This window comes from Nicotiana tabacum, chromosome 8, assembly GCF_000715075.1.
Source record: "Nicotiana tabacum cultivar K326 chromosome 8, ASM71507v2, whole genome shotgun sequence".
NCBI classification, from domain to species: Eukaryota; Viridiplantae; Streptophyta; class Magnoliopsida; order Solanales; family Solanaceae; genus Nicotiana; species Nicotiana tabacum.
Genome location: NC_134087.1, coordinates 62,031,260 through 62,175,438, shown reverse-complemented (window position 1 = coordinate 62,175,438; position 144,179 = coordinate 62,031,260). Strand labels below are relative to the sequence as shown.

Below are 144,179 nucleotides of genomic sequence, written 5' to 3'. Positions count from 1 at the left end.
AAACGAACCATTTCATGTTATGAAAAATTGCAGAAATCTGTTGTTGGGTGTTGTAGACAATTGGTCTTCGCGTTAGCGAGTAGGCCCTCACGTTCGCGAAGGGTTAGCATGTGAGGCTGAATATTTGGCCTTCACATTCGTGAGGGAGGTCCCGCATTTGCGAAGGGCAAGGCTATTAAGCTACGCATTTGCGAGAAGGGAGCCGCGTTCGCGAAGGATTGGAGAAATGAAGGAGTAATAATGAGTCTATTGATGTAATTTTTATCGAAATTCGAGATGTGGGCCCGGGGGTCGGGTTTGGCAAATTTCGAAATTTTTGTTGTAATTTGATTTGTTTTGAGTGGGCTTTGTTCCATAAGCATATTTTGATGGTTTTGCACTAATTTTGGTTTGATTTTGAGCATCCAGAGACCGATTAGAGAGGCAAAGGCATCGCGGGCTAGAGATTTGGACCGGTTAGAGGTGAGTAATGATTTTAAATGTTGTCCTGAGGGTATGAAACCCCGGATTTCACATCGTTGTGCTATATTTAGGTGAGCACACGCTAGATGACGAGCGTGGGGTCATGCACCGTTGGGGATTGTGACTTAGTCCATCCCGAATGACTTTTTACCACGTATTTTATTGAAAATTATTTGTTATCATCATGTTTTGGGCTGAATGCCATATTTGGGCCTCGTGCCAACTATTTGGACTCTTAGGGGATTTTTATTGTTATTTCCTCACTATTTTGATTTTATATATGTACTCAGTCATGCTATATTCTATTGTTTACATAACTCAGCCATGTTTACTCTATTTTAACTTTAAATAATATTTTGGGCTGAGCATCATGTTTTACTTTGCCTGAGTGGCTTTTAGAGTTTTCTAATTGGGTAGGGCTGAGGGCTTGTGTTGTAAGGAATATTATGTGATCGGGCTGCACGCCGCATCAGTGCTGTACTGATTATGGTTATGATGCTAAGGGCCTGAGTTGTACGCCACAAGGTGGCTTGATATGAGGCTGATAGCCTATTGATTATGCCACGAGATTGCTGGATATTGTGCTTGGGCCGTAAGGGGCCCCTCCTGAAGTCTGTACACCTCTAGTGAGTGCGGGTACCCATTGTGATATGAGATATAGACCGAGGGGCTGGTGTGTTTCCATATTATTGCCTGAGGGGCTGATTCTATTGACATTGTGCTGGAGGAGCAGATTTTATGTGTTTATCTTTTCTAGCTGCTTTTCATTTACTTGTTTAACTGTTAAAAAGGTGTTTTAAAGAAACTTATTTTGAACTAAGGTGTTTTGATAAGAATTCACTGTTTTATTACCTTTTATTTGTTTTTCACTACTTCTTTATCGCATGTTGTTGTGTTTTTACGTGATTTCTTATCGCTCAGTCTTCATTTATTATTATTACTCACTGAGTTGGAGTACTCAAGTTACTCCCTACACCCTGTGTGCAGATTCAAGTGCTTCAGGTCATGCTAGCGAGGGTCGATAGCTTCATGCAGATTTTAAGAGTTCACTAGGTAGTTGCTCGGCGTTCGCAGCCCAGTGTTTCTCCCTCTTATCATTATTTATTTCCCTTTGTACTGGATTATGTAATAGACTTTGTAATCTATTTTTCGTATTTCTAGACTTATGTTAGATGCTCATGATTGGTGGCACTCCGATGTCGGGCTGTGTTTGGTTTTCCGCAGTTGTTATATTTCACTATATTATGGAATTTATCATGTTTAATGACTTAATTATGAATTATTATCTATTAATTTAATTGGGTGTTGTGTTGGCTGACCTTGTCTTCACGAGAGGCGCCATCACGACCAGGTCTAGGTTTAGGGTCATGATAAGTTGGTATTAGAGCCTAGGTTACATAGGTCTCACAAGTCATAAGTAGGTTTAGTAGAGTCTCGCGGATCAGTATGAAGATGTCGGTATTTATCCTCGAGAGGCTGCATAACTTTTAGGAAAAACTTCATACTCTTAAAATTCTTATCTTGCGAATCTGTTGATCCGAGTATTAAACAGCTATTATTCTGTTCTCTGACAGATGGTGAGGACACGCGCTACCGGTTAGGATGGGCGACCACCAGTATCACCAACTGTGGCCACTAAAGGTCGAGGATGCGTACGTGGTCGCAGTAGGGGCAGGGGTGTGGCCCGTACAGCAACTAGGGCAGCACCTGCAGATCCACCAGCCGCCCCAGTTCAAGATCAGGTCCTAGTTGTGAATGCTCCAGCAGCACCCTCTCAGGCACCAGTTGTGCCCATTGTGATTCCCGGTCTTCAGGAGGCCTTGGCTCAAATTTATCAGTATGCACTAGCCTATCTCAGGCGGTCTCAGTTACTACAGCTGCAGCTACTTCTCAGGCCGGGGGAGGGACTCAGACTCCCATTGCTCGCACACCTGAGCAAGTCGTGGAGGAACTTCAGACACCGGGGGGCACATCTAGCCCAGCTAGTTGTAGCTCCTCAAGACAATGTAGCTCTTGCGATAACAGAGGACAGGCAGCGCAGGTTTGAGAGGTTTGGTAGACTCCAGCCTCCGAGTTTTAGTGGTGTAGAGGGCGAGGATGCGTAGGGTTTCTTGGATAAGTGTTAGAGGATTCTTCGCACAGTGGGTATTCTGGAGACCAGCGGGGTCGCTTTCACTACTTTTCAGTTTTCTGGAACTGCCTTCACTTGGTGGGAGGCTTATGGGAGGCGTAGGCTGTTGGTGCAGCACCCCTTACCTGGCAGCAGTTCTCCATTCTCTTTTTGGAGAAGTATGTGTCGCAGACTTGTAGAGAGGAGCTACGCATGTGTTGATATCCAATTTTTCCTTGTATATTTTTTATATGCAAAATACTTTCAAAATAGCACATGTATGCATATATAAGTATTTACAAATATTTTTATTATTTTTCCTTAATTTTAAAGGCTTTTGAAATCAATTTTATTGCTTTATTTTATCAAGAAAAATCCAATAAGTGTTCCCAAAATTGCCATTTTGGTAATTCATTTATTGAATTCTCATATTTATACTAAAATATATCTAAGGTAATTTTTGCACTTTTTTACAAATTTATTTAGTATATTAAAGCTAAATTGCATATAATTGCAATATTAACCTATTTTAGATTTAATTGCGTTTATAATTACAAAATTGATTCCAGTATTTTTAATTTAATATTTATTTATTAATTAATTTAGTACACTTAATTTGTTTCCAAAAATTAATTAGCTATTTTTTATAAAATAAATGGGGAAAAGTGGCTATTTAAATTCTAGCCAGATTTGATTTTCAATTTCAGCCTAATTTGCACCCCTAATCCAACCCAATTTCAATTTCCAAATCACCCAGTCCAATTCCTAAAACTACCCGGCCTAACTCGAATAAGATCTTAGCCGTTGATCAATTTTGATCAACGGTCTAGATCCGCCCTTACCTTTTTTAATCAAACGACCCCCCAATACCCCTCATTTCCCCTCACTCGTCTCTATCTCTCTAACCCCTGGTTCTCTCTAGAATCTTCCCCCATCCCCTCATCTCCGATGAATCCTTTTCACTTTCTCCGGCTACCCTCTAACCTAGATCCATGGTAGTTTCACCACCCATCATGCCACCTATGGCTCCTTACGTCTGGTTAACTGAAGCTCCATGACTCGACCATGAAGGGTTGTGTCTAGACCTCTGCCGACTCGAGTTCCACTGTCATCTCCGGCCTTGCTTCGGCGTACCATGGCTGTGTGAGCCTGATTCTGATCTCTCCGACTCAGATCGGTGACTTTTCAAAGCCTTTCTCATTTCTAGGGTTCTTCTGAAACCCTAACCCTTTGAGGTTTCTCCGATTCCTTTAGATCCGTTGTGTATCTATGCTTTCCTTGAGTTTTCAAACGATTTTCCTGAATCTTCTTTAAAAAACTACTTTTAAAATCTTTCTTTTCCGATCTAAGGTTTTTCTGAACGTGTTTAAGTGTTTTTCTGACTTTCTTTGTCTTTCATGTGTATTTGCCTCTACTGTGTTCTTGTATTTTTTTCTACCATGTTCTTGTATGCATCTCTTACTGTGTTTTCCTATTCTATGTTTTCGTATGCTTTTCTACTGTGTTCTGGCATTTTCTTCTACCATGTTCTGGTATGTTCTCCTACTATATTTTTTCTATTGTGTTCTTATTATTTTCCTTCTACTGAGCTCTATTTAAGTTCTTCTAAAAGATCTTTTAAGCATGCTTCTTCTACTGTTCTTATTAGTCTTTTCTCATTATGCTTCGCATTAGTTTCTTCACTCTATTTGCTTTGAACCCTTCTACTGTGTTTGCATGTCACTCATGAGTTCTGTTGCTGAAAGAAGCATGTTGGAAGTTTCAGTTCTTTTCTGAAACCTCTAAAAAAATTTTGATTCAATTGCTTGCCCTCTCATCTCTGCTTTGTAGTTTGCTTGACTAGGGTCTTATTTCAAAAAAACCCTAATTCTTTCAGACTAACTTCGAGTCTCTGAACTGAGTTGGGACATCTTTGTTTTCATTCAATTCTGGGTTTTTACTAAACTCTTCTACATTGGATTTTCCTACTGATTTCACAGTGACATGACAATCTCTTTCTAATTTTTTCTTTCATGCTAAACATGCTCACATGCTCCTTATATATGATGCACTTCCCTCTCAAGTGACTTTCAAATTTGCAATTAGTTCAAACTTCCTTCTGAATATGGCTTGATTGATTTCTTTCCATTGTTTGCTGATTTACTCTATGACTCGGCCTAAGTTAAAATCCTCATTCATCTTTTTTGACTTGGTTCATTCATGGATCAGTAATTACAAGATCCCTGACCATTTGATTTAGTGGCTACTGATTGATTGTCTTACCTTATTTGTACAATTGTGTACTTTAAAACCCTGTCCTTAAAATAGCCTTTTATGTATGTGCCCCTAATTGCATATTGTTCACAAAGTGCTTACTCAATTTCTTTCCTTAAATGGTTTTTACCCGTTTGAATCTGAATCCCTTAATTGACAATCAGTTCCTCAACTATTTTCTTACCTTATTTCTACCTGATTTTGCACTATAAGAGGCACAACCCTCTTCACAAACACAACACACTTTCAGAATCCTTCTGAATTGATACTCTCGCATAATAATATTCTCTTCTTGTCTGCACCGTGGCCTGTTTTATAAGACCTACTGCTTTTCTTTACTTGTTTCCCTAAAAATTGGTATGTCCGAGTTTAATTCTTAGCATCATCACAATGTGTTCATTTACAGCTTTTATATCCATGTCTACTGTACTGTTTCTGTAAAGTTCAATACTTAAGTTAGTATGCTCATATCTTTCTATTTGTTTCTGCTGTGAATCCTTGCTCCCTACCCCCATTACCCCTATGTGTTTGAGAGTTATGACATAAGGCATGTCAATGTGAGTTGTTGCCCTTGAATTAAGTTTGAACCAATGGGGTCTTAACCTCTAAGTAAACAGATTGGAGGGTGTGCCAACATATCCCATTGCTGGGTGTGCCCATCAGCCTGCTTTTTTTTTTGCTCTTGCAAATTCCCCCATTCCCCTACACCCTTATGTGTACTGATTTTAAGTTATTCCCCTTTTCCCTTTCCCCTTTCAGAATTCTACTTTTGCACTTGCACTCCCTCTTAGTTCCTATGTTCTGCCCCCCTCTTGTGAGCCTTGCCTTGGGACCTTGAGTTTCCTCTGAACTTGGACACCTGAGGGGTGGCCCTTCCACGCTGCACTATGTCCTAATCTAGTGATACATTTGGGTGTAAGCACTTCCCAGAGTTCTTATGAAATTTTTAGAGAACTCTAAGACATACAAATGGGATAAAGGCTTTAAAATATGATCTCTTGGAGTGTGTTTACTTCATATTTCAGACAGGAAGTCTGAATCAGGCTCTCCTTGGTTGTAACTTTTAATTTCTGATGTATTTTTCTTTTTCTAGGCTGTAATAATTTTGTAATAAACTCTTGGGGATGGCTATTGAAAAGGGAGGGATAACTATGTGAAGGGTAGATATCCTGCCTATAGGTGTATTTCTAAATTCTGCATTCTCATATAGATATCTTGCCTATAGGTTACTTCTTGAATTATGCATTCTCTTATATAGATATCATGTCTATAATTACCTGGAAAATTGAATCCTACATATGAATATAGAAAATAAGCCTATAGGTCCTTCTGAATCTTTCATATACATTCTTTATTAGGAAATCATGTTTATAGGTCTTAATCAATCAACCGCAATTAGACATCATGTTCATAGGCCTTAAATGAAATTCAGCACCGAGATATCATGTTTATAGGGTTTCCACATTTTACCATGTCTATTAAAAGGTGTTTAAAATCAACAACGCGTAGAAAGCATGCCTATAAGAGCTATTAATCAAGTCTGAATCATTTCACTCGCTTATAAGTCTAAAACCAGTAACAGTGACGCATGCTCTTTTGCTAAAACTCGTCTTTCTTTAATAACAAATTATTTTCTTAAATCAGTATGTATTCATGTTTACTTCATTGTTTCTAGAATCAGTAGATATCATGCCTATAGGTCTTCGTCCAACACTTACGCAAGCCATAGGGTAAACTTATAAACTGAATCAGACATTTTATCAGCTACAACCAGCATGCAGGCCTGATTCAGGCTTCTTACCTGAACTATGTAATAACTCAGTTTGCCTCAACCCTTTAAGTTTTAATCAGACCTTAAACAGTACATGCAAGTCATGCTACATTATGTGCTTTCTTTGGTTTGAAGAAGGTCTGTTTGTGCCCTTTTATTTGTTTATATGCTTCCCCCAAACTTGCTATATATGTTTTGTTTGTCACCTTAGTATTTTACCTTTTGAAACCACAAATAAGCCCAATACCTTCTCCCTCTAAGATTAGTAGTCCCAAGTACCTCCAGGGTTGATAGGATTGGGGCGGGTAATAGCATGCAATAACTAAACGAGACCATTCTGCGCTTTAATATCTTAACGGGGTGGGAAAAGGTAGATATGTATATGATGACCATGCAATAACATCACGTGTAGCTCTTCACTGAGGAGTGATTACCGGATGTTGTGTGGGGTGATCCATATTATTAATAAACCTAGGACCCCCCCCCCCCTTTCCTTTGTTTTCATTGTTTCTTTTAAATCTTTTTTAACCACTTCTTTCAAGAAAATCAACTTTTTTTAGTTCCTTTTTCTTACTTTTGTTTATTTGTAGCCATTACGTGAAAATCCCCTCTTATATGAAGCCTTTATTTGCCTATGTGTATTTAAGTCACAACAATAGTTTGGCCGGGAACCACACTAGTGGATCCTGAGGGGTGCCTAACACCTTCCCCTTGGAATAATTTTAAGCCCTTACCCAATCTCTGGTTACTCAAAAGAAACCCCTCCTAGTGTCCTAATGCACTTTAATCATTAGGTGACAACTTTTCAATTCAAACCCAATTCTCGAAAGGGAACGAGTTGTCGTCCTAAATGTCATAAACACGATTTCGTGAGAAAAAGAAGGCGCGGCAGCATGGCGACTCTGCTGGGAATTCTTAGGCTTTTACCATTTCAAGCTATTACTGTGACTTTACATTTCCTATGTGCCTTTATTTGTTTAATACCTTTAAGCATTTAATTCCCTCTTCTACTGCAAAACTGACTTGTCTCTTGTTTCTTTCCTTATTTCTTTACTGCTTTTCTTTACTACACTCCTTTATTACTGTTTTAAATTATTGTAATTATTACTTTATGAACATGCAAATACGTGACAACTTGTTTTAATTATTGCAACTGCATGTTTTCAACATCATATTCCACTCGTGCCAAACAAAATACCATAGCAACGCTTATAATGAGTGATTGCGCTCTTCCGATATTATCACCCCCTAAATCTGAAAAAGGCGTATTTGCGGTAAAACCAGTCGATCAATGGTGTAGTCGACGATTCCGTGCAATTCCCCCATGAGTTGTCCGCTCAAGGGTACTAGTCTAAAACCCCATAGAAACCTTACTCTGTTTAATTGTGCATGCATTATGGTCAAACCTAGCCGAGTCAGTTGTGTTGTCTGCATAATGACTCTTTAAGATAGCCTTGTCCAAAGTGCACCGAGTTTCCCTGAACCCAAAAGGACATCACCACGTTCTGTGTATTTATTTGGAGAACTAAATGCTTTGTGCTAATTGTTGGTATTTAATAGTTGAGTATGGTGAGGGTAAGGGCCTAACCCTTTTGTCTTGCAGAAATATGAGGCACGAGGTCCCTAGTTTCAGTATGATTAGCACACCCCCACTCTTTCTAGATTGGTGGATGAGTCTTCCATCAAATGGCTAAATCAACGAGTGGAAAGAGAGGGCCGCCAAAGCTAACAAAAAGTTGGAATATCTGGAGTAAAGTCTGCTGGAATTGGAAGGGAAAGTGAGGAAGAGAGTCACCGACTACCAGAACGCTGAAGGAAACGGAGGAGAACACATGGAAAAGGCATTTATACTGGTGAACCTATGCGAGTTGGAGGATTTGATCAACGAGCATTCAACCTGAGAAAGGTCCTTCTTGGACCAAATAGATAGGAGTTTATCTTTTTCGTTTTATGAATGTAATAAGGCCGATGGCCGCTAGTGATATTTTATTCCTGTTATTTAGTGTTGATTTAGGATTCGTCTACTTTTTATTAATAATATAAGGTATTTGGCATTCTAAGTTCTCCAAATCAACTTGTCGCTAGGCCTCCCTCGTGCACAACGAGGGTCCCAAATTAGGACACGATTTACATTCTTGCACTACATGTTTAAATATCGCAACTTTTTTTTCTTATAATTCGCACTGACTTGTTACCTTTTTTGTTTTTACTTTTGTTTTATTATCCCCCTCCCCAAAGGTTAGTTCGTTCACTCTCGCATCATCATTTTACTTCACAAGGCCCTTCCATACAGGCAGTAAGCAGAGGAGCATGCCTCAATAACTGGACCATCAGAACCACCAGAGCCCGGAAAGCTTTAGGGTAGCAAGGCTGAACAAAGCATCATGCATTATCTTTTATTTTCACTAGTCAACTTTCCTTTCACATTTTAAATTTTGCAATAGGATCTCCAATGTTCAAAACAGTTATGAAATTTATCAAAGCATTTTGGTTTCCTTACAAATCTTACTCTTATTATTTTCTCTCATTACTTTATTTATACAGTATTACTATTACCTATCTTGATGAACTAATGACTGTGACATGCAACGAGACAACGCAACAAATTGACATAGATTCAGAGGAAGATGACATACCGGAAGAAATTGTTAAAGAGGTTGAGAATTTTGAGAATAGACCGAAGTCCAACTTGGACGAGACTGAGATTGTTAACCTAGGAGATGCAGAAAATGTCAAGAAAACACAAATCAGCATTCACTTATCACCGTTAGAAAAAGAAGGGTACACAGAATTTCTAATAGAATACGAGGGAATATTCGCCTGGTCATATGATGACATGACTGGTCTGAGCACATCTATTGTGGCCCACAAACTGCAAACTGACCCGACATGTCCACCAGTAAAGCAGAAGCTCGGAAAGTTCAAGCCTGATATGAGTCTGAAGATCAAAGAAGAATTCACTAAGCAGGTCAAAGCTAAGATTCTCAGGGTAGTAGAATATCCGACATGGTTAGCCAATATTGTGCCGGTGCTGAAGAAGGATGGGAAGGTCAGAGTTTGTGTCGACTACCGGGATCTCAACCGGGCCAATCCAAAAGACGATTTCCCCTTGCCGAGCATACACATCCTGATTGACAATTGTGCCAAGCACGAGTTGCACTCATTTGTAGATTGTTTCGCTGGTTATCATCAGATCTAGATGGATGAAGAAGATGCTGAGAAAACGACTTTCATTACACCATGGGGGATGTACTGCTACAAGATGATGCCATTCGGGTTGAAGAATGCAGGGGCGACCTATATGAGGGCCATGACTACTATTTTTGATGACATGATACACAAGGAAATTGAGGTGTATATAGATGATGTCATCATAAAGTCCAAGAAAGCCACTAATCACATGGAAGATTTGAGGAAGTTCTTCAACAGACTGAGAAGGTACAACCTGAAACTGAATCCCGCGAAATGTGCATTTGGGGTTCCTGCCGAAAAACTACTTGGGTTCGTTGTGAGTTGCCGAGGGATAGAACTGGATCCATCAAAGGTCAAAACTATTCAAGAACTGCCACCGCCAAAGAACAAGAAGGACGTAATGAGTTTCTTGGGGAGACTCAACTACATCAGCCAGTTCATAGCACAATCTATAGTTATTTGTGAGCCCATCTTTAAGATGTTGAAGAAAGATGCCGCTACCAAATGGACCGATGACTGCGAAAAGGCCTTCGATAGAATCAAGGAGTACCTATCAACACCACCAATTTTGGTCCCGTCGAAGCCAGGTAGACCTTTATTACTCTACCTCGCAGTATTGGATGGAGCGTTCGGTTGTGTTCTGGGTCAGCATGATGAAACATGGAGGAAGGAGCAGGCCATCTATAACCTCAGTAAGAAGTTCACCCTGTACGAGGCTTGGTATTCTCTATTAGAGTGCACCTGTTGTGCTTTGACTTGGGTGGCGTAGAAGCTGAGGCACTATTTCTGTGCCTATACTACATATCTCATATCAAGGATAGATCCTTTGAAGTATATCTTTCAGAAGCCCATGGCCACTGGCAAGCTAGCCAAGTGGCAAATCTTGTTGAGTTAATTTGAGATTGTCTACGTGACTTAGAAGGAAATCAAGGGACATGCACTAGCAGATCACCTTGCTGAAAATCCCGTGGACGGAGAATACGAATCCCTGAAAATTTATTTTCCCGACGAAGAGGTATCGTTCATAGGAGAAGATATTGTAGAATCCTATGACGGTTGGAGAATGTTTTTTGATGGAGAAGCAAATTTCAAAGGAGTTGGCATAGGAGTGGTCTTGGTATCAGAAACTGGTCAGCATTCTCCGGTCTCTGCCATACTCAGATTCCCGTGTACCAACAACATGGTCGAATACGAAGCCTGCATCTTAGAGCTCAAGATGGCTATTGACATGAACATTCAAGAGTTGCTAGTGATTGGGGATTCAGATTTGCTTATACATCAGGTCCGAGAAGAATGGGCAACCAAGAACTCCAAAATACTCCCTTATCTGCATCACGTACAGGAATTGGGAAAGAGGTTCACAAAGACAGAGTTCCAGCATGTTCCCAGAGTCCAGAATGAATTCGCCGATGCACTAGCTACCCTATCATCCATGATACAACATCCAGACAAGAATTTCATTGATCCCATTCTGGTAAAGATCCATGATCAGCTAGCTTACTGTGCTCATGTCGAAGAAGAGGTAGATGGAAAGCCTTGGTTTCATGATATCAAGGAATACTTGGCAAAAGGAGAATACCCAGAACTCGCAAATGCTACTCAGAAGCGCACGCTTTAGAGGTTATCCAACAATTTCTTTCACAGGCGGAGGAATCCTGTACAGGAGGATTACTGATTTGTTATTACTAAGGTGTGTCGACGCAAAGGAAGCATCCAGGCTATTAGAGGAAATTCATGCAGGGACCTACGGTGTCACGCCCCAACATCGAGAGGCACGACTAGCGCTCAATCGAGTGAACCTAACTGAGAAAGCCTTACCATACACTTCCTACCCACGTCGATATGAATAAAGAAACCATACTTTTGTTTATCCATTTAGACGGGGAAAGACAGCACATTCTACATTGATAGTTCATTTTAAACACCACATTAAACTATAGATGAGTTAGTTTCCAAGATCCCCATAGAGTTACAAATTATAGGCAACATAAGTTTAGAATTACAACATGGTTCGTAGACCCATCCAACCCCCGTACATAACCCACACATATGTCTACGGAGCCTCTAGGATACAAAAGATGAGTTTGACAACACCGGCAACAAGGAACTGGCTATACCTCAAAAGTGAAAGTCCACAATAAAAAGATATACAATATAGCCCCTTGAAGGAGAAAGGGGCTCACCAAGATCTTGAGAAGATGGATGCTTCGCTACACACGACCGGCACAATCCGCTATGGAGCCACCTACATTCATTTTAAAAAAATGTAGCGCCCCCGGCAAAAGGGACGCTAGTACCCTGGAATAGTACTAGTATGTATAACTAAACACCATCAAATTAGAAAGAACTTTCATACACAACTAAGGAAATCACAATTAACACTCCAAAGCTTTAAAGGATCACAACATTATCAACATGAAAGAATTACACAACCTTCACATCATGTTTCCATTGCCTTTAGTTGGGCATTTCATACTGTTCCACATCATTCACATTACCACCACTATCTTGAGCGGAGTCCGATCTTGACCCGATCGGCTAGGCCGTCTCCCGGAGACATTACCAATATTCTGTTCACACTTTTCAGTTTCAATCATCAATGCATAATCGCCATATGTATATGTCATGGCGTCCGATCACAGCCCGATCGGCTAGGTCGCCTTACCGAGGCGTTACCATTTTCCATTATTCATCTCACTCCAATCTTTGGTTACACATGTATTAGTTTACCGGCACTTGGGGCCACAATTTTCACATTCCACAATTCACGTTTCACATTGTTCCTATTTTCAACATTAGGTTTGTAATTCAAGAGAGTATGGCACACAAAAGCAAATAAGGTTGTAGGCGTAGATGAGACTTCATGTAAATGGCAAAACAACGCACTTCAATTTCAATCTAAGGTCTAAGAATTTCCATACATGATTTATATTCCTTGCACCTTTTCAAATTATCAAGAATAGCACGTTGATCAATTTGAGACACAGTTTCCACGCATATAAGGTTGCAACACCAAGTCAAGTGAAATATCAATCAATACAACAATTCAATTTAATCTTACCGTACTCACACAACCAACGATGAAGCTCAATTTCTAAAAGACGAGGTTTTAGCCATACATACCTCAATAAAGCTTTCCTTATTCCTTACAAAATTCCGGAACTTTTAGCACTTTGATCTATTGTGTAAGAATTACAAATTAAACCGAGAATTAGAGACGAGATTGAGATTCTAGCTTGTTTTGAGCATACTATCAAACACTAAAGGTGCAATGTGATCTTAGGCCCTTTTGAGAGAAAATTCTATCATTTTATACCCCAGTTGCTTTCTTTTTAGTTCACTACCTCCAAATATTCTATGGTGTGATATGCATGAAAGAAATTCATTCCTATACCCATGAATTACTTCACTAGTGATCCCTTATTGCCAAGCATAGGAATAAGAGCTGAGGTAATGAAGTCTTACCTCTTGGGATGAAGATTTAGGTGCCCTCACTTGATTATCTTCAAAGATTTGGCAAGGTTTCATGGAGTAATTTGATGGGAATAACTTCCCTCTATAAGACCCTCTCTCTCTCTCTCTAAAAGTATCAGGAAATATGCTCAAAATGAGCTATAAGACCGAATATATCGATAAGGGGTCGGGTTTAAAATTTAAAAAATTGGAGCTCCGAGTCAGGTCTGCGATCGCAAAGTGGAAATGCGGCCCGCAGAATGGACCGCAAAAATGCTCCCAAAATCTGAACATTCTGTTTGGGTATGCGGTAGAAATGCGGCCCGCATACCTGTTCTGCGGTCGCATAATGCACCGCCGAATTGCTCCCTACAAAATCCCAAGGAAATTATACGACGACTATGCGGTCCGCATATCGGTTATGCGATCGCATAATGGACCGCATATTTAACCTCAAATTTAACAAACATACTGACTCACTTTGCAGTGACTATGCCTCCTATGCGGTACGCATACCTAATATGTGACCGCATTCTCGACCGCAAAATCACACTTTTCTGGAAAACTTTATTTCTTGACTTTTTAATGCACTATTCAATCCAAAGGGGTCCGAACCACAGCGAGCAAGCTCGCTACGAAGAATTTTTTTGAATCCTAACACATGTTCCTAACATGGCACCCGAAATTCGAGGTTTTGAGTAGGAAATTCACGGGGCCTTACATGCGGTCCACATATGAATGGTTTTTGTCTTAGAAAAGAAAATACTCTGAGCTAGTTACTTTTGGGTGACTATGGAAATAGACTGCATCCAGTATGTCAGAAAGTGTCACCGCTGCCAGATACATGCAGACATGATAAAGGTGCCTCCAAACGAGCTTAATGCGACAAGCTCGATGTGGCCATTCGCCGCATGGGGAATGAATGTTATTGGACCAATCGAACCCGCCACAACAAACGGGTAACGGTTCATCCTAGTAGAAATTGATTATTTCACCAAATGGGTTGAAGTGGCATCTTACAGAGCACTGACTAAGAAAGCCGTGACAGACTTTGTCTGCAACTGCATTGTTTGCTGATTCGAGATTCCGGAGTCAATCATCACTGATAATGGATCCAATCTCAACAGTGACTTGATGAAAGCTATGTGTGAAACCTTCAAGATCAAACACAAGAATTCTACAGCCTACAGGCCTCAAATGAATGGAGCCGTACATGCCACCAACAAAAATATCAAGAAGATACTAAGGAAAATGATAGAGAAGCATAAGCAGTGGCACGAGAAGCTATCATTTTCTTTATTGGGGTACCGCACCACAGTCCACACATCAACTGGGGCAACCCCCTACATGTTGGTTTATGGTACGGAAGCAGGCATTCCCACCGAAGTAGAAATCCCTTCATTGAGGATCATACAGGAAGCAGAACTCGACGATGCAGAGTGGGTGAGGAGTCGTTACGAGCAGCTGGCTCTTATAGATGGCAAGAGAATGAATTCAGTTTGCCATGGTCAGATTTATCAAAATAGAATGTTCAGAGCCTTCAACAAAAGAGTCAAGCCAAGACAATTCACACCAGTCCAGCTGGTATTAATGAAGATTTTCCCGTATAAAGATGAAGCTAAAGGGAAATTCTCTCCCAACTAGTAGGGTCCGTACATGGCTCACTAGGCTCTAGCAGAAATGGACAGGGAAGTTTGGCCAAAGCCGATAAATTCAGACGCAGTCAAGCGATACTATATGTAACCTTTATGCTTTCTTTCATGATGTAATCTGAACTACGCCTGACCTAATTCTCGTTTAAGAGGGGATACGTAGGTAGCCTTATGGGTTATGTCACAATTCAATAAAATTTTCATTTCCCCCCGTAATTGGAAATTGGGGCAGAATATTGAGGAGGACCTTCAAAATTCCGAAGTGTTTTCAGCCATTCGCCGTAAGCAGCCGTCAGAAGCAGCAGCCCAGTAAACTGGGGCAGAATTTTGAGGAGGACCCTCAAAATTCCAGAGTAGGAGAAGTTGAAATGTCTTGAACCACGTCGCAGTCATTGGTTCATCTAAAGAAAACTATTCTGAATTATGTATTTATGTTAAATTTTTCTTTACTAAAATCATGCATGTTTATTTCTGAAATTGCTCTGTTTAGCAATACTACTCCAATGATACGGGCAGTATCACCAGATCAAAATCGAGAAGGTCAAGCAAAGCCAACGGGGATACGAACTAACCTTCCCCTTTACAAAACTCACGATTTTCTTTGGATGGAGGTACTTGAGTTGCAAAATCATCAAATATACCATACGCTCGCTCACAAAGTTCAGGGATACTACTCTCCGAACCATTTCACTTACTCGCGACTGTTATCGGCACACAACAGTGTCCCCAGCAGGAACGATATTCCCAGCTATCACGATACCGCAATCCGCTATCCGCTAAGAAAACTCCATTGTCGTTTGCCCTTTTTACTTCCTGCATAAAGCTACCATTCTGCCTTCCGAGACTAAGCTCTGTCTCCATCTACATTTCCTGCATTGCATAAGGCTACCATTCTGCCTTCCGAGGTTAAGCTCTACCTCCATCTGCATGGCGGAAAGATCGCCACCTCTCCATCTACATGGCTAAAAGATCGCCACCTTTACATTTGCATTGGCTGAAAGATCACCACCTTATTTACATTTTGCATGGGCTGAAATATCGCCACTTTATTTACATCTTGCATGACTGAAATATCGCCACTTTATTTACATCTTGCACGACTGAAATATCGCTACTTTATTTACATCTTGCATCTGCTGAAATATCGCCACTTCATTTACATCTTGCATAGGCTGAAAGATCGCCATATTTACATCCTGTATGGCTGAAAAACCGTCACCTTCTGCATCTCATTGGCTGAAAGATCGCCACCTTATTTACATTTTGCATGGGCTAAAATATCGCCACTTTATTTACATCTTGCATGGCTGAAATATCGCCACTTTATTTACATCTTGCATGGCTGAAATATCGCCACTTTATTTACATCTTGCACGACTGAAATATCGCTACTTTATTTACATCTTGCATCTGCTGAAATATCGCCACTTCATTTACATCTTGCATAGGCTGAAAGATCGCCACCCTCTGCATCTCATGGGCTGAAAGATCTCCAATCTATCCAAAGGGGTCAGTGTTCGGAGGCACCATTTTCATAGCCCGAGAACGCCATGCCATGGCCTGAGGACTCCTTTTATCTTTTGCATATCATTATTCAAAGGCATAATAGTTCGGAGGCATCATTTCATGGCCTCTGAATCCCTTATCATACGCTTCATGGCCCAGGACATCATGGTCTGAGGACGTCATCCTAACTGTCCAAACGCAACATTCATGGTCCGACGAGAATTTGCATCATGTTTAAATTTCAGCACAATATACACTGGTGTTTCTTATTTGCAGGTAAACCGGCAAGCAACGACCGTCTCAGCTGGAGTGGTCTCTCTCCAATTCCCGCAATCCTTATTAGACCTTAACCGCTCATCCCATTGCGTCTGTTCTTGAAAAACCTCCATCGGCATACCTCACCGACGAATCCTGAACTACATATGGCTTGATTCCTGTAAGACCAGGGATATGTAGGCAGAATAGGAACCAGAGCACGGTCAACCTCTTCAAATCATTTCGTTCAGTCAAAATTGGCCATCATATCTTTACCCGACAACTCTTTCATCCTTCCCGGGTAAAGAGGGGCAACTATTGATACCCAATTTTTTCCTGTACATTTTTTATATACAAAATACTTTCCAAATAGCACATGTATGCATATATAAGTATTTAAAAATATTTTTATTATTTTCCTTAATTTTAAAGGCTTTTGAAATCAATGTTATTGCCTTATTTTATCAAGAAAACCCCAATAAGTGTTCCCAAAATTGGCATTTTGGTAATTCATTTATTGAATTCTCATATTTATACTAAAATATAGCTAAACTAATTTTCTCACTTTTTTTTACAAATTTATTTAGTATTTTAAAGCTAAATTGCATTTAATTGCAATATTAGCCTATTTTAGATTTAATTGCATTTATAATTACAAAATTGATTCCAGTATTTTTAATTTAATATTTATATGTTATTAATTAATTTAGTACATTTAATTTGTCTCCAAAAATTAAATTGCTATTTTTTATAAAATAAATGGGGAAAAGTGGCTATTTAAAACCTAGCCAGATTTCATTTTCAATTTCAGCCTAATTTGCACCCCTAATCCAACCCAATTTCAATTTCCAAATCACCCAACCCAATTCCTAAAACTACCCGGCCTAACCCGAATCGGATCTTGGCCGTTGATCAATTTTGATCAACGGTCTAGATCCGCCCTTACCTTTTTTAATCAAACGACCACCCCAATACCCCTCATTTCCCCTCACTCGTCTCTATCTCTCTAACTCCTGGTTCTCTCTAGAATCATCCCCCATCTCCTCCTCTCCGATGAATCCTTTCCACCTTCTCTGGCCATCCTTTAACCTAGATCTATGGTGGTTTCACCACCCACCAAGCCTCCTATGGCTCCTTACGCCTGGTTAACTGAAGCTCAATGACTCGACCATGAAGGGTTGTGTCCAGACCTCTGCCGATTTGAGTTCCATGGTCATCTCCGGCCTTTCTACAGCGTACCATGTTTGTGTGAGCCTGATTCTGACCTCTCCGACTCAGATCAGTGACTTTTCAAAGCCTTTCTCATTTCTAGGGTTCTTCTGAAACCCTAACCCTTTGAGGTTTCTCCGATTCCTTTAGATCCATTATGTATCTATGCTTCCTTGAGTTTTCAAACGATCTTCCTGATTCTTCTTTAAAAAAAACTACTTTTAAAATCTTTCTTTTTCGATCTAGGGTTTTTCTGAAAGTGTTTAAGTGTTTTTCTGACTTTCTTTGTCTTTCATGTGTATTTTCCTCTACTGTGTTCTTGTATTTTTCTACCATGTTCTTGTATGCATCTCTTACTGTACTATATTTTTGTATGCTTTTCTACTGTGTTCTGGAATTATCTTCTACCATGTTCTAGTATGTTCTCCTACTATATTTTTTCTTTTCTGTTCTTAAGTGTTCTTACTATTTTCTTTCTACTGAGCTCTGTTTATGTTTCTTCTAAAAGATCTTCTTAAGCATGCTTCTTCTATTGTTCTTATCAGTCTTTTCTCATTATGCTTCAAATTAGTTTCTTCACTCTGTTTGCTTTGAACCCTTCTATTGTGTTTGCATGTTACTCAGGAGTTCTGTTGCTGAAAGAGGCATGTTGGAAGTTTCAGTTCTTTTCTAAAACCTCTAAACATGTTTCGATTCAATTGCTTGCCCTCTCGTCTCTGCTTTGTGGTTTTCTTGAACTAGGGTTTATTTCAAAAAAACTAATTCTTTCAGACTAATTTCGAGTCTCTGAACTGAGTTTGGACATCTTTGTTTTCATACAATTCTGGCTTTTTACTAAACTCTTGTACGCTGGATTTTCCTACTGATTTTGCAATGGCAACATCTTCTTTCAACTTATCATGTTTGTATGCTCTTTATATGTGATGAACCCCCCTCTAAAGGGGTTTTCAAATTTATGATTAGTTCAGACTTCCTTTTGAATCGGACTAATTGATTTTCCTTCATTGTTTGTTGATTTCCCTCATGGCTTAACTTAATTTCAAAACCCTTCTCAGCTTTTATGACTTGGTTCATTCATGGATCAGTAATTACAAGATCCCTGGCCATTTAATTTACTGGCTACTAATTGATTTTCTTACTTATTTGTACAACCGTGTACTTCAAAATCCTGTCCTTAAAATAACCTTTTATGTTTTGCCCCTAATTGCATGCTTTGCACAAAGTGTTTATTCAATTTCTTTCCTTAATTGGTTTTTACCCATTTTGAATCTGAATCCCTTAATTAAAGGGAGTCTTGTGTAATTGATTGGCAATTCTACCTGATTTTACACTATAAGAGTCACGACCCTCTTCACAGACACAACACACTTTTAGAATCCTTCTGAACTCATACTCTCTCATAATAATATTCTCTTCTTGTCTGCATTGTGGCCTGTTTTACAAGACCTACTGCTTTTCTTTACTTGTTTCCCTAAAAATTGGTATGTCCAGGTTTAATTCTTAGCATCATCACAATGTGTTCATTTACAGCTTTTATATCCATGTCTATTGTACTGTTTCTGTAAAGTTCAATACTTAAGTTAGTATGCTCATATCTTTCTGCTTATTTCTACTGTGAATCCTTGCTCCCTACCCCCATTACCCCTATCTATTTGCGAGTTGTGACTTAAGGCATGTCAATTTGAGTTGTTTACCATGAATTATGTTTGAACCAACGGGGTCTTAACCTCTAGGTAAACAGGTTGGAGGGTGTGCCAGCATCTCCCATTTTTGGGTGTGCCCATCAGCCTTCTTTTCTTTTGCTTTTGCAAATTCCCCCATTCCCCTACACCCTTATGTGTACTGATTATAAGTTATTACCCTTTTACCTTTCCCCTTTCAGAATTCTACTTTTGTACTTGCACTCTCTCTTAGTTCATAAGTTTGGCTCCCCTTTTGTGAGCCTTACCTTGGGACCTTGAGTTCCCTCTGAACTTGGACACCTGAGGGCTGACCCTTCCACACTGTACTATGTCCTAATCTGGTGATACATTTTGGTGTAAGCATTGCTCGGAGTTCTTATGAAATTCTTCGGAAACTCTAACACATCCAAATGGGAGAAAGGCTTTATAATATGATCTTTTGGAGTTGGTTTACTTCATATTTCAGACAGGAAGTCTGAATTAGGCTCTCCTTGGTTGTACCATTTAATTTCTGATGTATTTTTCTTTTTTTTGGGCTGTAATAACTTTGTAATAAACTCTTGGGGGTGGCTAGTGAAAAGGGAGGAATAACTATGTGAAGGGTAGATATCCTGTCTATAGGTGTATTTCTGAATTTTTGCACTCTCATATAGATATCCTGCCTATAGGTTATTTTTGAATTTCTGCACTCTCATATAGATATCCTACTTATAGGTTATTTCTGAATCTCTACATTCTCATATAGATATCCTGCCTATAGGTCAATTCATGAATTCTGTATTCCTCATATAGATACCATGTCCGCACGGATTCTGCATTCTCTCATATCTTAAGACTGCTTTCAGGACCAACTATGGTCATTATGACTTCCTTGTGATGTCTTTCGGGCTAACCAATGCCCCATTAGCATTCATGTATTTGATGAATAACGTGTTCCGGTCTTATCTTGATTCATTTGTCATAGTCTTCATTGACAATATTCTGGTGTATTCGTGTAGTCAGGAGGAGCACGTGGAGCATTTGAGAGTTCTATTGCAGAGATTGAGGGAGGAGAAACTTTATGCAAAATTCCCCAAGTGTGAGTTTTGGCTCAGTTCAGTGGCTTTCTTGGGGCACGTGGTGTCCAGCGAGGGTATTCAGGTTGATCCAAAGAAGATATAGGCAGTTCAGAGTTGGCCTAGGCCATCATCAGCCACAGAGCTTTGTAGCTTTCTTGGTTTGGCAGGCTATTATCGCCAGTTTGTTCAGGGATTCTCATCTATCGCATCTCCCTTGACCAAGTTGGCTCAGAAGGGTGCTCCATTTGTATGGTTAGACAAGTGTGAGGAGAGCTTTCAGAAGCTCAAGACAGTTTTGACCACAGCTCCACTGTTGGTTTTGCCATCAACTTCAGGTTCCTATACAGTGTATTGTGATGCTTCGAGAGTTGGGATTAGTTATGTGTTGATGTAGGGGGTAGAGTTATTGCTTATGCTTCTCGTCAGCTGAAGCCCCATGAGAAAAACTACCCCGTTCATGATTTGGAGTTGGCTGCCATAGTTCACGCATTGAAGATTTGAGGGCATTAGTTGTATGGCATATCTTGTGAGGTGTTCACTGATTATCGCAGTCTTCAACATTTGTTCAAGCAAAAGGATCTTAATTTGAGGTAGCAGAGATGGTTGGAGTTGCTTAAGGATTATGATATCACTATATTGTACCATCCGGGAAAGGCCAATGTGATGGCCGATGCTTTGAGCCGAAAGGCAGTGAGTGTGGGGAGTTTGGCATATATCCCAGTTGAGGAGAGACCTCTTGTAGTTGATGTTCATTCCTTGGCCAATCGGTTTGTGATATTAGATATTTCGGAGCCCAGTCGGGTATTGGCTTGTGTGGTTTCTCGGTCTTCCTTATATGAGCGTATCAGAGAGCAACAGTATGATGATCCGCATCTGCTTGTCCTTAGGGACAGAGTTCAGCATGATGATGCCAAAGATGTGACCATTGGTGATGATGGGGTGTTGAGGATGTAGGGCCGGATTTGTGTGCCCAATGTGGATGGGCTTCGGGAGTTGATTCTGGAGGAGGCCCATAGCTCGCGGTATTCCATCCATCCGAGTTGCCGCGAAGATGTATCAGGATTTGAGGCACTACTATTGGTGGAGAAGAATGAAGAAAGATATTGTGGGATTTGTGGCTCGGTGTCACAATTGTCAGCAGGTGAAAATATGAGCATCGGAGACCGGGTGGCTTACTTCAGTAGATGGATATTCCTGAGTGGAAGTGGGAGAGGATCACTATGGACTTTGTTGTTGGACTTCTACGGACTTTGAAGAAGTTTGATGCTATTTGGGTGATTGGGGATTGGCTGAACAAGTACGCGCACTTCATTCCTGTGTGTACTACCTATTCTTCAGAGCAGTTGGCAGGGATCTATATCCGAGAGATTGTTCGTTTGTATGGTGTCCCAGTTTCCATCATTTCAGATAGAGGTACTCAATTTACTTTGCAGTTTTGGAGAGTCGTGTAGAGGGAGTTGGGTACTCAGGTGGAGTTGAGCACAACTTTTCATCCTCAGACGAATGGGCAGTCCGAGCGTACTATTCAGATATTGGAGGACATGTTGCGTTCTTGTATCATTGATTATGGAGGTTTATAAGATGAGTTTCTACCGCTTGCAGAGTTTGCTTATAACAACAACTACCAGTCGAGTATTTAGATGGCTCCGTATGAGGCTTTGTATGGGAGGCGGTGTAGATCTCCAGTGGGATGGTTCGAGCCCGGCGAGGCTAGGCTATTGGGGACTAATTTGGTTTAGGATGCTTTAGAGAAGGTGAAGGTGATTCAACAGAGTCTTCGTACAGCGCAGTCGAGGCAAAAGAGTTATACTGATAGGAAGGTTCGAGATATGTCTTACATGGTTGGCGAGAAGGTTCTATTGAAGGTTTCACCCATGAAGGGTGTCATGAGATTTGGGAAGAAAGGGAAATTGAATCCTCGGTTCATTAGGCCTTTTAAGGTGATTTGGATAATTAGGGAGGCGGCTTATGAGCTTGCTTTGCCACCCAGCTTGTCGAGTGTGCATCCGGTATTTCATGTTTCTATGCTCCGGAAATATTGGGGATCCGTCTCATGTTTTGGACATCAGCACGGTTCAGTTGGGTGTTGACTTGACCTTTGATATGGAGCCAGTAGCTATTTTAGGCCGTCAGGTTTGGAAGTTGAGGTCAAAGGATATAGCTTCCGTGAAAGTGCAGTGGAGAGGTCGGCCCGTGGAGGAGGCTACTTGGGAGACCGAGTGGGAAATAAGGAGCAGATATCCTCACCTATTTGAGGCTTCAGGTATGTTTCTTGACTCGTTCGAGGACGAACGTTTGTTTAAGTTGGGGAGGATGTGACGACCCGGCCAGTTGTCTCATGAGTTACCGCTGTGTTTCCTCAATTTCTGCTTCTTTATGCTTCGTTATCTGTGTTTTATGGTATCGGGTTGGTCGGATTGAGTCCGGATGGAGTTTGGTGAAATTTGAGACACTTAGTCTCTATTAAAAAGGTTTATGTTGGAAAAGTCAACCGAATGTTGACTTATGTGTTAGAGGGCTCGGATGTGCATTGTGATGGTTCAATTAGCTTCGGTAGGTGACTTATGACTTAGGAGTGTGATCGTAATGGGTTTCGGAGGTTCGGAGTAGAATTAGGCTTGAATTGGCAAAGTTGATATTTTGGCAATTTTCGGTTGATAGGTAAGATTTTGATATAAGGGTCGGAATAGAATTCCGAGAGTTGCAGTAGCTTCATTGTCTCATTTGGGATGTGTGTGCAAAATTTCAGGTCATTCGAACGTGGTTTGGTTGGGTTTTTGATCAAAAGTCTGGGACCGCTGATGCGGTAGAGGGCCCGCACCTGTGGAGCCGTAGATATGGCGAGTGCACCGCAGATGCGATTTTGGTCCCTTAAGTGAATTCCGCAGAAATAGAGGGTAGACCGCAAATGCGGTACCGCAGATGCGGTTAAAGTGTCGCAGATGCGAAAAGGACTAGGCAGAAGGTATATATTTCATCCTTCGTGCTTTTTGAAGGGTTTAACCATTTTTGAACTCGGAATTGGAAGCTTTGAGCGATTTGGAAGTGGGAAATCAAAGAGACTTCGTTGAGGTAAGGGTTTTGGGCCTTAAACACACTTCTATGGTAGAGTTTTATGAATTAAGGCTATAATTAATGGGATTAAAGGGCTAGAAATGGAGGATTAGGGCTCGAGTTTAAGAGGCCTTTAAAGCAGGATTTGAGGGGTCATTTGAACTCCGATTTTTGTATTCTTGGTATGTATGCACTCGTGGGGAGATGAGGAATCTATTGGTGTAAGATTTTTTGTGTTTCGAGAAGTGGGCTCGGGGCTCGAGTTTTGCTAATTTCGGGATTTTTGGTATTTTTCGGTTCCTTTTGCTCGGGCTTTGTTCCCTTGGCATATTGTGATTTATTCGTTCTGATTTTTGATAGATTCGATGCGAGCGGAGGTCGATTTGAGGGGCAAAGGCATCGTGGAGTAGTATTTTCACTAGTTCGAGGTAAGTAACCATTGTAATTCTAGAACTGAGGGTACAAAACCCCAGTATTTTTGACTTGTTTTGATAAACGCGGTGACGCACATGCTAAGTGACAAGCGTGGGGGCGTGCCCAGTAGGGATTGTGACTTGGTCCGTCCCGTAGCGACTATTAAGCAGCGTATTTGATTTGGAATCTTATATTATTCCATACTTTAATCATTTATACTGTATTATGGGTTGTATGCCATGTTTAGGGCCTTGTGCCGACCTGTTGAGACCCTCGGGGTTATTTTTACTGTTTTTCCTCACTTTACTTGTTGAAAGCATATCCTTAGTGATGTTTTACCTATTTAAAGCTGGTTTTATCACTCCACTTCTAAATGTGAGGACTGTTTGGGCTGAGTTCCCTAATTTCTATTGTTATGACCGAGAGGCTGTGATGTTAATGACTAAGAGAGGTTGAGAACCTAATAGTGAGGATATTATATGTATATATTATGGATCGGGCTGCACGCCGCAGCGATACTTATATGGATTGGGCTATACACCGCAGCGATATATATATTGGATCGGGTTGCACGCCGCAACGATATGACGCTTGGGCTGTAGGAGCCCCTCTAGAGTCTTTACACCCCCAATGAGCGTAGTCGACTATAAATACATGGATCGGGCTGCACACCGCAGCGGTTACTATGATTTCTGTTATAATGAGGTATATATGAGCCGAGTGCTGAGAGTGAACATTAAGTGACGAGAATTGAGTCCCGAGTGACTGAGAGGCTGCCCGAGGGGCCATATTCTGAGTGATTCCTTGCCTGAGAGGCCTTGTTATGCTGTTTTCATTGCTTCGCTTCTTTTTTTAAAACTAAGCCTCTGTTGGAAATGCTGCTAAGTATATGATTTCAAGTTTTAAACTGAAAGCGTGGATTTTATGACGAAACTGGTTTTAAACTATTAAGTTGAGCTATTATCCTATTGCTATTTTTAGTTATATGTTTTAATTGCTCATCATTATATTTAGTCTTTATTTACTTTAGTTACTTACTGAGTTGGTGTACTCACGTTACTCGCTGCACCATGTGTGCTGATCCAGGAGCCCGTGTGGCCGAGTGAGCATTCTTCAGCTCGTTCAGCTTCTATTGGGGGATTCCGAGGTAGCTACATGGCGTTCACAGCCCTGAATTCTCCCCTCTATCTTATTATTTTCCGCATTTCTAGACTATCTATGTAGTAGGTTATTCAGACTTGTAATTAGAGGCTCTACACTTGTGACACCAGATCATTTATGTTGTGTAGTTATTGTCATTTTAACTTCCGCATATTTTCTATTATTCTACACGTTTATTATGAAATCAGTATTTAAATCTCGTATTGAAAATGTTTTATTACTAAAGGAATAGGTTATGGTTAGTTGACTGGTAGGCTTGCCTAGTATTGTGATAGGCACCATTGCGACGGGTGTTTGGGGTCGTGACACTATTAGGTGCATTGCATCCCAATGTGTGATTTCCTATATGTTAAATATCTCAAAACTAATAGGGTTGTGGTGTGAGCAAATTAGCCAGGTTCTGTTCAGGTAGTTGGTTTTGTTGGTATGCGGTGATGAATACACAACCTTACACGCGGCCACAACATTATACACAAAACCAAGCTCCACCTCCCAAAAATGCCCATACTTACCAAACACCATATAATCCCCAATCAAATGTTCCCCGGTACAATCCTCACCCAAGAGAGCCTTTCAAAAGGAATCAGTTCACCCCTATTGGTGAATCATACTCGGGCTTGTTCCAAAAGCTAGTCACGTGAGTCTGCTGCAGCTAGTGGCCCAAAATCGGCCAAATCACGAGTCCTCCTCACACTGAGCTGATGCTACATGTGAATACCACTCTGGAGTAGTGGGACACAGTACATAGGACTGTTGGACCCTCAAAGGGCAGTTAAAGATTTGATTGAAGCTGAAAGAATCATTCTTCGGGACGAAGAGGCTTCCAATGTGATGAACAATCTGTTGCCTGCTTGCAATGAGGAATTTTATCAGGCATTAATGGTGATTGTAGCCATTGCCAAGATAGAAGAAAACCCAAAAAAGAAATGGTCGCCAAGCCTGAAAGTTCCCTATTAAACAAGATCTCGGTTGCCAGTCTTGCTATCTTTTTTGCATCTATATTATCTCAGGGTGTGATCTGGATGTTTTACTTTAGTGTCTTAATTTCTGATGTAAACCCTTCTATTTTTAAAATTCAAAAATCCAAAAAAAATCATCAAAATAAAAAAAATGAAATTAATATTTCATTGTCCAGGAATGTCTCTTTTCTTAAAATTGTCACTTTTCTTATTCTCTTTTTAGTTCTGTTAAATGCATATTTCAATAACATGACATGCTTGTGGACACCATGCCAAGATCCAAAATCAAACTTCGAAATAATGAATCAAGAATTAGATTGCAATGAAGATAAGTTTAAGGAAATAAAACAAAGAGTTGCAACAGTTAAAGGAAAATTGGCTTCAGATTGGAAAGACCCATTCGTGGTAACAAGGGTACTGCAAAAAAGAGCGTTGTACCGGGGAAACATCGAAGGAAATATCCCTGTAACCATTGTCAATGCAAATGCAACCAAAAAGTACTTTGTTTGATCCTCCATATAGTATTAATATTTTTCGGTTGGGATGACGAAGGCTTTCATTCTCGCTACCCAAGCACCATTAAACCTTTTTGAAACCATTTTAGCCAGTTACTATTCTTTGATTGCCTATTTGGAACCTAAAAGTGTTACAAAAAAGAAAAAAATTGAAACCAAAAAGAAATGAAAAATGAAAAAAAATGATGGAAAAAAAGAAGAGATGAAAAAGAAAGATACAAAAAAGGGGAAGAAAAGACAAAGAAAATGAAATAAATAAATAGAGAGAAAGAAAAAGGAAAGGAAAAGGAAAGAGAAAACAAAACAAAACAGAAAAACAAGAGAAAATAAAAAACAAAATTTATTGAACTACGTTCAACTTGATACTGAAAGGATACGTATGCAGCCTCTCTTTGGGGTTCAGTCACACCAAAATAAAAATCCAATTCCTCTAAAAGTTGAAACTGGCACAGAAGTTATAATGGTTCGGCGATGGTTCGCCTAAAAGGTTCCAATATTGTAATTCAATCCAAATTCTTCTTACCCCAAATCATGTTCAAGCCCTTCTGATAAATCAGTAAATATGTTCAAAATTGGGGGATACAGTTACTTGGATCTTATACAACTAAATGAGAGAAATAAAATGAGAGAGTCTTATCGGTGAAAACCTCCACGGGCACCGTAAGACGATGGTAAGTAAAGAAACTAAAATGAGAGAGTCTTGTTAGTGAAAAATTGCAAAGAGCACTACAAGGCGATGGTGAGAAGAGAAATGAAGTGGTCAGCTAGTGAAAACCCGCAAAAGGCGCCACTGATCGAAAAGAGGATCTTCAACATCAACAGAGTCTTGGCAAGGTTTCTCGAATTTTGAAGCAAAGGTTGTGATGAATTTTTGAGACTCGGGCGATTTACACAGATCAGGCATCCAATCCAAAAGGCATGTCATGTTCATTGAAGTCTGTATGCACTCCATATAATTCTTTCTTTCTTTTCCCCGAAAGGGATACCTCTCGTCTAAATTCATTGTCCATTCCATTATTTGTTTTCTTTGAATCCCTTTCGGTCTAACTCTGTTTCGAAACTAAGACAAAGAAAGTATGGTAAGACTGATTTATAGGGCTCACCATCGTCACGAGCTAATGTGCAAAAAGGCACCCAGCCTTGCTAGGGGCATCAAGTCGACCTCTACTACCCATGGCGGTCGATGCTTCGAAATCAAAACTTTTGGAAGGAGAAAATCAAATTGAAGTGCCTATTAAGGCAAATGAAGTTGAAAAGGTTGAGTCCCACGTGGCTAACCATCTCAGAAAAGGATTGAAAACCCAAGGTACCCCAAATGCTCTGAAATTAGAGTTGGAAAAAAGAAGCAAGAAATGAAAGGCCTATGAAGGCAAAATAAAGTTGGAATAAGTTAAGTCCCACGCAACTAGCCATTGCAGCAAAGTTTGATGAGCCAAAAGTTCCCCAATACTCCGAAGTTTTTAAAAATAAGAAAAAAAGAAGAAAGGGGAAAAAAGAGAGAAAAAAATAACAAGTCAGAAGGGAAAGGCCTACTGAGGACAAATAAAGTCAAAATAGGTTAGTCCCACCGACCAATCATCATGGCAAAGTATGGAAAAACCAGAGTTTCTCCAGGGTCCGAAATGCAATCGGTATTTAGGAAACAACAAGTTGCAGATGAAAGGGGCCGAGATCAAGTGGTTGAAATAATCAAGGCCACAAAACCAACCACCATTTCAAACTGAAAAATTGTTCTTTGTTAGAAAAACAGGAAACCTGTGCAATGCACAAGCAACCTTGCAAGAAGCAGGTGCTACAAAAACAAAACTGTGCAAGAGCTAAAAACAGATTTGCGGCAACAACTCCAAAAAGGAAAGTCTCCTCCAAAATTCTTTCCCGCATTTACTCATTCTATGAAATTAAAAAATAAAAGAAAAAATATGATGAAAATGAAAAAAAAATAAAATGAAGAAGAAAAATTCAAAATCATGGTAGTATAGGGTCCCACTCCGTAGTTGATGCCGGCAAAACCCGATGACTTTTCCAACATAGGTTCTCATTCCCTAGTTGATGCTGGCATAACCCGATGACTTTCCCAACTTAGGGTCCCACTCCCTTGTTGATTCCGGCATAACTCGATGACTTTTGCAACATAGGGTCTCATTCCCTAGTTGATGCCGACATAACCTGATGAATTTTCCAACATAGGATTCCACTCCCTAGTTGCCGGCATAACCCGATGATTTTCCAACATAGGGTCCCACTCCCTAGATGATGCCAGAATAACCTGATGATTTTCCGACATAGGGTCCCACTCCCTAGTTGATGCCAGCATAACCCGATGACTTTTCCAATATAGGATCTCACTCCCTAGTTGATGCCGGCATAACCTGATGACTTTTCCAACATAGGGTCCTACTCTCTAGTTGATGCTGGAATAACTCGATGAATTTTCAACCATAGGGTCCCACTCCCTAGTTGATGCCGGCATAACTCGATGACTTTTCCAACATAGGGTCCCACTCCCTAGTTGATGCCAGCATAACCCGATGACTTTTCCAACATAGGGTCCCACTCCCTAGTTGATGCCAGCATAACCCGATGACTTTTCCAACATAGGATCTCACTCCCTAGTTGATGCCGGCATAACCCGATGACTTTTCCAACATAGAGTCCCACTCCCTAGTTGATGCCAGCATAACCTGGTGATTTTTCCAACCTAGGTTCTCCCACCCCTAGTAAATTTCGTTTTAGACATAGGGTATTCACTCTCTAATCTTTTTTTTCCCAAGGATACACAATCCTAGCTTTCATTGCTTTCAATAATGAAGTAGTATAGAGTTTTGGTTACAAATCACTCACGAAAGTTTCCTAGCGAAAACTGGGGCAAAGTTTTTTTTCGTTTGTTTGTTTTGGTATCTTAGCAGGTTATACCTCGAGACACAGTATTCGAGATGACCAAAAGAAGAAGTCTCAATCCAGAATAAAAGAAAAGAAGAAAAGAATAAGAAGTGAACTCAGAGTGTAAAAACGGAGAAAAGATGTGAACTGTTCAAGATATGATTGAAGTCACAAGCTTTGCATGTCCCGCATTGATCCGAAAAGCTGAAGAAGAATGAACCAACACTTGTAGCTAACAAGCATCAAGATTCAGATCTGAGTCTGCATAAAGAACTAGCTAATACTCAAGATCAAGATTCAAAAGACTCATAGATAGGAATCTTGTAACTCGTACCTGATAGGCTTAGTTAGTCTTTTTCATATTTGATTTTGGCGTAATAAGGTGTAACGACCCGGCCAGTCGTTTCATGAGTTACACCTCTATTTCCCCCATTTCTACTTATTATTGCCTTGTTCAACTGTATTTTGTATTACCAGGTTAGTTGGCTCGGGTTTAGAGAGATTTTGGTAAGGTTTGAGACACTTAGTCTCTTTTGAGGAAGCTTAAGTTGGAAAAGTCAACCGGATGTTGACTTATGTGTTAAAGGGATCGGATGTGAGTTCTGATGGTTCGGATAACATCAGGAGGTAAATTGTATTTTAGGAGCGTGATCGGAATATGTTTTGGATGTCCGAAGTAGATTTAGGCTTTAATTGGCGAAATTAGAATTTTGGCGTTTTCCGGTTGATAGGTGAGATTTTGATATAGGGGCAAGAATAGAATTTCGGAAATTGCAGTAGGCCTATTGTGTCATTTTGGATATGTGTGAAAAATTTCAGGTCGTTCAGACGTGGTTTGATAGACATTTTTATCAAAAGCGGAAGTTACAAGATTTTGGAATTCTTAAGCTTGAATCCGATGCAATTTGGTGTTTTGATATTGTTTTGAGTGCTTCGAAGGTTGGAACAAGTTTGAATGATGTTATGATATATGTTGGCATGTTTGGTTGAAGTCCCAAGGGCCTCTTGTTAGTTTCGGGTGGTTAAACGGACCATTTCATGTTATGAAAAATTGCAGAAATCTGTTGTTGGGTGTTGTAGACAATTGACCTCCGCGTTCGCGAGTAGGCCCTCACGTTCACGAAGGGTTAACATGTGAGGCTGAAGATTTGGCCTTCGCATCCATGAGGGAGGTCCCACATTTGCGAAGGGCTAGGCTATTAAGCTACCAATTTGCGAGAAGGGAGCCGCGTTTGCGAAGGGTTGGAGTCAGGAACATCGTGTTCGCGGGAGGTCAGACACATTCGCGAAGGAGGAAAATGTGGTCAACGTCAAGTTGTGCTTTGCGAACGCGAGGCTTTGACCGCGTTCGCGAAGAAGGATTTTAATGACTGGGCAGAATGATTTAAAAGGGCTATTCCGCGATTTTGAGAATAAGTTCCTCCATTGTTGGGCGATTTTTAAAGCTTTTTGATGGGGATTGAAGAGGGAATCAAGAGGGAACACTTGGAGGTAAAATTCATGGACTTAATACTCGATTCTAATGTGAATTCTACCTAATTAATCATGGAATTTAAGCATAATATTAAAGAACTAGGGCTTGTAATTCGAGACCTAAAATTAGAAAGTTGAGGGATCATTTGTGGTTGGATTTTGGTGATCTTGATTTGAATGAACTCAAGGAGTAATAAGCAGTCTATTGATGTAATTTTTATCGAAATTGGAGATGTGGGCTCGGGGGTCGGGTTTGTCAAATTTCAGAATTTGTGTTGTAATTTGATTTGTTTTGAGTGGGCTTTGTTCCCTTAGCATATTTTGATGGTTTTGCATTAATTTTGGTTAGATTTGGAGCATCCGGAGGCCGATTCGAGAGGCAAAGGCATCGTGGGCTAGAGATTTGGACTGGATAGAGGTGAGTAATGATTTTAAATGTTGTCTTGAGGGTATGAAACCCCAGATTTCACATCGTTGTGTTATATTGAGGTGAAGACACGCTAGATGACGAGCGTGGGGTCATGCACCGTTGGGGATTGTGACTTAGTCCATCCCGAATGACTGTTTTACCACGTATTTGATTGAAAAATGTTTGCTATCATCATGTTTTGGGATGAATGCCATATTTGGGCCTCACGCCAACTATTTGGACTCTTAGGGGATTTTTATTGTTATTTCCTCACTATTTTGATTTTATATCTGTACTCAGTCATGCTATATTCTATTGTTTACATAACTCAGTCATGTTTACTCTATTTTAACACTTTAAATAATATTTTGGGCTGAGCATCATGTTTTACTTTTCTCGAGTGGCTTTTAGAGTTTTCTGATTGGGTAGGGCTGAGGGCCTGTGTTGTATGGATTATTATGCGATCGGGCTGCACGCCGCATCATTGATGTACTGATTATGGTTATGAGGCCAAGGGCCTGAGTTGTACCCCACGAGATGGCTTAATATAGTGCTTGGGCCGTAAGGGGCCCCTCCCGGAGTCTGTACACCTCTAGTGAGCGCGGGTACCCATTGTGATATGAGATATAGCCCGAGGGGCTAGTGTGTTTCCATGTTATTGCCTGAGGGGCTGATTCTGTTGACATTGTGCTGGAAGGGCAGATTTTATGCTTTTATCTTTTCTAGATGCTTTTCATTTACTTGTTTAACTGTTGAAAAGGTGTTTTAAAGAAACTTATTCTGAACTAAGGTGTTTTTATAAGATTTCACTGTTTTATTACCTTTTAATTGTTTTTCACTACTTCTTTATTGCATGTTGTTGTGTTTTTACGTGATTTCTTATCGTTCAGTCTTCATTTATTATTATTACTCACTAAGTTGGAGTACTCAATTTACTCCCTACACCCTGTGTGCAGATTCAAGCACTTCAGGTCATGCTAGCGAGGGTCGATAGCTTCATGCAGATTTTTGGAGTCCACTAGGTAGCTGCTCGGCGTTCGCAGCCCAGTGTTTCTCCCTCTTATCATTATTTATTTCCCTTTGTACTGGATTATGTAATAGACTTTGTAGTCCATTTTTCGCATTTCTAGACTTATGTTAGATGCTCAGGACTGGTGGCACCCCGATGTCGGGCTGTGTTTGGTTTTCCACAGTTGTTATATTTCACTATATTATGGAATTTATCATGTTTAATGACTTAATTATGAATTATTATCTATTAATTTAATTGGGTGTTGTGTTGGCTGACCTTGTCTTCACGAAAGGCGTCATCACGACCAGGTCTAGGTTTAGGGTCATGATAAGTTAGTATTAGAGCCTAGGTTACATAGGTCTTACGAGTCATAAGCAGGTTTAGTAGAGTCTCGCGGATCGGTACGAAGATGTCTGTATTTATCCTCGAGAGGCTGCATAACTTTAAGGAAAAACTTCATATTCTTATCTTGCGAATTTGTTGATCCGAGTACTAAACAACTATTATTCTGTTCTCTCACAGATGGTGAGGACACGCGCTACCGGTCAGGATGGGCGACCACCAGTATCACCAGCTGTGGCCACTAATGGTTGAGGATGCGGTCGTGGTCACGGTAGGGTCAGGGGTGTGGCCTGCACAGCAACTAGGGCAGCACCTACATATCCACCAGCCGCCCCAGTTCAAGATCATGTCCCACTTGTGAACGCTCCAGCAGCACCCGCTCAGGCACCAGCTGTGCCAATTGTGATTCCAGGTCTTCAGGAGGCCTTGGCTCAGATTCTATCAGTATGTACTAGCCTAACTCAGGCGATCTCAGTTACTACAGCCGCAGCTACTTCTCAGGCTGGGGGAGGGACTCAGACTCCCACCGCTCGCACACCTGAGCAAGTCGTGTAGGAACTTCAGACACCGGGGGGCACATCTAGTCCAGCTGGTTGTAGCTCCTCATGACAATGTAGCTCTTGTGATAATAGAGGACAAGCAGCGCAGGTTTGAGAGGTTTGGTAGACTTCACCCTCCGAACTTTAGTGGTGTAGAGGGCGAGGATGCCTAGGGTTTCTTGGATAAATGTTAGAGGATTCTTCGCACAGTGGGTATTCTGGAGACCAGCGGGGTCGCTTTCACTACTTTTTAGTTTTGTGGAATTGCCTTCACTTGGTGGGAGGCTTATGGGTGGCGTAGGCTATTGGTGCAGCACCCCTTACCTGGCAGCAGTTCTCAATTCTCTTTTTGGAGAAGTATGTGCCGCAGACTCGCAGAGATGAGCTGTGTATGTGTTGATACCCAATTTTTCCATGTATATTTTTAATATGAAAAATACTTTCAAAATAGCACATGTATGCATATATAAGTATTTACAAATACTTTTATTATTTTTCCTTAATTTTAAGCTTTTGTAATCAATTTTATTGCCTTATTTTATCAAGAAAAACACAATAAGTGTTCCCAAAATTGGCATTTTGGTAATTCATTTATTGAATTCCCATATTTATACTAAAATATAGCTAAGGTAATTTTCGCACTTTTTTTACAAATTTATTTAGTATATTAATTCTAAATTGCATATAATTGCAATATTAGCCTATTTTAGATTTAATTGCGTTTATAATTACAAAATTGATTTCAATATTTTTAATTTAATATTTATATTTTATTAATTAATTTAGTACCTTTAATTTGTTTTCAGAAATTAATTTGCTATTTTTTATAAAATAAATGGGGAAAAGTGGCTATTTAAAACCTAGCCAGATTTCATTTTAAATTTCAGCGTAATTTATACGCCTAATACAACCCAATTTCAATTTCCAAATCACTCAGCCCAATTCTTAAAACTACCTGGCCCAACCCGGATCAGATCTTAGTCGTTGATCAATTTTGATCAACGGTCTAGATCTGCCTGATTTTGCACTATAAGAGGCACGACCCTCTTCACAGACACAACACACTTTCAGAATCCTTTTGAACTCATACTCTCGTATAATAATATTCTCTTCTTGTCTGCACTGTGGCCTGTTTTACAAGACCTACTGCTTTTCTTTACTTGTTTCCCTGAAAACTGGTATGTCCGGGTTTAATTCTTAGCATCATCACAATGTGTTCATTTACAGCTTTTGTATCCATGTCTACTGTACTGTTTCTGTAAAGTTCAATAATTAAGTTAGTATGCTCTTATCTTTCTGCTTGTTTCTGTTGTGAATCCTTGCTCCCTACCACCATTACCCCTATGTGTTTGAGAGTTATGACTTAAGGAATGGCAATGTGAGTTGTTGACCATGAATTGAGTTTGAACCAATGGGGTCTTAACCTCTAAGTAAACAGGCTGGAGGGTGTGACAACATATCCCATTGCTGGGTGTGCCCATCAGCCTGATTTTCTTTTGCTCTTGCAAATTCCCCCATTCCCCTACACACTTATGTGTACTGATTTTAAGTTATTCCCCTTTTCCCTTTCCCCTTTCAGAATTCTACTTTTGCACTTGCACTCCCTCTTAGTTCCTAAGTTCTTCCCCTCTCTTGTGAGTCTTGCCTTGGGACCTTGAGTTCCCTCTAAACTTGGACACCTGAGGGCTGGCCCTTCCACACTGCACTATGTCCTAATCTGGTGATACATTTGGGTGTAAGCACTGCCCGGAGTTTTTATGAAATTCTTAGGGAACTCTGAGACATCCAAATGAGAGAAAGGCTTTAAAATATGATCTCTTGGAGTTGGTTTACTTCATATTTCAGACAAGAAGTCTGAATAAGGCTCTCCTTGGTTGTACCTTTTAATTTCTGATGTATTTTTCTTTTTCTAGGCTATAATAATTTTGTAATAAACTCTTTGGGATGGCTAGTGAAAAGGGAGGGATAACTATGTGAAGGGTAGATATCCTGCCTACAGGTGTATTTCTGAATTCTGCATTCTCATATAGATATCCTGCCTATAGGTTACTTCTTGAATTCTGCATTCTCTCATATATATACAATGTCTATATTTACCTGGAAAACTGAATCCTGCAGATGCATATAGAAAATATTCATATAGGTCTTTCTGAATCTTGCATATACATTCTTTATTAGGCAATCATGTTTATAGGTCTTAATCAATCAACCGCAATTAAACATCATGTTCATAGGACTTAAATGAAATTCAGCACCTAGATATCATGTTTATAAGGTTTCCGCATTTTACCATGTGTATTAAAAGGTGTTTAAAATCAAAAACGCATAGAAAGCATTCCTATAGGAGCTATTAATCAAGTCTGAATCATTTCACTCGCTTATAAGTCTAAAACTTGTAACAGTGACGCATGCTCTTTTGCTAAAACTCGCCTTTCTTTAATAACAAATGATTTTCTTAAATAAGTATGTATTCATGTTTACTTCATTGTTTCTAGAATCAGTAGATATCATGCCTATAGGTCTTCGTCCAGCACTTAGGCAAACCATAGGGTAAACTTATAAACTGAATCAGACTTTTTATCAGCTACAACCAGCAAGCATGCCTGATTCGGGCTTCTTACCTGAACTATGTAATAACTCAATTTGCCTCTACCCTTTAAGTTTTAATCAGACCTTAAACAGTACATGCAAGTCATGTTACATTATCTGCTTTATTTGGTTTAAAGGAGGTATGTTTGAGCCCTTTTATTTGTTTATATGCTTCCCCCAAACTTGCTATATGTGTTTTATTTGTCGCCTTAGTATTTTACCTTGTGAAACTACAAATAAGCCCAATACCTCCTCCCTCTAAGATTAGTAGTCCCAAGTACCTCTGGGGCTGATAGGATTGGGGCGGGTAATAGCATGCAATAAGTAAACGACCATTCCATGCTTTAATATCTTAACGGGGTGGGAAAGGGTAGATATGGATATGATGACCATGCAATAACATCACGTGTATCCCCTCACTGAGGAGTGATTATCAGATGTTGTCTGGGGTGATCCATATTATTAATAAACCTAGGACCCCCCCCCTTTCCTTTGTTTTCTTTGTTTCTTTTAAATCTTTTTAAACCACTTCTTTCAAGAACATCAACTCTATTTAGTTCCTTTTTCTTACTTTTGTTTATTTGTAGTCATTACGTGAAAATCCCCTTTTATCCGAAGCCTTTATTTGCCTATGTGCATTTAAGTCACAACAATAGTTTGGTCGGGAACCACACTAGTGGATCCTGAGGGGTGCCTAACATCTTTCCCTTGGGATAATTTCAAGCCCTTACACAATCTCTGGTTACTCAAAAGAAACCCCTCCTAGTGTCCTAATGCACTTTAATCATTAGGTGGCGACTCTTAAATTCAAATTCAATTCCCGAAAGGGAACGATTTGTCCTCCCATATGTCATAAACCCAATTTCGCGATAAAAAGGGGGGGCGCCAGCATGGCGACTCTGCTGGAGATTCTTAGGCTTTTACCATTTCAAGCTATTACTATGACTTTACATTTCTTATGTGCCTTTATTTGTTTAATACCTTTAAGCATTTAATTCCTTCTTCTACTGCAAAAACTTACTTGTCTCTTGTTTCTTTCCTTATTTCTTTACTGCTTTCCTTTACTGCACTCCTTTATTACTGTTTTAAATTATTGTAATTATTACTTTATGAACATGCAAATACGTGACAACTTGTTTTAATTATTGCAACTGCATGTTTTCAACATCATATTCCACTTGTGCAAAACAAAATACCATAGCAACACTTATAATGATTGGTTGCGCTCTTCCAATATTATCACCCCCTAAATCCAGAAAAGGCGTATTTGCGGTAAAACCAATCGATCAATGGTGTAGTCGACGGTTCCATGCCTTTCCCCCATGAGTTGTCCTCTCAAAGGTACCAGTCTAAATCAACGAGTGGAAAGAGAGGGCCGCCAAAGCTAACAAAAAGTTGGAATATCTGGAGTACAGTCTACTAGAATTGAAAGGGAAAGTGAGGAAGAGAGTCACCGACTGCCAGAACGCTGAAGGAAACAGAGGAGAATGCATGGCAAAGGCATTTCTACTGGTGAACCTACACGAGTTGGAGGATTTGATCAACGAGCGCATTCAACCTGAGGAAGGTCCTTCTGGGACCAAATAGATAGGAGTTTATCTTTTTTGTTTTATGAATGTAATAAGGCCGATGGCCACTAGTGATATTTTATTTCCTATTATTTAGAGTTGATTTGGGATTCGTCTACTTTTTATCAATAAAATGAGGTATTTGGCATTCTAAGTTCTCCAAATCAACTTGTCGCTAGGCCTACCTCGGGCGCAACGAGGGTCCCAAATTAGGACACGATTTACATTCTTGTACTACGTGTTTAAATATCGCAACATTTTTTCTTATAATTCGCACTGACTTGTTACCTTATTTTTTTACTTTTGTTTTATTATCCCCTTCCCCAAAGGTTAGTTCGTGCACTCTCGCATCATTATTTTACTTCACAAGTCCCTTCCATACAGGCAGTAAGAAGAGGAGCATGCCTCAATAACTGGACCATCAGAACCACCAGAGCTCGGAAAGTTTCGGGGTAGCAAGGCTGAACAAAGCATCATGCATTATCTTTTATTTTCACTAGTCAACTTTCCTTTCGCATTTTAAATTTCGCAATAAGATCTCCAATGTTCAAAACAGTTATGAATTTATCAAAGCATTTCGGTTTCCTTACAAATCTTACTCTTATTATTTTCTCTCATTACTTTATTTATACAATATTACTATTACCTATCTTGATGAACCAATGACTGTGACATGCAAGTAGACAACGCAACAAATGGAATTTAGAGGAAGATGACATACCGGAAGAAATTGTTAAAGAGGTTGAGAATTTTGAGAACAGGCCGAAGTCCAACTTGGACAAGACTGAGATTGTTAGCTTGGGAGATGCAGAAAAGTACTAGTATGTATAACTAAACACCATCAAATTAGAAAGAACTTTCATACACAACTAAGAAAATCACATGTATCACTCCAAAGTTTTAAACAATCACAACATCATCAACATGAAAGAATTACACAACCTTCACATCATGTTTCCATAGCCTTTAGTTGGGCATTTCATACTGTTCCACATAGTTCACATTACCACCACTATCTTGAGCGGAGTCTGATCTCGACCCGATGGCATAGGCCGTCTCCCGAAGATGTTACCAATATTCTATTCACACTTTCCAGTTTTAATCATCAATGCATAATCGCCATGTGTATATGTCATGGCGTCCGATCACGGCCCGATCGGCTAGGATGCCTTACCGAGGCATTACCATTTTCCATTATTCATCTCACTCCAATCTTTGGTTACACATGTATTTGTTTACCGGCACTTGGGGCCACAATTTTCACATTCCACAATTCACGTTTCACATTGTTCCCATTTTCAACATTAGGTTTGTAATTCAAGAGAGTATGGCACACAAGAGCAAATAAGGTTGTAGGCGTAGATGAGACTTCATGTAAATGGCACAACAACGCACTTCAATTTCAATCTAAGGTCTAAGCATTTCGATACATGATTAATAGTCCTTGCACCTTTTCAAATTATTAAGAATAGCACGTTGATCAATTTGAGACACAGTTTCCACGCATATAAGGTTGCAACACCAAGTCAACTGAAATAGCAATCAGTACAACAATTCAATTTAATCTTACCGTACTCACACAACCAACGATGAAGCTCAATTTCTAAAATACGGGGTTTTAACCATACATACCTCAATAAAGTTTCCTTATTCCTTACAAAATTCCGGAACTTTTAGCACTTCGATCTATGTGTACGAATTACAAATTAAACCGAGAATTAGAGACGAGATTAAGATTCTAGCTGTTTTGAGCATACTATCAAACACTAAAGGTGCATTGTGATCTTAGGCCCTTTTGAGAGAAAATTCTATCATTTTATACCCCAATTGCTTTCTTTTTAGTTCACTACCTCCCAATATTCTATGGTGTGATATGCATGCAAAAAATTCATTATTATACCCATGAATTACTTCACTAGTAATCCGTTATTGCTAAGCATAGGAATAAGATCTGAGGTAATGAAGTCTTACCTCTTGGGATGAAGATTTAGGTGCCCTCACTTAATTATCTTCAAAGATTTGTCAAGGTCTCATGGAGTAATTTGATGGGAAGCACTTCCCTCTCTAAGACCCTCTCTCTTTCTCTCTCTCTCTCTCTCTCTCTCTCTCTATCTCTCTCTAAAAGCATAAGGAAATATGCTCAAAATGAGCTATAACACCGAATATATCGATAAGGGGTCGGGTTTAAAATTTAGAAAATTGGAGCCCCGAGTCAGGTCTGCGATTGCATTTGCAATCGAAAAGTGGAAATGTGGACCGCAGAATGAACCACAAAAGTGCTCCCAAAATCTGAACATTTTGTTTGGGTATGCGACAGAAATGCGGTCCGTATACCCGTTCTATGGTCGCATAATGCACCGCAGAACTTCTCCTTACAAAATCCCATGGAAATTATACGACGACTATGCAGTCCGCATATCGGTTATGCGATTGCATAATGGACCGCATATTTAACCTCAAATTTAACTAACACACTGACTCACTTTGCGGTGACTATGCCCCCTATGCGGTCTGCATACCTGATATGCGACCGCATTCTCGACCGCAAAATTGCACTTCTCTCGAAAACATTATTTCTTGACTTTTTAATGCACTGTTCAATCCAAAGGGGTCCGAAACACGGTGAGCAAGCTCGTCGCGAAGAATTTTAATGAATCCTAACACAGGCTCCAAACATGGCACCACGGGATTCCGGGTTCTGAGTAGGAAATTCACGGGGACTTACATGCGGTCCACATATGAATGTTTTTGTCTTAGCAAAGAAAATACTCCGAGCTGGTTACTTTTGGATGACTATGGAAACAAACTGCATCCAGTATGTCTGAAAGTGTCACCGCTGCCAAATACATGCAGCCATGATAAAGGTGCCTTCAAACGAGCTTAATGCGACAAGCTCGCCATGACCATTCGCCGCATAGGAAATGGATGTTATTGGACCAATCGAACCCGCCGCATCAAACGGGCACAGGTTCATCCTTGTAGAAATTGATTATTTCACCAAATAGGTTGAAGCATCATCTTACAGAGCAGTGACTAAGAAATCCATGACAGACTTTTGTCTGCGACCACAGCCTACAGGCCTCAAATGAACGGAGTCGCAGAGGCCGCCAACAGAAATATCAAGAAGATACTAAGGAAAATGATAGAGAAGCATAAGCAGTGGCATGAGAAGCTATCATTTGCTTTATTTGGGTACCACACCATAGTCCGCACATCAACTGGGGCAACCCCCTACATGTTGGTTTATGGTACAGAAGCAGTCATTCCTGCCGAAGTAGAAATCCCTTCCTTGAGGTACATACAAGAAGCAGAACTCGACGATGCAGAGTGGGTGAGGAGTCGTTACAAGCAGCTGGCTCTTATAGATGGCAAGAGAATGAATGTAGTTTGCCATGGTCAGCTTTATCAGAACAAAATATCTAGAGCCTTCAACAAAAGAGTCAAGCCAAGACAATTCACACCAGGGCAGCTGCTATTAAAGAAATTTTTCCCGCATCAACATGAAGCCAAAGGGAAATTATCTCCCAACTAGCAGGGTCCGTACATGGCTCATCGGGTTCTAACAAGAGTAGCCATCATACTTGCAGAAATGGACGGGGAAGTTTGGCCAAAGCCGATCAATTAAGACGCAGTCAAGCAATACTATATGAAACCTTTATGCTTTCTTTCATGATGTATTCTGAACTACACCTGAACAGATTCTCGTTTAAGTGGTGATACGTAGGCAGCCCCATGTGTTATGTCACAATTCAATAAAATTTTCATTTCCCCCCGTAATTGGAAATTGGGGCAGAATTTTGAGGAGGACCCTTAAAATTCCGAAGTGATTTCAGCTATTCGCCATAAGCAGCCGTCAGAAGCATCAGCCCAGTAAACTGGGGCAGAATTTTGAGGAGGACCCTCAAAATTCTGGAGCAGGAGAAGTTGAAATGTCTTGAACCACGCCGCAGTCGTCGGTTCATCTAAAGAAAACTATTCTGAATTATGTATTTATGTTACATTTTTCTTTACTAAAAACATGCAAGTTTATTTCTGAAATCGCTCTATTTAGCAACACTACCCCAATGATATGGACAGTATCACCAGATCAAGATCGAGCAGGTCAAGCAAAGCCAGCGGGGATACGAACTAACCTTCCCCTTTACAAAACTCACGATTTTCTTTGGATGTGGGCACTTGAGTTGCAAAATCATAAAATATAACATATGCTCACTCACAAAGTTTAGGGATAGTACTCTCTGAACTGTTGCACTTTCTCGCGACTGTTATCCGCACACAACAGTGTACCCAGTAGGCACGATATTCCCAGCTATCACGATACTGCAATCCGCTATCAACTAAGAAAACTCCATTGCCGTTTGCCCTTTTTACTTCCTGCATAAGGCTACCATTCTGCCTTCCGAGACTAAGCTCTGTATCCATCTGCATTTCCTACATTATATAAGGCTACCATTCTGCCTTCCGAGGTTAAGCTCTACCTCTATCTGCATTATCTTGAATTGCATAAGGCTACCGTTCTGCCTTCCGAGACTAAGTTCTATCTCCCTCTGCATTCTCTACATTGCATAAGGCTACCGTTCTGCCTTCCGAGACTAAGCTCTATATCCATCTGCATTTTTGCATTGCATAAGGCTACCATTCTGCCTTCCCATACTAAGAACTATCTCCATCTGCATTTCTGCATTGCGTAAGGCTACCATTCTATCTTCCGAGAACATGCTCTATCTCCATCTGCATTTTCTGCATTGCATAAGGCTAACATTCTGCCTTCCAAAGTTAAGCTCTACCTCTATCTGCATGACTGAAAGATTACCACCTATACATCTGTATGGCTAAAAGATCGCCACCTCTACATCTGTATGGCTAAAAGATCGCCACCTTTACATTTGCATTGGCTGAAAGATCGCCATATTTACATCCTGTATGGCTGAAAAATCGTCACCTTCTGCATCTCATTGGCTGAAAGATCGCCACCTTATTTACATTTTGCATGGGCTAAAATATCGCCACTTTATTTACATCTTGCATGGCTGAAATATCGCCACTTTATTTACATCTTGCATGGCCGAAATATCGCCACTTTATTTACATCTTGCACAACTGAAATATCGCTACTTTATTTACATCTTGCATCGGCTGAAAGATCGCCACTTCATTTACATCTTGCAGCGGCTGAAAGATCACCACCCTCTGCATCTCATGGGCTAAAAGATCGCCAATCTATCCAAATGGGTCATTGTTCGGAGGCACCATTTTCATAGCCTGAGAATGCCATGCCGTGGCCTAAGGACCCCTTTTATCTTTTGCATATCATTATTCAAAGGCGTCATAGTTCGGAGGCATCATTCTCATAGCCCGAGGGCATTATTTCATGGCCTGCGAATCCCTTATCATACGCTTCAAGGACCAGGACGTCATCCTAATCATCCAAAGACAACATTCATGGTCCGACGAGAATTTGCATCATGTTTAAATTTCCGCACAATATACACTTGTGTTTCTTATTTGTAGGTAAACTGGTGAGCAACGACCGTCTCAGCTGGAGTAGTCCCGCTCCAATTTCCGCAAGCCCTATTAGACCTTAACCGCTCATCCCATTGCATCCGTTCTTGAGAAACCTCCATCGGCATACCTCACCGACGAATTCTGAACTACATATGGCTTGATTCCTGTAAGACCACGGATATGTAGGTAGCTCAGGAACCATAGCACATTCAACCTCTTCAAATCATTTCGTTCGCTCAAAATTGGTCATCATATCTTTACCCGACAACTCTTTCATCCTTCCCGGGTAAAGAGGGGCAACTATTGATACCCAATTTTTCCCGGTACATTTTTTATATGCAAAATACTTTCAAAATAGCACATGTATGCATATATAAGTATTTACAATTTTTTTTATTATTTTCCTTAATTTTAAAGGCTTTTGAAATCAATTTTATTGCCTTAATTTATCAAGAAAAACCTATTAAGTGTTCGCAAAATTGGCATTTTGGTAATTCATTTATTGAATTCTAATATTTATACAAAAATATAGATAAGGTAATTTTCGCAATATTTTTACAAATTTATTTAGTATTTTAAAGCTAAATTGCATATAATTGCAATATTAGCCTATCTATCTCTCTAACCCCTGGTTATCTCTAGAATCTTCCCCCATCCCCTCCTCTCCGATATATCCTTTTCACCTTCTCCGGCCACCCTCTAACCTAGATCCATAGTGGTTTTACCACCCACCAAGCCACCTATGGCTCCTTACGCCTGGTTAACTGAAGCTCAATGACTCGACCATGAAGGGTTGTGTCCAGACCTCTGCCGATTTGAGTTCCACGGTCATCTCCGGCCTTTCTACGGCGTACCATGTTTGTGTGAGCCTGATTCTGACCTCTCCGACTCAGATCAGTGACTTTTCAAAGCCTTTCTCATTTCTAGGGTTCTTCTGAAACCCTAACCCTTTGAGGTTTCTCCGATTCCTTTAGATCCATTATGTATCTATGCTTCCTTGAGTTTTCAAACGATCTTCCTGATTCTTCTTTAAAAAAAACTACTTTTAAAATCTTTCTTTTTCGATCTAGGGTTTTTCTGAAAGTGTTTAAGTGTTTTTCTGACTTTCTTTGTCTTTCATGTGTATTTTCCTCTACTGTGTTCTTGTATTTTTCTACCATGTTCTTGTATGCATCTCTTACTGTACTATATTTTTGTATGCTTTTCTACTGTGTTCTGGAATTATCTTCTACCATGTTCTGGTATGTTCTCCTACTATATTTTTTCTTTTGTGTTCTTAAGTGTTCTTACTATTTTCTTTCTACTGAGCTCTGTTTATGTTTCTTCTAAAAGATCTTCTTAAGCATGCTTCTTCTATTGTTCTTATCAGTCTTTTCTCATTATGCTTCAAATTAGTTTCTTCACTCTGTTTGCTTTGAACCCTTCTATTGTGTTTGCATGTTACTCAGGAGTTCTGTTGCTGAAAGAGGCATGTTGGAAGTTTCAGTTCTTTTCTAAAACCTCTAAACATGTTTCGATTCAATTGCTTGCCCTCTCGTCTCTGCTTTGTGGTTTTCTTGAACTAGGGTTTATTTCAAAAAAACTAATTCTTTCAGACTAATTTCGAGTCTCTGAACTGAGTTTGGACATCTTTGTTTTCATACAATTCTGGCTTTTTACTAAACTCTTTTACGCTGGATTTTCCTACTGATTTTGCAATGGAAACATCTTCTTTCAACTTATCATGTTTGTATGCTCTTTATATGTGATGAACCCCCCTCTAAAGGGGTTTTCAAATTTATGATTAGTTCAGACTTCCTTTTGAATCGGACTAATTGATTTTCCTTCATTGTTTGTTGATTTCCCTCATGGCTTAACTTAATTTCAAAACCCTTCTCAGCTTTTATGACTTGGTTCATTCATGGATCAGTAATTACAAGATCCCTGGCCATTTAATTTACTGGCTACTAATTGATTTTCTTACTTATTTGTACAACCGTGTACTTCAAAATCCTGTCCTTAAAATAACCTTTTATGTTTTGCCCCTAATTGCATGCTTTGCACAAAGTGTTTATTCAATTTCTTTCCTTAATTGGTTTTTACCCGTTTTGAATCTGAATCCCTTAATTAAAGGGAGTCTTGTGTAATTGATTGGCAATTCTGCCTGATTTTACACTATAAGAGTCACGACCCTCTTCACAGACACAACACACTTTCAAAATCCTTCTGAACTCATACAATTTAATAATAATATTCTCTTCTTGTCTGCACTGTGGCCTGTTTTACAAGACCTACTTCTTTTCTTTACTTGTTTCCCTAAAAATTGGTTTGTCCGGGTTTAATTCTTAGCATCATCACAATGTGTTCATTTACAACTTTTATATCCATGTCTACTGTACTATTTCTGTAAAGTTCAATACTTAAGTTAGTATGCTCAAATCTTTCGGCTTGTTTCTGATGTGAATCCTTGCTCCCTACCCCCATTACCCCTATGTGTTTGAGAGTTGTGACTTAAGGCATGTCAATTTGAGTTGTTGCCCATGAACTAAGTTTGAACCAATGGGGTCTTAACCTCTAAGTAAACAGGCTGGAGGGTGTGCCAGCATCTCCCATTGTTGGGTGTGCCCATCAGCCTGCTTTTCTTTTGCTTTTGCAAATTCCCTCATTCCCCTACACCCTTATGTGTACTGATTTTAAGTTATTCCTCTTTTCCCTTTCCCCTTTCAGAATTCTACTTTTGCACTTGCACTCTCTCTTTGTTTATAAGTTCTGGCCCCCTCTTGTGAGCCTTGCCTTGGGACCTTGAGTTTCCTCTGAACTTGGACACCTGAGGGCTGGCCCTTCCACACTGCACTATGTCCTAATCTGGTGATAAATTTTGGTGTAAGCACTGCTCGGAGTTCTTATGAAATTCTTAGGGAACTCTGACACATCCAAATGGGAGAAAAGTTTTATAATATGATCTCTTGGAGTTGGTTTACTTCATATTTCAGACAGGAAGTCTGAATCAGGCTCTCCTTGGTTGTAACTTTTAATTTCTGATGTATTTTTCTTTTTTATGGGCTGTAATAATTTTGTAATAAACTCTTGGGTGGCTAGTGAAAAGGGAGGGATAACTATGTGAAGGGTAGATATCCTGTATATAGGTGTATTTTAGAATTTCTGTACTCTCATATAGATATCCTGCCTATAGGTTATTTCTGAATTTCTACACTCTCATATAGATATCCTACTTATAGGTTATTTCTAAATCTCTGCATTCTCATATGGATATCATACCTATAGGCCACTTCATGAATTCTGCATTCCTCATATAGATACCATGTTTGTAGAGATTCTGCATTCCCTCATATAGATAACATGTCTATAATTACCTGGAAATGTGAATCATGCATATGCATATAGAAAATATGCCTATAGGTCTTTCTGAATCTTGCATATGCATTCTTCATTAGGCAATCATGTTTATAGGTCTTAATCAATCAACCACAATTAGATATCATGTTCATAGGCCTTAAATGAAATTCAGCACCTAGATATCATGTTTATAGGATTTCTGCATTTTACCATGTATGTTAAAAGGGGTTTTAAATCAACAACGTATAGAAAGCATGCCTATAGGAATTATTAATCAACTCTGAATTGCTTCACTCGCTTATAAGTCTAAAACCAGTAACAGTGACGCACGCTCTTTTGCTAAAACTCGCCTTTCTTTAATAACAGACGATTTTCTTAAATCAGTATGTATTCATGTTTGTTTCATTATTTCTAGAATCAGTAGATATCACGCCTATAGGTCTTCATCCAGCACGTAGGAAAGCCATAGGGTAAACTTATAAACTAAATCAGACTTTTTATCAGCTACAACCAGCAGGTAGGCCTGGTTCAAAACTTCTTAACAAAACTATGTAATAAATCAGTTTGCCTTGACTTTTCAAGTTTTAATCAGACCTTAAACAGTATATGCAAGTCATGCTACATTATGTGCTTTCTTTGGTTTAAAAGAGGTCTGTTTAAGCCCTTTTATTTGTTTAATGTTTCCCCCAAACTTGCTATATGTGTTTTGTTTGTCGTCTTAGTATTTTATCATTTGAAACCACAAATAAGCCCAATACCTCCTCCCTCTAAGATTAGTAGTCCCAAGTACCTCCTAGGCCGATAGGATTGGGGCGGGTAATAGCATGCAATAAGTAAACGAGACCATTCTGCACTTTAATACCTTAACATGGTGGGAAAGGGTAGATATGGATATGATGACCACGGAATAACATCACGTGTAGCCCCTCACTGAGGAGTGATTACCGGATGTTGTGTGGGGTGATCCATATTATTAATAAACCTAGGACCTCCCTTTCCTTTGTTTTCTTTGTTTCTTTTAAACCTTTTAAACCATTTCTTTTAAGAAAATCAACTCTTTTAGTTACTTTTTATTACTTTTGTTTATTTGTAACCATTACGTGAAAATCCCCTCTTATTTGAAGCCTTTATTTGCCTATGTGTTATTTGCACTAAAGTCACAATAATTGCCTGGTCGGGAACCACACTAGTGAATTTTGAGAGGTGCCTAACACCTTCCCCTTGGAATATTCAAATAAATCTCTCTTGGTGTCCTAATGCACTCTAATCATTAGTTGGCGACTCTTCAAACCCAGTTCCCAAAGGGAATGAGTTGTCCTCCCAAATGTCATAAACCCGATTTCGCGAGAAAAAGGGGGCGCGACAGCATGGCGAGTCTGCTGGGGATTCTTAGGCTTTTACCATTTCAAGTTATTACTATGACTTTACGTTTCTTATGTGCCTTTATTTGTTTAATACCTTTAAGCATTTAATTCCCTCTTCTACTGCAAGAACTGATTTGTCTATTGTTTCTTTCCTTATTTCTTTACTGCTTTCCTTTACTGCACTCCTTTATTACTGTTTTAAAATATTGTAATTATTACTTTATGAACGTGCAAATACGTGACAACTTGTTTTAATTGTTGCAACTGCATGTTTTCAACATCATATTCCACACGTGCCAAACAAAATACCATAGCAACGCTTATAATGAGTGGTTGCGCTCTTCCGATATTATCACCCCCTAAATCTGAAAAAGACGTATTTGCGGTAAAACCAGTCGATCAACGGTCTAATCAACGGTTTCGTACCTTTCCCTCTTGAGTTGTCCGCTCAAGGGTACCAGTCTAAAACCCCATAGAAACCTTACTCTGTTTAACTATGCATTATGGTCAAACCTAGCCGAGTCAGTTATGTTGTCCGCATAATGACTTTTTAAGATGGCCTTGTCCAAAGTCCACTGTGTTTCCCTAAAACCCAAACGGACAATATCACGTTCTATGCATTTATTTGGAGAACTAAATGCTTTTATGCCAATTATTGATATTTAAATAGTCAAGTCTGGTGGGGGTAGGGTCTTAACACTTTTGTTTTGCAGAAAATGAAGAACGAGGTCCCCAACTTCGGTATGGTTAGCATACCCTCACTCTTGCTAGACTGGTGGAGGAGTCTTCCATCAAATGAGCAAATCAATGAGTGGAAAGAGAGGGCTGCCAAAGCTAACAAAAAGTTGGAATATCTGGAGTACAGTCTGCTGGAATTGGAAGGGAAAGTGAGGAAGAGAGTCACCGACTGCTAGAACGCTGAAGGAAACGAAAGAGAACACATGGCAAATGCATTTCTACTGCTGAACCTACGTGAGCTAGAGGATTTGATTAACGAGAGCATTCAACCTGAGGAAGGTCCTGCTGGGACCAAATAGATAGGAATTTGTTTTTTTCGCTTTATGGATGTAATAAGGCCAATGGCCACCAGTGACATTTTATATCCAGTTATTTAGTGTCGTTTGGGATTCGTCTACTTTTATCAATAAAATGAGGCATTTAGCATTCTAAGTTCTCCAAATCAATTTGTCGCTAGGCCTACCTCAGGCACAACGAGGCTCCCCAATTAGGACATGATTTACATTCTTGCACTATGTGTTTAAATATCGTAACATCTTTTCTTTATAATCCTCACTAACTTGTTATCTTTTGTTTTATTTTTCATTTTTATTCCCCTCCCCAAAGGTTAGTTCGTGTACTCTAGTATCGTCATCATATTCTACAAGATCAAAGGGCCCTCCACCCACTCCTACTCCTAGTCCTATCAGAAGTAGGAACAAAGGAGAGATGGAAGATTTGAACAACACCAAAAAGGAAAACTCAACTGAATGGGTAGAGGTCACTCATGGTACTCAAGTCTCCAAAGAAAGTGCGTCCCAATTCGAGCAAAAGCTGTTTAAATTTCAAAAGGAACTTGATTAGGTTCAGAATCTGGCAAACTTGTCATTTTCCCTAACCACTCTAGATATCAATTTTCCAAACGCTCTGAACCCCACACCTCCACAAAATACCCCAAAACCAAAAAACCATCCCACTCCTTACCACCATTGCAATACTTGCCACACATCCAATAATACTCCACTACTCATCTCTGAACCTTTGAACTCTACAGATGACAATTTCCATGCCTACCATAACACCCCCATCTATGTAGAGACCATGCCACACTCTACCTAACCCATCTCAAGAGCACCCGAGTCTGATGATAAAGACTCACTCGTCAGGAACCTGGCTAAAAAACTCAAGAAATTGACTAGCCGAATTCAGGGCATCGAATGAAGTAAGGGGATTGAAGGGTTGAACTATGAAGATCTTTGCATATAACTAGATGTTGAACTGCCCGAGGGGTACAAACCTCTTAAGCTCGAGATGTTTGGTGGTACAGGGGATCCGAGAGTCCACTTGAGAACATACTGCGATAAGTTGGTCGGAGTAGGGGGGACGACCGTGGATTCATGCCTCTGGGGCTGTAGCGTCAACACTACATCAGGCAGTGAAGTTTGAGTGGAATCACCAAGAGGTGATCATTCACGGCGACTGTATCAATCCTATATACAGTCGGCAAACCATCCCAGCAATTGGAGGAAGAAGGAAGATAAGCGGGGAAACCTATCACCACATCGAGTGAGTCAACGCCATTGACAAAGACAAATGGTGGGACAACAAAATTGAAAGCATATTGAAATGGAGCGGATATGAACCTGGCAAGGAACTTGTCAAGAACCTCCAAGGAATCGCCAAGCATATCAAACTGAAGAAACATGGCACCACTTTTGGTTTGGTATACGAGTATACTTGGGAGGAATTCAACAACTGGTCGCCACCATGGCGCGGGCCATACTACTTGCTGGAACATCCAATACAATATTTGGAGTAGACTTTCCAGCCGACCCATGTTATCTATGGGTTGGAAGAAGAGGAAGCACTGGCAGCAATGAGGAATTTGTTCCTAGAAGATTATGACACGATTGTTGTGTCATCTTCAAGGAGGAGGGGGAGGAAGGCCCTTCCATACAGGCTGTAAGCCGAGGATCATGCCTCAATAATTGGACCATCAGAACCACCAAAGCCTGAAAATCTTCGGGGTAGCAAGCCTGAACAAAGCATCATGCACTATCTTTTATTTTTACTAGTTGATTTTCCTTTCGCATTTTGAATTTTTGCAATAAGATCTTCCAATGTTCAAAATAGTTATGAAATTTATCAAAGCATTTTGGTTTCCTTACAAATCTTACTCTTATTATTTTCTCTCAATACTTTATTTATACAGCATTACTATTACCTATCTTGATGAACCAATGATGGTGACATGCAACGAGACAATGCAACAAACAGACATAGATTCAGAGGAATATGACATACTGGAAAAAATTATTAAAGAGGTTGAGAATTTTGAGAACAGGTTGAAGACCAGCCTGGACGAGACTGAGATTGTTAACCTGGGAGATGCAGAAAATGTCAAAGAAACACGAATCAACGTTCACTTATCACCGTCAGAAAAGGAAGAGTACACAGAATTTCTAATAAAATATGAGGACATATTCGTCTGGTCATATAATGACATGACTCGTCTGAGCACATCTATTGTGGCCCACAAACTGCCACCTAATCCGACATGTCCACCAGTAAAGCAGAAGCTCAGAAAGTTTAAGCCTGATATGAGTCTGAAGATTAAAGAAGAAGTCACTAAGCAGGTCAAAGCTAAGGTTCTCAGGGTAGTAGAATATCCGACATGGTTAGCCATTATTGTGCCAGTGCCGAAGAAGGATGGGAAGGTCAGAGTTAGTGTCGACTACCGGGATATCAACCGGGCCAGTCCAAAAGACGACTTCCCCTTGCCGAACATATACATTCTAATTGACAATTGCGCCAAGCACGAGTTGCAATCATTTGTAGATTGTTTTGATGGTTATTATAAGATCTGGATGGATGAAGAAGATGCTGAGAAAACTGCTTTCATTACACTATGGGGGATGTACTGCTACAAGATGATGTCATTCGAGTTGAAGAATGCAGGGGCCACCTGTATGAGGGCCATGACTACTATTTTCCATGATATGATACACAAGGAGATTGAGGTGTATGTAGATTATATCATCATAAAGTCCAAGAAAGCCACTGATCACATGGAAGATTTGAGGAAGTTCTTCAACAGACTGAAAAGGTACAACCTGAAACTGAATCCCGCGAAATATGCATTTAGGGTTCCTGCCGGAAAACTACTTGGGTTCATTGTGAGTCGCCGAGGGATTGAATTGGATCCATCAAAGGTCAAAGCTATTCAAGAACTGCCGCCGCCAAAGAATAAGAAGGAAGTAATAAGTTTCTTGGGGAGACTCAACTACATCAGCCGGTTCATAGCACAATCTACAATTATCTGTGAGCCTATCTTTAAGATGTTGAAGAAGGATGACGCAACCAAATGGATCGATGACTGCCAAAAGGCCTTCGACAGAATTAAGTATTACCTATCAACACCACCAGTTTTGATCCCGCTCGAGCCAGGTAGACCTCTATTACTCTACCTTCTAGTATTGGATGAAGCATTTGGTTGTGTTCTGGGTCAGTATGATGAAATGGGGAGGAAGGAGCAGGCCATCTATTACTTCAGTAAGAAGTTCACCCCTTACGAGGCTCGGTATTCTCTGTTAGAGTGCACCTATTATGCTTTGACTTGGGTGGCGCAGAAGTTGAGGCACTATTTCTGTGCCTATACTACATATCTCATATCAAGGATGGATCCTTTGAAGTACATCTTTTAGAAGCCCGTGCCCACTGGCAAGCTAGCCAAGTGGCAAATCCTGTTGAGTGAATTTGACATTGTCGACGTGACTCAGAAGGCAATCAAGGGACAAGCACTAGCAGATCACTCTGCTGAAAATCCCGTGGACGGAGAATACGAAACCCTGAAAACATATTTTCCTGACGAAGAGGTATCGTTCATAGGAGAAGATATTGTAGAATCCTATGACGGTGGAGAATGTTTTTCTAAGGAGCAGCAAATTTCAAAGGAGTTGGCATAGGAGCGGTCTTGGTATCAGAAACCGGTCAGTATTATCCGGTCTCTGCCAAACTCAGATTCCCGTGTACCAACAACATGGCTAAATACGAAGCCTGCATCTTAGGGCTCAAGATGGCTATAGACATGAACATTCAAGAGTTGCTGGTGATTGGGGATTCAGATTTGCTTATACATCAGGTCCGAGAAGAATAGGCAACCAAGAACTCCAAAATACTCCCTTATCTGCATCACGTAACTTGAATTGAGAAAGAGGTTCACAAAGATAAAGTTCCAGCATTTTCCCAGATTCCAGAATGAGTTTGTCGATGCATTGGCTACCCTATCATCCATGATACAACATCCAGATAAGAACTTCATTGATCCCATTCAGTAAAGATCCATGATCAGCCAACTTACTGTGCTCATGTCGAAGAAGAAGCAGACAGAAAGCCTTGGTTTCATGATATCAAGGAATACTTGGCAAAAGGAGAATACCCAAAACTCGCAAATTCTACTCAGAAGCCCACACTTTGGAGGTTATCCAACAATTTCTTTCATAGCGGAGGAATCCAGTACAGGAGGACTCCTGATTTGGGATTACTAAGGTGTGTCAATGCAAAGGAAGTATCCAGGCTATTAGAGGAAATTCATGCAGGGACATGCAGTCCATATATGAATAGTTTTGTCTTAGCAAAGAAAATACTCCGAGCTGTTTACTTTTGGATGACTATGGAAACAGACTCCATCCAGTATGTCCGAAAGTGCCACCGCTGCTAGATACACGCAGACATGATAAAAGTGGCTCCAAATGAGCTTAATGCAACAAGCTCGTCGTGGCCGTTCGCCGCCTGTGGAATGGATATTATCGTACCAATTGAACCTGCCTCATTATACGGGCACAGGTTTATCCTAGTAGCAATTGATTATTTCACAAAATGGGTTAAAGCAGCATCTTACAGAGTAGTGACTAAGAAAGTCGTGGCAGATTTCGTCTACGACCGTATCGTTTGCCGGTTCTGGATCCCGGAGCCAATTGTCACTGATAATGTTTCCAACCTCAACAGTGACTTGATAATAGCCATGTGTGAAACCTTCAAGATCAAACAAAAGAATTCTACAGCCTACAGACCTTAGATGAACGGAGCCGTAGAAGCCGCCAATAAGAATATCAAGAAGATATTGAGGAAAATGATAGAGAAGCATAAACAGTGGCACGAGAAGTTATCATTTGCTTTATTGGGGTACTGCACCACAGTACGCACATCAACTGAGGCAATCCCCTATATGCTGGTATATGGTACAGAAGCGATCATTCCCGATGAAGTAGAAATCCCTTCCTTGAGGATCATACAGGAAGCAGAACTCGACTATGCAGAGTGGGTGAACAGTCATTATGAGCAACTGGCTCTTATAGATGGCAAGAGAATGAATGCAGTTTTCCATGGTCAGCTTTATCAAAACAGAATTTCCAGAGCCTTCAACAAAAGAGTCAAGCCAAGACAATTCACACCAGGGCAGTTGGTATTAAAGAAGATTTTCCCATATCAAGATGAAGCCAAAGGGAAATTCTCTCCCAACTGGCAGGGTCCGTAAATGGTTTACCGGGTTCTAACAAGAGGAGCCCTCATGGATGGGGAAGTTTGGCAAAAGCCGATCAATTCAGACGCAGTCAAGCGATACTATATGTAACCTTTATGCTTTCTTTCATGATGTAATTTGAACTACGCCTGAACTGATTCCCGTTTAAGAGGGGATACGTAGGAAGCCCTATGGGTTCGGTCACAATTCAATAAAATTTTAATTTCCCCCGCAATTGGAAACTGGGGCAGAATTTTGAGGAGGACCCTCAAAATTTCGAAGTGATTTCAGCCATTCGCCGAGAGCAGCCGTCAGAAGCAGCAGCCCAATAAACTGTGGTAGAATTTTGAGGAGGACCCTCAAAATTTTGGAGTAAGAAGTTGTAATGTCTTGAACCACGTCGCAGTCGTCGGTTCATCTAAAGAAAACTATTCTCAATCATGTATTTATGTTACATCTTTCTTTACTAAAATCATGCATTTTTGTCTTTGAAATTGCTCTGTTTAGCAACGCTACCCCAATGATACAGGTAGTATCACCAGATCAAAATCGAGCAGGTCAAGCAAAGCCAGCGAGAATACTAACTAACCTCCCCCTTTACAAAACTCACGATTTTCTTTGGATGCAGGCACTTGAGTTGCAAAATCATCAAATATATCATCCGCTCACTCATAAAGTTCAGGAATACAACTCTCTGAACCGTTGCACTTTCTCGCGACTGTTATCCGCACACAACAGTGTCCCCAGCAGGCATGATATCCCCAGCAATCACGATACCACAATCCGCTTTCAGCTAAGAAAACTCCATTATCATTTGCCCTTTTTACTTCCTACATAAGGCTACCATTCTGCCTTCCGAGACTAAGCTCTGTCTCCATCTGCATTCTCTACATCGCATAAGGCTACCATTCTGCCTTCCGAGACTAAGCTCTATCTCCATCTGCATCTTTGCATTGCATAAGGCTACCGTTCTACCTTCCGAGACTAAGCTCTGTCTCCATCTACATTTTCTACATTGCATATGGCTACCATTCTGCCTTCTGAGGTTAAGCTCTACCTCCATCTGCATGGCCGAAAGATCGCCACCTCCACAATTGCATTGGCTGAAAGTTTGCCACCTTTACATCTTGCATGGCTGAAAGACCGCCACCTTCTGCATCTCATTGGCTGAAAGATCACCACCTTATTTACATTTTTCATCAGTTGAAATATCACCACTTTATTTACCTCTTGCATCAGCTGGAAGATCGCCACTTTATTTACATCTTGCATTGGCTGAAAGATTACCACTTCATTTACATCTTGCATCGGCTGAAAGATCGCCACCCTCTGCATCTCATGGGTTCAAAGATCGCCAATCTATCCAAACGTGTCATTGTTCGAAGGCACCATTTTTATAGCCCGAGAACGCCATGCCATGGCATGAGGACTCCTTTTATCTTTTGCATATCATTATTCAAAGGAGTCATAGTTCGGAGGCATCATTCTCATAGCCCAAGGGCATCATTTCATGGCCTGCGAATCCTTTATCATACGCTTCATGGCCCAGGATGTCATGGTCTGAGGACGTCATCCTAACCGTCCAAAGACAACATTCATGGTCCGACGGGAATTTGCATCATGTTTAAATTTCCGCACAATATACACTTGTATTGCTTATTTGTAGGTAAACCGGTGAGCAATGGCCGTCTCAGCAGGAGTAGTCCCGCTCCAATTCCCGCAAGCCCTATTATACCTTAACCGCTCATCCCATTGCGTCTGTTCTTTAAAAACCTCCATCGGCATACCTCACCGACGAATCCTGAACTATATATGGCTTGATTCCTGTAAGACCACGGATATGTAGGTAGCTCAGGAACCAGAGCACGTTCAACCTCTTCAAACAATTTCGTTCGGTTATTGGTCATCATATCTTTACCCGACAACTCTTTCATCCTTTCCGGGTAAAGAGGGGCAGCTGTTGATTCCCAATTTTTCCCTGTATATTTTTTATATACAAAATACTTTCAAAATAGCACATGTATGCATATATAAGTATTTAAAAATATTTTTATTATTTTTCCTTAATTTTAGAGGCTTTTCAAATTAATTTTATTGCCTTATTTTATCAAGAAAAAACCCAATAAGTGTTCCCAAAATAGGCATTTTGGTAATTCATTTATTGAATTCTCATATTTATACTAAAATATAACTAAGGTAATTTTCGTACTTTTTTTACAAATTTATTTAGTATTTTAAAGTTAAATTACATATATTTGCAATATTAGCCTATTTTAGATTTAATTGTGTTTACAATTACAAAATTGATTCCTGTATTTTTAATTTAATATTTATATATTATAAATTAATTTAGTACCTTTTTAATCAAACGAACCCCCAATACCCCGCATTTGCCCTCACTTGTAGCTCTAACCCCTGGTTCTCTCTAGAATCTTCCCCCTTCCCCTCCTCTCCGATGAATCCTTTTCACCTTCTCCGGCCATCCTCTAACCTAGATCCATGGTGGTTTCACCACCCACCAAGCCACCTATGCTCCTTACGCCTGGTTAACTGTAGCTCCATGACTCGACCATGAAGGGTTGTGTCCAGACCTCTGCCGATTCGAGTTTCACGGTCATCTCCGGCCTTGCTCCGACGTACCATGGTTGTGTGAGCCTGATTCTGACCTCTCCGACTCAAATCGGTGACTTTTCAAAGCCTTTCTCATTTCTAGGGCTCTTCTGAAACCCTAACCCTTCGAGGTTTCTCCGATTCCTTTAGATCCGTTGTGTATCTATGCTTTCCTTGAGTTTTCAAACGATCTTCCTGATCTTCTTTCAAAAAAACTACTTTTAAAATCTTTCTTTTCTGATCTAGGGTTTTTCTTAAAGTGTTTAAGTGTTTTTCTGACTTTCTTTGTCTTTCAAGCGTATTTTCCTCTACTGTGTTCTTGTATTTATCTACCATATTCTTGTATGCATCTCTTACTGTACTATGTTTTCGTATGCTTTTCTACTGTGTTCTTGTATTTTCTTCTATCATGTTCTGGTATGTTCTCGTACTATATTTTTTCTATTGTGTTCTTAAGTGTTCTTACTATTTTCCTTCTACTGAGCTCTATTTAAGTTTCTTCTAAAAGATCTTCTTAAGCATGCTTCTTCTATTATTCTTATCAGTCTTTTCTCATTATGCTTCGAATTAGTTTCTTCACTCTGCTTGCTTTGAACCCTTCTACTGTGTTTGCATGTCACTCATGAGTTCTGTTGCTGAAAGAAGCATGTTGGAAGTTTCAGTTCTTTTCTGAAACCTCTAAACATGTTTCGATTCAATTGCTTCCCCTCTCATCTTTGCTTTGTGGTTTGCTTGACTAAGGTCTTATTTCAATAAACCCCTAATTCTTTCAAACTAACTTTGAGTCTCTGAACTGAGTTGGGACATCTTTGTTTTCATACAATTCCGGCTTTTTACTAAACTCTTCTACACTGAATTTTCCTACTGATTTCACAATGACACGACAATCTCTTTTTTTTGTTTCTTTCATGCTTAACATGCTCACATGCTCCTTATATATGATGCACTTTCCTCTCAAGTGACTTTCAAATTTGCAATTAGTTCAAACTTCCTTATGAATATGGCTTGATTGATTTCTTTCCATTGTTTGCTGATTTTCTCTGTGACCCGGACTAATTTAAAACCCTTCTTCATCTTTTCTGAGTTGGTACATTCATGGATCAGTAATTACAAGATCCCTGACCATTTGATTTACTGGCTACTGATTGATTTTCTTACCTTATTTGTACAACCGTGTACTTCAAAACCATGTCCTTAAAATAGCCTTTTATGTATTTGCCCCTAATTGCATGATGTGCACAAAGTGATTACTCAATTTCTTTCCTTAAATGGTTTTTACCCATTTGAATCTGAATCACTTAATTGAGGGAAGTCTTGTGTAGTTGATTCTTAATTCACAATCAATTCCTCAACTATTTTCTTACCTTATTTCTGTCTGATTTTGCACTATAAGAGTCACGACCCTCTTCACAAACACAACACACTTTCAAAATCCTTCTGAACTCATACTATCTCATAATAATATTCTCTTCTTGTCTGCATTGTGTCCTGTTTTACAAGACCTACTATTTTTCTTTACTTGTTTCCTTAAAAATTGGTATGTCCGGGTTTAATTCTTAGCATCATCACAATGTGTTCATTTACAGCTTTTATATCCATTTCTACTGTACTATTTCTGTAAAGTTCAATACTTAAGTTATTATGCTCAAATCTTTCGGCTTGTTTCTGCTGTGAATCCTTGCTCCCTACCCCCATTACCCCTATGTGTTTGAGAGTTGTGACTTAAGGCATGTCAATTTGAGTTGTTGACCATGAATTAAGTTTAAACCAATGGGGTCTTAACCTCTAAGTAAACACGCTGGAGGGTGTGCCAGCATCACCCATTGTTGGGTGTGCCCGTCAGCCTGTTTTCTTTTGCTTTTGCAAATTCCCCCATTCCCCTACACCCTTATGTGTACTGATTTTAGGTTATTCCCCTTTTCCCTTTCCCCTTTAAGAATTATACTTTTGCACTTGCACTCTCTCTTAGTTCATAAGTTCTGCCCCCCTCTTGTGAGCTTTGCCTTGGGACCTTGAGTTCCCTCTGAACATGGACACCTGAGGGCTGGCCCTTCCACACTGCACTATGTCCTAATCTGGTGATACATTTTGGTGTAAGCACTGCTGGAGAAAGGCTTTATAATATGATCTCTTGGAGTTGGTTTACTTTATATTTCAGACAGGAAGTCTAAATCAGGCTCTCCTTGGTTGTACCTTTTAATTTCTGATGTATTTTTCTTTTTCTAGGCTGTAATAATTTTGTAAAAAACTCTTGGGGATGTCTAGTGAGAAGGTAGTGATAACTATGTGAAGGGTACATATCCTACCTATAGGTGTATTTCTGAATTCTGCATACTTTTATATATATCCTGCCTATAGGTTACTTCTTGAATTCTGCATTCTCTCATATAGATACCATGTCTATAATTACTTGGAAAACTGGATCCTGCATATTCATATAGAAAATATGCCTATAGGTCTTTCTAAATCTTGCATATACATTCTTTATTAGGCAGTCATGTTTATAGGTCTTAATCAATCAACCACAATTAGGTATCATACTCATAGGCCTTAAATGAAATTCAGCACCTAGATATCATGTTTATAGGGTTTCTGCATTGTACCATGTCTATTAAAAGGGGTTTAAAATAAACAACGCATAGAAAGCATGCCTATAGGAGCTATCAATCAAGTCTAAATTGGTCCACTCGCTTATAAGTCTAAAACCAAAAATGGTGATGCGTGCTCTTTTGCTAAAACTCGTTTTTCTTTAATAACAGACTATTTTCTTAAATCAGTATGTATTCATGTTTACTTCATTTTTTCTGGAATCAGTAGATATCATGCCTATAGGTGTTCGTCCAGCACTTAGGCAAGCCATAGGGTAAACTTATAAACTGAATCAGACTTTTTATCAGCTACAACCAGTAGGCAGGCCTGATTCAGGCTTCTTACCTGAACTACGTAATAAATCAGTTTGCCTCGACCCTTTAAGTTTTAATCAGACCTTAAACAGTACATGGAAGTCATGCTACATTATGTGCTTTCTTTGGTTTAAAGGAGGTCTGTTTAAGCCCTTTTACTTGTTTATATGCTTCCCCCAAACTTGCTATATGTGTTTTGTTTGTCGCCTTAGTATTTTACCTTTTGAAACCACAAATAAGCCCAATACCTCCTCCCTTTAAGATTAGTAGTCCCAAGTACCTTCGAGGCTGATAGGATTGGGGCGGGTAATAGCATGCAATAAGTAAACGAGACCATTCTGTGCTTTAATACCTTAAAGGGGTGGGAAAGGGTAGATATGGATATGATGACCACGCAATAACATCACGTGTATCCCCTCACTGAGGAGTGATTACCGGATGTTGTGTGGGGTGATCCATATTATTAATAAACCTAGGACCCCCCCCCCCCTTTCCTTTGTTTTCTTTGTTTCTTTTAAATCTTTTTAAACCGCTTCTTTCAATAACATCAACTCTTTTTAATTTTTTTTCTTACTTTTGTTTATTTGTAGCCATTATGTGACAAGCCCCTCTTATCTGAAGCCTTTATTTGCCTGTGTGCATTTAAGTCACAACAATAGTTTGGCCGGGAACCACACTAGTGGATCCTGAGATGTGCCTAACTCCTTCCCCTTGGGGTAATTTCAAGCCCTTACCCAATCTCTGGTTACTCAAATGAAACCCCTCCTAGTGTCCTAATGTACTTTAATCATTAGGTGGCAATTCTTCAATTCAAACCCAATTCCCGAAAGGGAACGAGTTGTCCTCCCAAATGTCATAAACCCAATTTCGCAAGAAAAAAGGGTTACGACAACAGGCAGTTTGAGTGTTTGCGTCAGGGAGAGATGGCGGTGATGCAGTATGTGATGAGGTTCTCCAAGTTAGCTCGTCATGCTATTTAGTTGGTTTCGAAAGATAGAGAGAGGATCAGGAGGTTCATTGATGGCCTCACATTTTAGCTTCGTATTCTCATGAACAGGGAGAGGGTGTTTGGTGATACGTTTGATGAGGTTGTTGACATTGCTCATGAGATTTAGTCAGTTCGTCGATAGGAGCGAGATGAGAGAGAGTCCAAGAGGCCTCGAGGATCTGGTAGTTATTGTGGTGCTCCATTGAGAGGTCAGTTTCAGCACGGCAGAGGCTGTCCATTCAGGCATGCTCAGCCAGCTTGCCCAGGTTATCGTGGGGCATCATCGGGTCATGGTTCTCACGGTTCTCATTAGGGCCAGTCATCACTTAGTGCCCTTCCAGCTCAAAGTTCGTCTCATGCTCCATCAGTTCATGGCTCTTCTATGCTAGGTACATCTGCTAGTCATTCTGGTGCTAGGGGTTCCCTTTAGTCCCCGTCTCCAACACCCGGGAGTTGTTATGAGTGTAGAGAGATGGGTCATATGTGGAGGCAGTGTCCTCGTCGTCTTGCGGGTTCATCTTAGCAGAGGAGTCAGCCATCGGCTTCAGTATCAGTTACTTCACCGCTACCCACCCAGCCCGCTAGGGGTGGAGGTCAGTCAACTAGGAGTTGCCCTAGAGGGGGAGGTCGATTAGGTGGTGGTCAAGCCTGTTTCTATGCACTTTCAGCTAGACCCGATACTATTGCTTCCGATGCTATTATTACATGTATTCTCTTAGTCTGCCACATAGATGCTTCAGTATTATTTGATACCGGTTCCACTTATTCTTATGTGTCATCATACTTTGCTCGTTATTTGGATATGCCCCGCGAGTCTCTTGTTTCACCTGTTCATGTATATACTGTAGTGGACGATACTGTTGTTGTAGACCGTGTGTTCCAGTCATGTGTGGTGACTATTGGGGGTCTAGAGAACCAAATGGACCTTTTGTTATTATGTATGGTAGATTTTGATGTTATATTAGGCATGTATTGGCTATCTCTGTGTCGTGCTATTTTGGACTGTCATGCTAAGATAGTGACATTGGCTATGCCGGGTGTGCCATGGATTGAGTGGTGAGGTTCGACTGATTATGTTCCCAGTAGGGTAATTTCATTATTGAAGGCCCAGGGTATGGTTGGGAAGGGTTGTCTTTCGTATCTAGCCTCTGTGAGGGATATCGGTGTAGAGACTCCTAGCATTGATTCCATTCCAGTTGTGAGGGATTTTCCAGATGTGTTTCCTGCTGACCTACTAGGAATGCCGCTGGAAAGGGATATTTATTTTTGTATTGATCTAGTGCCGGGCACTCAACCTATTTCTATTTCGCCGTATCATTTGGCACCAGCGGAGTTGAAGTAGTTAAAAGAGCATATTTAGAAACTCCTTGATAAGGTGTTCATTCGGCCTAGTGTGTCCCCTTGGTGTGCGTCGATTCTATTTGTGAAGAAGAAGGATGGCAATGTGGGAAGGTGGGGATTAATTACAGGCATTTGAACAAGGTAACAATTAAGAACAAGTATTTTTTGCCTTGCATTGATGATTTATTCGACCAGCTTCAGGGAGCGAGGGTTTTCTCCAAGATTGATCTCCAATCAAGTTATCACTAGTTGAAGGTCAGGGACTCAAATATTCTTAAGACAGCTTTCAGGACCCGATATGGTCATTATGAGTTCTTGGTGATGTCTTTTGGGCTGACCAATGCCCCAGCAGCATTCATGCATTTGATGAATAGCGTGTTCGGCCTTATATCGACTCGTTTGTCATAGTCTTAATTGATGATATTCTGGTGTACTCGTAGTCAGGAGGAGCACGCGGAGCATTTAAGAGTTGTGTTGCAGATATTGAGGGAGAAGAAGTTGTATGCAAAGTTCTACAAGTGTGAGTTTTGGCTCAGTTTAGTGGCTTTCTTGGGGCTCGTGGTGTCTAGTGAGAGTATTGAGGTTGATCAAAAAAAGATAGAGGCGGTTCAGAGTTGGCCTAGACCGTCCTCAGCCATAGAGATTCGTAGCATTCTTGGTTTGGCGGGTTATTACCACCGGTTTGTTCAGTGATTTTCATCTATCACATCGCCCTTGACCAAGTTGACTCAAAAGGGTGATCTATTCAGGTGGTCGAATGAGTGTGAGGAGAGCTTCTAGAAGCTCAAGACTGCCTTGACCACAGCTCCAGTGTTAATTTTACCATCAGCTTTAGGTTCATATACCGTGTATTGTGATTCTTCGAGAGTTGATTTTGGGTGTGTGTTGATGTAGGAGGGTAGGGTTTTTACTTATGCTTCTCGCCAGTTAAAGCCCCACAAGAAGAACTACCCCGTTCATGATTTGGAGTTGGCTGCCATAGTTCATGCATTGAAGATCTGGAGGCATTACTTGTATGGCGTATCTTGTGAGATGTTCACTGATCAACATAGTCTTCAGCATTTGTTCAAGAAAAAGGATCTTAATTTGAGGCAGCGGAGATGGTTTGAGTTGCTTAAGGATTATGATATCACTATATTGTACCATCCGAGAAAGGCCAATGTGGTGGCCGATGCTTTTAGTCGAAAGGCGGCGAGTATGGGGAGTTTGACATATATCCCAGTTGGGGATAGACCTCTTGCAGTTGATGTTCAGGCCTTGGCCAATTGATTTGTGAGATTAGATATTTCGAAGCCCAGTCGGGTATTGGCTTGTGTGGTTTCTCGGTCTTCCTTATATGAGCACATCAGAAAGCGTGAGTATGATGATCTGCATCTACTTGTCCTTAGGGGCAAAGTTCAGCATGATGATGCCAGGGATGTGACTATTGGTGATGATGGGGTATTGAGGATGCAAGGCCGGATATGTGTGCCCAATGTAGATGGGTGCCGCAAAGATGTATTAGGATCTGAGACAACATTATTGGTGGAGGAAGATAAAGAAGGACATTGTGGGATTTGTAGCTCGGTGTCACAATTGTTAGCAGGTGAAATATGAGCATTAGAGACCAGGTGGCTTGCTTATGCATATGGATATTCAAGAGTGGAAGTGGGAGCATATCACCATGGACTTTGTAGTTGGGCTCCCATGGACTTTGAAGAAGTTCGATGCTATTTGGGTGATTGTGGATCGGCTGACCAAGTCCGCGCACTTCATTCTTGTGTGTACTACCTATTATTCAGAGCGGTTGGCAGAGATCTATATCCGGAAGATTGTTCGTTTGCATGGTGTCCCAGTTTCCATCATTTCAGATAGGGCACTCAGTTTACTACATAGTTTTGGAGGTCTGTGCAGCGAGATTTGTGTACTCAAGTTGAGTTAACCATAAGTGTTCACCCTTAAACGGACGCGCAGTCCGAGCGCACTATTCAGATATTGGAGGACATGTTGCGTGTTTGTGTCATTGATTTTGTAGGGTCATGGGATCAGTTTCTACCACTTGTAGAGTTTGCCTATAATAACAGCTACCAGTCGAGTATTCTGATGGCTCCATGTGAGGCTTTGTATGGGAGACGGTGTAGATCTCTAGTTGGTTGGTTTGAGCCAGGCGAGGCGAGACTATTTGGGACAGAGTGGGTGCAGGATGCTTTAGAAAAGGTGAAGGTAATTCAAGAGAGGCTTCGTACAGCGCAGTCGAGCCAAAAGAATTATGCTGATAGGAAGGTTCAGGATGTGTCCCACATGATTGGTGAGAAGGTTCTGTTGAAGGTTTCACCCATGAAGGGTGTTATGAGATTTGGAAAGAAGGGTAAATTGAGTCCTCGGTTCATTGGGCCTTTTGAGGTGCTTCCAAGGATCGGGGAGGTGGCTTATGATCTTGCTTAACCACCCAGCTTATCGAGTGTGCATCTGGTATTTCATGTTTCTATGCTCCGGAAGTATATTGGGGACCCGTCTCATGTTCTGTATTTCAGCACGGTTCAGTTGGATGATGATTCGACTTATGATGTGGAGCCAGTAGCTATTTTGGAGTGTCGGGTTTGAAAGTTGAGATTAAAGGATATAGCTTTAGTGAAAGTGCAGTGGAGAGGCCAACCTATAGAGAAAGCTACCTGAGAGACCGAGCGGGAGATGGGAAGCAGATATTTTCACCTATTTGAGGCTTCAGGTATGTTTCTTAACTCGTTCGAGGACGAACGTTTGTTTAAAAGGGGGAGGATGTAATGACCTGGGCGGTCGATTTATGAGTTACCGCTCTATTTCCCCCGTTTCTACTTATTATTGCCTTGTTTAGCTGTATTTTGTATTACCGGGTTAGTTGGATCGGGTTCAGAGATATTTTGGTAAGGTTTGAGACATTTAGTCTTTTTTGAGGAAGTTTAAGTTGGAAAAGTCAACCGAATGTTGACATATGTGTTAAAGGGATCGGATGTGAGTTTTGATGGTTCGGATAGCTTAGGGAGGTGAATTGAGACTTAAGAGCTTGATCAAAATGTATTTTGGAGGTCCGGAGTAGATTTAGGCTTGAATTGGCGAAATTGGAATTTTGGCGTTTTCCGGTTGATTGGTGAGATTTTGATATAGGGGTCGGAATGGAATTCCGGAAGTTGCAGTAGGTCCGTTGTGTCATTTGGGATGTGTGTGCAAAATTTCAGGTCATTCAGACGTAGTTTGATAGACTTTTTGATCGAAAGAGGAATTTAGAATATTTTGGAATTCTTAGGCTTGAATCCAATGTAATTTGGAGTTTTGATGTTGTATTGAGTGCTCCGAAGGTTGGAACAAGTTTTAATGATGTTATGGGATATGTTGGCATGTTTGGTTGAGGTCCCGAAGACCTCGGGTGAGTTTCGGGTGGTTAAACGAACCATTTCATATTGTGAAAAATTGCAGAAATCTATTGTTGGGTGTTGCAGACAATTGGCCTTCACGTTCGCGAGTAGGCCCTCGCGTTCACGAAGGGTTAGCAGGTGAGGCTGAAGATTTGGCCTTCGCGTTCATGAGGGAGGTCCCGCTTTCGCGAAGGGCTGGGCCATTGAGCTACGCGTTCGCGGGAAGGGAAGCCGCGTTCGCGAAGAGTTGGAATCAGGAAGCATCGCATTCGCGGGAGGTCAGACGCGTTCGCGAAGGAGGAAAATATGGTCAACATTAGGTTGTGCTTCGCGAACGCGAGGCTTTGACCGCGTTCGCGAAAAAGGATTTTAATGGCTGGGTAGAATGATTTAAAAGGGCAATTCTGCGATTTTGAGGCTAAGTTCATACATTATTGGGCGATTTTTGAAGCTTTTTTAAGGGGATTGAAGAGGGAATCAAGGGTTCACTTGGAGGTAAGATTCATGGAATTAATACTCGATTTCAATGTGAATTCTACCTAATTAATCATAGTATTTAAGCCTAATATTGAAGAACTAGGGCTTGTAATTGGAGACCAAAAATTAGGGATTTGATGGATCATTTGTGGTTGGATTTTGGTGATTTTGATATGAATGAACTCGGGGAGTGATAAGGAGTCTACTGATGTAATTTTTATCGGAATCCGAGACGTGGACCCGGGAGTCGGGTTTGGCAAATTTCGAGATTTGTGTTGTAATTTGATTTCTTTCGAGTGGGCTTTATTCCCTTAGCATATTTTGATGGGTTTGCACTGATTTTGGTTAGATTTAGAGCATCTGGAGGCCAATTCGAGAGGCAAAGCCATCACGGGCTAAAGATTTGGACCGGATAGAAGTGAGTAATGATTTTAAATGTTGTCCTGAGGGTATGAAACCTCAGATTTCACATCGTTGTGCTATATTGAGGTGACGCACACGCTAGATGATGAGTCTGCAGTCGTGCACCATTGGAGATTGTGACTTAGTCCATCCCGAATGATTGTTTTACCGCGTATTTGATTGAAAACTATTTGCTATCATCATGTTTTGGGCTGAATGCCATATTTGGGCCTCGTGCCAACTATTTGGACCCTTAGGGGATTTTTACTATTATTTTCTCACTATTTTGATTTTATATCTGTACTCAGTCATGCTATATTTTACTGCTTTCATAACTCAGTCATGTTTACTCTGTTTTAACACTTTAAATGATATTTTGGGCTGAGCATCATGTTTTACTGTGCCCGAGTAGATTTTAGAGGTTTCTGACTGAGTAGGGCCGAGGACCTATGTTGTGAGGATTATTATGGGATCGGGCTGCACGTCGCAACAATGTTGTACTGATTATGGTTATGAGGCCGAGGGCCTGAGTTGTACGCCACAAGGTGGCTTGAAATAAGGTCGAGAGCCTATTGATTATGCCACGAGATGGCTTGATATTGTGCTTGGGCCATAAGGGGCCCCTCCCGGAGTCTGTACACCCCCAGTGAGCGCAGGTATTCATTGTGATATGAGATATAGCCCGAGGGGCTGGTGTGGTTTCATGTTATTGCCCGAGGGGCTGATTCTGTTGACATTGTGCCCGAGGGGCGGATTTTTTGTGTTTATCTTTTCTAGTTGCCTTTCATTTACTTGTTTAACTGTTAAAATGGTGTTTGAAAGAAACTTATTCTGAACTAAGGTATTTTTATAAGATTTTACTGTTTCATTACCTTTTATTGGTTTTTCACTGCTTCTTTATAGCATGTTGCTGTGTTTTTACATGATTTCTTATCTCTCAGTCTTCATTTATTATTATTACTCACTGAGTTGGAGTACTCACTTTACTCTCTGCACCCTGTGTGCAGATTCAGGCGCTTCAGGTCCTGCTAGCGAGGGTCGATAGCTTCTAGCAGATTTTCGGAGTCCACTAGGTAGATGCTCGGCGTTCACAGCCCAGTGTGTCTCCCTCTTATCATTATTTCATTCCCTTGTACTGGATTTTGTAATAGACTTTGTAGTCCCTTTTCCGTATTTTAGACTTATGTTAGATTCTCCTGACTGGTGACACCCCGATGTTGGATTGTATTTGGTTTTCTGCAGTTGTTATATTTCACTCTATTATGGAATTTATCATGTTCAATGACTTAATTATGAATTATTACCTGTTAATTTAATTAGGTGTTGTGTCGGCTAGCCTTGTCTTCACGATAGGTTCCATCACGACCGGGTCTGGGTTTAGGGTCGTGACATAAGGAGCTCGGCAAGCAGCAACAACAGTGAAATTACAGCTATTCGGTAGTCCTAGTTACCAAAACTTTCAGAACTATACTAACCTGATTTCTTTATAGCCAAGGATATGTAGGCAACATCCGAAGCAAGGTTCGTTCAGACTTTTTCAAAAAAAGGCTTCATATGGAGTTTCAAACGGGCAAAAATTGCTTGTATTTGCTCACTTTATCTTTGCCCAAAAACTCTTCATGTTTTCGAGCAAAGAGGGGCAGATGTGAGCACCTAATTTTTGCCATACATCACAACAACTCCTAAAAATAGACCAAAAATATTTTTAATTGATTTTAGTAGTTTTTCTTTATTGTTGCATTTCATGCATGTTTAATATTTTAAAATCATAAGAAAACTCCTAAAAAATTATCACATTTTTCGTTTCATGTCATCGTAAGTTTAATTTGCATTTTTAGGAATTAGTTACTCTTTAATTATTTGAATTAATATTTAAAAAAATCAAACAAATTATTTCATGCATTTGTTAGTAGATAAAAAGAATTAATTTTGCTAATAAGATTTAAGTTTGGTTAATTTAGGATTTAATTTATTAGAACATAAAATCAAAAGAAAAACAAGGAAAAAAGAAGTAGATTTGGTCTTTTAATTTCGTTTGGGCCAGCTTAATTCGAAGCCCAAAAATCCCAAATACTTAAACACATCTGCCCAGCCCAAATTTGCGCCTGCCCGACCCATCTGCCCAGCGACCCAGCCCAAATCCCTTCTATTTAAAACCCTTCCTAAAAAATCTAGAAGAGAATCAGATCGTCCTCTTGCAAAGACTAGCGTCATTCCCCTTCTTCAACTGTTCTCCCCCTTTTCATTTTTCTCAACAGAGAACCCGAACACGAATAGAGCCTTCTCCTCCAAAAGCTCTCCATCTCTCGTTTTGCTGCATCTCTGGCGATCCAAGGCCAGAATCCAAGCAGCCGTCGAACCCCATTGTTCCTCATCTACTCTTATACACGCAAAAAGCCTTAGTAGTAACTGGAATTTTAGACCTCAGATGCGAATTTCAAAAAGCTGCGAAAAAACTCTCCAAAACATAATCAAAACCTTAAAAATATATTTTAAAAGTTAGTCTGATTTCTGTCATTTTATTTCAATGATTTCTGGTTGCTTGAGCTAATTTTGGACTTAAATTTAAGCTATGTTGTTAGTTATGCATTGTTGAACTTTGCTCATCCTTATTCTACCTTTATTTGGTTGGTGTTCTGGTCTATTTCTTGCTGCGCATTAGAGTGATTAAACTCTCAAATCATGGTTGGTTGCTGCTGATTCACTTCACTGTTGAGCTCCAGATTTACCTTTTATCACTATTTCTCTCTATTCAGTTTCCACATCAAGGTATTCTTCTCGATTTCGATCATGTAACCTGATTTGGATGACTCATGTTCTATGAAACTAATTTCGTGAAGCTACATATTCTTCTCTGTTAAGCGAATGACTATTATCGTCGATTTGTATACCATGTTTATGACTAATTTCATAGATACATCATGAGATTTGCCTCTATCCTCTCCAATCCTAATTTTGTGTCAGTTGTTTGATGAACTAAGTGTTTAAATTCAAATCATTCTCTGAATCAGTTTGTTAGTCACTCAATGCCTTATGACTAATCCTATGGTTCTAAATATTGCTTATAGTTAACTGCCTTTGTGTTAGCTTGAAATTCTTATTTTCACTTAGGGTTGAAAGTTGAAGTTACAAATTACACATTAAATAGCTCAGCTGCTACTGACACTAGAGCTATCCTAATGAAGCAGTTAATAATTATATGTCATTATATCACTATTGGCTATGTGTTTAGTGAGTTCATAAGGATTTGAACTGAATTTGGTTACTGTTGATGCTCTTCACATAAGATAATGGGAGTTTGAATGCTTGGATTCAAGTTGAAATCATGAAGAGCCTCGAATCTCTATTTGGATTTTTGTGTTGTAACAACAAATGATTTTCGTGCTATGATGTAGTTTGAGTAGTCAGGAATTAATGTTTGGAAACAGTCTTGTAGTAACTTTAAATTTGAACAGTCATGTATTAATATTTGGGGAAGTTGCATTTGATAATGTTGACAAGCAATCAATGTATCACTGAGCCAATATAGCTGAAACGCTAATTGGACTTTTGGAATATAATCATCACTATTTTAAGTAACGAAATGTGTGGTTATTACAACAAATGAATTCCATAATTTTGGATCTTCACATGTAATCTTAAACTGTTGATAAGTAATTGAATTTTTTATGAACATTGTAGCTTGCTTTAGGTGCGATTAATAAATCATCGTGGATATGGGTACGAGTCCCGTGGCATAGTCACAATACATAATTCCCAATTCGGGTGTGCATTTCATGTGACCCGACCACAACTTCAAACATTAATAAAATAAACATGTTGTAAATCGCGGGTGCATTTCATCTGACGCGGTTTGCAATGTGTACCAAAAAAACAAGTGTACGACATCATGACTCGTTCAAATAAATTCCATAAATATATAAAAGGGGTTATAAAAGTTAAAAATGCACAAGAGGTTTTAAAACATGTAATAAATCATATAATTAGGCCAATTAATAATAGTTGAGCGACCGTGCTAAAACCACGAAACTCGGGAATGCCTAACACCTTCTCCCAGGTTAACAGAATTCCTTACTTGGTCTTTTATGTTCGCAGACCATAAATAAGAGTCAATTTCCTCGATTTGGGATTTAAAATAAACCAGTGACTTGGGATACCATATATTATCCCAAGTGGTGACTCTGAATAAATAAAATAGTCCCATTTCGATTAATGTCACTTTAATTAGAAAAACTCCCTTATACCCCCTTTCGGGTAAAAAGGAGGTGTGACAACAGCACCTGAAGCAATAGCATCTGGTCTGGCGGGGAGTGCATAGAAACGGGCCTAGCCACCACCTGATCGGCCTCCCCCTCTAGGGCGACCCTTAGCTGACTGACCTCCACCTTGAGCTGGTTGGGCGAGGGGTGAAGTACTAGTGCTAAAGCCAAATGATGACTCCTCTTCTAGGATGAACCTCCCGCAAGGCGGGGACGAAACCTCTAGATATGATCCAAATCTCCACACTCAATGCAAACTCTACCGGCCACTAGCAATGGGGACTGAATGGAGCCCAGAGCACTGGGATACCCGCTAGAAGGACCAGGCATAGATGAAGCCTGAGCTGTTGGTTCATAAGACGAACTCTGAGCTAGAAGGGCACTGAGAGATGAGTGGCCCTGCTAAGAACTGTGAGAACCATGGCAATATGATGCGCCACGGTAAACTGGATGAGTCGTCTAAGCATTCCTGAAGGGACAACACCTGTCGTGGTGAAACTGACCTCCCGAAGTAACACCACCAAAACTACCGGATCCATGAGGCCTCTTGGCCTCTCTCTCTCTACTCGTTCCTAACGACGAACCTACTCTACAGCCCGAGCAATGTCAACACCTCCTCAAAAGAAGCACCAGACATCATTTCGCTAGTTAGTAGAATCTGCAGCTGATATGTGAGGCCATCAATGAACCTCCTAATCCTCTCCCTATCTATGGGAACCAACCAGATAGCATGACGGGACAAGTCGAAGAATCTCATCTCATCTCGTACTACGTCATATTCTTATCATCCTGACGCAAATTCTCAAACTGTCTGCGTAGCTCCTCTATGCGTGATTGCGGCATATACTTCTCCAAGAAGAGAATGGAGAACTGCTACGATGTGAGCGGAGCTGTATCAACTGGTGTACGTCTCTCAAAAGCCTCCCACCAAATGAAGGCAACTCTAGAGAACTGAAAAGTAGTGAACGAGACCCCATTAGTATCCAAAATACCTTCTATAGGGAAAATTACTACCTTTAGGGTACCAAAGACATAGATCAGTAGTGCCTTTCAAAAATATCAGTATCCTCTTGATAGTAGTCAAGTGAGACTCCTTTGGATTAGCCTGAAAGAGAGCACAAAGGCCTACACTAAAAACTATGTTAGGTCTGTTGGCAGTAAGATACAAAATTGAATCAATCATACACCTATACAGCTTCTAATCAACAGATGAACCAGGTTCATCTATGTCTAATTTAGTGGCAGTTGCAATAGGGGTGTCTATTTCCTTTGATTATCCATTTTAAACTTTTTGATCAGCTCCTTTGTATATTTCTACTGATGGATCATGGTTCCATTTGGGATTGTTTGATCTGTAAGCCTAAGAAAAAATTAAACTCACCCATCATACTCATTTCAAACTCACTCCCCATTAATTTGGCAAAATCCTTACTTAGTTTGTCAGTGGTTGCCCCAAAAATTATGTCACAAACATATATTTATACAACAAGAAGATCCTTACATTTTTCCCTCAAGAATAGAGTATTGTCAATTTTACCTCTTTTATATCCATGTTCAAGCAAGAATTTGGACAATCGTTCATACCATGCTCTAGGAGCCTGCTTGAGTCCATAGAGAGCCTTGTCTAATTTATACACATACTCAGGAAATTCCTTGCTCTCAAACCCTGGAGGTTGTTTAACAAACACTTCTTCTTTTAGGTAGTCATTCTGGAAGGCACTTTTGACATCCATTTGATGAAGAGTGAATTCCATATGTGCTGCAAAGGCTATGAAGAGTCTTATTGCCTCTAGTCTTGCAACTGGAGCAAAAGTCTCATCATAATCTATACCCTCTTCTTGGCTATAACCTTGGACCACAAGTCTTCCCTTGTTTCTTGTAACTTTTCCATCTTTATCATGTCTATTTCTGAAGACACATTTGATGCCAATCACTGATCTGTCCTTGGGTCTTGGAGCTAGATGCCAAATTTGACTTCTCTCGAATTGATTGAGTTCATATTGCATTGCATTTACCCAATTTGCATCATGCAAAGCCTCAACAACATTTTTAGGTTCAATAAGAGATAGGAAAGCATCAAAAGCATACAGATTCTTAAATTGTGATCTAGTTTTGACTCTAGAGGTTGGATCAGTAATTATGTTCTCAATAGGATGAGAACTTTGATACTTGTAAGGTTTCACAACCAACTGATTTCTTCTTGATGTTTCTCTGATGTTCTGTTATTGAGGAACAAGGTCATCACTTCTGGGATCAAACTTACCTAGGGAGTCCTTTCCATTATTGTGCACAAAGCACTTGAATCCAAATGCCCTAAGATGGGATATATTTGGTTTTCTCCCTTTAAGTAACTTATAGGGAGTCTTCTCTACAAGAGGTCTAGTCATTCATCTATTTATGATATAACATGCAATGTTTACAGCCTCTACCCAAAAGTTGCGGGACAATTTACTAGAAAGAAGCATAGTCCTAGACATATCTTCAAGGGTCCTGTTCTTTCTTTCAACTACTCCATTTTGTTGAGGAGTCCTAGGGGCAGAGAAGTTATGATCTATACCATGCTCCTCACAAAATTCAGCAAACTTAGCATTTTCAAATTCAGTTCCATGATCAGACCTGATGGATGCAAGTTGATTACCTAGTTGTTTATGAGTCTTTCTAACAAAGGTAGTAAACATGTCAAATGCTTCATCCTTAGATGTTAAGAATAGTACTCAGGTAATCCTAGAATAATCATCAACAAGTATCATCACATATTTCTTACCACCTCTACTCAATGTTCTCATTGACCACAGAGGTCCATATGAACTAGTTCCAACGTCCTGGTTGTGCTTACCATTTTCTTGCTTTTAAAAGATGATCTTACCTGCTTCCCCCTTGCACAGGCCTCACAAACTTTGTCTTCCTTGAACTTGATGCTAGGTAACCCTATAACCAAGTCCTTGGAGACTAATTTGTTGAGTAAATTTAGACTTGCATGACCAAGTCTTTTGTGCCACATAAGGGGATCATTGTCCAACACACTTAAGCAAGTGAGTTTATTTTCTGAAAGAGTAGACAAATCTACAATGTAAATATTGTTAACTCTTTTTCCCTGCAAAACATTCTTGTTAGTGATAAGGTTAATCACAAAGAATTTTGTAGAGGTAAATGCTATAAGGTTACCTCTATCACACAGTTGTGATACACTGATTAGGCTATATTTCAAGCCATCTATCAAGTAGACATTCTCAATGGAGTGTGAGTAAGTCTTACCTACCTTTCCAACCCCAATAATCTTACCTTTCTTCCCATTTCCAAAGGAGACATTACCTCATTTTAAGTCCTCAAGTGAAAGGAATTGGTTCTTGCTTCCAGTCATATGTTTTGAGCAGCCACTATCCATGTACCATATTTGGCTACTTCCCTTCACTTGGACGTGCAAAAAGAAATCAGGGGTTAGTCTTAGGAATCCAAACTAGTTTGGGTCCCTTTCTATAGGCAAAGGGGTAAATCAAATTCCTTTTAGCCCACCCAGACAACCTATTTTTCTCAAATTCCTTTTACCTCTATCATGACCATTTCATCATCTTCTAGATCTGCACCTTCAGCTATTCTGAGAGCCAGACTTTCTTTTTGGGTGCATACATTTTTATGGTTTGCCCTCTTAGTTCAGAGGTAGTAAGTTTTCCCATAAGTTCATCCAGCTTGAGAGTAGCAATAATCTTTGATTCTTGAATAACAGTGATTTTGCTTTCCCAAGTCACTAGTAAGACCTTTGTAAAGATTTTTTCAACTTTGTTTTGTTCTAGGATAATTCTCCCAAAGAGATTTAAGTTCATTTGATAGTGTTGTGAACCTTGTGTACATCTCCTAGATAGTTTCTCCTTCCTTCATAGTGAAATTCTCATATTGAGAATATAGCAGTGTTCCTCTTGATCTCTTTACTTTAGGAGTTCCTTCATGAGCCACTTGTAACATGTCCCATATCTCTTTAGTAGTGGTACAACTTTGAATCCTGTTGTACTTGTCTAGACCCAGTCCACACACAAGCCATTTCTTGGCCTTGACATTCTTCTCCCATTTCTTCAAGTCTTCAGCAGTGCAGTCAGCTATTATCTATGGCACGTCCACTCCTTCAGCATTCTTCTTTGTAGTCACCAGGGGACCATCAGTGAATATGTACCAGAGTTCATAGTCTTTTCCTATGATATGATCTCTCATCATGTTCTTCCACCAAGAATAGTACTGACGATTAAAGAGTGGAGGTCTAGTAGTGGATTGCCCTTCCCAGTTTCTAGGTGGTGCACTCATTTTGATCTTTTCCTAAGGTGTTAGCCTCTTCAAAGATAACCCTCTCTGATACCAATTGACAATTTAAGCGTCAATACCACACAAGAGAGGGGGGTGATTTGTGTGGTATCCAATTTCCGTTTAACTGAATTATAGAAGAACCTGGTTCTTCTAGGTGTTCCAACTACTACTATTTTCGGAATAATAAATATAGAAAATAAAGAACACAGAGATTTTTACGTGGAAAACACCTGGCTCAAAAGGTAAAAAAAACACGATCTACTACTCAGTAGGATTTTTCCAAACTTCCACTAAAATCACTGAGGCAAAACAGCATTTACAAAAACTCTTTGTAAACCTAAGGATTAACTCTAATCCCGTTGTGGCACACAGCCTCAACTGTTGCGACAACTTCAAGTTAGCTATAACTTGAACACTCTAGGTACCTAATACAATTGCTTCTATGCAAGCTGAAAGGTACAATGTAAAATGTCCTACTACAATTGAACTAAAATAAAAGATAGACACTTGGAACTGGTTCTTCTATCTCGTTTAAGGAGTTTCAGGATTGCACACTCAAATCACACATAAATTGCTTGCAAAATCACCTTGCTCTTTTGCTATCAATTTACGTTTAATTTCTTCTTATGTGCATTACCTGTAAAAGAGAAGAACACTGATATTTAATAGGTTAGTAATCAGAGTTTGACTGGGATTCAATTGCTACCCTTCTATCATAGAAAAGTTCATGATGATCTCAAACTCTAATACTATCTTCATCCTAAATTGTGTTCTCTTCATGTAAGGAGTCTTTCTCTCCTTATCCAATATGCAACCTTTTCGATCAGATCAGGAGATATTTCTTCTTGATCAGTTAGATTTATGTCTTTCACGTGCATCTCACATGTACAGGTTGATCATGACTGTGCTTCACAAGATCGACCTGGTCCATGTCTGAGTTCTTTTGTCAATATTCAAAACTTCACTTGTTCTTGGTCCAACAGGGGGTATCCTAATTTCGTGCCACCAGCAAAATCTTTTCTCCTTCTCTTCTTTTTTTTCAAATCATTGTTCAAACGAAGGCTCAAACGTCATCCTTTATCTATCACAATTATACCCTCATTTTATTACCAGGCCAGCATTTCATTCCTTCTAAATGTTATTAATCTTAGACTCCTTTGAGTTCATTTAGGCTATACTGAACTTTCAATAACTTAAAGAAACCATTATCTCTATTGTTTCCATGGACTTAATCCCAAGGACTTATGCATTCTTGTCACCTTTTCACTTGCCTTTCCTCATCCTTACTCATGTTTCGTTAAAACTTTGTCGCTTTATCATACTTTAGCTTGCGACCTATACATATCCATTTATATTACTCGCAGCTTTCCTTCAACTTGCTTGCATCATAGATTTCCTTATGTTATTCTGGAACATCAAGCGAGACATCACATCGTCTCCAACTTTTCTCTACTCTCTTAACTAGATCTCTCAGTACTTAGAAACTATATGATGGAAGGTACGCCATTGACAACTTTGCTATCATTCCTGGATATTAAATCCTAGTGCTTCTAGCCTTCTCTCCGAAGCATGGACTATTCACGATCTTCTGCACCTTAGTATTTCGTACGTTGTTCACCTTAAATCTCACATCACATCTTCTATCTCTTTCATGACCTCCCTTCCACATAGGTATAATTTACATTCACAACTTGAAGCTCTATTATAATACTTGCACCTCTGGTGTATACACAATCCGATGAAAGCTTCATAATGACTTCTGATGAGGCTAGTACTCTTCTAACTGGCTTTATCATAGAGCCGTTATAGAATATGGTTGTTGTACTATCTATATTGTACCTATGATATTAAGAGTAATCCTGCAATATTCTCAATCACAAGGTCTATAATTTTTGGGTCCAATAATCTGACTCCTGATTTACTTTGTTGATTTAACTCTTTATTTTCTTCTTCCTTCTGATCAATCTTTAGGCTTAAGATATTTTCCAATCTACGGCTCATGGTAATAGTTATTACTTTATCCTTTCATGGACGCTCTGGTATATCCATGATACAATCCTCTAACAACCAAATTCTTTATCTATGACCTGTGCTCAATTCTTTCTTTTAACTTATACTAGAATCTTCTACGGTTGTATATGCTGCATGTATAAAGCTCGGAACCCTTACGTGCATTCATAATGTAACCCATCCTGGATCATTGATCGAATAATCCGTTTTGTTCCTTCTTAGCTTTCTTTAACGTAAGCTATTACTTTTCCTTGTCTTTTTGCCTCCTTGTTGCGTGAATATTTAGCTTATCTCAGTTCTCATGCATGCCAGAGTTTTTGTGCAACTCATATAATCTCGAATATTATCTTCGATCTTTCTCCTCATTCATTAGCCATGGTAGGTGCCACTTTCTTTTAGAGGATGTACAATGTTGTTGTGAAACTGTTGTTACAAGACCATTTCCTCTTTAGGTCATTGTGCTTAGCTTGAAGCCTTATTCCTTATTTCCTCAGCTAGTCCTTCACTATAGTACTTAGGGAGGATCCTTTGACTTTTGTAAAGATGCAAGCTTATTATATCATATTCCCGATAAAAATTTTGATGTTCGTGCTCACTTGTAATTATTCTTAGTTAATTACCCCCATACTCATCTGCTCATATAGTTGCTTCTTAACTGAAGTTTTGACTGTCTTCCTAGTGGAACTATCTTTTATTTCTGTAACACTCATACGGTACCTTTAACTATCCTAACTCCTTTTGGAATATTTTTCAAGTATTACAATGTCATAACTGCGGTGCAAAATTCACTATATTGGGTTTTACTATCTTAATCCTGCATGACCTGCTGTCTTGTTTGTATCCTCTTGACTAGCCATAACTAGGCTCTTCCTGAATCAACTACTAACTACCCATTGGCCCATTCTGATGTCAATATTCCGCGAAATCTTTCTTGGATTATTTCCTTTATGTTAACTTACGTCTCGCACTGTCTCCTTAATTATTAATAACATCTCAGGCAGGAAGCCTTACTTCTTCTCCTTGATGTTGCGTTTGCATAATGTTATGGAATCGTAGCATATCTGTAGCATTTGGATAAGTGCAATCTCATCCCTTTCTCATTTTTATCGCATTCTTCCTTTATTTTTCCATATTCTACCCTTTAGGGGAGTACTAAGAGTTGGAGCTACGACGACCTGCCTATAAATGATTCACCTTTTCATCTTCGACGTCCTTTTACATCATTGATGGCCCTTACTTTCCTTGCGGTAATCCTTATGTACCAAGGATAACATAATTCCTTACTCACAATGTTGACACTTACTGTAACTGGCACATATATTCCCTTGAGCTTAACTTTGCTCCCCTTGCTTGCTTTAGGGAAACGTTTTCCTGAATGACCATCTTCTAAATTTCCCATAGATCTTCTTTTATTGTCCATTCTATTATCGCCGGAACGCAATCTAAAATTCTCATGATCCCGACCGTTATCAAATCACTCAGCCCCTAAATTATGTTTAGTTTATCTTGTTCACCTACCCATACTGATTTTTATTATTCTGAGGTTTAATTCTCCCTTCTAGTAATCACGTTAGAGTCACGAACTTATTCCCCGAAATGAGGATGTGACTGTATGGCCTATACTATTTTGTTTTCTTAAGGCCCGTCACCTTTCGTCTCTTTCTTCATTTGACTATAGGTTCTGTAACACTCCATTTGACTATGCTTTCTTATCTCTCTTCTCGTTCTCTTCTAATATTTCTGCATATCCCTTTCCTTGTGAAAACTTCAACACAACATTCTTTTACTTTTAGCTCTCCTTGCTTCATTCACTGGCTCTTTGGGTTGCTCAACATCCTCGCTCTACTAGGGACGAGAGTCATACTAAGGTAATATTTATTCCTTCCAGGCTTTCAGTGCCTATCATCTGGAAAAAAAATTGAGCATGCTAGTATTCACATCTAATTGTAATATTCTAGAGTGCACCATCTGGGTATCTCACATGGAGATCTATCAGCATATATGCATTATCCTTCGAAAATGTCAATTGACGCAAATAATTCATTAACCACTTTGGGTTACTCTAACCTCAGCTGGATTCTGATATCCCGTAGTTCTCTTATACTACTTCTGTTAACTTCCATAAGACATAAATGAGATGGGTGTGTCCATTTGTACGTGCCTCTATTATTGTTGAAGGTAACTCAAAAGGCTTATATTCTTCTGCCTGAATTTGTAAATACTGATAATCTATATTAACTAGGTACCTCATACCCTTCTCATCTTGCTCCTTTTACTTGTTGAAGCTTGTATCTACTTTCTGAATCTCTCATTATCTGTTTCCATAGGGTGGATAGATATTCTTGCCTCAAGGCTCCTAATCAAGAAGCTCACTCCTTTCATACACACATGATCTGCTGAAGAGCTCACATTTACTTATCATAAGCATGATGCAAAGTCAAGTTCCTCTAACTCAACTCTTCCATAGCTATATCTCTTACCAACCGTCTATTTGTATGCATGTATCGTTGTATTACGAATAAGATAGAGTATAGGAAATTCAGTTCTTACAACTAAGCTCTACCACACGATCTAGAGTAAGAAGAAAGAGTGACAGTCTTAAATGCCATGTAGCCTCCTGCTTATAAGTGTGGTGCAGGACACACCCATAAACAAGACTCTACTAGACACAGCTTGTAGACTCCGTAGGACAGAACTACTCTGATACCACTTTTGTCATGACCCAAACCGATGGGCCGCGGCAGGTACCCAGTACGTTACTCAACCGAGTACCAACGTAACATATCTTTCTTATTACATCATCATATACATATGACATACGGGCCTAATAGGCCAACATGATCATTTATAAACTCAAAATATAGGCCAACAAGGCCGTACACGATATATGTCTACAAGCCTCTAAGAGTACATAAATGTCATAAAGGTCGGGACAGGGTCCCACCATACCATACATCTAAATCATACTAACCAAACGAGCAACTCCGAAGCAAATGGAGTGCACCAACATCATTCGTTGAGCTGATAGCCTACTTGGAGGGCTCTCGACCTGTCTATCGGGACCTTCGGGCATGTTACACAGCGTCCCCAGGAAAAAAGGACATCTGTACGAATAATGTACCGAGTATGTAAGGCACATAAATAAATACATAAGAGATATGGAAGAAAAATAGAGTACATGACTCAACCTGTAAGTCTGAATAACTTGTAAATCACGATATAATTATAGTATTATGCATATGCGTATGAATGTCATGTCATGCATAGGTCCATGTTTCATAACATCATCAGCCTCTAAGGGCATCCCATCATATGACCTTGGTCACTATGGGCAAAATCATCAACATATACCAGTTGATCAGGTGGTGGTGTGTATGTAACGCCATAACCTTTCCTATGTCCCATATACATAGAGATACATACATATATATGCGTACATAACGTCATCTGTTCACGGGTCAATGTACATGAATGCAATGTATGAAATATATGATAAAATATTATGACACATGAAAATTCAAGAACATAGATATTTCTAATACTTCTATGAATAGAGTTATTTATGGAATTTGTGCATTTGCACGTTTTGCTCATATCGTATGGATCATGCCAATAGAATAGAAGGGATAGCCTTAACATACCTATTTCTTGAATTATTTGAACGAATCTGGTTCTGCGAAATTTACACTTGGATTCCTTGAAATCTTGGATGAATTTGTTCTGCTTCTAACGTTTTGTGTATTATAGATAGAAATGGACTTAATCCTAATTGTTGAACTTTGAAATTTCAATTGAAATACTTGGGCTAAGAGTTTGGATGAGAATGCCTTGTGTTTCAAGATTCTTGGCTTTAAGCCAAAAACTTGAATGATTTGGTTCGAGTTCTTGGTTTTCAATGTTCTTAAGACTTAGCCTAGTTTTAAAATTCAAGACTTGTACGTGTAAATAAGGCGTCTCATGCATAATGAGTCATCAAGCCTTTTGTTACCACTTTGGCTTAGATTAATGCCAAGTAGCAGCCCCAAAAAGGATATTTATCAACTTAATTTATTAATTAACTAGGTAATGTCTTGTTATCCGATAATTAATTAATTACCCGCAAAATTGAAAATTATTCCTACTTACTTAAAATATTACTCACTTTTCACGTACCTTAGACACCTATTATGGTCATGTGGTACCTTGTATGGTACTAGTACATAAAAACCGAGTATTTTAGCTCTAACTGTATTTTATCTCAACATGCCAAACTTGGACGAAAATTCATTTTTTTTACTTGCCCTCCTTTCACCTTTACTAATCACTTGTGAAATAGCATAATTCTTATAATCTCCAAATAATCTTTTACTTAGACTGATGTCAATTAACTTAATACAAATTTAACGTACAATACTTCAGGGTGCAACATCGTCGTAACTTAATACTGAGAAAACGTGACATCACTGTAATGTAATATTGTTGGGTGCAAAACTGTCATAATTTAATACTGCGAAGCGTAACACCAACGTAATGTAATATTGTTGGCTCATGTGAGGCATTATATGGTAGGCAGTGTTGGTCGCCAGTTTGATGGTTTGAGTCGGCATAGGCTCGGTTATTGGGTACGAATTTGGTACAAGATGCCTTGGATAAGGTTAAGATCATTCAAGATAGACTTCATACAGCTCAGTCCAAGAAAAAGAGTTATGCCGACTGTAAGGTTCTTGACGTAGCATTCATGGTCGGAGAGAGAGTGTTTCTTCATGTGTCGCCCATGAAGAGTGTGATGAGATTTGGGAAGAAGGGCAAGTTAATCCTAGGTTCATCGAGCCTTTTGAGATCCTTCATCGAGTGGGAGAGGTGGCTTACAGACTTGCGTTGCTGCCAGGTTTATTAGAAATGCATCCAGTGTTTCATGTGCCCATGCTTCGGAAGTATCATGGCGATCCATCCCACGTATTAGATTTCAGCACTGTCCAACTGGACAAGGATTTGACCTACGAGGAGGAGCCGGTAGCCATTTTAGACAGGCAGGTTTGATAGTTGAGATCGAAAAATTATCCTTCAGTTTGTGTGGAGTGGAGAGGTTAGCCTGTTGAGGCAGCTACCTGGAAGTCCGAGACCGATATGCGAAGCTGATATCCCTATTTTTGCCCTAGCTCAGGTACTTTCTATGTCCGTTCGAGGACGAATGGTTGTTTTAGAGGTAGAGAATGTGATGACCCAAAAGTTCATCTCGTGTTTTAAAATCCAATTCGGGGTTTTGAGGCCTTCAAGACCTCATTTTCTTTCTCCACAATTTGTGTGCATAGTCCAGGCGCGATTCCGGAAAGCCTTTAAGTGAAAATTTGAGAAAATAATACTTTTTGCCTTTAAAAGTTGATTTTTGTTGACTTCGATCAATATTTTGAGTAAATGGACCCGGACCCATATTGTGATGGTCCCGAAGTGTCCGTAGTAAAATACGGGACCTGGGCGTATGCCTGGAATCGGATTACGATGTCCTTAGCCAGAGAAATGATTTCTTGATGAAAATTGTTAAAATGGAATTATAAGGATTTAAATAAATTGAATAATGCGTGATCTCGTTGGTATCGGGCCTGTATTTTTCTTCCGGAGCCTAGTACAGGTTTAATATGATATTTAAGTCATGTATGTGAAATTTGGTGAAAATGGAGTTTATTTGACAGGATTCAAACCTTTGGTTGAAAAGTTAGAACTTTTGAAACTTTCTTGAAAATTTTGTGCAATTTGGTTCTAAATTCGTAATTCTATGTGTTATTTTGGCGATATAATCGCACGAGCAAGTTCGTATGATGTTTTAAGTCTTGTATGCATGTTTGGTTTGGAACCCCGAGGGCTGGGGTGAGTTTTTTGATAGGCTACGGAGTGAATTGGACTTAAGGAAAAATTACTGGTATGCTTTAGGTCTGCAGACTTCGCATTTGCGATCAGTAGGGCTCGCATTTGCGATCAGTAGGGATGAGAGGGGATCTTCGCAATTAGCTCAGGATTGCATTTGCGATAAGAACATGTCGTATTTGCGAACAAGTGTTCGCATTTGTGATAGTAGCAGGTCCTGGACATTCGTCGCATTTGTGATGGAATGTTCGCATTTGCGAACCCCTGATCGCAAATGCTATGTCTGCAACTGTTCAAAAACGATTTTGGATGGGAATTTTCATTTATTCTCCCATTTTTCAAAATCTACACCTCAAAAGGAGATTTTCTAAAGACCATTTCTTCCCCAAATCATAGGTAAATGACTCTTAACTCATTTCTTTTAATCTATTTCATCTTTTTACAAGATTTCATCTTAGAATCTAGGGTTTTTCATGGTGGAATTGGGTGTTATTGGGTAGAACTTAGGAATTTTGAAATTTAGGGATTTGGACTTCAAATTGAGGTCGGATTCCAAAACCAATTGTATATTCGGGCTCAGGGGTAAATGGGCAATGGGGTTTTGGTCCAAACTTCGAGTTTTGACCAAGCGGGCCCGGAGTCGATTTTTGACTTTTTGGGGAAAATATTGGGGCCTGGAGTGATTTTGACCATGGAATACAGCTAAGTGTTGTGGCTAACTTTAGCTCGAGAGATTAGGTATTGTTGCCTTATTTGCTACATGTTTAGTTGTTGAGTACGGCGTATAGGTGAGGTGACGAGTATCTATACGTTGTTGTCGGGTCATAACATGCGAGTGAGTCTTATACTTGTGATTGTTGTTTTTCTTTATACGTGTTGTTCATGCTTAAACTAGTTATTCTTCATGTTAAACAAGTAGTTTTTTGTTTTCCTGGTATTGGATATTTGTTGAGTATTAACTAAGTTGAGATTATTATTGTGAAGTTAAATGTTGAAACGGGGTTGTTTATTGATGATTCCCTTGTTGGGTTGTCATTGTTTCTGCTGTTTGAGTGAGGTAGAATGTAAAGCACGAATGGTGATGCCGTGCAATGCTTTGTAAGTGAGTGATAGAGCACGAAGGTGATGTCGTGTCATATTCTATGAGCGTTAATACACGAAGGGTGATGTCGTGCCGCATTCTGATATTGATAATGCACGAAGGGTGATGTCGTGCCATGTTATGAGCGAGTTAATGCCCGAAGGGTAATGTCGTGCCATTTCTATTATTTCTTATGGTAAGGATGAGAGTACGATCACGAAGGGTGATGTCGTGCACATGTTGTTGTGTTATTAATTTTGTCGGTTCAAAGCATGATATTTATTGTGTTTCAGTATTGTACTATTTTTAGGATTTGATATTCCCATCAGCATGTTTTCCCCCCTTCCTGTTAATATCTGTTAAATTTCTATTATTATTATTTTCTCATATATGATTTAATTGCACATGTTCATGTTACTTGTCGTTTCCTAGCCTCGTCACTACTTCGCCCAGGTTAGGCTTGGCACTTACTAGTACATGGAGTCGGTTGTACTGATACTGCACTCTACACTTTCTGTGTAGATTTTGGTGTCGAACCTTGTTGATTAGAGTTGGGTTGCTACCTTCAGTCCATTAGGAAACCCAAGGCAGATCTGTCGGCGTTCGCGGTATGACGACCCAACCAGCCGTTTTGAGCATTTTCACTTCACTCGCCAGTTCTCGGAATAGATTTGGAAGAATAATTCTCAGCTTAAAGCTTTAAATTTGAAAGGTTTGACCAAGTTTTGACTTTTTAGTATTCGATCTCTGATTTGAATTTTATGATTTGGTTAGCAATGTTAGGTGATTTTGGACTTAGGAGCGCGTCCGGAATGTATTTTGGAGGTCCATGGATGATTTAGGCTTGAATTGGCGAAATTGGAAATTTGGCATTTTCCGGCCGGCAATGGAAATTTTGATATCGGGGTCGGAATAGAATTCCGGAAATTGGAGTAGGTCCGTAGTGTCATTTGTGACATGTGTGCAAAATTTCAAGTCATTCGGATTTGATTTGACAGTTTTCGGCATTGTTTGTGTAATTTGAAAGTTCCTAAGTTCTTAAGCTTGAATCTGAAGTTGATTTGGTGTTTTGGTGTTGTTTTGAGTGATTCGAAGGCTCGACTAAGTTTGAATGATGTTATAGGATGTGATGGCATCTTTGGTTGAGGTCCCCAGGGCCTCGGGTGTGTTTTGGGTGAGTTTTGAACGAGTCTGGACATTACCGGAACTCAGGCAATGGTTCTGGTTCTTAAATCTACCGGTGGGGCAGTCCAGGGGGAGAATCCGCAGGTTTGTTGGTCTGACTTCAGAAGCCTATATCTTTTTATCTACAAGGAAATTTGAAATGATTAAAAAACAAAAGTTGTAGACCTTCGTGTCTACTTTACAGCAAGATAAAGAAATCATAATTTGGACATTCGTAGAGAAAGTTATAGCTAAAAAATTATGGCCTATCTGTGCAGCCACCAGAAGCGCAGTCAACGGTGGTTTTACTGCGGCAGCGGAGGTTTTATTGCGGTCACAGGTGATGGGGATCCGAGAGGTGAACAATAAATACGATATTTGGGGTTTTGTTTCATATTTTAACCTAGAGAGCTCGGGCTTTGGCGATTTTTCGAGGGATTTTCAAGAAAACCATCAGGGTAAGTGATTCTAATTCAAATTTAGCTAAAATACATGATTATAACATTGGATTCATCATTTGAGTAGAGATCTGGGATGAAAATTTGGGGAGAGTTGTGAAACTTCATAAAATATATTTTTGGGATTTGAAAGTCGATTCAGAGTCGGAATTGAGTGAAACTAGTATGGATAGTCTCGTAATCGAATGGGTTTTCGGATTATGAGACTTTGGTCAAATTTCGAGATGTGGACTAGGGGGTCGGGTTTGACCAATTTCTTAATTTTTGATGTAATTTGATTATTTTTACCTGGGCTTTATTCCCTTAGCATATTTTGATGTTATGGTTCTGATTTAGGTTATATTTGGGGCATTTGCAGGACAAATCGAGAGGAGGGCTTCGCAGGTTAGAGTTTGGCTTAGCTTGAGGTAAGTAACGCTTCCAAACATGGTTCTGAGGGTTCGAAACCCCGAACTATGTATTCTATGATTATTATTAAGGTGACACAAATGCCAAGTGACGGGTGTGTGGGCGTGAACTATGAGAATTGCGGCCTGGGTCATTTCATGCCACCGCTTAGCGACTATTTCATGCTGATATCTGTGTTGAAACTATGTGACTAAGGTAATGAGCTGCAAATCATGCTAATTATCATGTTAAGGCTTCACGCCAACATTGTTGAGACCCGAGAGGTCGTTTCTTGTCATGTCATTAGCTTTATTTATATTTTGTACTTATTCCTGTTCATGCATATTCAATTATGCCTCAGTGTCGATTATTACTATTTGACATATCATATCATTGTTTGAGCTAGTATCATGACATGTTTGAGCTCGTGTGTGTGAGATTGGAGAGTAATGACAAAGTGAGGCCGAGAGCCTGATATTAGGTGACAGTATGGGAACCGGTTGCATGCCGCAGCAAGATATTGATCATGCCTTCATTGGCTTGATATAGCGGTTGGGCTAAGAGAAGCCCCTCCGAAGTCTTTACACCCCAGTGAGCATAGTTGATATTATTGAGGGATGGATCTTCCCTGGACATGGATCTTGTCCGAAGTACTTATATCTGGAGATGGATCTTCTCTGTGAGGCTGGATTGGCATGTTCCTCGATACTGGAGACTGACGGTCTGTGATGTGCATATATTCCAGGATGGATCTTCCTTGGGCCTTGTGAGCCATATACAGTATCGAGTGGTTGTGAGGTTGATATCATTATTATTATGTCACGCCCCAAAAACCGAGGAGCGCGACCGGCGCTCAACCGAGTAAACTCGACTGAGCAAGCCTGTTAGGTTTCATTCTACCCAAACTAACTCATGAATAAATAGGAGATGGACTCCATTAATCATACTTTATAAGTATTTCATTAACAACTTCCATTTTATTTCCATTAGCAGCTTAATTCATAATTATCAAAATATTACAAGTTTTATAAATCTTTGCCAAATATCAAGATTTTTAACTCAATTCCCCATTATAAAACACCACCCACAACCTGTCTACGGGGCCTCTAAATACAAGTGAAGAGTAAAATGAAAATGCTGGCAACAAGGCTCCGGCTATACCTCAAAATACAAAGTACATGATAAACAATTGATAGAGGACCCTGATGTTGTTACCCAATTTTTCCCCTATATATTTTCGATACGCAAAATACATTCAAAATAGCATATGTATGCATATATAAGTATGTCCAGATGTTTTATTATTTTTCCTTAATTTTTTAAAGATTTGTAAATCAATTTATTCCCCTATTTTATTCATAAAAACCCAATAATAATTCTCAAAATTATCATTTTTGGTTATTCATTTATTAGATTCTCATATTTATACTAAAATATAGCTAATATAATTTTTGCATATTTTTACAAATTCATTTAGTATTTTTAAAACTAAATTGCATATAATTGCAATATTAGCCCCTTTTAAGATTTAATTGCGTTTATATTTATAAAAATTAACTCCATTATTTTTAAATTGATAATTATGTGTTACAATGCATTTTAGTACTTTTAATTTATTTCAAGGAATTAATTTACTATTTTTTATAGAATAAATAGGGAAAATGGCTATTTAAAATCTAGCCAGATTTCATTTTAATTATAGCCTAATTCTACCCCAATTTAAACCCAATTACCCCGGTCCAATTCCTACTCATACCCGACCCCCAACCCAATTAAACTAACCGATACCCGGATCCCCACCTAACCTTTTAAATCTCAACCGTTGATTATTTAGATCAATGGCCACCGGCTGCCCTTACCTTAATTATTTTCAAACGACCCCCAGAACACCATTATTTAATACAATCCGTCGCCCTTGAACTCCTCCTCTCTCTCAAATTCTCTCTGAAATGCTCATGAACCCTAGCCACCGCCCTCTCACCCCACCTTGATATCTACCTAACACATGGCCCTCCGTGGTTATTTGAGACTTGTACCAGCCTTCCATAACTCCTATGTGTTCGTTCTTAGGGTTTCAACGCCAGACCTTGAAGGAGCTTGGTCCAGTCCTTGTCCTCTTTCAGTTCTTGGCTCTTCTTCGGTCATCCTTGACATTTCTCCAGCCAGCCATGGCCGCTCGAGTCAGATCCTTGACTATCCTGGTTAGATCGGTAACTTTTAGGGTCTTTCTCAACTTTTTTGGGTTTTCTGAAAGCCTAATCTCTAAGATTTTTCGATTTCTTTCAAATCTACTTTAGATCTGTGCTTGCTTTGAACTTTTAAGCATTTTCTCGAAGTTTCTTTAACTTTGCTTTCAAAACGACTCTTTATTTTTTCCGATTAGGGTTTTTCTCTTAAGTTATTTCAAAATATCTTCTCTCACTTTAACATACTTCCGATTTTGCTATGTGTTGCTCATGTTGTTCTTTTATCTAATTTAGCATGTTGAAAACCCTATTTTCTTTTGGTTTTTTGTTAGATGAGTGCTTGTTTGGTTACGTTTTGTTTAATTTATTTGTTTATCATCTTTTAAGCTCGACTATTGTTGAAGGATCTATGTCTTTGGGTCTGAAGCTGTTCGTTTGAATACCTGACTCGATTTAAAGTTCTTTGTTTCAGAACTCCTTTTTCTTTATGTAATTCCTCAGATTTTGGGTTTTAACTATCTTTAAAACTCGACTATGCTTGAAACCCTAACTTTTCAAAAGGTTTTTCTCGTCTGCTACTGGGAGACCTTCGCATGTTTCTGATATTTTGTTTTCTCCACTATCGATTCAATGTGACTTGACCTACTTGACTACTATGCTTCGAATGTCTGCTTTACTACTGAACCTTATGTCTATTTCTGTATGTTGTTTCTTTTGCCAATGGGCTTGGCCTCGCATGTCTGGTTTGTTCACTCTATTTATATGTTGAGGTTCCTTCTTTGATTGACCTTCAATCTTGTGACTGAATTCAAAACTTTTCTTTTGTGAGCCATAATTGCACTCACCTGTTAAAGTTAATTGATTCCATTCCTTATTTTGCCTTACTGAATCTTTTTCCAGAATAAGTATATTTCTGCACTTTGACTTGATTACTTACTCAGTGGTTTTATTGCTCCTTTTATGGCAACAATCAGTGTGCTTACAAACTAATTTTCTTTCCTTATTTTAAACATGTCACTACCATTAAACAAGGATTCCCTAATTAAAGGGGAATCACCTTGTTAATTGATTATGACTGTTGATTGTTTCGATATTTATTGAAACTTTACTTATTACCTTATTTCTCACATGTTTTCAAAACTATAAATACTCTGCACCCCTCTTCTTTCAAAGACACGAACCACTTGAGTTCAGAACACACACTTCACTCAAACTCTCTCTCTTTTTCTCTATTACTGCTTGTGTTGTTGCCTTATCTAGCCAGCTGAAAGCCAAGGCTAGGCTGTGGGAAACTTGCTTACTTTTTCTTTTTGTATTTGCTTCTTTACTAGTATGCTCTAATTAATTTTCCAACATCAACAACAACATGTTTTCTTTGCTACTTCATTCACTCTTGCCTATTTCGGATTGTGTTTTAATCAAGTTGCATTATTAAGCATGTTGCAATTTGACCCTTCCTTTTTCAGAATTCATGTTTCCCTTATAGATGAACTCTATGAACCCCAAACCCCATATCCCCTATGTGTTTGTATTCCTTGGTTGGTTTGAGGGCATGTCAGCATTAGACATTGCTATGCATGACCCAAACCTGATCCTCCCTGATCATATACTTCATATCCTCTTTATGTGTGTGTCCTCTGGCTGGTTTATGGGCATGCCAGCATCACTTATTGTTGTGCATGTCCAGATTTTGACCCCTCCTAGGGTCATATACCACTTGTAATGTATTCCCAAACCCTTGCCCCCTTTGTGTAATTACTGATGTATATAATTTTAGTTTTACTACTACAGTTTTCCAAACTTCCCTTACCCCCTTACTATCCTCAACTCAGTTCTTAAACAGCTCTCTGCTCCTGCACTTCCACTATACTCTTAGACTTAGGTTCTGCCCCTCTTATGTGAGCCTTGCTTTGGGACCCATGAGCTCCATCTGAACTTGGACACATGAGGGCTGGCCCTTCCACACTGCACTCATCTCTATCTGGTTATACAACTTGGGTGTGAGCATATTTTGGTGATTTAATCGTGTGAGCAAGTTCGTATGATGTTTTGAAACTTGTCTGCGTGCTTGAGTTGGAGTTCTGATGGCTCGGGTGATTTTCGGATAGGCTACAGAGTTATTTGGAACTTAGAAATTATTGCTGGTATAGCTGAACTTGTTGCAGGCCTCAGACCTTGCAAATGCGAGGTCAAGGTTCGCATTTTCGACTACTGATGAGGTCGCATTTGCGAGATTCTCATATCAAATGTAAAGAAAAACTGGGTCATCCCATATTCGTAATTGCGAACAGCCTTTCACATTTGCAAAGTGTGTCTGGGGGAGGGTCCTTCGCATTTGCGACAACAGCAGAAATGCGACATGTTCGCATTTGCGAGCTTAGCAAATGAGACATCTGCGAGCTTCGCAAATGCGACATCTGCAGCTGATAAGTTTTGGACTTAGATGGGATTTTCCATTCATTCTCCCATTTTTGAAAACCTAAACTTCAAAAGGCGATTTTCCATGATCTAGTTCTCCCCCAAATCATAGGTAAAGGATTCTTAATCCATTTCTTTCAATCTATTACATTTTTTTACAAGATTATATCCTATAATCTAGGATTTTTCATGGTGGAATTGGGTGTTTTTGAGTAGAACTTAGGAAATTCGAAATTTAGGGATATAGACCTCAAATTTAGATCAGATTCCAAAACCAATTGTATATCTGGGCTCGGGGGTGAACAAGTAATAGGGTTTTGGTCCGAACTTCAAGTTTTGACCAAGCGGGCCTGGGGATGGGTTTTTGTCTTTTTGGGAAATATGTTAGGAAACCTATAATTGTGTATTAGAATTGATTTCTTTAGCAATAATTGATGTTATTAAGTTAACTATGACTAGATACGAATGGTTCGGAGTGGAATCTAGAGGAAAGGCGGTGATTGAGGCTTGATTTTAACCGTAAAATCGAGGTAAGTGTTGTGGCTAACCTTAGCTTGAGGGATTAGGTATTGTTGCCTTAGTTGCTATGTGTTTGATTGTTGAGTACGACGTATAGGTGAGGTGACGAGCACCTATCCATTATTGTTGGGTCGTATCATGCGAGTGTGTCACGACCCCGATTTTCCCTCCATGAACCATCGTGACGGCATCTAGTCTCTACGACTAGGTAAGCCTAACAATACAGAAAATAAATCAATTCGCGGAAGAAATAATTAAAAATCGAAATAATGAAATAAAACAGCGTTTAAAAGTATCGATCGTCATACACAATAGCAACTCTCAAAAACTAATACATTTTCCAAAACTCGGAATCTCATGATCACAAACCTTTGAATGCTACAAGTATATAACTCCAGAATATCGAACAAAGACACAAGGTACAAAAAGGGCTAATACAAAAGGGAGAGTAGAAAGGGATTCTTAGGTCTGCGGACGCGACAGATATACCTCAGATATGAACGCCTCGTCTCAAGCGTGATAAGTTTGAGTGGAGGTACCTAGATCTGCACATGAAAAACATGCAGAGAAAGGGCATGCGTACACCGCAACAGTACTTAGTAAGTGCCAAGCCTAACCTCGGTCGGTTAGTGACGAGGAAGGTCAGGGCCCTACTGAGATTAAATGAAATATAAGGTATGACAGTATAAGATAAAGAAGTATAGTTGAAAGATATCAATAAGAATTAATACAAGATAATAAGGATGACAATAACTGAAACAGAGGCAAAAACAATCACAAGGAATACCACTCTTCACAAAGATAATAACCTAGGATCTCTTAGTACCCTCAATGTATGTCAGGGATCTCTTGGTATCCCGAGTATCTCTTGGTATGCTAAATATATGCTAGGGATATCTTGGTATCCTCAATATATGCTAGGGATCTCTTGGTATCCTATATCTCAGCTCAAATCATAAATACGTACATGGGATCTTCCAGGATGTCGTCCTGTATTCCCAAAGTAAAACACACAGCATTGACACAAGAATACTCAATTAAACTCAATTTTGTACCAAAGTAAAACAGGTACGTCTAATCTAACGTGCTTCACATAATACACATATGGCAGTTTAAGCAATTAAAGCAATTAAGTCAATTAAACATTCTTCTCTAAGCTAATAACTGGTTTAAATTTCAAGTAGAATAAGCAGGAAATAAAAACACAATTAAAGCTACTTTAGTGAAAATAAGATTTTCAATAATTAGCACAAGTACGCACTCGTCACCTCACGTACAAGGCATTTCAATTACCAAAATACCAAATCCTAAGGGGAATGTCCCCCGTACAAGGTTAGGCAAGCCACTTACCTCGAACTGGCTCAAAATTAACCCGAAACCACGTTCTTGCCACAAGTACTCGACTCCAAATGGCCCAAATCTATTCAACTAAATTGCATAATGTAAATAACACGTCAAGTAACTGATTCTACAAATAAATTCTAAGCTAATACGCGAAATTAGGTAAAATAACCAAAATGCCCCTCGGGCCCACATCTCGAAATCAGGCAAAATTTACATTTTCAGAATCCTCATACTCTCACTAGTTCATTTATATCAAAATTATCCCAATCCGACATCAAAATCGTAATCCAAATTCAAATGTTAGGTCTAAGAACTTTTCCAACTTTTCTTCAATTTTTCCACCCCAAATTCGAATTTAAATGATGAATTTAAGCATAGATTTGTGGAAAACAATCAAAGCCGAGTAAGAATTACTTACCCAAAACACCCAGGTGAAAATTCCTCTCAAAATCGCCAATCCCGAGCTCCCAAATCAATTTCTAACTTTTTGAAACTAAATCCTCGAAACTCTGATTTTCTGCCCAGTAAATCCTCATCTGCGGTCCACCTTCCGCATCTGCGGTCAAGGGGACTGCTCTTACCATTTCCACTTAAAACCCCTTCGCAGCACCTGCGAACCAGAATCCACATCTGTGGTCACGTAGGCGCGGTACATCACCCACTTTTGTGGTTCCTTGCTTTTCCTCAGTTGGCCGCTCTTCTGTGGCTTAATTCCGCATTTACAGGAGTCGCATCTGCAGCCTGTCAACTGCAGATGCGGTTATGACAGTAACCCAAAGAATTTCAGCTGCAAACTCCAATCTCCAACTTCCCGTTAACCACCCGAAATCATCCCGAGGCCCCCGGTACCTCAACCAAAAGCACGGACAAGTCATATACCATTATCCAAACTTATACCATTCTCCAAAACACCTCACACAATGTCACATCAGATTCAAGCCTAAGAACCTCAAAAACTCTCAAAATACTCTTTCTGTTATAAATCAAAAATTGAAGAATTTTAATGGTACTACAGATGTGGTGCAGGGTGTTTCTCCCGGTATAGTTGGTCGGGCTATTGTCGTCGCCTGGTAGAAGGATTTTTCTATCATTTTGGCTCGGTAGTTGTGCTTCTAAAAACTTGTAGGCTATGCACAGATTGCTATGATGCTCACGATTGGTTATCGCACAGTATTGACTTGATGGTAGGATACTTGCCTATGTGTTGTGGTGGTGAATAATTTGAAAGGAAGTCTACTTAGTGCATGATTCAGAGATCTAATATTTCATTTCTGGTGGAGGAAATATAATTAGCCTATGAATATTCAAATTTAGGGTGATGGAGTAACGAGATTTGGTATTTTCAAGCGTGGTGGAATTTTCATTTGCGATGTAGTGTCGTCTTCCTCGATTGTATGTGTTAAGTTCGCTGGTGTTATGGTCTTATACGATTAGCCTTTGGGGTAAGATATTGTAAAATAATATTGGAGAAACGGCTGTCAGAGATCGTGGGGTGTAGTGGTTCAGGATTGAATCGGTGTTTATAATGTTGACGGCTCGAGAAATATGATCTTCAGAAAGGTTTAAAGTTAGTAGCGATTTGTGGGTTCAAGTGCTACGAAGATAGATTTTATTTAAGGAAATAACTAAGAAGAAAAGAATGAGGAAGGACATGCGGGAAGTGTCAGGCGGTGGTTAAAATTTCTAGAAGGTCAGGCATAAGAAGCAAAGGTCGGGTAGTCGATTAAAGGGGGTGAGTTGCACCAAAGTGGGAGAGTGGCAGAGTTGCATATGGGCTTTGTGGTAGGATGACTACGCACCTTAAGGAAAGTTTGGAATGATTTAGGAGTTTTAGTGATTGGTAATTGGGGTCTATAGATTTAATTTGAAGTATGGGCTATTATGCGGCAGGAGATTTGATATAACGAAAATGAGCTGCTTGAAATGAAGAAGGATACAACATAACTTTGAATTGGAAGGATGTTGCCGCACATTTAATTGATGTCCACGAGGGGTGAATGGACTTGTGCAACTAGAGAGTGAGCTCGGACTCAGGATGAGTTATTGATGTCATAGTGATTGTACCCTGTGCAACAACGTTGGATGATGTCGGCACGTAAATTCCGCAGGTGGGTTATCTCCAGTGAGCAGATCGGCGGTCGCATGGTTGGCAAAGCTTTTGCGAAGAATTCTATTGGTTATATAACAAAGAGATCGATCGTGCGAATATGGTTAATGATTCAGAGTATAAGAAGGTGGTTTTACAGAAAGATTCCAAGAATTTTGGTGACTGATTACACACGGTCATGTCAATAAAAGATAAAGAATCCTAGTGAATTCCAGAGGTGTGTAATATTAGTTTCAAGCTAAGTGGGAGAGTCCTACCACCTATGATCAGGTTGCATGGTTAACTACTTGCGAGGTTTCTGGTTATTAACATATTGATGGGTTATTTCAGCTACGGGAAAAGAACATAAGTGGTAATTTGAGCAAAAGAATTGTTAAAGGTGTGCTATGGTTGGCCTTATTCTCTCATGTTTAGACTTGGGGAAGGATTTAGGATTTATGCCTTGTATAGATGCGGGTTTCAACGGAAGTGATTCTGCCTGGCGCTTCGCCGAGAGGGTATTCATGTGCTAGAAGATTGATGGGGTTGATTATATTCGAGGCCAAGTCAGAGCGGGTGGCTCTCAACAACGGTCCTAGTGGATTCAAAAGGGTAAAGTGTGGTGCCTAATGATTTCGAGCCTATAGGTATGGTTAAAAATCAAGCTTTTGTAGCAACTTATGAGAAGAGGCCCAGAATGTTCTATGATTTGACTGGTAGTGTAGCATTTGGGAAATATAAATGGTTTGTGGGATTTGAGACAACATGGTCTCGTGATTCAAGATCACTCGGGATGAGTGCGGATGGAGTATGTTATGTGTTGAATGGAGCTATTACTTTTAAGGAAATCAAGGATAAATTGGAAGAAGATAGACTGATTAGCCATAGTTGAATTGGCATATGGGTTGTAGTAATCAATTCCTTCAGTAAATTATGCAAGTGATTTGTGGCAGTGCGTGCGAGACCTGTCGGCCGCCGTAATTGATATTAATAAGAAGTATTCTACTGTTGTGGCCTGTTACTGTCACACCTCCTTTTTGCGCGCCTACCCCGAAGGATAAATGCGTAAGGGAGTTTTTCCAATTTAAGTGACATTATTCGAAAATGGGATTATTTATTTATTTCAGAGTCGCCACTTGGGAAAGGTTTGGCTTTTGGTGTCCCAAGTCACCGGTTTATCTTGAATCCCAAATCGAGGAAATTTCCGACTTTCCAAATGAAGTCTGCGAACCAGAAATTCTAAGTAAGGAATTCTGTTGACCCGAGAGAAGGTGTTAGGAACCCACGGATCCCGTGGTTCTCGCACGGTCGCTTAAATTGTTATAATGGCTAAATATCTGATTTTAATACATGTTATAACCTGTGTGCTTTTATTAAGTTTAAAACAGCTTTATTATTATTTTTATAGAATTGCAACATCGTGGAAATGGATCTTCGAACCACGTCGCAATCAATGCACCCGTGGTTGTTGATACATTCCGACACCATTGAGATTTGGATTTGGGTCACATAAATGCGCACCCGAATTTAAGAATGTAAATTAATTAAAATCGCGCCTAAAGAGTCTAACGCGTTATTATCTTTGAGGAAGGCAGTGAAATTCGCTAAACGGCCCATCCCAAATTCTAAGTATTTATTATGACCAATTATTGAGGGCCCCGCAATTTGCATTTTTATTTGGTGACGCTCGTCTCATTATCAAAAAGGATTGACCTATAGTGACTATGTTTTCTATTTCGTTCGTCTCTATAATGAAAGAAAAAGAGTTCTAACTTATTTACATGCTCACAAGTAATTATAGTTGAGTTTCGAAAGTGAGTCGTTAAATCTGAAAATGATACAATAAGAACAGTCGTTTAACAATTATGGGCCCAGGTCTGATGTATAAGGGGTAAAACTGGACCTGTGCCATCCTTATTCAGATGTTGGGCTTAGCTAAATGATTCTACACATGTTCAAACTTTAAGAATCCGAAATGAAAGTGATACCTAATGAAACCCGTTTTTAACGAATTTAGATGAGCAAGTTGTTAACTAAAATAGTTTGAACTATTGAGTAATCAACCTAAGGCCTGATGTGTATTTGGAACATGCTGTTTAATCGAACAAATTGAACTAGCAGAATGTTACAACTACACTATTAGTCCTTTTAAACTAAAAACCTACGGGGAGGAAGTTTACAACTTAAACTGCTATAGGATAGTGCCCATGTTATACATAACCAACAACTACCTGATTCTAGTGAAGGCAACTAGCTAACATATATACAACCGAGATTCAGTATATAACCAGAGTTTACATGGGCAGCGCATAGAATGTTCTAAGTACAGACAGTAAAAGAAAGAAAAGACTACATTAAACTACAACTTCAAATCTTTCACATTTTTGCATGCATGCTTCGAGTAGCTTACAAGATGAACCAGTGTATCAGTTTGTGTACTTGGTATTTAGAAAGCAAGGAAAGAAGATGAAGATCAGTAGAAGCAGCAGTAGTGTAAATACACAACAACAACAGGTTCAGCAACACATCAAAACCAGTAACGACCAGTAGAATAACCCAGTAACAGATTGAAAACTAGCAGTACCAGAATGCAATCGCAGTCAAAGCAGAAGAGAGACGAATACAAGACGCAGTAGTTTATTGATTTTTGAATAACACTCAAGGAAAAACAGCCTGAAATTATTCAAGTAAAAGTTCAGCTTGTTTTTCTCTTTTTGCTCTCAAATTCTGATTTCTCAAAATTCAGTCAACTCTCTCAACCTTTTCTTTTATTCTCTTCTTCACTACAATGTGCAAAAATGACTCTATTTATAACCAAAACTCTTGTCTCGAACCACTAACCCGAAATATTCCCATAATTGCATGCCTTGCCCCCACTACTTAATGTTTTTCTTATTTAATTCCCTTGTTTCCCCATGCCTACATGTTTTGTCCCCCACTATATTAAACAAATACATTATTCCCACTCCATTATGTCTTGTCCCCCACTATATTAAACAAATGCATTATTCCCACTCCATTATGTCTTGTCCCTCACTATATTAAACAAATGCATTATTCCCACTCCATTATGTCTTGTCCCCCACTATATTAAACAAATGCATTATTCCCCCTCCATTATGTCTTGTCCCCCACTATATTAAACAAATGCATTATTCCCACTTCATTATGTCTTGTCCCCCACCATGTACTATTGTAATATTATTAATGCCTAGTGGACGGAGCACTCAGATTAAATAATTGTTCAAATTATCAATTCCAAAAATACCCCTCCGAACTTACTAAAATTACTATTTTACCCCTGAAAATACTGCAATTTACCATTCTACCCCCATCAGCTATAACCAATTCTCCTAATCAATTCTAACCAAAATACAACAGCTATAACCAATTCCTAAACAATTTCAAACAACAAATTCAAACTAAATGATGAACAGCAAAGAAACAACTGGAATTATTTTGACTGAACAATATTTTTATTTTCTTTTCTTTTAACAACAATAACAGTAACAAATTGAATATAACGAACAAGTAGATTCAAATCACTAAACTCAATAATTAATTGAACTCAAACTAAATCAAACAACATTATAATGAAGATGAATGATTCAAACTAAAATAAACACTCGACATTATAAACACACTTGAAAAACTCGAAAAGTAACAAACTTCAAACAGAAATGAACACAAATCTTCTCTAATACAAACAAAGAACCTGGGTTCGAATGGTAACCTCGACGCACTGTAACTCGACGAAATCGACACTGATTCTCGCTCGAACTTTGCTGGTTTCGTACAGCAGAAACGGGACGAAGAAGAAGCTGGAAAATGGCTGCTTAGTAATGAAGAAAAAGGTCATTCCCGGGCAACACACCATGGAGGTGAAGGTGGACTGCTTCACGTCAGTGCTGGAGCTGCTCGCTGATGGCGTCGTTGATGGCTGGAGCTCGCGACATGAGGTCGCTCATGGTGAAGCTCGCGACTGGCGTGAGGAGGAAGATGGCGGTAGCTGGAGCTGTTCGTGGTTGACGAAGCAGAAGTAGCAGCAACGGACGACTGGTGAAGGGTGGTCGTTTGGTGGTCGCCGCTGGTCGCCGCTGGTCGTCGAGAAAGAAAGCCGCCATGGGAGCTCGAGCTTGACGACAAAGACGAAGCTCGATGAAGGTAGACGACGAAGACGAAGCTCGATGAAGGGGTGGTGCTGGGGTTGTTTGAGGCGATATGGCTGGATTGGTGAAGGGTGTTCGATGGAAGGGGTCGTTTGGTCGTTTGGTGTCGTTGGTTGTTTGGATGGTTTCGACGATGGTGTTGGAGGTGCTGCGACTAGAGCTCGATGGAGGAGGGCAGCTATGGAGCTTCTGGTGCGTGTGTGTGTGTTTGAAGAAGGCAGCGGAGGTGGTCGTTGGTTCGAAGGCAGCCATGGACGAGCTGTCATGGATGTGTGTGTTTTGGAGTTTTGGAGAAGAAGAGAGGGGGGCGGATGTCTTTAGGTTTAGGGTTTTGAGGGGGATAAAAAATGAAAATGAAACAAAGGGGTTGGGTCTTTGGGGTTATGGACTGGGTCGACCCGGTTTGAAATGGACTGGGTCGTAGAAGAAGGCTTAAATTTTGAAGAAAAGGCCCAATCTGATTTCTTCTATTTTTGTTCTTTTCTATTTATTCAATTTCCTAATTAATAAAGCTAAAAATGCTAAGATTAAATTATAAAACCCAAAATTATCTCAAAATACTAATTAACTCCTAATAATAATTATCGCACATTTAAATAGCAATTAACGATAAAATCACATAATTTGGACGTTAAATGCTAAAAATGCAACGTACATTATTTTTATGATTTTTTCATTTTGTAAAACAAACTTAATTAAATATCAAATGCAAATGCGACATATTTTTATATTTTTTATTAATTTAACACATTAACATGCACAGGCAAAAATACAAATAATTATCCAAAAATGCCACAAAAATTCAAAAATAACACACAAAGAAAAATTATTTTATTTTGGATTTTATTTTTGGGAGTAAATCTCATATAGGGCAAAAATCACGTGCTCACAATTACGTGTAGGCGAATCCCGGAAGGGTTACAGTGGTTTAGACCACTACTTGGAGATTTGCATATTCTATGGTCAAGAGGATTCACTTTTGTGTTGCTATGGTTCTCCTGAAATGAGTTAAATGAAAAGTTTTTATATGATGAAATATCAATCTATTAGTGGTTCCAGAGTTATGACAAAAAATCATGTTCTACCATATATTAGCCTGATGGGTGTAGTGAGTGGTATGGAATTTGAAGTGAGGATTAAGGTTGCAGTTCGGTGTTGACAAGGATGTCACGAGATCGGATGAGCAGGAAAAGAGTTTTGATGATTAAAATAAGTGAGTATTGCCTTCAGCGTCACTGGAGATCGGTGTTTAGCAAAAAAGGGCTTGCATTCTGGTTAAGGATTCTTGATCGCTTTTTAGCGTTAGTGCAGCCAATGGTTTGGATGATCAGACCTGTTATTTGTCACAGAAGGTTGTGGGGGCATGCCCCACAGGAAGGTTGTATAAGTATGGCATGTAGTCACTTGATGGGTTGAAAAGTAAGCCAAGTATGAAGATTGTAGTGATGTCATTAAATTGAGAATTTATGCCTGAAGGGCACTCGGTTTATTGGGTTGTGGACTGTGGAGGATTACTCCGGTTATGATGGTTGTTCTTGTGTGTTATGAGAAAAAAGGGAGTTATTATGGACCTTTGAATGGTTATTAGCATAGATCAGTGTGATCAAAATCAACTTGAGGTCCGTGGATGGATTTAAATGTGAATATGGACTCTATATCAGGCTAGATGTGTTTATTTCAGCAATGCGCTCCTTTGGACAAGTAGTCAGAGTACTATTTTGTCGTCAGCTATTTCATGTAATGATATATTGCGCCATATGAGTTGTGAGACGGCTTGTTGAATTTCTTATGTATTGAGGTTCCGTGTAGAGATGATGTTATATGAGCAGGATGGCTCTCGAGATTCAGATCGTATATCGCACCTCTGTTGTGCTTGAGTTTAGTAGCCTATGGCACTATATGTCTCCCCAGGGATGGTATTATGCAATTAGCGTGCTTGTGACCGATATTCGGTATTTTGTTGTGATGAACAATTTAGCTCAGTGTGTACCTCCTTATGTGAATTTTATGGGTGGATCGGGTGGCACGCTGCCATGGGTATATTGTTTGGATTTGGTTGCGCGCCGCAATAGTGTGATGTTGAGTACAGATTCCGATATCTATTTTTATGTATTTGTTTCCTATCTTTCTTAGGAAAACTCATATTAATTGTGTGCCCGCGTCGCATGTATGATTCGCGAGTGGAGTGTTTGTTTAATCATGTTGACCATGTCGTATGTATGATTCGCGAGCGGGGTAATTGGATTTCCTTTTCAGAGTTCATTTTCCTTTTGTATCGCGTTCGAATTGGTAGCCTATTGGTGCATTGTGGCATCATATGAGACTCTTGGTCATGTCTGGGTGGATTATTGCCTGAGCAGCTCATATTGGGTGAGACGAGATCACTGGATTTAGGATGAGTGCAATCTGACTATATGAAGTATATTAAGGAGCTAAGACCATTATTTGGTTTAGAATGAGGGGATGGTTCTTGTCAGGAATATAGACCCAATGATTTATTGATTCGGCAGTTGGTTAACAATTTCTACACATCTCTTCCGTCGTGGCGGTATTGTAAGAGTTAGAGCAAGACCTATGTATGTCATGAGGTGCAATGGGAGCATCAGATTCATGGAATTTCGGCTAATTTGATCAGAGAGTGTTATTGTGGTCCTGTGAGTAAAGTGGTGCAAGGTGTGAATGCATCAAAAATTTTGCAGTCATGTTTGAGTACATCGTGTAGTGATTGATATGGTTATCGTATGCTGGAAACAGTCTTGGCAAGGAATTCTGGATGCTGGAATTGGGCTCTAAGCTTATTTGCTTGAAGGAAAGAGAATATCTTCAGATTGATCGAGCTAATATTCTCAACTGAGTTGTGGTAGCATGGGTAGGTGCATGAGGTGTTAATCAGTGATTTCAGACAACTCTAGTGCAGTTCTTAGCATGTTCGAGGATGAACGTATGTTTAAGTGGGAGAGAATGTAATGACCCGACCAGTCGATTTGAGCTCTAGCGCGTCGTTCAGCAGTTTGAGGCCATGAGCATCATCACTTCAGGTATTATGACTTGTGCGCATAGTCGAAATTTTATTTCGGGTAGTTCGGAGTTGATTTGGAAAGAGAATTCTCATTTCAGAAGCTTTAAGTTGAAAGAATTGACTAAGATTGGATTTCAAAGTAAACGACCTCGGAATCGGGATTCAAAGGTTCCAGAAGGTTCGTATGATGATTTCGGACTTGGGCGTATGTCCGGATCGGGTTTTGGAAGACCTGGGAACGTTTTGGCACCTATTGTGGAAGTTATCATTTTTGAAGAAATTTCATAAGTTTGGGTTGAAGTGCATTTCAGTGTTATCGATGTCCGTTTGGGATTTTGAGTCTGGGAGTAGCTTCGTATGGTGATTCTGGAGTTGGGAGCGCGATCGAAAGCGAATTCGGAGGTCCGTAGGTCATTTTGGAGTCATTTGGCTAAAGATAGAAATTTTATGTTTTTTTTGAGAAGATTGACTGAGAGTTGACTTCTTGATATCGGGTCGGATTCCAATTTCGGAAGTTGGAGTAGGTCCGTAATATCAAATATGACTTGTGTGCAAACTTTAAGGTCAATCGAATATTATTTGATAGGTTTCGGCATCGAATATAGAAGTTTGAAATTCTAAAGTTCATAAAGCTTAGATTGGAGGTCGATTCGTGGTTTTAGCATTGTTTGATATGATTTGAGGCCTCGAGCAAGTCCGTAATGTGTTTTGGGTCTGGTAGGTATGATTGATTGGAGTCCCGGGGGCCTCGGGTGGATTCCGGGTTGTTAACGGATCGAAAATGGAATTTTTGGAAGGCTGAAGTTGCTGGTATAACCACACATGCGAGAATTGGGCCACAGGTGCGGAGCCGCATATGCGGTTTGGGCTAAAAGTGAAGGGGACCGCAGATGCGGTCGAGCAGCCGCAGAAGCGGGACCGCACCTGCGGTAGTTGAGTCGCAGGAGCGGAAGGGAGGGCCTGGTGAGATATCCGCAGAAGCGGTAGAAGTGCCGCACCTGCGGAACCGCGGAAGCAGTCGAGGTACCGCAGGTGCGGAAATGCTGGAGGCAGAATGGTTCTTTTAAAAATTGGAATTTGGCCATTTTCTCTCATATTTTCTTGGCTTGGGCGATTCTTGGAGAGTTTCAAATCATCAACGATAAGGTAAGCTAATCCCACATATCTTGGGTTAAATATATCGCTTATGTATGGATTTTAGCATGTAAATTGGTAGAACACTTGAGGTTTGAGGGAAAACCTAAAAAATTGATATTCTTGGAATTTGACCACGATTTTGGGTATGAAATTATGAGAAAATCATATATTTGAGTTCGTGAGCTCATGGGTAAGCTTTATCTTCGAAAAATTTCGGAATCCGGGCATGTGGGCCCGAGGGCAATTTTGTCAACTTTTCGATCGGGGTTAGGGATTGTTATAAATTAGATTGTAATGAGTAATTGAACACATATTAATGGATTCGCATAATTATTGGTTAGTTTTGGAGCATTGTGCATCGATTCGAGTCTTCGAAAGAGCATGGAATGCCGGTTATGGATCTTCGAAGCGAGGTGAGTCTCCTTTATAACCTTGTAAGAGGTAATTGTCATCATAGGTGATATAATTGGTTATGTGCTCCTATTTGTGGGGTCTACGTACGCACGAGGTGACGAGAGTCCGTGCGTAACTACTATTATGTGTATGTCCGGGTAATCTAGGACCCAAAATCATGCTATACTTGGAATATCTATAATCTTATTGACAGTTGAATTGCTTAAATCCTATCGAATTGGTAAATGAATCTCTAAAAGGATTAAACTTCATTTTCTTAAATTGTTAAAAGAGAATTGGATTTTATTTGGATAAATGTTCCCTGACAAATTCTTAATTGGCTGTTTGAGCATGTATTTCTATGTGTACCTGCATCGCATGTATGATTCACGAGCAGGGTGATTGTTTATTTAAATTTGACCACGTCGCATGTATGGTTCGTGAGCGGGGTAATAGATGCATCTATGGTTCATGCTGTTCGACCCTCGGTAGTGCACATTTTACATTTCTGTTCGATCGGGCCGTACGACCTCGCATGATTTGCGCATGCTTTTATTGCTTGCCTTGAAACTTATTGAAGTTGTTATTCCCTCTTCCCAGCTTAAGAATATATGTATAAATGATGAAAAGGAATTTGAAAATTTCCTATAAAAGAAAGAATTATTTACTTGCTTCAACTTATCGAATTGCAATCATGTTTATAAAAATCCACGATTTAATATATTATTGATATAATATTATTGGACCACTAGTAAATGTTAAAGTCGACCTCTCGTCTCTACTTCTTCGAGATTAGACGAGATACTCACTGGGTACACGTTGTTTTCGTACTCATACTACACTTGCTGTGCATTTTTGTTGCACAGGTTTATGTGTGGCTAGTAGCTTAGTGGCATTGTGGAATAGTTGGTACGGAGACTTAGGTGAGCTGCATTATCGAAGCGCCCCGCAGTCAGCAAAGTCTCCTTCAGAGTATTATATTGTATTTTCATTTCTGTCCACTTATATTCCAGACAGTCACTGTATTTTATTTCATTCACTAGTAAATGCTCATGCACTCATGACACCGGGTTCTGGGATGATCACGGGATTTTTCGGTAGTTAAATTTTGTAAGGACATCCGTATTTATTCAGTGGAGTTTATTACTTATTAGTTATTTGTTTAAAGGAACTGATTTCAAAATAAACAAAAAATGAGAAATTGCTAGTAAATTGTTGTTGGCTTGCCTGATAGTGGTGTCCGGAGCCATCACGACCCTTAGTGTATTTTGGGTCGTGACAGCTGTTAGATCATGTTCAAAGAGATACGAGCTAAAATGCATCGTGGAGAAATGTGGTTTGAATGTACATGCTACCAGAATAAAAAACTCCACACTATTCAGGGTGATAAAATATCATAAAAACCATGAATGCTCGGTTGATGCAAGAAAATCAGATTAGAAGCATGCTATATCAAATTTTATAAGTGAACAAATTATAGAACATGTTCGAGACAAAAACATAGAGGTTACACCAGCCTTTGTAGAAAATGAAATGAAAAAGAAATTTGGAATTGACATTGGTTATCACAAGGCATGGCGTGCTATTCAAAAAGTTGTTGCTTGCATAAGGGGAACACCGGAAAAGAACTACCAGATTCTTCCTTCATACCTACACATGATGGTGCACAAAAATCCAGGAATGTACAAAAGCATAAAAAGAGATGAGTAGAATAGGTAAGAAAAACAATACTAACTATCAGCCTGAAGTTTCAAATGTTCCTATTTGAAAAACTTCACACCTTATGATTTGTTTTTTTGTATTTCACTGTATAGATTTGCTTACATGTTCTTTGCTCCTGCGACATCAATAGCTGGTTGGTCCTACTCTAGACATGTTATTGCAGCAGATGCAACATTTTTAAAGTCAAAATATCGTGGTGTTCTTTTTGTTGTTGTATTAAAGGATGCAAACAATCAAATCTTTCCTCTATCTTTTGGTGTAGCAGATTCAGAAAACAATGAGGCATACATTTGGTTCTTTGGGGAAATGAGAAAAGTAATTCAAGTCCGTTGTGTACTGGTTTTCTTGTCAGATAGAAACCAATCGATCGCAAATGGATTAGAAAAGGTTATCCTGAAGCTCACCATAGTATCTGCCTTAATCACTTTGAGAAAAATTTAAAGCACAGACATGCAAAAGCCACAGTAATAAATCTTTTTTAAAGTGCTGCAAGGTCATACAAACGTGAAGATTTTAATCAGTTAATGTCCCAGCTCAAAAGTGTTGACAAGAAAACATACAATTACATAATGGAAGAGCCTCCAGAGAGATGGGCTCGATCGTGGTTCCCACGGCGACGTTATGATATGCTAACAACAAACATGGTAGAATCAATAAATTTCGTTTTACTAAAAGCGAGAGAGATGCCTATTTTAAGAATGTTAGATTTCATCCAAAAAAGGTTGGGAGAGTGGTTTTATGAACGGAGAAAAAAAGTAAATGAAACTTTTCACAGAGTGTCAATATGGGCAGAAGAAGAGATCACTAAGAAGATGGACTTGGCTTGCAAAATGTTTGTGAGTATATTTATTAACTTTAGCTTTTATATTTGTTGTAGTGATTTACTTCTTACATTTAAAAAACTTCATACTTTTTATTTTTGAAGCAATAATACACTAATATAGTTTATCTTAATTTTTTATTCATTCTTAGGTGTTCAACCTTGATTCGATGTTGTTTATAATAAATAGTGAAGGAATCGAATTCATTGTGGACTTAAAGAAGAGAAATTGTGACCTCTTGGAATTCCAACTTGATGAATTGCCCTATCCACATTTAATTGCTGCTATTAATAAGAGATATTTGCAGAAATCATATTACTGCTCAAATTGGTATTCAAAGGAAACATGGTTGAAAACATATGAAGGACATGTGAATACCGTGGGACATCAAAAATCATGGGATATTCCACAAAATGTAGAATCTGAGATAACAAAATATCCCAATGTAGAGATTTTACAAGGAAGAAGACAAAAGAAGAGGCATATCCTTGAAACTGAATTAGTATCATTGAAGTCTACCAAATGCAGTTGATGTAAACAAGTTGGGCATAACAGAACAACTTGCTTGTCTTCTCCAGCACCTCATCCATTGTCACGACCCTAAACCCAGACCCGACCGTGATGGCACCTCTCGTGAAGACAAGGCCAGCCAACACACTCCCAATTCATTTTAAGCAATTAAAATAATACAATTAAGTCTTTAACATAGTAATAATCCTAAAGTAAAGGAGAATAAGACAATTTGCGGAATAGACATAACCCGACATCGGGGTGTCACCAGTCATGAGCATCTACTAACCGATTAAAAAAAGGAAGAGTCTACATAGTCTATTACATAACTAAAACAAGAGAAAATAATGTAGAGGGAGAAGCACTGGGCTGCGAACGCCGAGTAGCTACCTAGTGAATCTCCGAATCCGCTTGAGCTGGAAGAATCAACACTCGCTAACAGGACCTGAAGCGCCTGAATCTGCACACAGGGTGCAGGGAGTAAAGTGAGTACTCCAACTCAGTGAGTAATAACAACAAATGAAGGCTGAGCGATAAGAAATCACATAAAAGCACATCAACATGCTATAAACAAGCAGTATAAAACCACTTAAAAAGTAATGAAACAGTGAAAACATATAAAGACACCTTAGTTCAGAATAAGCTTCTTAAAAACACCTTTTTAACAGTTAAACAATTTAATGAAAAACAACTAGTATAGATAGACACATCAGTAAAAACAGTAGAATATAACACGACTGAGTTATGAAAACAGTAGAATATAACATGACTGAGTACAAGTATAAAGTTAAAACAGTGAGGAAATATTAGTAAAAATCCTCTAAGGGTCCAAATAGTTGGCACGAGGCCTAAATATGGCATTCCTCCCAAAACATGATGATAGCAAATAATTTTCAATCAAATACGCGGTAAAACAGTCATTCGGGATGGACTAAGTCACAATCTCCAATGGTGCACGACCCCTCGCTCATCATCTAGCATGTGCGTCACCTCATTATAGCACAACAATGTGTAATCTGGGGTTTTGTACCCTCATGACAACATTTAAAATCATTACTCACCTCAATCCGGTCCAAACTCTAGCCCGTGACGCCTTTGCCCCTCGAATCGGCCTCAACTCGCGTCGAATCTATCCAAAATCAAAATCACAACATCAAAACCGGTTCGCCCTCCGTGAACCATCGTGACGACACCTAGTCTTCTACGACTAGGTAAGCCTAAATAGCGAAAGATTACCAAAGTGTGGAATAAAAACAAATTAAAACAGAATGAAGAGTGATAAAACAGTGTTTAAAAGTGCCGCTCGGCATACACAATATTTAACTCTCAAACCAATACATACTTCTAAGACCCGGAAACTCATCACAATCTAAGGATCACTACACAGTGCTCTAACTCTAGAATAGTCTGAACAAAAATAAATACAGAAGGTTGTAACTATAAGAGAGAGTGGAGAGAGACTCCTCGGTCTGCAGACGCGGCAGATATACCTCGAAGTCTCCGAATGGTCGCCTCGCCTCAAGGATGGTAAATTTGAGTCATAGTACCTGGATTTGCACATGAAAAACATGCACAGAAAGGACATGAGTATACCACAACGGTACTCAGTAAGTGCCAAGCCTAACCTTGGTCGGTTAGTGACGAGGAAGGTCAGAGCCCTACTGATATAACATAAAATATAAGATATGACAATATAAGGTAAGCAATACATTTGAAAAACTAACACTAAGAATTTGATACAGGAAAACAAGGAATTCAATAACCGAAACAGAGGCAAAAAAAACAATCACAAAGAAATAACTGGGGATCTCTCAGTATCCCAAGGATCTCTTAGTACTCTCAATATATGCCAGGGATCTCTTGGTATCCTCAATATATGCTAGGGATCTCTCGGTATCCCGAGGATCTCTTGGTATCCTCAATATATGTGCCAGGGATCTCTCGGTATCCCGCACCTCAGTTCAAATCATAAATACGTACAGGGAATCTCCTGGGATGCCGTCCCGTAGTCCCAAAGTAAAACACACAGCAGCAACACAAAAATACTCAATTAAGCTCAATTTCGTATCAATTAAATAGATAATACTAATCTAACATGCTTCATATAATTCAACTAAGGCAGTTTAAGCAAATAAACACTTAAGTCAATTAGTCATGCTTTTTCTAAGCTAACAGCAAGTTTAAATTTCAAGTAAAATAAAGCAGGAAAAGGAACACAATTGAAATTACTTAAAGAAAACCAGATTTTCAATAGTTAGACCAAGTACACACACGTCACCTCACCTACAAGGCATTTCAAATATCAAATATACTGAATCCTAAGGGGAAAGTCTCCCACACAAGGTTAGACAAGCCACTTACCTCGAATCGGCTCAATAATCAACCCGAAATCACGTCTTTGCCACGAGTACTCGACTCCATATGGACCAAATCTATTTAATTCTATTGCATAATGTAAATAACACTTCAAGTAACTGATTCTACAAAGAAATTTTAAGCTAATACGCGAAATTAGGTAAAATGACCAAAACTCCCCTCGGGTCCACGTCTCGAAATCGGTTAAAATTTATATTTTCAGAATCCTCATACTCTCAATAGTTCATGCATACCAAAATTATCCAAATCTAAGGTCAAATTCCCAATCAAAAGTCGAATTCTAGGTCTAAGAACTTTCTTCCAACTTTTCCCAATTTTCATCTCCAATCAGAAATTAAATGATGAATTCATGTTTAGATTAATGGGTTACAAGAAAAAAAGGAGTAAGGAATAGTTACCCAATTGTTATCTATGAAAATCCCTCAAAATCTCACTCAAATCCGAGCTCCCAAACTCTAGTTTTGTTAAAAATGGCTAAACCCTCGACAATGAAATTTTATAATCTACCCAGGTAAATCCTTCTTCGCGAACGTGGAAGGACCCTATCGTGACGCGGTAGCAAACTTCCCCCTCCTACGCAAACGCGGGACCCTCTTCGCAAACGCGTAGGCATACTACCTCTCAGCTTCGCGAATGTGGGACCCTCTTCGCGAATGCGAAGCATTAAGCTCCCACTAGCCCCATCTCCTCTTCGCGAACGTGAGACCCCACTTGCGAATGCGAAGAAGGAAACTAGACTGGAGACCTGCTGCATTTTCTGCAATCCTCTAAGTCCAAAAATGACCTGTTGAGCATCCGAAACACACCCGAGGCCCTCGGGACCTCAACCAAACCTGCCAACCGATCCTAAAACATCATTCAAACTTGTTCCAACCTTCGGAACGCTCAAAACAACATCAAAACACCTATTTTCATCGGATTCAAGCCTAAGAATTCCAAAAACTCTAAAAATACACTTTCGATCAAAAAGTCTGTCAAACCTTGTCCGAATGAACTTGAAATTTTACACACACGTCACATTAAACATTATGGAGTTACTCCAACCTCCGGAATCTCATTCTGACCCTCGGATAAAAATCTCACTATCGAACCGGAAACTTCAAAAATTTAACTTTCGGCATTTCAAGCCTAAATTAGCTACGGACCTCCAAAACACAATCAAAACATGCCCCTAAGCCCAAAATTACCCAACGGAGCTAACAGAACCATCAGATTTCCATTACGAGGTCGTCTTCACACTGTTTCGACTACGACCAACTTTCTAACACTTAAGCTCTCATTTAGGGACTAAGTGTCCCAAAACTCTCCAAAACTCAAAACCGAACATCCTGGCAAATCAAAATAGCAAAAATAAACTTGGGGAAAGTAGTTAATGGGGGATCAGGGCATAAATTCTTAAGATGACCGGCCGGGTCGTCACACGAAGCCCATGCGAAAATAATTAATTTACAACATAAATCCCAAAATCCCAAAATTGCACACACATTCCAAATGACACAATGGAACTACTGCAACTCCTGGAATTCCATTCCGATCCCTATATAAAAATCTCACCTATCAACCGGAAAACGCCAAAATTCCAATTTTGTCAATTCAAGCCTTAATCTACTCTGGACCTCCAAAACACATTCCAACCATGCTCCTAAGTCCCAAATCACCTCCTGAAGCTATCCGAACCATCAGAACTCATATCCGAGACCTTTAACACATAAGTTAACATCCGGTTGACTTTTCCAACTTAAGCTCCCTCAAAAGAGACTAAGTGTCTCAAACCTTACCAAAACCTTTCCGAACCCGAGCCAACAAACCCAATCACACATAGAACCGGTAAACAAAACAATAAGAAGCAGAAATGGGGAAAATGGAGCGGTAACTCATGAAAAAACTGGCCGGGTCGTCACATCCATATTCTAAGAAACACACTAAAAAATACTCCAACCTTCAATAATCCTTGGTCTGAATTTAGACTTTCATTATTGTATGACATATTTGAAATGTGATTTTTTCATAGGAATAAAAAAAAGCTCTTGGACTATTTTATATAGTGCTAAAGTACAAATCACTCATTTTTGTTGCGCGTGCTTACAGGTTTAGTTGCATTTTAAAAAGTATGCAATGACTTCAGAGAGAAAAAACTTCAGGTTACAGTATGTGAAATACATATCCTTAACAAACACACACACGCACACACATACACATACACATATGCGTACATCACACAAAAGAAACACATGTACAAAAAATAACTTCAACATCTCTAGACTGAAGTTATAGAAAATGAACTTAATAACTTCAGCATATTCTCTAATGAATATGCTGAAGTAAATAAAAAAGTACAGAATAAAAACATAAAAAAGGATTACATAAGCTAAACATAAAAACCAACTAATTGTATTAACTCAGTATTGACTAGAAGTACAAAGCAAATACCAACGATAACAAGGATAATGCAATAGAAAACTAAGAAGAAAGAGGATGAGAATTAGATTGATATAGAAAGAGATGAGGACAACACACAAAAGAAACGCATGTACAAACAAAAACTTCAGCATCTCTAGGCTAAAGTTATTAAAAATGAACTTAATAAAACAAAAAAGCACATCATTAAAACATAAAAAGGATTACAAAAACTAAGCATCATCACCATAATCAGAACAGTACTCCTCAATTTCTCAAAATATCTCATCATCATTAGCATCAGAGATAACTATAGGATACTCGGGTAAAAGACCACAGAGTCTAACGAGATCAATCTTCAACTTGTTGAATTCATCATGCAACTGACTTTGTTCAACTATTACTCTGTCTAATGAGAAAGAAGAGTCTTCAGGTTATTTTGCAGCTTGGCATAGTCTTCCCCGATGGAAAACTTAAAATTATCAAACTACTGCACAACCTTGTCAAACGAGGTTGAATAACCTCCACAACTATGTTCCAGGTTAAGCATGTTCTGGAATGATTCATTGGCAAAAAACTGTGGTCTGATTCTCTCCCAATCCGCCTTTATCTGATCCCACATATGCATAAGATTAGACATCGGTACGTTACTGTACCACTCACACTTCAAACTCTCCCACTTCTGCATAATTTCATCCATTCTAGGCTTCCTACTTCCGCTTGCACCATACATTCTTTCTGTAACGACCCGACCGGTCGTTTTGAGCTCCGGCGCATTATTCATTAGTTTGAGGCCATGAACGGCTTCATCTCAGGTATATTGACTTGTGTGTATGGTCAGAATTTAAATTCAGGAAGTTTGGAGTCAAATCTAAATGGAAATTCTCATTTTGAAAGCTTAAAATTGAAGAAATGAACTAGGATTAGAATTTTTAGTAAACGACTTCGGAATTGGGATCTGAAAGTTCCAGCATGTTCGTATGATGATTTCGGACTTGGGCATATGTACAGATTTGGTTTTGGGTAACCCGTGAGCATTTTGGCGTATATTGTGAAAGTTAGTACTTTAGAAGAATTTCATAAATTTGGGTTGGAAGGCATTTCAATGTTATAGATGTCCGTTTGGGATTCTGAGTCTGGGAATAGATCCGTATGGTGATTCTGGAGTTGGGAGCGCGATCGGAAGCGAATTCGGATGTCCGGAGGTCATTTTGAAGTCATTTGGCTAAATATAGAAATTTGAAGGTTTTTGAGAAAATTCGACCGGTAGTGGAAATTTTGATATCGGGGTCGGAATGCGGTTCCGAAAGATGGGACAAGTCCGTAATGTTGAATGTGACTTGTGTGCAAAATTTGAAGTCATTCCGGAATGATTTTGGTAAGGTTTGAGACACTTAGTTTCTTTTAAGGAAGCTTAAGTTGGAAAAGTCAACCGAATATTGACTTATGTGTTAGAGAGCTCGAAATGCGAATTTTATGGTTCGGATAGCTTCGTTAGGTGATTTGAGACTTAGGAGTGTGTCTGGAATATTTTTGTAATGACCGATGTAGAATTAAGCTTGAATTGGCAAAGTTAGTATTTTGGCGAATTCCGGTTGATAGGTGAGATTTTGATCCGAGGATCAGAATGGAATTCCAAGAGTTTTTGTAGCTTCGTTATGTCATTTTGGACTTGTCTGCAAAATTTGAGGTCATTCGGGCATGGTTTGGTTGAGTTTTTGATCAAAAATGGAATTTGGAAGTTCGTGAGATTCATAGGCTTGAATCCGATGATGATTTGATGTTTTGATGTTATTTTGGGTGTTTCGAAGGTTGGGACAAGTTGGAATGATATTGTGGGACATGTTGATATAATTTGTTAAGGTCCTGAGGCCTCGGGTGGAATTCGGAAGGTTAAACCATTTGTGATTTGGATATCATCTCAGAAAGTTACGAAGGATCGAAAAGGGCTGCTGGAGCAATTTCGGCAGAATTTACGATGCACTTTAGAAGCTCATATCTCGGGATATATAAAGAGTTATGTGGTGTACAGCCTATCAAATTAAAGATCTTTGAGTCTAGTTTCTAAATCTTCAAACCGTTTGTCATTTGGATATTTATACAAGACGTTATGGGTGCTTAAACAGAAGGTGTCCCACAAGGAACAAATTTAATTGGATGTACAACTTGTATAGCACAAGTGCAAGGTACAACTCGACGAAGCACAAACAAATTCTTTTATACACGGATTTAGCTCACTTTTCTTCATTTCATCAAAGTATGAACGATTTTTGGGGAGCTTCAAGAGGGAATTTTCATCATCAATGTGAAGGTAAGTTATCCCCACCTATTTTGAGTTAAGTACATCAATTATGTATGGATTTGAACATGAAAATTGTAGAAAAATTGAGGATTTAGGCCTAGGGATTTGAAAATAAGATTTGGTGATTTGAGGGGTCAAATGAACTCCGATTTTGGTAAATTTTATTTGCACGGACTCGTGGCGAGACGCGGAATCCGGTGATGTGACTTTCGTAATTTTTCGAGAAGTGGGCCCGGGGCTCGGGTTTTGCTAATTTCGGGATTTTCGATATTTTTCGAGTCTTTTCGATTGGGTTATATTCCCTTAGCCTATTGTAACGTATTCGTTGTGGTTTTGACTAGATTCTACGCGCGAAGAGGTCGATTCAAGAGGAAAGGGCAGTGCGAACTAGTCTACGGCTGGTTAGAGGTGAGTAATAGATGTAAATGCTATTCTGAGGGTTTGAAACCCCGGACTTTCACATCGTAATGCTATATTGAGGTGTGACACGCACTCCATGGTGAGTGCGGGGTCGGATACTATTGGGGATTGTGACTTGGTCCATCCCGTGTGATGTTTATACTATACTGGTGATTGATACACACTTTATTGATATTACTGGGCTTGATGCCATGTTTGGGGCCTTGTGCCGATTTGTAAAATCCTTCGAGGATTGATATTATTGCTTAGCATGATTTGCATATCATTTAATTTCAGTCCAAGGTTTTAAATGCTGTTTTGCAAACTCAGCCATAATTCTAAGTGTTGAAAACTTAAATGATATTTTTAAATGTATTCCAGGCTGGGAACTTCTGTTTTGTAAATGCCCAAGGGGCTTATTATTTTATTTTCTGGACTGATTATAAAGTGACTTGAAACAGTGATAACAATGACACTGTGTGATATACTTGAAACAGTGATAACAATGACACACTGTGTGATATACTTGAAATAGTGGTAACAATGACACTATGTGATATACTTGAAACAATGGTAACAATGACAATGTGTGATATACTTGAAATAGTGGTAACAATGACACAGTGTGATATACTTGAAACAGTGGTAACAATGACATTGTGTGATATACTTGAAACAGTGGTAACAATGACACTATGTGATATACTTGAAATAGTGGTAACAATGACACTAGATGATATACTTGAACAGTGGTAACAATGGCACTGTATGATATAAATTTGTCAGGTAACAATGGCTGACCGGTCAGGTAACAATAACTGACCAAGATATTGCGCTTGGCTGTAGGAGCCCCTCCGGAGTCTGTACACACCCCCAGTGAGCGCCATCGATGATAAATAAATATGGATGGCTCGGGCTGCACGCCGTAGTAGGTACTGGAATGTACCATCATATGCATTGCATTGCATTCATGTATTTCTATTTATATTGTTGTTTAGATGCTCAGTTCCATATGTTGTTGTATATTTGGATTTTAGCTTACTTTGTGTATTTACTGGATTTTCTTATCTTCGGACTGTCGTTACTTTTATTACTCACTGGGTCGGAGTACTCACTTTACTCCCTGCACCTTGTGTGCAGATCCAGGGCAGTCTCAAGCTTAGTAGATCCAGTTGATCAGCAGATCCAGCCTCTGGGAGTATCGAGGTAGCTGCACGGCGTTCGCAGCCATTGATCTTCTCCCTCCTATCCTATCTCTTTAATTCCGCATTATCAGACTTTGGATATACCATGTATTAGGATGATATTCTGTATTCTAGAGGCTCAGATTCGTGACACCGGGTCCTTGTGAGATTATATTGTGTATTTTGTTAAATTCTTCAGTACTTTAATCTTGCTTAATTGATATTTCTTTCCGCTATTTTTGATAAATTGGGTTAAGTGTTGAATAATGGTCGGGCTTGCCTAGTAGTGTGCTGGGCGCCATCACGACTGGGATTTGGGTCGTGACAAGTTGGTATTAGAGCCTAGGTTACTTGGTCTCGCGAGTCATGAGCCGGTTTAGTAGAGTCTCGCGGATTGGTACGGAGACGTCTGTACTTATCCTCGAGAGGCTGCCGAACCTTTAGGAAAATTTCACATTCTTGAACTCTTATCGTGCGTCCTTGATTCAGCTTGAAAAGAAACTTTTGAAATTCCTTCCGCGTGATCATATGCACCAACGTGCGCTCAGTATCAGATGTGTCTCGATGGCTTTTGATTCCCCGATCGAGGGGCGAAGTGTAATCTCTGTGAGTTTGAAGTTAGACCAGTCTGGAGGACTTGAGGCCAAATCTTTGCCAATGGTTTGAGCACCGAGGTGCTGATTTTGTGAGCAAGCGTTTTGAACTCATATGTTCATTATTGTCCTTGTTAGCCGGAATAGCGATTGGATATCCACGTGATGAGTATGTTAGTGTTGCGAGGTGTATTTGTACGACTTGGTAGTGGCGAAGAAGTATACTGGATAGTAGATGAACTGTTAAGTGATTCGTTTCTTATTGTGATTTGTTGAGTAGCCCGAGTTATGGGCGCGTGAAGAACATTTTTCGTGTCTCCTAGTTAGATAAGTTTGGGAGCTGAGATCGCTTCCGTAAATGTATTATGACGAAATCGTTGAGTCAAGGAGACCACCTTGAAGGTCGACAATATTAAAGGAAGAATATGTTCCTACTTGGTTGAATAGCCCAATAATGGAGGGTTGAAGGGTATTTTCTATGTGTTATGATTCAAATAGGTGCAACACATGTCCATGTATCAATTTAGATTTATGTAATTGATATGCATTGTGATGCTTTGTCAAGTTGTGGATGTGTTGTTAGGATGGTTTTGGTGATTCTCTGGCAGGTGGATAGGACCAATTACAAAGGAGGCTCTGCCGAAATTTTTGAAAAATTTAGGACTTAGTAAAAAAAAAAATGGTCGCCTAGAGAGTGGGCTTAACTGTTGTGTGAGTAAATGCAAGAATTGTAGAAGAGTTAAAATTCCAGATGATTCGTGTTTCCACGAGCTTATGATGGAGTGAGTTTAATCTCACTATGATATTACGACAACAATAAAGTATATGTGTTGTGATCTATGGCTTCGAGCCAAGTTGGGGAGCTTGTTGTTGATTAGCTGATTGCACGGTTTATTACCTGCGTGAATTCCAGTTATTGGCGTATTGGTGGGTTATTGCAGCTACGGAAAAGGACCATGAGTGGTAATTTGAGTAAATGAATTGTTGGATGCATGCTATGGTTAGCCTTATTGGCTCATGTTCAGACTTGAGGGAAGATTCATGATTTATGCCTCGTATAGGTGCAGGCTTCGAGGGAAGTGATCCCTCTAGGTGCTTTATCGAGAGGGTATTCATATGTTATAAAATTCAGTAGAGTTGGTTGCATTCGGGGCCAAGTCAGAGCTGGGTGGCTCTCAATAGCGGTCCTAGTTAATTCAAGAGGTAAAGTGTGGTGCCTAATGATTTTGAGTCTATAAGTACGGTTAAGAGTCAAGCTTTTGAAGCAGCTTATGAAGAAAGACACAGAATGTTCTATGATGTTTTGACTTGCGGTGTAGCATTTGAGAGACATGAAATGGTCATGGTATTTGAGACAGCATGGTCTCGTGATTTAAGGTCACTCGGGGTGAGTTTGGTTGAAATAAGTTAGGTGTTAAAGGGAGATATTATTATTTCTAAGGCAATCAAGGATAAATTGGAAGGAAGTAGATTGATTAGCCATAGTTGAGTTGGTATACTGGTGTCAGTGATCGGTTCGTCCAGCGTGATCGAGTTATGCATGTGAGGCTTGTTGGCCGCAGTGATTGATGTTAATCTGAAGCATGCTTTTGTTAGGGCCTATTATGAGTAGGCGGATCCCAGAAAGTGTTATAGTGGCTTGGACAACTACTTAGAGATTGGCATAATCGATGATTATGAGGATTCGCCTGTATGCTGCTATAGTTCTCCTGAAGTGAGTTAAATGGAAAGTCTTATGTGATGAAGTATTAGCCTATCGGCGGTTCCAGAGTTGTGATAGAAATTGCGTCTATCGTATATTGGCACGTGAGGTGCAGTGAGTGGTATGGAATTTGAAGTAAGGACCAAGGTTGCAGTTTGGTCAATGACTGTGATGTCACGATCTTGGATGAGCAGTATATGAGTTTCCGTGTTTTGAGTAAGATGGGTATTGACGTCAGTATCATCTGAGGTCGGTGTTCTGTGAGAAAGACTTTGCATCCTGGTTAGGGATTCTTGATTGCTTTTCAGCGTTAGTGCAACTGGTGGTTTGGATGTGCAGACCCGTTAATTATTTCGGAAGATGGTGGGAGCTTGTCCCACAGGAATATTGTATAAGTGTGACATGTAGTCACTTGATTAATTAGAAATTTAAACCAAGTATGAGGATTTTGGTAATATCATCCATTTGAGAATTTATGCCTGGAGGGCACTCTGTTTATTGGGTTATGGACCTGTGAAAGATTATTGGCCTAGCTTTGGCACGATCAGGATCGACTTGAGGTCGGTGGATAGATTTAAATGTGGAAGTGAGCCTTACGTCAGGCCAGTTGTGTTTATTTCAGCAATGCGCTCTTTATGGAAGGATAGTTGCAGTCTTATTTCGTGGTCAGTTAATTCATGTAAAGATATATTGCACCGTATGAGTTGTGAGACGGCTTGGTAAATTCCTTATGTGTTGAGGTTCCGCTCAACGGTGATGTTATATGAGCAGGATGAGACTTAGATCATGTATCGCACCTCAGTTGTGCTTGAGTTTGTAGCCTATAGCGCTATATGTTTCCTTGGGAATGATATTATGCACCTTAGTGTGTTTATGACCGATATTCGGTATTTTGATGTGATGAGCTATTCAGCTCGACGTATATCTCCTTATGTGAGTTCTATATGTGGATCGGGTGGCACACCGCCATGGGTATGTTGTTTGGATCGGGTTGCACGCCGCAACAGTGTGATGTTCAGTTCAGTGCCCATATCATCGCGTAAGACTGAGTAGGAAGGTTGGTACAAGTTTGAGTAGTGGTATATGATGTGTTTGTGCTTTTGGTTGAGGTCCCGGGAGCCTCAGGGTGATTTTGGATGGTTGGCGAAAAGTTTAGAAGTTGGTTTTGGCAGCTGAAGATGTTACATTGCTTTCATAACTGCACCTGCGATTAGGGGACCACATGTGCGGCCTCGCAGAAGCGAGTTTTGAGCCGCAGATGCGGCCAAAGGCATAGTTAAGTGAAATCGCAGATGCTGTATGTGAACCGCACCTGCGTGACAGCAGATACGGAGGTAGCGTCACAGGTGCGGAAGGTGACTTAAGTGATGACCGCAGAAGCGGTGCTCGGACCGCAGAAGTGGTTGCGCGAGAGCGTGGATCTGGACCACAAGTGCGAAAAGCCTGGGCCAGAAGGTATAAATTATTTTCTTCACGAATTTTTGGGTTATTACACCATTTCTAAGTTGGTTTTGGAGCTTTTGGGAGATTTTAAAGAGGGATTCAAGGGATAACATCTGGAGGTAAGCTTGTTGAATCTAAAACTCATTTCTATGGTATTATTTCACGGATTAGAGCTGTAATTATGGAAATTTAGGGTTAAAAATTGGGAAACTAGGGCTTGGTATTGGAGACCTTGACTTGAGGATTTGAGGGGTCATTTGTGGTCGGATTTTGGGACTTTTGATATGTATGAACTCGTGGGGAGATAAGGAATCTATTGATGTAAATTGTATCAAATTTTGAGACGTGGACCCGAGGGTCGGGTTTTGGTTAATTTCGGGATGTATGTTGTAAATTGATTATTTTCGCATGGGCTTCATTCTCTTAGCATATTTTGATGCCGTGATTATGATTTTGGATAGATTCGACGCGAGTTGAGGCCGATTCGAGGGGCAAAGGCATCGCGGGCTAGAGTTTGGACCGGATTGAGGTGAGTAATGATTTTAAATGTTGTCCTGAGGGTACGAAACCCCGGATTACACATTGTTGTGCTATAATGAGGTGACACACACGCTAGATGATGAGTGTGGGGTCGTGCACCATTGGGGATTGTGACTTAGTCCATCCCGAATGATTGTTTTACCGCGTATTTGATTGAAAACTGTTTGCTATCATCATATTTTGGGCAGAATGCCATATTTGGGCCTCGTGCCAACTATTTGGACCCTTAGAGGATTTTTACTGATATTTCCTCATTGTTTTGACTTTATACTTGTACTCAGTCATGTTATATTCTACTGTTTTCATAACTCAGCCATGTTTACTCTATATTAATACATTAAATGATATTTTAAATGAAAATTTGGGCTGAGCATCATGTTTTACTATTGACCGAGTGGCTTATGAGATTCTGACTGAGTAAGGCCGAGGGCCTGTGTTGTGAGGATACACTGATTTATGATTATGAGGCCGAGGGCCTGAGTTGTACGCCACGAGATGGCTTGATATTGCACTTGGTCCATAAGAGGCCCCTCCCTTAGTCTGCACACCCCCAGTGAGCGCGGGTACCCATTGTGATATGGGATATAGCCCGAGGGGCTGGTGTTATTCGATGATATTGCCCGAGGGGCGGATTCTGTTGACATTGTGCCCGAGGGGAGGATTTTTATGTGTCTATATATTCTAGTTGCTTTTCATTAAATTGTTTAACTGTTAAAAAGGTATTTCAAAGAAGCTTATTCTGAACTAAGGTGTCTTTATATGTTTTCACTGTTTCATTGCTTTTTTACTGGTTTTATGATGCTTCTTTATAGCATGTTGATGTGCTTTTATGTGATTTCTTATCGCTCAGCCTTCATTTATTGTTATTACTCACTGAGTTGGATTACTCACTTTACTCCCTACACCCTGTGTGTAGATTCAGGCGCTTCAAGTCCCGCTAGCGAGTGTTGATTCTTCCAGCTCAAGCGGATTCAGAGATTCAATAGGTAGCTGCTCGGCGTTCGCAGTCCAGTGCTTCTCCTTCTATCTTATTTTCTCTTATTTTAGTTCTGTAAGAGACTATGTAGACTTTTCCTATTTTTAATCGGTTAGTAGATGCTCATGACTGGTGATACCCCGATGTCGAGCTATGTCTATTCCGCAAATTATCTTATTCACCTTTACTTTTGGATTATTACTATGTTAAAGACTTAATTGTATTATTTTAGTTGCTTAAAATGAATTGGGATTGTGTCCGCTGGCCTTGTCTTCACGAGAGGTGCCATCACGACCAGGTCTGGGTTTAGGGTCGTGACAATGGATGAGGTGTTGGAGAAGACTAGCAAGTTGTTCTATTATGTCCAACTTGTTTACATCGACTGCATTTGGTAGACTTCAATGGTACTGATTCAGTCGCAGGGATATGCCTATTCTTTTGTCTTCTTCCTTGTAAAATCTCTACACCGGGAGGTTTTGTTATCTTAGATTCTACATTTTGTGGAATATCCCATGATTTTGATGTCCCACGGTATTCACATGTCCTTCATATATTTTCAACCATGTTTCCTTTGAATACCAATTTGAGCAGTAATCAGATTTCTGCAAATATCTCTTATTAATAGCAGCAACTGAATGTGGACAGGGCAAATCATCAAGTTAGAATTTCAAGCAGTCACAAGTTCTCTTTTTTAAGTCTACAATGATTTCAATTCCTTCACTATTTATTCTAAACAATATTGAATCAAGGTTGAACACCTAAGAATGAATAAAAAATTAAGATAAAGTATAGTAGTGTATTGTTGCTTCAAAAAGAAAAAGTATGAAGTTTTTTAAATGTAAGCAGTAAATCACTGCAACAGATATAAAAAGTTGAAGTTAATAAATATACTCACAAACATTTTGCAATCCAAGTCCATCTTCTTAGCAATCTCTTCTTCTGCCCATATTGACACTCTGTGAAAAGTTTCATTTACTTTCTTTCTCCGTTTGTAAAACCACTCTCCCAACTTTTCTTGGATGAAATCTAAAATTCTTAAAATAGGCATCTCTCTCGCTTTTAGTAAAATAAAATTCATTGATTCTACCATGTTTGTTGTTAACATATCATAACGTTATTGTGGGAACCACGACCGAGCCCATCTCTCTGGAGGCTCTTCCATTATGTAATTGTATATTTTCTTGTCAACACTAATGAGTTGGGACATTAACTGATTAAAATCTTCACGTTTGTATGACCTTGCAGCACTTTGAAAAAGATTTTTTACCGTGGCTTTTGCATGTTTTTGTTTTAAATTTTTCTCAAAGTGATCGAGGTAGATACTATGGTGAGCTTCAGGATAACCTTTTATAATCCCATTTGCGATCAATTGGTTTCTATCTGACAAGAAAACCAGTTCACGATGAACTTGAATTACTTTTCTCATTTCCCCGAAGAACCAAATGCATGCCTCATTGTTTTTTGAATCTGCTACACTAAAAGATAAAGGAAAGATTTGATTGTTTGCATCCTTTAATACAAAAACAAATAGAACACCATGATATTTTGACTTTAAAAACGTTGCATCTACTACAATAACAGGTCTACAGTAAGACCAACCAGCTATTGATGTTGCAGGAGCAAAGAACATGTAAGCAAATCTATACAGTGAAAAACAAAAAAATAAATCATAAGGTGTGAAGTTTTTCAAATAGGAACATTTGAAACTTTAGGCTGATAGTTAGTATTGTTTTGCTTACCTATTCTGCTCATCTCTTTTTATGCTTGTGTACGTTCCTGGGTTTTTGTACACCATCATGTGTAGGTATGAAGGAAAATATGGTAGTTCTCTTCCGGTGTTCCCCTTATGCAAGCAACAACTTTTTGAATAGCGCGTCATGCCTTGTGATAACCAATGTTAATTCCAAATTTATTTTCATTTCATTTTCTACAAAGGCTGGGGTAACCTCTATCTTTTTGTCTCAATCATGTTCTATAATTTGTTCACTTATATAATTTGATGTAACATGCTTTTGATCTGATTTTCTTGCATCAACTGAGCATTCATGGTTGTTATGATATTTTATCACCCTGAATAGTATGGAATATTTTATTCTAGTAGCACATACATTCCAACCACATTTCTCCACGATGTATTTCAGCTCTTATCTCTTTGAACATGATCTAACAACAGTGAATTCAACTTTCTGGTTTATCTCCAAGCTGCAGAAAAATTTAGTTATGTTTTGTTTGTTCTCAAAAATTGATCTGACTCTTACTTCCTCAGGCAACGCATCGCGCCTATGTATTTTACATGGTGGAGATTCTTTCAGCTTTTTTCTCACTTTTTTTCTTGATTTTTGAGAAGCACTAGAAGTTTCAGCAATTTATTCAATTCTATCTGATTTTATCGGTATAAGCTCCATGTTTATTTCATCTTCGTTGTTGCTTATCATTGCAGAAGGTAACAAAAAACTTTGTTGGATTGTATGTTGGTTGTCAATTTGCATTATTAGTTGTCTTTCTTTTTCTTGGTCATCGACAAACTGGTATGAATTTATTGGAGGAGTGGGTAATTGTTGCAGCATTATATATTCTAAAGCAATTGTAATGTTAGAAGGTTGTTGTTCGTTGTCTACTTCCATTATTGGCTTTCCTACTTCATGTTGATAATTAGCAAAAGGTTCTGAATTTATTGCATATGCAAGAGATTATTTGAATGCTGCAGATTCTGAATGTTGTATTTTTTCGATGACAAAATGGCAATTCTTGTAGGCTGAATCAGTTGTAAGCAAATGTATACAGGTACTGAGTTCTTCATATGAAGTTACAAGCATTCCTTTGCTTGTGTTTAGTTTGATATCAAACTATACTTTTAGTGAATATTTGCTTGAATCAATATTTGTAACTTCACTAATTTTCTTCAGGAAAGTATTGAATGATATTTGTTTATTAAGTAGAACAAGTTTTGTATCATGATCCAAGTATTTGAAATCAAGAGTCCACCTTCCATTGAAAGTAATAACAACGCAAATCGAATGCATCCTGCAGAAGCATGTTTAGTGGCAAGTATTAGGAAAATGAACAGAAGAATTTAATTATGAAGTTCATAAAAAATGTAAGCACATTGAAGCTGAAGTTGAACAAATGTACTAGAACATTTTTATCTTGTTTATAGTGAAGTTTTCGAAAAAAAGCTCGTGAAGAAGGTGTTTAATGGAGGACAAGACTTGAGCATAAACTAAATTTAACTTCTGCATGCAGGATAAAATTACATAGTGCAGGAGTCAAACTTTTAGATTGTTTATCCTGAAATTTTTACAAATGAACTAAATCACTTCAGCATCTTCTGCTGAAGTTTTTTGAAAAAAGATGTATGACAAAATTAATGAATCATGCAAAGAAAACTTCAGCTTATTAAGTGCTGAAGTTTTTAGAAATAAACTAAATAACTTCAGCATATTCGGCTGAAGTTTTTTTGAAAAAGCTGTATGACATGATTAATGAATCTAGGGACCAAAACTTCAGGTTATTAAGTGATGAAGTTTTAGAAATGAACTAAATAACTTCAGCACATTAGGCTGGAGTTTTAACAAATGAATTAAATAAACTTCAGCATGTTTCAACATTAATTGCATAGTATACAGGAGTAAACGTAACAAACACAATTAAAGTAGTAATTATATTGCGTTGGGGGTATGTGTTAGTGTAATAATTACATTCCTATCATATTCATGCACGCTTTTCATTAGACAACATTTAAAATTCCTCTTTGCCTTCTCATATATCATGCAGAAGTTTTTTTCGCCTATATAAGTACGCTATACATTGTGAGTTTATTCACTCAAACACATATATTTTAGCAGATAAAATACAAAAGGGAGAAAAATGGATGTTATCATCATGCAAATAGTTGACGAAATTAAGCAAGACATCATTGAGGTGTTTGAGTTAAAGCTGGATGAGGTGATAGAGAAGTACGACAAGGAGCTGGAAGAAATCAATAACAAGCTTGATACACTTGTGATGCTGGCAAAATTTGATAATCTTGATGACGAAGACGCTCGTCCATCGTCCAGTGATGACGACAATGACGATATGGACGATTAGGCTATTTTTTTTGGATAATCCTTTTAGTTAAAGGGTTATTATGTTATTTCCTTTATATGTTATTTTAATTTATCTTTTATTTTTTAATGAAATATTCTGTTTTGTTTTAAGTTTTTTGTGTGTTTTTTTTAATATTAATTCTCTTCAAACTCGGAAAATAATAGAGGAAATGAACTAAATAACTTCAGTAGGAATTAACAAAAACTCATCCGAAAATTAAGCATTTTTTAGTATGAAATTTTTTCAAAAAATCAAAATAAAATACATAGTGCAGGAGGAAAACTTCAGCTCCCTTTGCTGAAGTTTTTGTGCAATATGTAATTTTAAATTATGTTTTATTTTATTTTATAAAAAAATATGTTTTTGTATTAATGTTTTTGTTAAATATTAATCCTTTTTAAACATAGAAAATAATAGAGGAATTAACAAAAACTTATCCGAAAATTACATATTGCAGGTTTTTGTAAAAACTTATCCTTCAGCTCATCTTGCTGATGTTTTTAAAGATGAACTAAAAAACTTCAGGATCTCATGCTAAAGTTTTTGTGCAATATTAATTTTAATTTATGTTTTATTTTTACTCAGTGTGGGAAGAAAACTTCAGCTTGTTTTGCTGAAGTTTTTAAAGATGAACTAAAAAACTTCAGCATCCCATGCTGAAGTTTTTGTTCAATATTAAAATTTAATTTATGTTTTATTTTACCCAGTGTAGGAGGAAAATTTCAGCCCGTCCTGCTGAAGTTTTTAAAGATTAAATAAAAAACTTCAGCATCCCATGCTGAAGTTTTTGTGCAATATTAAATTTTAGTTTATGTTTTATTTTTACCCAGTCTAGGAGAAAAACTTCAGCTCGTTTTGCTAAAGTTTTTAAAGATGAACTAAAAAACTTCAGCATCTCATGCTGAAGTTTTTGTTCAATATTAAATTTTAATTTATGTTTTATTTTTACCCAGTACAGCTATGTTTCTGCTCGTTTGCCTGAAATTTTTACATATGAACTAAATAACTTCAGCTTGTTTAGCAAATAAACAAGACATATATTTCAGCATATGTAAAAACTCAATTTGTTTAGCAAATAAACCAAAAATCTTCGCATATTATGCAGTAGAAAACTTTAGCATATTTGAATTTGTCGGATTTAGAATGTTAGAACTCAACGTGAAACATATTTAGAATGCAAATTCAGTATATTAATGAAGAATTCATGTTTCATCCGTTAAACAACTTCAATCAATCAATCAGAAAACATATATCATGAAATCAATCAGTTTCAAAAACTATTTTTAATTCTGAAGATGAATTTGAATACTTACAATATATTTTGTAATTTTGAATTTAGAGTTTGAATCTGGTTCAAATCTGGTTTGCGAGAGGCTATCTGAGGAGAGATGGAGTGATGGAATTTGATTCTGGTATACGTGATGCATCTTTTATATGTTTTGGAAGGGGTATAATGGTCATATTATTACGAATTTTTTGTTAGTTGGCCACAAAATTAATAGTTTTTAAAAATAGAATATAGATTAAAAGGTGGCATAAATATAGGGTATGACTGCAAATCGTCCAACATATATTTAGCGCAACTCGTCTGTTTGATACCTCTTATATTTGACTTTAACGTATTTGGATTGGCCTACTTGCCGCTATATTGGAGATGGATGAGTTCTTTACTCTTTATGTAGCCTAGACAATCTTTACCTTTTGAGCTAGATTTTGGGGTTGAGGTAGACTTAATATTCATTTTTATCGTTTTAATTTTATCGGCATTTTGAAATCAATTTCCATGACGCCATGAGAATGAGGTCATTTACGTTATGTCATCATTCAATTATTTTCTCTTTAGCAAATGGGTCCCTCTTCCATTTTATGCTTTGAATGGTATCTAGTGGTGTAGTATATTATGCATAGCCGCCTTCAACACTGGTCACTGCAGCTTCTGGGCCTCGCCAAAGACATGTGGCTGGATAATGTTGTTATTTGTTAACAAATTGGACCACATCCCAAGAAGGAAAGGGAGCCATCTGGTAGTGAAATACTGAAAAGCAAAGAGAGATTTAAAAGACAAAGGAAAATGCCAATAATTACTTTAAAAGGTAGACTGGTGGGATCTTTCAAAATTTCTATATATATTTGATAATTATTTAATTTTATCAATTTGGATTTATCAGTTGCTCAATTTATTTAGTACTGCCCTCAATTTATTTAGTACTGCCCCAGACTCCACTTGTGGAATTAAACTGAGTGATTGTTATTGTAATTTATTTAGTATTCTCTTAATTTTGGAATGTTCAAGAATATATAACACATTCTAATAAAAATATGATTTTATATGAATTCCAAGTTTTAAAATAAGATTTGTAGTCATTTGAAGATTTAACTCCGGTTCAGTGAGCTTTGGTCATGTCACTGGTCTCAAATTCATATAAAAGAGGAACACTGCGATAAGTTCATTATAATCAATGTAAAACTTATCAATTTATAATGAATTCTCTTGGGCTCCATTGTTATATCTCCCTTATTGTTGCTTCCATGCTGTAAATGTTCTTCTCAGACCAATGAAGTAAAGTACATATGATGTCACACAAGGCGTGGCCAGAGAATACTATTGCGGGCTGGAAATATTGTCAATTAACTAATGAATGATTTCATCACTCTAAAATATTAGAGTACTTCATTTAAAAAGAAAGCTAAATGAACTTTTCAAAAACACAATAGGTATCACCAAGCAAGACTTATAATCTAGCAATATTAGTTGGATTTTTTAATATAACTAGCCTTATGGTACGCGCGTTGCGCGTGTACCTATATTAATGAATACACAATTTTTAAAAAAATACGTAAATATTATTCGACTATATATTTGAACTGCTGAATGGTGTTCCCATTTAGTTAACTCAATAAATGAAGAAATCTTGGCCGACAAAAGTTTTTAGATGATTTATTGTGATTTATGAGTATGTGTGAGGTCTCATGAAAATTATTGTTATTTTAATGACTTAATACTAAAAACAAAACACAAAAGAGAATAAAAGGTTAGTCTTATAGCTCCAAAAATTAATATTGACAATGTAAAGTCTAAAAAATGAATGTGATTGAATTAATATCTTATAATAAATAATTTAATAAAAAAATAGAGCTAGGCATTGTCATTTGTTGGACTAAATGCAACGAAAAAATGAAAAGTTGTTTAAAATATATTTTTTCCTACTATTTCATTCTTAAATTTCTTACAAAAATACATACCATTTATTAGTATAATTTCGATATATAAATTTATCTTATTTATGTTTCACTTATCTGATTACGTTTGAGCTTTAACATGTATATGTTCGACAAAAATATTAAAGTACATTATAGTTATTATTACTATAATTATATTATTTTCAAATATAGTCTTATCATTTTTAAACTTAGTTATAGATAGTTCCTAATATGTTTATAGGTTTGGTTTGCGATGTACATGAGACTTCAATATGTATAAACTTGATATTATAAAGTTATAAAAGTAATTACGATTGAGTTAATAACTACTATAAATAGTTTAATATAAAAAAATATAGTGAGATTAGCATTCGTAGGACTGGATGCCAGAAAAGGAAAACATTAAAAATGACGACTTATTTATAATATACTTTATTTTTTACTATTTTATCCTTAAATTTCTTATAAAGAAAAGGTACAATTTATTACCATTAATTTAGATATATAAATTTTGGTTTCTTATTTATACTTCAATTATCTAACCGAGTTTGTGCTTTAACATGTATAACTTCAACGAAAAATTTAAAATACATTATATTTTATTATTACTATAATATAATTGTAATTATTTTAATAATTGCGTTGTTGTCTTTGGTAAACTTATTTATAGATATTTTTTTTTTACTCGTCATGTTTGGTTTATAAGTTTGATTTACCATGTATATGAAACTTCAACAATATGGACCTAAAATTAAATCTATTACTTATTGGTAAATTTTAATGCACATGCACCCTTTCATTACTTTAAGTTATTTGTTGTAAAGAGAATAGTGAATAACCTTTAAAATATTCACACTAAAAGAGTAATAATTTATATTTATTCTCTTTCAATTAATTTTCTTTTAATTTTTACTAAAATAGTAAAATTCTAAAGAATTAACTGGCAATAATTCTAAAACAAAGACAACACTCCTAAACCTTGAATGAGTTCTAGTACACGCTAGTTTCTTACATTGATTATGCTGGTATGTCTTTTATAAATATGGTATATTATATAGTTTAAATAAGGAAAAAGATAATATTGAAATTTAGGTAATTTTAAAGTCATAGATATTAGGAAAATAGTTAAATGACTATTTTGTCGAGTGTATATTTTATTTTTAAAGGGTAAAAAAAGCGAACGATATTTCGCTATGCCTTTGTGCTTTTAATATAGTATATAAATTGACGTGGTTTCAATTTCCATTAATTAATATCCTTTGCCCTCTCACGTTCCTAGTCCTTCTATGAATGGAAAGAAAAAGAAAAAAAAAACAATAGCTGAAGGACGAGTGGACCCTAAAACCAAAAACGATCTCATAACTATGGGGCTTCTTATCCAAAGGAAAACAGTGCGGCATTGCACTCTTTTATTGCAAATATTGAATACAGACAAAAACAAGATTATATTAAGAAGACTATAAATTAACAGAAAGACTATAAACAAAGATATGAAATTGATGAAGCAAATTTGAAGACATCATTGACATATATTTAATTACAAAATACAACTATAAAGGAGAAGTAGGAAGCTAAAACACAAAGGGCCGGTGAGTGGTGACCCCATAATTTAAAGCATGAAAATGGGTCATGAGTTACCCTGAGAAGGAGGAGTTTTTTTTTTTTTTAAATAATTAAGTTAACATTGTGAGCACGTGATTTTTGTTTTCGCACGACAATCGCTCCAAAAAGAAATAAAAAAAATATAATTGGCCCTGCTGTACAATTTCGGATTTCTGTGCGGCACCTTGTTGATTTATTTGTGACTTTGGCCCATTTTTATTTATTTACTTTATTAAAATGAAATTCAAAAAATATATGTGTCCTGCATAATTCAAACCGTAATCCGGTCGTTAAATAGAAAATCATGAATAGGCATTTTCGTCCGTTGATTTTATTTGGTTTGACTTTACCTGTTTTGAAATATTTTAGTGTGTGTGCAAATAATTGTATTGAGTGTGTATTTAATTTTAATTTGATTTTTTGGCTTAGTTTTGTTTTTAAAATAAATAAGAAAAAGGAAATAAAAAAAAAATATAATAAAAAAAAAATAAAGAAAAGACCCCATCTTTTCGAACTTGGGCCAATTTGTTTAAAATTGGCCCAAACAAACTCAGCCCAAACCCAGGCCTGCCCGGTCCAACACCAGTGGATGCCCAGGGTGTCTAAACGACACCGTTTTAATCCAGTGTGGTCTGGGCCGTTGATCTCAGATTGATCAACGGCCAAGATCATTTCCCCACAACCCACTGAGGAACCCGACCCGTTTCCACCCGGACCAACCCAAACCCCTTACCCTCGAAACGACACCGTTCCACTTAAGCCATCAGATCCAGACCGTAGATCTAAATTGATCTAACGGTCGAGATCCGCCTACTCATTCCATATATAAGCCCGTAACATACCCGGCCCCCCTATCCTAACCCCAGCCTCCGTCTTCAACCTCATTCCCCATCAAACCCTAGAGCCGCCCCTGTATCCTTCACCATGGAAGCCGGCGGCACGGGTGCCGGTGACCTCGCCCCTAACACCGTAGAACCCCCTTGACATCCTGAACCCAAATCTATCAACCACACACCTCGAATCCTATCCCACCTTCTCGAATCTTCATTTGAAGATTCGAGTCGGAACCTAATCTACACCAATCTGCCCTAAATTCATACCAGACACTCCCCGGACCCCCCTCGTGACCAAACCATACTTGGTTTGGTCCGAATCTGACCAGGGGAGTATAAATCCCGGATCTGAGTTTGGAACTTTGTAGTTCTTCATCACTGGCCTATGTCCGTCCAAACCAAAGAGATTAAGGTCTAATGGACCTTAATCGAAGTGTTTCTCATCCGAGAAACACTTCGATTAAAGTCCGTTCACCCTTAAGAAAGTCTGTCCAAGTCCGAGTCAAGGTTTTTGATTTTTCAAGACTTGAGGTGAGTCTTGCTTGCTTTCTTTATTTCTGTTTGGTCCATGTGAGTGATTGAATGGCTGTTCATGTTTTGTTTCAATTTGTATCTTTTGAATTTTTACCAACTTCTGTTTATCCACTTTGCTTGAACCACGGTGTTTGTTTGAACCCCTCCTATTCTGATAAGGCATGTGTATTGGTTGTGTTCCAAATTTGTTTTGATTAATTGATTCCTCGAAGTATAATTTTGTTTAGCCAGTACAATTCAAGTCATGTGCCCTATACTTTGAATGTCTGATTTTTGGTTACGGTTGTATGTGTTATGATTAATATAGTCGAGTCGACATATGTCGTCAATTAGTTTCAACTGTCCGAACGATAACAAATTGACTTGCCTCTGTTGAACATTTGCCTGAATCAATTAAGAACCAAGTCCAGGTACTTATAAGCTGTTAATGTGATTTCAGAAACCTAAGGCTTGGTCTGTTAATTGAAATCTGAGTTGATGGCATGTGCACTTGTGCACAGCATGTGCATTGTGCACAGCCTGTTTTCCTGCATAGGAAGGCTTTTGATTTTTAAAAATTGTTTGACAGCATATGCTGTCAGATATATTCTACTGCCCATGCTTGCTTTTAGTTAATAAAATAGGAAAGGAAAGCCTGCCAGGGAATATTGATGGGGTTATATACTTAAATAACTAATTGGGATCTGAAAAGGTAAAAGACACATGGGAGGGGTACTGTGACATTTGGAAAAGAGGCTGTTAAAAGAGATGGTGTCGAGGCTTATAAAAGAGGAGGAGATACAGAATTAGGGGACGGGAGCTAGAGAGCTAAAAAAGGGAGTGAGGCATAGGAGCAAATACAGAATTAGAGGGGAGAGGAGATCAGAAAATAAAGGAAAGGGGAACACACTGTGAGGAGTGTTGAAAGAGAAAGCTTGAAGGACATACAAAGAGATACAGAAATTATACAATCTACAATCAGAAATTGTTTCTTCCTATTTGTTATTTGGGTTTTCAGTTGTTTAACTCGTTGAAATCAATTCTGATTGTTTGAAGTTCCAGTTGTGTCTATTTAGTCAAGTGTTTTCCATTGGTTCACTACTGGTTTGGTCTGCTTGGAGTTCTTGATTCTATTCCACTGGGTTGTGCTCTCATTTGGCTATTTCTTTCTATTGGCCATAGTTGCATTTCTGCACTTGAGCCTTTTCTGCTGTTCGTTTTGTTTTGCTGCTGCCATGTCCTGCTGCTATTGCTAGTCCTGTTTCTTTTGCTGCTGATTTCCACATCTTCTTCTTCTTCTCCTTTGCACATTCAGCATTTTCAGGTACACATTTCAAGTCCCATATTGATGTAATTGAAACAGTTTGAAAGCATGAAATGGAAAAGGTTGAAGAAGTTCAAGCATTTGCTGTAATATTCATAGTACATTAACAGGCTTGTGAAAATTGATTAGTTTATAATCCAGCAGTTTGAAAGTATGTATTGATATTTGACTGAGTTTGCCCTGTTGTATTTTAACTCTGTAGTTGTTTGTGGGCATGTATATTTCGACCTTATACAATACTGTTCCGGTTTCACTAGTTTTGTTTAGTTAAGACTAGTCCACATAAGCTTAGTTGAGTTCAACTCGAGAAGTGTTCGGATTAAGTGTTGTATTTCGTTTAGCTCGTACAGGATTCCTTGCCAAACTAAAGTATTTTACTTTGCCAGTTATCCTTTAATCTAGTCCAAATAAGTTCAGTTAAGTTCAATTCAAGAAATATTCGGATTAGGTATTGCATTTCATCAATCTCATATGTAGTTTTTTTTGTTCGACTGAAACATCCTCGCGAGGCATGACGTTTTTACTTTATAAGTAGTTAATCAGAAACTGACAAAAATCCGGATTAGACAAAAGCCTATAATTGAATCAGCATGTACCTTTTCTTCTAGTTTTAGAGACAAATGCGTTAGAAATGTAGCCATTTTAGGATATCCTTTTTTAAAATAGAGATGAGCCTCGCCAAATAAAGATGCAAAATTGCGGGGCTCTCAATAAATAATCATGATAATTATTTAGAATTCAAGATAGGCCATTTAATAAATTTCATGGCCTTCTACAAAGATAATAACGCGTTAGACTCTGTAGGCGCGGCTTAATTAAATCACATTCTTAAATTCGGGTGCACATTGATGTGACCCAAATCCGAATCTCAACGAAGTCCAAATGTGTCGACGATCACGGGTGCATTGATTGTGACGTGGTTCGAGATGCGTTTTCACGACGTTGCAATTCTATAAAAAATAAGTGATAATAATAAAAGCGGTTTTTAAACTTAATAAAAGCACGTAAGTCATAATATGTATTTAAATCAGATATTTAGCCATTATAACAATTTAAGCGACCGTGCTAGAACCACGGGATTCGAGGGTGCCTAACACCTTCCCTCGGGTCAACAGAATTCCTTACTTAGAATTTCTGGTTCGCAGACTTCATTTGGAAAAGTCGAAAATCTCCTCGATTTGGGATTCAAGATAAACCGGTGACTTGGGACACCAAAAGCCAAACCTTTCCCAAGTGGCGACTCTGAATTAAATAAATAATCCCATTTTCGAATATTGTCACTTAAATCGAAAAAACTCCACTCGCGCATTTAACCCTTCGGGAGGGCGCGGAAAAAGGAGGTGTGACAGCTCTGGCGACTCTGCTGGGGAATGTGACCCAGAACCACTGGTTCAGGGTCCAAGAATTCGAGCTTAGAATAATTGTTATATCTGGCTTATTATCTGATCTTTATTACATGTTTTGCATAAAAGTGCTAAATGTTGTCTTTTACCGCTTTTGATATTATCTGAACTGTATATAAACTGTGCCGAAACCCTTCTTTTCTTACCTCCGGGGAGAAGCTCGCTTGTCGAGACTCCCTATTCTGTTAGTGTCAATACTTGAAATAAGAAAGAGGTCGGACAAGTTACAAAGCCGGACGATCTCGCGGGTCCCCGGTACGTAGCCCCCTCCTCGACTCGAGTTGTCCGCTCGGGTACACAGTCTAGGGCAAATACCAAGGTCTAAACCTAGTATAACGAAACTTCATGCCGGATCCCTAGTAGGAACGCTTATTTGCATCATATGGCATTTGACTTAGGGGACTCAACACAGGGGTTGGGTCCGTCTAGGACAGGCAACCTGAAATGGAAAGACCATCATGCTGCATTCCTATCTGTGTTATGCATTTATTTGCTTCGGTTCCGCATGTCGACCGGTTCTTAAAAAAAAAGAAGGGAAAATAGCAGCGCAGGGGAGATAATTACTTATTTTTGGAAAATAAAACCAATGTCCAAGTAGTGTCAAAACCTCGCCGGAATTTTTCTAAAAAAAAAAAACTGTTTTGTTTATTGAGAGTTGTTAAAAAAAAATATATACAAAAATTTTTCTTTTATCACTTTCAAAGATCAAAAAAAAGAAAAGGTATTTATTTTAAAAGTAAAAAAAAAAATCGAAAATTCATAATTCAAAAAAATGAGTTGTTTCTTTCGTAGTACCCCTTTTATGAATTCAGACTAATAGTCCAAATTTTTCTTAAAAAAAAATAATAATATAAAAAAAATAAAATAATAAATAGTTTCTTTAATCTTTATCTCTTTTCAAAAAAAAATATGTAAAAAAATACGCATTCCTGATTTCTAGGTTTATTCGATTTTTTTTTCTCCTATTTTACGATATCCCGAACTACGCCGGTTTGATTCTCACCGGATGTGAGATACGTAGGCAACCCTCGTCGGGTTCAACCCCCATTTTGCTAAAATAGCCAAAATCAAAAAAAATATGTTTCAAATTTTTAAAGAGTCATAAATAAGTCAGGTGATTCTGTTTTGTCATAAATAGCCGAATGTTCCCGAAAGGGACGCCGGAAGGCTAACTTTGCATAAACAGCCACCTTTGGGTCATTTTTAAGGTTTAGTCCAGTTGACCCACACACCCTTAAAATCTTCGTCCCCTAGGCGTTGAAAGGTCGTGTTAGCAATATTGAGTTTCCTAATTTTAAAAAAAAAACAACGATAAAAAGGGTCGTAAATGAATAGGGTGACGCTGTTTTGACATGAATAGCCGAATGTTCCCGAAAGGGACGCCGGAAGGCTGACTTTGCATAAATAGCCACTTTTGGGTTTTGCTTAGCATTTTTAGGCCCACACAGCCTTAAAATCTTCGTCCCCGAAGTGCTTAAAGGCCGTGTTCAAAGCTTGGTCCCCTCTGTAAAATATTTTGAGTCAGTCATTTTTTGTTAAAATCACCTTAATAAATGTGCAGGATGAGCACGATGCAAAATGAACACTTTTCAATAATGACCAAAATCCCTGTCAAGTTACGGCTATGGTGGAATGATCTAGGTGTTGAAGGGCAAAATGAGGTTAAGAAATATCTGAAAGGTCTTGTGGGTCTGTTGGAAATCCAGCCTCGGAGAGATATCATAAGAGCTTTGGTTACCTATTGGGACCCGGCGCACAATGTTTTCCATTTCTCTGACTTTGAGCTCACCCCAACTTTGGAAGAAATGGCCGGATACATCGGGAATACTGAACTTCCGTTGAGGGAAAAATACGTGGTCGCCCCAAGAGTCGTCACGGCACATCGATTCCTAGATTCATTGAAGATACCCAGAACAGTCCACAACCCGGATCTAGCAGCCGGATTCTGTACTCCATGCTTCATATATGATAGGTACGGTCATGAGGGGGGATTCAATAATCCAATCAACAAACTGTGCAGCAAAGGAGTTCGGCAGAAGTGGGACGAGCACAGACGGGTAGCATTCATGATGATGTTCCTGGGCCTTCTGGTATTTCCCAGGAAAGATGGAAACATTGATTTGAAGATATCTGGGGTCGTCAGCACCTTACTCACGCAAAGTGACAGTACTCTCGCGCCTATGGTGGTATCCGACATCTTTCGAGCTCTCACAGCTTGTAAAGCTGGGGGAAATTTCTTCGAAGGTTGTAACTTGCTCCTGCAGATATGGATGACCGAGCACCTTTGCCATCATTCCGAGATTTTGAGCCATGGTTCCCCGGAAAAGACCCGCATAGAAGAATCTTACGCGAGAGCCAAAGAGATCAGTTTGCCCGAAGGAGTCCTGGCTTGGACCTCGTTCTTTCAAGCTCTTACTGCCAGCCAAATACAATGGAAGTTGGGATGGTTGCCCGTTGATGAGGTCTTATATTTGTCGGCGGCTAAAACTCATTTCTTGCTGATGGGGCTTAAGAGCATTCAACCTTATGCACCCTGCCGAGTTTTAAGACAGTTCTGAAGATGCCAGACAGTACCTCATGAGGAAGATCTAAGCACTCAAGCAGTTGAGATAAGTTCTAACGGACAGTTCCCAGAAGCAAAGATTCGCCAAATCTGGAATGAGGGTCAATATTTGAAATCAGATACTTGCGTGCGGGATCAAGCCAAAGGAGAAACGGCGCCAGGTTACCTTGCATGGTACAGAAGGGAACTCGAGCATGAAAGGCCAGCTAAGAGACCCCACATCCGGAATTTTACCGAATCATCACAAAAGCAGTGGGATTGGTTAGCAAAAGAAAGAGGCTATTGCACCGAAATCAGCAGGTTAAAGCAACAAGTGGAAAACTTGAAATATGAACACAACGTGCAAGTTGCTACCGATCTGGGAGAGCGGAACAGGTTAATTCAAGAAAATGAAATGCTCAGAGCCCAGATCAAACAGATAAGGTTGGATGCAGATAGACAACCAAGGCATCGATCGGACGAGCAGCTGATAAAAGGGCTAAAAGGTGAAATCAGGGAATGGCGAGATGGTTTGGAGAAATCTGAAAACATCATAGCAGAGCTCAAAGCACAGTGGGATACAAGAACGGATAAGCATCGCAGGTACCTGAATCGATTGGAAAGCGACCATGAGAAGACTGTTGCTAAGATAAAGAGAGAGATGGCTGCACTTGAGATCAAAGCAGCTAATCAGGCCAAGGATTTCCAAATTGAGAGCAGATACTGGTATGACTCAATAGCCCAGATGAAGTTGGAAGTACGACGACTGAAGCATCAGCATGTACAAGATGCTCAAGTTTTCAAGATATGCAGCGATCAGACAAAACGCCTGCTCGTAGAGAAGAAGCAAACCAGAGATAGGATCAAGGCCATTGCCCATGCCATCACCAGACGATGCCTACGATGTGAGAACATGTCCAGCGCTACCGTCCTCTCGGCAGTAATGGGTTATGTCAAGCAGACTATGCACGAGCTGGAGCAACTTGAGAGGGATCTCACGCCTAGGACCGCGGCGAGGCCGAACGATGCCCCGCGGAAACCAATTTTTAAAACCATAATGCATTCATAGGTCAAATCTGTATTTTAGCATCTTCTGCCTGTTTTTTCATCAAGGTGATTTTCAGTCTATTTTGAGTCTAGGTTCATTTTCCAAGTTTGCTTTTTCTTTTGCAGAATGTAGCTTGTAATAGAACATTTCAACAATGAAGAGGTTGTTTCTTTTACGTCCATTTGTGTTTTTCGAACTACGTAATGATCTGATTCACGTAGGCATCGTGATACGTAGGCAATCCTCATCGGATCCGGTCGCATTTCTTTTACTACAAAAATAAAAAAATATATATATATATATATATATATATATATATATATATAATAAATAAAATAAAAGGAAAACAAAAGAAAAGGGGGAAAACTAATAAGAGAAAAAATGCCGGAATGACGCATGCTCTCGTAGCAAACATATAGTAATCCACTTAACTGTATAGGTGCATCATGCCCAACGTGAGATTAACTATCTATTATTTGCTGCAGAATTAACCGTGCGTTTGTCATTGAGCATTTTTTCCAGGGTTTTTGAAAAGACGGTTGGTTTGGTGAAAGTCTGGCCTCGCACTCATACTTCACGAGGTCAAGGAGAGGTGTTCAACTACCTATTGTTAGGACCAGAAGCAGTACTCACACTTACTTCACCAGGTCAAAAGGAAGTGTGGAAATGTCTTCGGAAATTCCATTGCAAACAGTCCCCGTCTCTGAGGAGAGCTCAATCTCAGCCGTTCTCACACCTGAATCCGCAACTGCGGAGGAAAATAGGATCCTACGGCTCCGCATGTTGGAAATGTTGGATGACTGGAACAATGGGAAAGAGCCGCCAAGTGTCGTCCCCGAATTCCCTGAACTATTCTCCAGGTCAAGTGGGACTTCTAATGTCCCCATAAATTACCCTGCCACCCCATTTGGGTACCCAGCCACCTCCGCCTTCTCTGCAGGATCACCTTCTGAGCCTCATTCCCGAATGTCGGCCAGTGATGCAAGCATGAACATCTTTACTGCATCGCCTTGCCCAGCTACGGCACAGCCTGCCACATACAAGCCAAGCCTTGACTCATCCTCTTTTACATTCCAAGCACCGTCGTTCTCAATGGAACCAAATAGGTTCGCTACCAGTACTAATCCTCTACCACCTCAATGCGAGCTCGTACCAGGGCAGGATCAGAACCCCAGAGTTGTAGAACAAAATGAGATGGCCAAAAGGATGAGAAGCCTTGAGCAAAGTCTGAAAAATATGCAAGGATTGAGCGGGCAAAAGAGCGTCTCTTACGCCGACCTATGCATGTTTCCTCACATACACCTGCCAACGGGTTTCAAGACCCCCAAGTTTGAAAAGTACGATGGGCACGGTGACCCCATCGCACATCTTAAGAAATACTGCAACCAATTGCGGGGAGCCGGCGAAAAAGAAGAACTACTAATGGCATACTTTGGGGAAAGTTTAGTAGGGATAGCTTCGGAATGGTATATGGATCAGGAAATGTCCCGATGGCATATATGGGATGATCTCGCCAGAGATTTTGTAAAAAAATTCCAGTATAACATCGACATTGCGCCAGATCGAAACTCTCTTTCAAATTTGAAGAAGAAGCCTTCGGAAAGCTTTAGAGAGTATGCTATTAAGTGGCGTGAACAGGCATCGAGAGTGAAGCCTCCCATGGATGAAGTGGAAATGGTCACTACCTTTCTCCAGGCTCAAGAGTCTGACTATTTCCAGAACATGATGTCAGCCATGGGTAAACCATTCGCGGAAGCGATCAAGATTGGAGAGATGGTGGAGAACGGTTTGAAAACGGGAAGGATTTTGAGTCAAGCAGCCATAAGGGCAACCTCCCAGGCCGTCCAAACTGGGTCTGGAGGAACAACAAGGGGAAAGAAGAAAGAAGAAACGACTATGGCAGCCTCTGAAGCAAGGGAGTATCATCATCCCAGGCCCCATTTTCCGGGAAGAGCCCCACAACACTATTACCCCCATTCAAATTCGGCATATGCTCATCAACCTTATATGGTCATGAATGCCCAACCTTATAACCATCCACCACAACAAGCCAACCGAGGCCCAGCTCCACCTCCCAGAAATCAGCCTCACTACCGCAACCACTATAACCCACAACCCCCGCAGAATAACTACCGCCCCCAAGAGCCACCTCGATGGCGGACTTTCACGCCCATCGGTGAGCCATACTCAACTTTGTTCCCAAAGTTGGTCCAGTTGGGTTTCTTGCAACCCATCCCTCAAACAAGGCAAAACCCGACATCTCCTTCTTACAAGGCCGGAGTCAGATGCGCCTATCATTCAGGGGCCGAGGGACATGATACAAACGACTGCTGGTCATTGAAAAGAGTGGTCGAAAATTTGATAGAGCAGGGGAAAATAGTGCTAAGGGACGAGGAGATCCCGAATGTAACAAACAATCCATTGCCCGCTCACAATAATGGGCCGTTGATCGGCATGATTTGTGAAGACAAAGAGTTCGATCCTGCTTTGAAAGCCATAATTGCCATTGTCGACACGGGGAAGAGGCTTGAAATAGACCAAAAATCAGAAAAAGGGGAGGAGGCCAAGGTTGCAGAGAGCAAGTCTGAAAAGAAGGTGGAAAAGAAAGTGGTACCAGCAAAGGGCGGAGTTCTTTACGTACCGCGAGGTCAAGCTGAGAAGACGCAGAAATCCGGGATCAAAAAGACAAAACCTATGTACGTGCCAAAAGGGGCCTATGTGGTCCGGGGGACGATTCAACCACCTCGGCTGAATGAGCCAGTGGTTATCGGACGCGTGCCACAAAAGCCAATGACTAACCCGACCACAGTGCCGTGGAATTATCAAAAGACCTTGGTGATGTACAAAGGAAAAGAGGTCGTGGGAGAACTTCCAGAAAATACTTTCATTAGAGGGTACTCAGATACCCAAGAACTGAACAACGCCACACAAAGGCGCTTTCCTCCAAAGAAGCCTGTGAGTGTTGAAGAGGCGGAAGTATTCTTCCAACAAATGAAGATGCCGGATTACGAAGTGATAGATCAGTTGCGCAAGCACCCTGAGCAGGTGTCCATGCTATCATTATTGACAAGGTCGGCCGAGCATCAAAAGATCTTATTGAAGACCCTGAATGAGGCATATGTGCCGGTTGAAACCTCGGTGGAGCAATTAGAGCGGATGACAGAAAGATTCTTCGCCGTCAACCAAATCTCCTTCAGCAAGAACGATCTACCCCCGGAAGGAGCAGCACACAACAAGGCATTGCATTTAACAGTCAAATGTGAGGACTACTATGTCAAGCGGGTAATGCTGGATGGGGGATCAGGTGTTGACATTTGCCCGCTCTCCACGCTGCAAAGAATGGAAATTGAGACCGGAAGAATCCGACCCAACAACGTCTGCGTAAGAGCTTTCGACGGCATCAAGAGAGACACCATGGGAGAAATAGACCTGCTGCTGGTCATAGGACCAGTCGAATTTCGAGTCACTTTCCAAGTGATCGACATGGACACATCCTACAATTTCCTCCTTGGCAGGCCTTGGATCCATGCGGCAGGAGCCGTGCCTTCCACTCTTCACCAGATGGTGAAGTTCGAGTACGAAGACCAGGAGATCGTGGTCCATGGGGAAGACGAACATGCCATTTATCGGGACCCATCCATCCCATATCTTGAACCGAGAGAAGGGAGCGAACATACGGTCTATCAAGCTTTCGAAGTGGTACTGGCAGAGCAGCACGAAGAGGAGTACCTTGCCCCCAGCCTTTCTTGTCTAACGCTTCGGTTATGGTGGCCAAAGAGATGATCCGACACGGATTTAGGCCGGGGAAGGGGCTTGGACGAACCCTTCAGGGGATGACAGAACCCATTACTTTACCAGTCATCAAGAAACCTTTTGGACTAGGTTTCAAACCTACTCCAGCAGACGAAAAATGGGCAAAGAAAAGGAGAAATGAGGGCTGGAAGTTGCCTCAACCGCTGCCGGATTTATATGCGACTTTCGTCAGGCCAAGGTACGCTGAAGAAGAAGATGATGAGGTCTTCACAGCTGAGGAAATCGAGGAAATATGTGGGGCGATGAGAGAAATGCTCTACGAGGTCCACCTGGTTCAACCAGGTGAAGGCATAAGCACTGCTGAGATGCTGTACATGGGACCGAACGCCCAACTTCAAAACTGGGAGGCCACGCCATTCCCGACTAGACGGAAGTCCGGGTAGACCTGCCCTGCCACCTTTCCTGTATCACAAGTTATCTCCGGGACATAACTTGAACGTTTTCTTCTTTTCAATTGTTGTTTTGAATTCCTAGTTGTAAACGTTGTTGTCCTCCAACTTTCCAAAGAAAATATACAAAAATAAAAAAAATCATCATTGCTTTCCTATTCTTTCTTTTGTTCTGATTTTATTACTTTTCCTCTTATCTTCCTTTTCAGTCCTAATAATGCGGCTTTAAATATGACATGCTTACGGACTTCACGCCCAGATCACAATGAGCTATTTAACTGCGAATTAATGAACCCAGAACCAGAATATGATGCGGAAGAGGCTTTTGGGGAGATAAACCGAGAGTTGGAATATTTCGAGAATAAACCTAAGCCAAATCTGAATGACACTGAACCGGTAAATTTAGGAACCCCGGAAGAAATCCGGGAGACCAAGATAAGCATTCACACGGACAAGAAAATGCGAGAGGCGATAATTCAACTTCTTCTTGAATTTAAAGACGTGTTTGCTTGGTCATATGATGACATGCCGGGACTAGGTGTCGATCTAGTGGTTCACAAATTGCCGATTCATCCTGATTGTCCTCCAGTTCAACAAAAGCAACGAAAGTTCAAAACTGAGGTCAGTGACAAGATTAAGGAGGAGATCACCAAACAGTTGAAAACGGGAGTGATCCGGGTAGTCCAATATACAACATGGTTGGCGAATGTGGTTCCAGTACCGAAAAAGGACGGGAAAACTCGGGTATGTGTAGATTACCGAGATCTGAACAGAGCAAGTCCTAAAGATAATTTCCCGCTGCCCAACATCCACATCCTCGTTGATAATTGTGCCAAACACGAGATACAGTCTTTTGTAGATTGTTATGCTGGGTATCATCAGGTACTGATGGATGAAGAGGACGCCGAGAAAACTGCCTTCACCACGCCTTGGGGCACCTACTGTTATCGGGTCATGCCATTTGGTCTAAAGAATGCTGGGGCTACTTACATGAGGGCCATGACCGCCATTTTCCATGACATGATGCATCAGGAAATAGAGGTGTACGTGGACGATGTAATAGTCAAGTCCAGGACGCAGGATAATCACATCCAAGACTTGAGGAAATTCTTCGAGAGGCTAAGGAAGTATGACTTGAAGCTAAATCCAGCCAAATGCGCTTTCGGAGTTCCGTCAGGTAAACTTTTGGGCTTCATCGTAAGCAGGAGAGGTATCGAGCTAGACCCGACTAAGATAAAATCTATCAAAGATCTACCTCCCCCGAGAACGAAGAAAGACGTGATGAGTCTTTTGGGCAGGCTGAACTACATCAGTCGATTTATTGCCCAGCTGACAAGCACGTGTGAGCCCATATTCAAGTTGTTAAGAAAAGATGCGGCGATTAAGTGGACAACGGAGTGTCAAGAAGCCTTTGATAAAGTCAAAGAGTACCTTTCGAATCCCCCAGTCTTGGTCCCTCCAGAACTAGGGAGGCCACTTTTCTTGTATCTGACAGTCTTGGAGAACTCTTTTGGCTGCGTCCTCGGGCAACACGACGTAACCGGGAAAAGGGAGCAGGCGATCTACTACCTGAGCAAGAAATTCACCAGCTACGAGGCCAAATACACTCTGTTGGAAAAGACATGCTGCGCTCTCACATGGGTTGCTCAAAAGCTGAGGCATTATCTCCAAGCCCACACTACATTCCTCATAAGCAGGTTGGATCCCTTGAAATATATATTTCAGAAACCAATGCCTACTGGGAGACTGGCTAAATGGCAAATCTTGCTTACGGAATTCGACATAGTTTATGTCACTCGCACGACAATGAAAGCCCAGGCGTTAGCAGATCATTTGGCCGAAAACCCGGTCGATGAGGAATACCAGCCATTAGATACCTACTTTCCAGATGAAGAGGTAAACACCGTAGAAGTGATCTCGGAGGAAGCTCATGTTTGGAAGATGTTCTTTGACGGAGCCGTGAACGCCAAGGGTATAGGTATTGGGGCAATTTTGATCTCACCTGCCGGTCAGCATTATCCCGCCACAGCTAGACTTTGTTTCTTCTGCACAAATAATACAGCTGAATATGAAGCCTGCATTATGGGCATACATATGGCAATCGATCAGGATGTCAAAGACTTACTGATTATGGGAGATTCTGACCTGATCATCCGGCAAGTTCAAGGCGAGTGGGAAACTCGGGATGTCAAGCTTATCCCATACCGACAACATGTAGAGGACCTCAGCAAGCGCTTTACCTCAATAGAGTTCAGGTATATTCCGAGGTGTCACAATGAACTGGCAGATGCACTTGCTACTCTGGCTTCTATGCTACCCTACCCGGGCAACGCCCACGTCGATCCTTTGGAAATCCAAATCAAGGAAAGACACGGTTACTGCAGTGTAATCGAGGTGGGATCAAATACGCAGCCTTGGTACCATGACATCGAGAAATTCCTGAAGACACAAGAATACCCCGAGCACGCAACTGGAGATCAAAAGAGGACCATTAGGCGACATGCAAGTGGTTTCTTTTTGAGCGGTGAATTGTTATATAAGAGGACTCCGGACCTCAATCTCCTAAGATGTGTCGATATCGAGGAAGCGAGAAAGATCATGCACGAAGTACACGCAGGTGTGTGCGGACTTCACATGAACGGGTATGTCTTAGCGAAGAAGATCCTTAGAGCGGGTTATTACTGGATGACCATGGAAAAGGATTGCTTTAGCTTTGTCCGGAAGTGTCATCAGTGTCAGGTGCACGGTAATTTGATTCATGCACCTCCCACGGAACTGCATCCCATGTCCGCACCTTGGCCATTTGTTGCTTGGGGCATGGACGTCATTGGACCAATTGAACCAAAGGCCTCAAACGGACACAGGTTTATACTAGTTGCCATAGACTACTTTACGAAATGGGTAGAGGCTGTCACTCTCAAGTCGGTCACCAAGAAAGCTGTAGTGGATTTTGTACACTCAAATCTTATCTGTCGCTTCGGTATTCCTGCGACTATCATTACAGATAATGCGGCAAACTTGAACAGTCACTTGATGGGAGATGTGTGCGAGCAATTCAAGATAACACACAGGAATTCCACTCCTTATCGGCCAAAAGCCAATGGTGCTGTGGAAGCTGCAAATAAAAACATCAAGAAGATTTTGAGGAAGACAATACAAAGTTCCCGACAGTGGCATGAGCAGTTACCTTTTGCATTATTGGGGTACCGCACTACGGTACGCACATCGATGGGAGCGACTCCTTATCTTTTGGTTTATGGGACCGAGGCTGTAATACCGGCAGAGGTAGAAATTCCTTCGCTTCGAATCATTGTCGAAGCAGAAATCGAGGACAGCGAGTGGGTTAAGACTCGGTTAGAGCAATTGACGTTGATTGATGAAAAGCGGATGGCTGCAGTTTGTCACGGACAGTTATACCAACGAAGGATGGCCCGTGCTTACAACAAGAAAGTCCGACCCCGGAATTTCGAAGTAGGTCAGCTGGTACTGAGGCGTATTCTGCCGCATCATGAAGAAGCAAAAGGAAAGTTTGCCCCAAATTGGAAAGGCCCATACATCGTAAGGAAAATATTGCCAAGAGGAGCATTGTATTTAGGTGATATCGAAGGAAATGACCCTGACACAGTGGTGAATGCAGATG

General features: G+C 39.5%; 1 protein-coding gene across 1 annotated transcript; it reads left to right on the top strand.

Annotated features, from left to right (window-relative positions):
• The first annotated feature begins 104,350 nt into the window (after positions 1–104,350).
• Positions 104,351–104,980, top strand: LOC142163118 (uncharacterized). The gene is made up of 2 exons (XM_075220372.1): positions 104,351–104,499; positions 104,632–104,980. The coding sequence occupies exons 1-2, from the start codon at positions 104,351–104,353 to the stop codon at positions 104,978–104,980; spliced, it is 498 nt and encodes a 165-aa protein (XP_075076473.1).
• The last annotated feature ends 39,199 nt before the right edge of the window (positions 104,981–144,179 follow it).

Excerpts from the sequence above, each read along its gene's own strand:
- LOC142163118 (XM_075220372.1), top strand. The coding sequence starts at position 104,351 with ATGAAAAAGAAATTTGGAATTGACATTGGTTATCACAAGGCATGGCGT. Across the intron at positions 104,500-104,631 it reads GTGCACAAAAATCCAGGAAT|ATTTGCTTACATGTTCTTTG; the intron begins GTACAAAAGCAT and ends TTCACTGTATAG.